This window comes from Vidua macroura, chromosome 5, assembly GCF_024509145.1.
Source record: "Vidua macroura isolate BioBank_ID:100142 chromosome 5, ASM2450914v1, whole genome shotgun sequence".
Taxonomy (NCBI): Eukaryota; Metazoa; Chordata; class Aves; order Passeriformes; family Viduidae; genus Vidua; species Vidua macroura.
The window spans coordinates 58,218,498-58,340,393 of record NC_071575.1 but is presented as its reverse complement, the minus strand read 5'-3'; the positions used below and the strand labels follow the sequence as shown (position 1 = coordinate 58,340,393).

The 121,896-nt window shown below is 41.4% G+C and overlaps 2 protein-coding genes across 8 annotated transcripts; one reads left to right on the top strand and one right to left on the bottom strand.

Moving 5' to 3' along the window:
• Positions 1–286: 286 nt before the first annotated feature.
• LOC128807252 (histone H2B 5-like) lies at positions 287–21,243 on the bottom strand. Of its 2 annotated transcripts, none has more exons than XM_053977483.1 (2): positions 20,809–21,243; positions 287–4,575 (listed from the first exon to the last, which is right to left on the bottom strand). In XM_053977483.1, the coding sequence occupies exon 2, from the start codon at positions 4,544–4,546 to the stop codon at positions 4,166–4,168; it is 381 nt and encodes a 126-aa protein (XP_053833458.1). In that variant the 5' UTR covers positions 4,547–4,575; positions 20,809–21,243; the 3' UTR covers positions 287–4,165. The 2 variants fall into 2 exon arrangements, with proteins under 2 accessions (XP_053833458.1, XP_053833459.1); XM_053977484.1 differs by lacking the exon at positions 20,809–21,243 and adding an exon at positions 20,136–20,322.
• GRAMD4 (GRAM domain containing 4) lies at positions 20,563–92,364 on the top strand. 6 transcript variants are annotated; one of them, XM_053977478.1, is made up of 20 exons: positions 20,563–20,739; positions 23,949–24,063; positions 44,037–44,247; positions 52,515–52,635; positions 65,524–65,644; positions 73,105–73,166; positions 75,044–75,176; positions 75,663–75,688; positions 77,550–77,641; positions 79,210–79,301; positions 80,225–80,273; positions 81,108–81,179; positions 82,501–82,544; positions 82,644–82,753; positions 83,971–84,125; positions 87,907–88,054; positions 88,529–88,622; positions 89,705–89,789; positions 91,509–91,577; positions 92,120–92,364. In XM_053977478.1, the coding sequence occupies exons 2-20, from the start codon at positions 24,014–24,016 to the stop codon at positions 92,219–92,221; spliced, it is 1,836 nt and encodes a 611-aa protein (XP_053833453.1). In that variant the 5' UTR covers positions 20,563–20,739; positions 23,949–24,013; the 3' UTR covers positions 92,222–92,364. The 6 variants fall into 6 exon arrangements, with proteins under 6 accessions (XP_053833453.1, XP_053833456.1, XP_053833457.1 ...); XM_053977479.1 differs by lacking the exon at positions 20,563–20,739 and adding an exon at positions 21,186–21,243; XM_053977480.1 differs by lacking the exon at positions 20,563–20,739 and adding an exon at positions 21,793–21,807.
• The last annotated feature ends 29,532 nt before the right edge of the window (positions 92,365–121,896 follow it).

The following is a 121,896-nucleotide window of genomic DNA, read 5'->3' as shown; positions in this document are numbered from 1 at the left end:
GTGGCAATTTCATCCTCCAATCCACTGTCACTTTTGGAATTCTATATATTGCGAGGTCAGAAATAAAATTTCGGCCCCTTTTTGTTCTTTAGCATCTTAGAGTGAGTGCGTGAGTTATTCCGCGCCGGGGGGTTGACAACTGACCCTCTGCCAGGATCAGCTGTGCTCCATCTCTGCTGGAAGGGGGGTTGCTGTCACCCCAGCTCTGGAGGAAATATGGAGTAAGAGAAATGCAGGGCTTGGGGGAACACTAGTGAAAAGGCAGGAGCAAAGACACCCCGACAGCTAGGTACCATTGACTTCCAACAGGTTGGAAGTTACATTTTATTTAGACACTTAACAGAAAGCAGGTAATTAGCACTAAGGTCATAACCCAGCAGCAATATAACATGGATCATACTTGATGTAACACTTATTGTCAGAAAAACTCTGCGTACATAAGCCCAAGAGATACCATGCACGGAGTAAGCATGAAAGATTGCTCCTGAGGTGGTGGTCCCAGGAAACTCTCCAAATTATGTCATTAAGTGATTTTTAATATTCAGTTCCCATTCTTCCTTTCCTTGTAAACAATTTGATCTGGATGTAAATCGTCAGGAAATGCTATGTTGGAACAGATGCTCAGGGCTATGCAGAGGCCATGCCAAACTCTACTCCAGGGGTGGCAGGACTTGGGGCGACCCATATGGCTGCCTCTCACCAGAATGAAGGGTGCACAGGCCACACAACTCCACTGGGCAGGACTCTTTAGTGTCCCTTTGTGGGGCACACAGTTGTGTCCAGGACAGGCACTCATCCTCCAAACTTGTTTTTGCTCGTTTTCCCCATGCTTGACTAAAAACCTGTCTGTCCTGAGCAGGAGCAAGCCTCCATGTAGGTGGCCTCTCAGTTCCTCTATAGGTTGAACTCTGTCGTGAAAGGCAGATGGACTTTAGACCTTTCTAGGGAAGCAGGGTGGGAAATCAGAAGATCTACAGCAGCTTTTCTCTTTTAAATTGTAGATGAAAACAAATAACTCAGTGCAGTGATATCCTTGGGGTTAATATGAGGTTAGTATCAAGGCTGTATTACTTTTTTCATCTTACTTTCCAACTTTCAATCTGTACATTAACTTCCCAAATTCTTTCTGTGTCAGTCCTAGCTTATACCAGCTTTGCCTTCCCTGGATCATCCCTTCCCTTTGCTGGTGCAAATTTCTGTACAACAGTGACAGAACAGAGCAGCCACCAGAACAGGGTTAAAACAAAGCTTGAAAGAAAGGAAAAAAATAAAAAAGGTTTGTTTTAACATGGATCCGTTCCTCAATGCTTCACATTGTCAGGAGTGAGTGAAAAAAAAAATACAAACGGACAGTGAAGAGCAAATGAGGCATAAAAGACCACCTAAACTATAAATGCATGGACATGATCAGTTTCAGTCACTTGGCTTTTAGACAATATAAAAATCTTCTTTAAGCCTTCAAGTATTTTTGTAGCTTGAAATCACTGGTTCTCCTCCCTCTGAAACAATCTCCAAAAATGGAGAATGACAACAGCGGCAGAAGAAAATGGGACCAGGACTCTGAGTATGAGTATGGAGTGAGCAGCTCTCATCTGAGTGCCCAGCCTCATTCCTGCTCCCTGAGCTGCCCAGGAGACCCTGGAGGGCCAATACCTCATTTCATTTTCCTGATTTCTTGCAGCCTGTGGAGACTCAAGTGGGACTCTGCTCTGCTCAAAAGAGTGAGAGTGTAGAGGCTGTGCCAGGTGATCATGGGAGATGTGTGTCCTGGCTCAAACACACTGCTTGGACTGGAGTGGGTTCATTCTACTCTGAATTCCTGCCTTCAAGAGGACTCCCCACAGGGATGAATTCTGACCTGCAGCTCAGAGGGACAGAAGAAGAAAGCTCCAGCAATGCCATCCAGCCCTTCCTTCCTAAGAGTCCCCCTGATGCATCATCCAGTGCTTGGATTTCTTGTGGCAGAGGTGTCAAGGATGGTGGCTCTAGGCCCACTGCAGGTACATGTTAATCTTTGGTATCTGATTTTGACTATTTGATTGGAAACAAAAGGAAGTACTAAGCTGTCACCTACAAAGTGTCCTGGCCAAGAGGCCCAGGTTACCAATGCTACTGATACTGAATACAGGTGCTGTTGCTGGGAGCTGCTCCTTGTGTGTGCTGGCACTCAGGGAGCTGGGTTTTGTTCTTTCTGAGAGCTACCAACAGAGATTCCTGCTGGCACTAGGCCATGAAACAGAGCTGTGTGGTATCGCTGAGCAGAGCGTGGGCGGAAAGCCCCCTCTCAATTGTGGGGTGCTCACACCCAAAGCAGGGGTGTGCAAGCAGCCCATAAACAAACTGACCTTCACTCTTGCACAGAGACCATATGAGACCCTAGGCTGCTCTCAGACTTCTGAGCAGGGCTATGCCTCAGACCAACTGGAAAAATGACTGCAATGCGAATCTTCTGGAGCTGCAGAGTCCTACAGCTCCAAAAGCAACATAAATTTGCCAAAGGTCCTAAACACTCTCAAAGTGTAAAGAAACAGGATAGAAATAAATGCAGGGGAAAGACAGAAATGTACTGCATAGCTGCTAGCTAATTTGGGATATGAATTTACCTTTTAATAAAAAACAAGGTCTTGAAGCTTAGGGAGAATCTGCACTTAGTTCTGGACCCTATTTCCTTGCTGCTTCTTTTATTTACAGAGTAAGTTGCAGAAAGCTGTTGTTATTTTAGACATGAATATTTTTATTTGAGTGTTGTTGCCTACCAGAGACTTTGATTTTTTTTTTTTAATGTTGGCTAATTTTGTGTTTTGAGTAGGAAGCTTCAACTTCACACCAGTTCTACACAGGCCCTTCTGCTATCCAGCAGTCTGGGCAAGATAAACCTATAACCAAGACATTCCTCCCTTAATCTCTATGGCTTTATCGCGATTTCATTATTGCTCTTCTTACTGTGGGCTTTGAAAAGATATGGGGAGTATCTCAAGCAGTTTAAAACTATTTAATCTTTTAAATATCTGGGATGCAGGCAAGAGTCCCTATATATCCACCCTGCCCCCAGTTTTGCTTTTGCTTTCTAACTGCTGAATGAATTAGGGAGGGCAGGGCCGGGAGAGCTGCCTGCAGTGATCTCTGTGGGGAGTGAGCTTCCTCCCACCCCTCAAAATGCACTAACCACCTGTGCTCCCACACCAGATGCCTTCCCAAATCCTCAGTCCCTGCCCAAAACATCTATGCTGTTTGTCCTGCACCACCCTATTGCTCACAGGAGAGGGGACCCTCATGGGCACCACCCCATCTTGCCCACACTTATGGTGGAAGGGAACACCCAGGCAGCATCAAGGCAGGAAAAGTCTCTGAAAAGCAGCAGAATTAGCAATGTCTTGCATGCCAAAGCAAGTCCTAAGGCAGGCAAAGCAGCAGCCAGGAAAGATAGAGACCCACTCCCAACATCCCACCTTGTCCATCCCTCCACCTCAGCACAAGGTGGGAGGCAGTGGGCAGCTGCGCCAGCGCCCTCATCTTGCTCCATGGCTCATCCATCAGGAGCAAGGAGGAGGATTAGCGCTGGGTATCAACGTGGGCATCTGCCTGCCTGCCTGCCAGGCTTGCTCTTTAAAACAGGCTGTCAAGCACAGATAGCTGTTGAATCAATATGTGCCTGATAGCTGTTGATGCCACTTCTGCCAGCACAGGGTGGGCTGAGCCACTGCACACCAGGAGGGATTCAGGCTCTGAGAGAGAGGATGCAGCGCTGACTCTTCAGTACCCATATCAGATGACTGTGAGAAAGCAGTCAAACAGGAAGACTTTGGTGATGGTGTCTCTGTGTTGCCGCTGCCAGTCCCCCCTCCCAGTGCCAAACATGAATGTTTGCCAAGCACAGAGGAGACTGGATATACCATGGTTGGTCAGTTCTTTGAATGAGATGTAAAAGCAGGGGCCTCCACTACCAGCTTTGACAAATCCTGTCCACATCTTGAACAGATGATAAAAATCAGCTGACATCCAGATTGCTGTCTCCTCTTTGTCTGGGCAGCTTCTCATGCCCATCCCCAGGCTGCAAATTGCTGTGGATAATAGCTGTGACCATTCATCCAGACCATGGCTGCCTACCTGTGCTGGTGTGGAGGGCCCGGTGCTCGATGGTCCCATTTGCAGAGGGGATGTCTGGCTATTTGGAGCTCGTGTACTTGGTGACAGCCTTGGTGCCCTCTGAGACCGCGTGCTTGGCCAGCTCTCCTGGGAGCAGCAGGCGCACGGCTGTCTGAATCTCCCGGGATGTGATGGTGGAACGCTTGTTGTAATGGGCCAGGCGGGAGGCTTCTCCAGCAATGCGCTCAAAGATGTCATTGACGAAGGAGTTCATGATGCCCATGGCCTTGGAGGAGATGCCAGTGTCAGGATGGACCTGCTTCAGCACCTTGTAGACATAGATGGAGTAGCTCTCTTTCCTGCTTTTGTGACGCTTTTTATCACCCTTCTTCTGGGTCTTTGTCACAGCTTTCTTGGAGCCCTTTTTGGGAGCTGAGGTTGACTTTGCTGGCTCTGGCATCCTGAGAACTCTTTCGCTGTGTCTTGGAGCTGCTTGGAGAAAATATAAAAAAAAATCTAATTATTTTTTGACCTTCTACAGAATAATTGTACCGCGAGATGAGAGAGTCTGAGTTGGAGGGAAGCAACAGCTCAGAATCTGAGACAAACACCCCATGGCCCCGTGTGAGCATTTTTGAACTGCCAGCAAGAATTTCTCTGGTTTGTGTATGGCTTTTTGTTGTTTTCTGTTTAAATACCTATAAAACTGGCCTTGTCAACATCTCTGAACACAAGCCTAATTGGCATTTACTCAGTAAATACAGGATGGAGCCTGAACATCTTTCTTAGAACACTGCAGTTCCAAAGAAAACACTAACTGCAGCATGGATTAAATCAAATCTTGCTGGAATGGGCCCAAGACTGTTGCAAGGTATCACTCCTTTACAGGCACCTTTACATGAGACTGGTCAAAATTATTTTATGTAGTTTACAATCTTCAATAAACTCTTTTTATTTGCATGTAGATAGAAGTTTATTTTGAGGGTGCTTGCATTTCTGTGGCTATTGTTTGACACCATGTTTTCCAGTGAAATATAAAAAATAATATAGTTTTAAGCTAGCTGGCTGAGCTACAGGAATATATCAGTATTCACATTTGCTATCAAAAAATACCAGGGAGTAGAAAAGCTTAGAGGAGGTGGCAGGAATCACCTGGCTAAGAAACAGAAATGTGGATAGGAGTCAAAAAGCAAAGTGCTTTCAGGCTACATGTTCATGGAAAAAATGATTTCCTGCTATTTGATGCTTTTGAGAGAGCAAGCCTTTGCTGGACAGTTTACCCCAAAGATGCCTGATCCTCCCTCTAAGTTTTTCTTCATTAGGTCACAACGTGCAGAGCCATGACCTGCAGCTAACTGCTCTCATCCAGAAGTGCAGTAACAAAAAACCAGAATGTAAACCCATGAAAAAACTGTGTGCCTCCCCTGCACTTCAAATTTACATGTGCTTTACTTCATGGGCCAAGGGGAATAACTGTGTTGCAACCTGGAAAATGGTTTTGTGTTGAGAGAACACTTCAAATGCTCCCTTGAAAGACAAGGCTCCTCCAGGTTTTGCTGGAGGATAAGCTTACAGCACCACCCCAGGGCTTGGATTTAACTGCTCTGCATCTCCTTTGAAGATGACCTAGGAATTACAGTCTGCTGGCTAAGAGAGACTAGTAGAGAAAAAAGAGCTTCAGGGCTGATGGCACATGGGAAAATGGATAGAAGTAAACAGAAAAGAGAAAGCTGGGATGTAACATATGGTCTGCACACCCGGAGTATCAGAGAAGGACCTAAACAGTGCCTGTGCCAAGGCAATGGCTGCATGCTCAGCCCTGTCTCTCCTCCTTGGGAAAGAGTGAGTGAGATGTCTGATTTCTCCATCTGCAATCAGAGCCAGATGCAGCAGCACTGCTGCAAACAAGTCTATATGAAGTTCCCGGCTGCACCCTGTGGGAGGAGACATCTTTGATCCTGAGGCTGGATTTATGTGCCCACTCACACCTCAGTGGGTACCAGCTCCTGCTTGCAAATCACCTCCATGGCTCCGAATCAGCCTGTGTGACGCTGCCTCGTGCCTGCAGTGAACACCAGGGCCCCTGCTGGCTGCTGTGCCTGACGAGGCACCAGCGCTGGGCTCTGGCACCCACATGGTCTGGCAGCCACTGGGCAAGGACCAACACTGGGCACTTCAAGTAGGGCTATGCCCAGCTAGAAGGGCAGGCTGGCATTGCTTGGGATGCTGTGGAGTGGGGAAGAGAGGTCTCCACCACAGCCCTCCAAAACACCCTCCTGTCTAGAAACCTAAGCCAGCACTAGTGTCCTTAGAGCTGTGTTTCTGCTCCAGAAAAGCAGTTTCTTCTCCAAAGACATGATTTTCACGTGCTAAGTTTTTGACTCTGCCACCTCATGTCCTTTCTTAATTTTTTCTGGCATTCTTCCCAGTGGCAGCATTTGAAAGGGCAAGTGCTGGACTGCCCCAAAAGTTCTAGACACCTTTCAAAACTGACACCTGTGCCCTTAAACACAACATTTTCTTCCTCTGGTGAAATCACAAGTTTTCTTCATTTTTTTCTCTATTTGGGAAGAAGTATTGGGAAAAGAAATTCCCTACTGCTCTGTTTGTAGACTTGAAAATATGCCTTTTCAATGGAAAATGATTTTTCTACAAGAAGAAATAACTGCACTTGCTCATTTTTCTTTTGAGCTCATTTCCTCACTGAAAAACACAACTGAAAAATGCAAATGAGTGTTTCTTAAGCATTTTGAAAAGTACATCCTTCTAAAATACATATTAATTCTTAAGTGCACTTCTACTGCAGCTTTAAAAAATGAATGGAGAGCCCAACAGGCACCAGAGTGATTTCATAGGGCTCCAGAACAGGTCACATCTACAGGACATCTCCGTCCATTTGATCAGCTAATACCCTTGGGTAGCACAGCCCGGATCTCTCTCCCCTCCCATGTACGGCTGCAATGGGGGAAGCAATGATGCTGAAATTCAGAGATCAGCACAAAAGCTTGTGCTTCTCTCCACCCATTTCTTCACAGCTGACTGTTTAACAGGTAAATAACACTTCCTTTGAAAACAGGTTGTGTTCTTTGTGGTTTATTTGGGCAGTGCCTAGCATGCAGAGTCTGAGTGCATTTGCCAGGTGCTAAATAAATAATGTTAATAATGGTCAACTGTATCACAAATCCTTCTGTCAACAGTACAATGCAACCCATAGCAGGTGCTGCTCTGGTATAAAGACAGAACTAGTGGGATTATTCCCAAAGTGTCCTTGTGGAGAGTTTGTTGAGGAAAACAAAAAAGTGACCTTTAAAAGAATGGTTTCTTTTTATAAAAATAGTTGCATATCTTTGTTTCCTTAAGAAAAAAGAAAAAAAAAAAAAAGAGAGTTGGAGAGAGAAGTTAGTAATTATTGGGTTTTATTTTGGAAGTGTTGCCAGCATGACTGACTTCTCTACTGTGAGGTAGACAGAGCATTGTACCGATTGCTCAGAGAGGTTGTAGGATCTCCATCCTTGGAGATACTCAAAATCTAACTGGACACAGCCCTGAGAAACCCACAGTGGCTGACCCTGCTCTGAGCATGGACTGGACTAGATGTCTGCCAGAGGCACCTCCAACCTCACCCATTCTGTGACTTTTGGAGACTGAAACTGGGTAGAAAACACTTTATGAGCTGTGTTCCCTTGACTCACATCTCCCATGGGATACTGCAGCCCGAGATTCCGACACGGACCCCTAAGAAGAGATGGTGCTCATCTCCAGATCCAGGCCACTGAGGTCCCTGGGATGCAGGGTATGGACATGCAAGAGAAGGCACTTTCAAGCAGCACATTTGGAAAGTTTCAGGTTTTTGAGAAAAATCTCTGGGAACATTTTTTTCTTTATGGCTTTGTATGCTCTGAGTTAAATCAGTTATCAGTGCTGGCAGTTTTCTCCTTCTTCAGAAAACCAACAACAAAACCAACCACAGTAATTTTTCCAGCCAGTTCCAAGCAGCAGCCTGACTGCTGCCAGAAAGCAGAGCGGTGCAGAGTGACAGATACATCTTCCTTTGTGTTGACACTCCTTTCTTCAGCATCATTAAAAGGAAAGTGAACGGAAAAACATATTCAAAGATACAAATCACCACAGTCTCTCAGATCTGAAATGGGAGAGGAGCCCTGCTGAGAAATCCCACGTGGAACCTGATGCTGTCTCTTATCCCCAGGCTTGATATATCAATGGAGAAAGATAAGCAGGGAAGTTCTTGCAAGATTTTTGTTCATTTTTGGCCTTGCTGCTGAGTCTGTAGGACCAGTGGCAAGCTGCTGCCAGCAGTGTGCATGGGTAACCATGGGTGGACTATGAGCTGGCCTTCTGGACTTCTCCTCATGCAAGGCTGGAAACAGCACTTGGATTTTTTTTAACTTTTTTTTTCTTTTGAAAGCTGTCCTTGCTGCGATGAGCTCTGGGACATCCACTGTATATCCCCATGCCCTTTCTGTAATTTCCTCGTCAACTATAAAAGTTACATTTCTAGAATCAGCATTTTGTTCTTAGGAGGTTTTGGTGACCAGTTAAACATTTGTAGGAAAAACTCAAGCTCTCATCTTTTGGACATCTGAAATTCTGATATTTGTTAATCTTCTGATCTACTTTAATCCTTGCTAGAGCAAAGGAGAGCCAACGGGCACCTGCTGATAATTCTGCCCCTAAAATAGGAATGTCCTGTCTGTTCTGTCCAATTATTGCCCCTTTCCTCATTTTCTCCTACTATATAAGAGAAAGAATACTTGGCTGTTGCATCCTGGAGTTTGGGTTTAGATTAGGGTTTTTAATTTATGTTAAAATAAGTCAAGTTCTGTAATCCCGCGTTTCCCCCGCGTTGTTCCCCCCCGCGGTTTCTGGCCCCATGTTGCCTGCTGCCGGCTCTTACCCCTGTGCTGCTCCTGTAACCACCCTGCCGTCCGGCCCCGGGAAACCCCGTGCTGGCCGCCCCGAGCCACACGATCCCGCTCAGCCCAAGGCTCGGTGCCCGCCCCTGTGGGGTTCTCTGGTTGGTCGCTGTTGCTGGCGTCACCGCCACGGCAGCCGCCCCTATTGGCCGGCAGGCCGTGGATCCTCTTGCCCCGCCCCTCCATAAAACCCTATCCCGCCGGCAGTCAGGCGCCATTTTCTCCCATGTGAGTGCCGGGAGCGGTCGCGTCTTTCCATCGAACCGCGCCATGTGTGACCAATAAACCGTTCCTGCCAAGCACGGAGTAAATGGACAAATTCCTTACCTCTTTGCCGAGTCCCTAGCGCAGACTAGGGACTAACAGAGGCTGGCCAGCCCACGCGCCCGAGACACGGAGCCGTATCCGGGAACCCGCGGCAGCAAACCCCGGCAGCACGTGGAAGCTACGCCACAGCCGGGCTCCCAAGAGCCACGTGCAGCCGGGGAGAGCAAAAACCCACGCCGCACTTGGCTTTATTCCTGCATGCCAAGAAATACTAAATGAAATTTGCTGCTGCTTTCTGTGTAATTTTCTTTGAAACACAAAGGGTAAAAAATTAGGGAATGTTCCCACCAAAAGGAAAAGGCTTTCTAATGGATTCACCTGCTCTGAAATGCTTGTAAGATCTGGTAAAGATAGTTTACAAATTACAATGTGTCAAGAAATGACTGTTACTGGAAAAGAGAGTTTCTGCAAACTGCAAATCCTCTTCCTTTTATTATGTATGGCCATCTACTATTATACAAGAACTTGTTCATCTGTCAGGTGTCATAATATAGACATAGTTGAGAAAACAAACAGTATTAGTGATTATTTGGTAGCAAGCTCTGCCTCAGGTATAAAGCAGATCAGAAGCATGATGAGTCATTGTGAGACATTGGTGATGTTGCCTCGTGCAAAAACTGATAACTGTATTTTGGTCTGAAAAGAATTTTTCTCTTAGTATATTGTCTAGCATGTGATGATGAGGTAATACTTGCTTTGAAGTAAGGAGGAGGAGAATTTCCTAGAAGGTGGTAAACTAATCTGAAATGCCTGATTTCTTCCAGCAGTGCAGGGGTGCAGAAAACAGTTTTGAGATTCTAGGTTTCCTCCCAAGTAATCCAGTAGCAGTACTAAAACCCCATCCTCAGTTCCACATGCTCTGCTGCACTTTATATCTCTGTTCCTGTAAAGTTTTCATTTAAATGGCTACCTTTCAAAGCTGGATATACACATGTCATTTTCTAGTGAACAGAATATGGTGACTATAGGTTAAAATTGAAGATGACCTCTAGTCACTGACAAAGAAAGAAATGCTACAAACTCAGTCCCTGACACAGACCCATGATGCTCACATAGGCCTTCAGATTTCATTAGAACAAATAAAAGCAGAACAGAGCACTGGGTCTGAGCTCATTGACTGATATCCATCTTGCTTTTGTTAACCCATTGCTTGGGCGTTCTCTACAGAATACTACAGGAATCTTTTCTGTTCTTTTCTGTAATTTTAATTTATGATTTTTAGAAATCATATTTTTAATCACCACTAACAGCTGTAATTTCTTGTGCTACTTCTGCCCAAGTTGCAAGTACTTCTCAGGGCTGCAGGGCTATCAATCAGAGATTTTGTATTATTGCCTACAAAGTAAGGAGCAGGACTCTACATCAGAGTCCTCTGCATAGAAAATACATTGAAATTTTAAAGAAAATAAAATCTTACCCATGAGTCAAGTAGAACAATAGAGAGACAATGCTGCAAGAAGAATGACTGTCAGGAGACTAAATACTGCAGCCCTTATGCTGATTAAAAGAGTGTCTGAAGTCAATGGGGATTTAACAAAGGTCTGAAAGCACATGTGTTGGAGTCCAGAACATCCTTTTGGCTGCTCTGGATGTCTCGAAACCCTGGCAGGGGGCTCAGGGATCTTGGCAACAAGTCAAAAACACCCATGGCTTCGATTTTAGCCCATGGGAGAGGCTGTCAACCTTATATGAGGAATTACAAGCCAAAAGGGAGAAGTGTAATACAGGAATTGGCACAGGGTGAAAAAGTAGAATTTTAGGGTTTTTTAGAATGCTATTCAGGGATACAATACGGAGGAATCTGGGCGTGCCCTAGCCTTTTCTTCCTTGTTCTTGTTCTCCATGTCTCGGTGTGATGGTGACACTTTTCTATTGGTCTAGGATAGGGACACACTGTCCAACATAGATTTTAGGTATTGGTATGGGAACTGTAAACACGGTACACGTAATTTTGGGTATATAATGTGGGAGACGCCTGGGGCTCGGAGCAGACTGCCATGGCTTCTGTACTAGCCAGACCTTGGCAGGTCAGAGAGAAAATCTTTTAGGTAAGAAGAAATAAACAACCTTGAAAACTCAGCTTCACGCCTTCCAGACCTTTTCTTTGGCTGCCGGGCTAGGGAGAAAGGACTTTCACACTGTTGGGGTCTTGCCAACCCAACCCCGACACACATGCACAATGTTTAGAGATGTTTAGCACTAACAGCTGACATTGATTTCCACTGGAATCCAAAAGGCTCATTACTTCACAAACATATGACTTCATATTTTATCAAGGTTTTGTTACTATTAATAAACAAATACTTAAAAAAGCTTTATTATCTGCTCTTTGTAAGAGTACTCATTGTATACTTGCTTTGGGATAGCTCTGATCTACATGCTTGAGCAAGTATCCAATAAATACAAAAAGGAGAATGACGTTTTCTATGGATCCATACCTGTTAAATGTATGAGGGGTACACCCAGTACCTATTGTAATCTGCTACAATTACGCTCCAGTCAGCTTTCCCACAGAGTGTCAGGGTTTCAGAGAAACCTGTAGGAGTTAGATTTGATGATCCTTGTGGGTCCCTTCCAACTTGGACCATTCTGTGATTCTGTATTATCACAACCATCCTCAGGAAGCCCAACGCAGTCCAACAGAGAACACAAGCAGGCTCACTTCCTTCCTGGTATTTTATCAATAACTCAAAACCTCACACATAAAATGCACCATGAGCTTCCTCTCCAAGTTTTAGAATCACCAGGATTTTCTGCTTCTGCCATGAATCCTTTCCTCAAGCAACAGCCTTCTTTTCCCTTCATATCCCACTTCAACTCAACTGGACCCACTGGCAGCCAACCTGTCAGCAGCAACCCCGTGTCCAATTGCAGGGTTTAGCTCCCATCCTTAGACTAACTCAGCAAAACTGCTCTGGAGGTAGGGAGAGGTTAGAGCTCGCCAACCATGTAAGGGCAGCTGATGTCCAACTGACCTGGGACAATCCTGCTGGGCAGAAGGAGCAAGATGTCACAGCAGCTCCACTGCTCAGAAGCATCACAAGCTCGACATATCTTTTTGGTGGTTTGCAATGTACAGACTAGTGGACATAAGTGTGAACCTATCTCCAAAATCATAGATGACTGTGGTCTGTAATATCAATGGAAGAAAGGTGCTTTACTTATTCCATGATACCCTATGCTATTGAAAATAAAAACTGCATATTTGAAACAAATTGCTCTGTGCTGTATCAAAAATGAAAATCACTTGCTTTTTATCCACATAATTTCAATTTCTCTGGAAAAGGAGAAGAGCAAAAACTCACTAAGGCTGCTATATCTAAATAACTCCTTCTACGGTGGAACTGTGGTCTCTAAACTAGTAATAACAATAAGCCTGAAGAACTGCTATCACATTTAAGCAAACTATTTTTATGCATTTTATGGAGTAATGGAGAATTATCAAAATTCTAGACTATTTTCATAAGTGCTGAAAAAGGCATCCATTAAAAATGTGCTAATTCAGCCATTCAGCCAAAAATAGGAGAGAAGCTATAGCCCAACACCTGCAGGCCGTAGGGAGAGAGTGGGTGGAAGAGGGAGAAGAAGCTTCACCATGAAATGAGAGCTGCTCTGAGTTAAGGTAGGAGTTATGTGGGAAGCAATGCAGACATATACAGCACCTCTTCCTCCTACACACCCCACACCCAGGCTTTAGCAGGTTCCTGTAACCCTTTTCCAGTGCCACAGATAATTGGTGTAGCAAAAAGAAACAAAAGCTGAGATTGTACCCCAAAATGTGTACTTTGGCCAAACCACACTGACCGAAAAGAATAATTTGTACATAAACCCATGCTGAAGTGGAAAGCTATGTGCCCATATTAGGCTGAAGACCAGACCAAGGTCATTAAGGTTTTATGAGTGATGTCATAGGTACATCACAATGTAGTGATGTACCTATACAGTTACCACATAGTCGCAATGCCATGGATAAAATAAACCCAGCAAAACCTTTTAACAACCTTCAAGGTACCTATATGGGTCTAAGGCATGTATGCTCAACAGACCTGGACATTACCACGACCAACTCTCCCCCTACATGGGGGAGAAAGTGTCAGGCAAGGATATGATGTGCACAGCTGTAATCAATCATGACTGACATTCCTTCTAAATGAGTCTCTAACTTCAATCATCACTTCCCTGTTACATTACTCACATTTCAGCAAGTCCTGAAAATGGTTTCAGAAAAAATATCAGAAAGCATGCAATCAAAAATGTCAGGGATACGTGAAAGCTGCTTTATAATGGTGGTAAAGCCTGGGAACACAGACTGTAAACACAAGAGTGGGGTACCAGACAGGTATATCCAAAAGGACTGCATGCCATACCACAAGCTAAAGGACAGCAAGTGACACAGCATCTGATTTCATTGCTACAGGATACTGAAAAAACTGTAATGTGTGTATTAATAATTAATTTAGCATGGTAAAAGCAATTTTACTGTAAAACAGAGATATGTAACTATTACTGGAGTCTGCAGGGAAACAAAGATAAATGTCCTTCCCCAGATCTCGCATCATTCAATAACCGGATTGGGAACACGATCCAAGATTACTGACACTTTTTTCTGCTGCTGCCACCAGATCACATTACCACAGGCAGAGAGTCCTCTGAGCATTAGAGGTCATCTTCTGTAGGAAACAGGAAAATGGAGAGTCTGTTAGATGGAAGGAGAGGAGAGAAGCAGGGCTGGGACAGCCAGCTCTGGCAAAGCACCCCTGAAGAGGCAAGCTGGCTTTTCTCCAGAAACAGACAGGGACAAGCACTAAAGCCAGAAGAGCTGTTGAAGGTAAAAGTAAACTCTGAAACAAGAACTGACAATAAACTGTTTTAAAATGCTCATGAATAAATTCACACTGGAGATGAAAGGGAACCTTACATCCTTACTTGGAAGTGGGAGGATAAAGGCAAGGGAGAGGGGGAGAAAGACAAAGAACTCCATTCCTTCCATATTTCAAAGACAAAACTTGTTATTATAAAAATTCTAGGAAATGGTTCCAGCATAGCAAGTAACTGCTCTACATTAACCAGGCAACATTCTTCTATGGTGCTGTGCTACTGAAGAATTGTTATCAAAATACACAGATGTCCTTCACTTTGTACTTCTCTTTCCTTTATTCTTTTATTTATTGTTCCTTCCTTCTTTTTCTCACATCCATTACAAGTGCCAGGAGGTTCAAAGCCCCAGCAGGTCTGCTGCCACTTGGTCCTGTCTCACATGTGGTATTTGTACAGAGACTAACAAAGTACTTTAAACAGCCACAGGGTTGAAAAACTGGCAGCTCTCCAGAAACTTTAATAGAAATGGCTGTCAAGTTAGCCCATGCCCAAATTCCACACTGCACAAATTGCTTGTGAATAGTGTTTTAATTTACCTCTAATTTGTGATAGCATGATTATTGCATGAATTTAGTGTGCTAGTCACTATGCTGATGCAAGCTAAAAAACACCATCTCCCTTCCAGAGAAATCAAGGTATAATTGGGGGTACACCAATATTTACATCAGGCAAGATATAAATAAGCAATATGCTGAAGACTTGGTTGCAAACACTAGACCAGCAGTGAAGAAAATGGGGGTTGCTGGACAAAATGACAGTGGTCCTGGATGGTCAGTAGTAATTAGAACAATTAAATGTAAAGCTCACTTTTCAAAACTCAGAAAGGCAAAAGGTTTAAAATGCCAGTGGAGTGCCATATTAGCTGTACAAGAGTATTATTTTTAACCATCCTTGGCTCCATCCTCCTACATTCACTTTCCTCCTGAGCTTTCCATGCCCTTAGTTTCTCCATTGCTTTAGTCCAACAGTCTCCCAAGCTGTTTCTTCCTCAGATGAAGTGCTCACCCTTTGCTCTTCTCCCTTCCTGCTGGTGCCTCTCCCAGCACACTCCCTCCACAGAACTCATTAGTGCCTCTGCTTCTGGAAGCGTATCTTTGCAGGTGACTGCTAAGTCCCTTTCTTGAGTTGTGTCCCAGTTATCAGGCAGCTGCAGTTGATAAAGAGGATGAATGGAGCTGGGCTGAGGACCCACAGTGCAGAAGATGAGATAAGGGTTAATTCTGGCATGCAAGAAAGAGGAGTGTGGTACTGGAAGGTCCAGAGAGCTGCAGCCTCCGTATCTTCAGGGCAGAGCTGCTGCACCTGCAGTGCATTTTAAGACAAACACATCAGGAATGAAAACAGCCTATATTTATATTAGGTATGGTCAGACAGCTCCTTCCTGACAGGATGTTCTCTGTCTCCCATCTTGTAGAACCACACTTGTCACTCAGTCAATTTCCAGGTCCCCCAGAGGACCCAAAGAAGACTTCTGCCTTTCTGTCAATGAGAAAGCAGCTTCCCTTCCCTATGCTTCCTTCTTTGATATTTACCAGTGGTTCACTTCAGTCCTTTCAATTTTCCCTTTCCTTCCTGTTCCTTGATTCTACCTGCCTTTGTGATAAAGAAATGAGGAGACTCTTAATAAATGCTTTCCCTGGCCTCTCTTCACACTAGGTTTTATCTTTAAGTGCTGAGCTCTGGAATATCTTCCTTTCTGCCCTTTCCCTACATCATTTCAATAATTTCTTCAGAAAAAAATGTCACATGCTTCTTGCCCCAGCTTTCTAGCACAACTCATGTCCTCTTTGTAACTCCCAACAACCTGGGGTGGTTCTATTCTCCTACCCTTTCTTCCATTGCCTCCTGTACACACTACCTATTGCATTGCCACCTCTGTGTTTTGTTTTCATTTCTACCTTGAAGTCTTCTCTCATGCAGTATTTTCTGCTTAACAAATATCAGTCTACTTCATATGATCTCTCTCCACAAGAGAAAGAGTCACAGAGGTTACAAAAATAGGTTATAAGGAGAGATCTGATGTGCCCAAAAGCATGCCTGTCTTTCCTGACTGTGTCTAATATAGGCACTGCCTCTGACAAAGTTTGCTCACTCACATCCTTGATCATTGTGGCTAAAAGCCCCCAGTTTCCCCTCAGCACACACCACCTGCAGTGATTACCTGGAGGATGGTCCTTTACCTTCAGCTGATGGATTTCAACTCTTTAGGTGACACATCTCGTGTCAGAGATATGTCCTCTGCAAAAGGAAACTCTCTCTTCCATGGTCCTCAGGTAAAGGTTATCTTTTAAAAAATAACACAGAAAACCTTGCTACATTGGACCACCTATGTACTTTCACCAAATTCAGGAAAAAACCCTCACCCTATTTATAAGAACTTTTAAGGCTGGTTTGAAAGGTAAAGAATTCCTACTCCAAGAGGGTCGAAGAAATAATATGACAAGGGTGGTGATTAAGTCTCACCACAAAGGAAAATGTTGAGTTGATGTAGGTGGCATATAAAGCCCCCACTCTCTTTATGAGTCAGGTAAGCTGCCAGAAAGCGGAGGTGGAATCCGTGGGATGGAGCTGTTTTCATTCCAGCCAGTTAGTAGTAAGCTCTATGAACATCAACAAAAAAAAGGTAGTTTAAATAATAAATTATATTTTTAAAAACTGAGACTCTTATCTAAATAGCAAAATCTAACAATTGCCCTTGATTCCCAGTGATGGTGTTTGTAGTCAGTGATAGTCAAGGGAAAAAATTATTAAGCAACTCTTCCCCCCACCCTCTGAGGTTAACGTAGCATTTTTGGATTATGCATCTATTCTTCCATCTCCCACCCAATGCATATGATGCTGCAGTCACAGTTCTCTCCTCTCCCTCTGGCTCCAGAAAAAAGGGAAGCTGACAAGCTGAAATCCCAGTCTCACCCCACACAGAACCCTTTTCAGAGGAAGAGCTTAGCTCTGCTGAGGAGAAAGCATTTTTCTTCCAATAGCTGCACAAAAGTGGCTTAACAAATGCATAAAACAAAACAATTGGGGGGGAAAGAAAAATCTTTGTGAGGTCTTATTTTGGGTCAGTCCAGCATATTCAAAGATATGGCAGTGTCCCTCACTTAAATTTTAAGTCTTTTTATTTATTAAAAAACAAAAAAACAAAAAAAAAAAAAAAAAAAAAAAACAAAAAAAACCTGAAATTGAGAAATGTAAAAAGAATGTCATTAGGTCCTTGAGTTTAAGGGGCTTGAAGTCCTCCTCTGGAACCATCAGTGGGAGCACAACATCTGGTCTGTTCACAGTGCAGCCTGGGCAAGATGCTTTCTTAAGTACACATCTGAATTTAGGAACATTTCCCACATACTTAATTCTTCAGTCTACCCAATACATATGTTTGAGGATGGGCAGGAGCAGTGTACTTCAGGTGCTAAGAAAGGGATGAAATAGGATCAGATTATCAGCATGAGTAATTTCTTGTTTTCAGCTAGAGAGTGAAATATGTGGAGTGGAAATGTATGTAAACATATATATATGTGTGTGTGTGTGTGTGTATATACAAGTAAAATACATGTAAATGTAAGGGAGTAAAATATATGTAAATGTAAGGGCGGAAAAGGACAGTGACCAAAGGAACAGCTTGGAGAAGAAATGTCAAGAGGAAGGCAGAGTTAGGCAGTGGACAGAAGCGAGATGACAGAAAGGAGAGAAAAGGAGAGGGTTTAAACAGAATGACACAGAAGGGAAAAAAAGAGATGTAAGAAGAAGATATATGAAAGGGAACAAAAATGAGACAAAATACATGAGCAGACAAAAAACAGAGAGAGGAGGAAGGTAAAGTAATGAGCACAATGTTTGGTAAGGCAGAAATACTTAAGTATAAATAAGACACAGAAAAGAGAAATTCATAAGATGGGTCACAAGAAGAAAAAAAGACCTTGCGCAGCAGAGATGGGAAATGAGCAGCAGGAAAAAAAAAATCACCTGCTAGCACAGCACTTCTCAGAGTCACGGGTGAGAGGTGCTGCTGTCCCAACAAGGGACAGAGGCAAACCCTAGGAAGTGACAGGCTAAACCCAAGGAGAACAAAGGATGACGCTGGGAGAAGATAATGATATCCTTGTACTAGGTTGCTGCCTTTTGTCTGAAACAGAAATCACAAAGGTCATTGAAATTGCTGCTTAAATCTTACATCTGATACTTGAAAAAAAACCCTCTTTTCCAATACAATCATTCTTCCTTCTCTCTCAACGCTGGATTAAATTAATTACTGTACACACTACAGTTGTACCTCCCTGCTGGGAAAGTAAACCCCAGACACCATTCTGCTCAAAGTAGACCTTTGTCTCTGGCTCCCTTTGCCTATAGAGGCTTCTGTAGAAATCTTCCAGTAGACAAAGGTAAATTTCCTGCAGCTCCAAAATCATGATTATGGATTTGGCTATCATTACTAAAATGAGGAAAGAAAGAGGAAGGAAACAGGGGTAAGCACTCAGGAAAAAAAGCTTTATAACATAATTATTAGAATTAGGAAATTTGCCCAGTAGAGAGGGAAAGAAATTGCTGCCTGTAAATAAACTGTCACTCCTCTGAACATCAAATAATAGGAACAAGAGGGAGTGTGTGGGAAGTACATTCATATTATCAAATTCTTTCTGATATTAACCTGTTCAATGTAATGAAAACATAATCAGGAAAATAACATATTGTAACACAAATACTATGGAGGCTATAGAGAAAAAACGCCAGGAAGATCAGTGCTCCCAGGGTAGCTCCAGTCTGAGAAACCAGAGCTTTATTAGTAGTAACAGGAGCAACATATGGAGATGAATGAAACCATGTTTGTAAATGTGATATGCAATTGCACACTCTCTCATTTGGCTTTCCTTTTTCACGATCTGATTCAGCCTCCACACTCCCCCATCTTTTGATTCATAAATTCTTGATATCAAAAAATGAAAGAGTTACGAAGCCAGCATGTAAAGGGCATGAGATGACGTGAAATACAAGGATGCTGGTAAGCACAGAACGTGCCATCAATCACCACCCTGCAAAGGGACAAATCTGCTGGAGATAAGCAGTGGAGACAGGGCCACCCTCTCCAGGGACTCGCTGGAGGACACCGTGCAGCAAACCACAGCTCATGTCCATTGCGCTAGAGGCGCATGCTGAGGTAGACAAATCTATTACAAAATTGTGTAATATTGCTTATGTTGCACAGCAGCCACTCGGTTAGGCAGCCCCTGCATCACCAAACCCGTGAGACTGGAGGTGAGAGGAATGAGAAATAAAAGGGTTTCCTATGGCATATACTCCCTGTTTTTTTAAGCTATGGAAAAAAAGATCAGGGTTAACCACAAGCAACACAAAACACAACAAACAGTGCATGAGCGATGGTACACAGCCCTATACACTTACTAAATAATTAACAACTTCACAGAGTATTGACACAGTGGGGGTCTGTACACAGGACAATCCCTTCCTTCCCTGAGGGCCCGGGCTCCTCAGCATGTGCGCGGTCAGGCTGCACATGGCCAGCCCAGCCCGTGGGCACCGCTGGCCCGCTGCACGCAGTGCCCGGCTGCGGCGCCCAGCCCTGCCACGGCCGTGCCCCGGCCCAGGCTTCGCCTTCAGCCCCCGGTTAGCCGGAGCGCACTGAGCTCCGGCGATACGATCCCTACGATCGCAGCAAAGCGCTGCCAAGGCTGACACCCTTTCGGTGCATTCGCCAAGCCCGGAGAACGACGAAGCCCCAGCTCTGCGGGGCTCAGGGTCGAGCACAAGGCAGGGCAGGGCTGGCCGCGCACCGCATCGCGGTACAGCGGTGCGGCAGTTCGCATGGTCGGGCAGCGCAGCCCCGCCGCGGACACTGCGGCGTGCGGTGCCCACCGCTGCCGCACCGCGGGCAGCCGGCGCAGGGGAGGGTCTTGCCTGCTGGGCGTCTGGACTCCTCCGCAGGCGAGCTCCAGGCGCCGGCGTGGCGCGGGGCAGGTACGCGCGGCGGGGCTGGGGGGCTGCTCGCTGCCGCTCCGCGCAGATCCGGCGGCCGCCGCGCCGGGTGGGCCGCGGGACCGGGACCCGCCTCCGATCCCGACCAGGCTGAGACCGGCGGGGCGCCTCGCTGCGCGCCGCCGCCGCTGCGGGCCGGGTCGTGCCGTGCCGCACCGCCCATAGCCCGCCCGCCGGCTCCGCCCGCCCCCGCCTCTGCGGGCTCCCGCCGCGGGGCCGCCGGGGGCGGGGCGGGCGCGCAGCGCGGCCCCGGCGAGCGGCTCGGGCGCTGCGGCGGCGGCGGCTGCGCGGGGCGCTCGGCACGGCCGCGGCGGCGGACGGGCACCTGCTGCCGCCTCGCCCGCAGCACCGCCGCGCTTTGTCCGGGCTGAGCGGGCGCGCCCGGCCCCGGCGGCGCCCGGCCCGGCCCGGCCCGGCCCGGCTCGGCTCAGCACAGCAGCCGGCGGCTCTCGGGGCGTCGCCTGGCTCCAGCGGCCTGGGCACGGCGGGGAGCGTGAATGAGAGTTTGCTCCGATTTCCGAGCAGGGTGAGTGCCTCGCTGGCCGTATTGGAGGAATAATAATAGTAATAATAATATTTTTGGGGGTGTCCCCACCTTTACGTACTAGCCCGGTGCCACCTCCCTGGGGCAGGGTTGCCTGCGAGGCGCGGTGTCTCTCGCCACCCTCGGACGGGGACCCTCGGAAGGGGATTGCTGTCCTTTGGTCCCTCCGTTCCCTTTTGTTTGGCTCTCCCGGGGCTGGGGGGAAGGGGCGGACCGGGAGCTTGCGGGGGAGCCAACGGAGGTGTCGGCCGGTGGCCCGGCTGTCCGGGCGGTTGCGGCAGAGGGGACGCTGTCCCCGTGCGCGCAGGGGGTGTCCGGCTGCTCCCCCCTTGCTTCCCGGGCGGAGCAGTGGCCTTCTTCTCCTCCCCGCGCCCCTCCGGCACGGAGGAGCCGCCCTGGGCTGCGGGGACAGGCGGTGGCATCGCCGCCACCAGCCAGAAGGCACCGGCTGTAGTAAACACAGCGCGTGGGGCGGCGGTGAACCCGGTAAAGGTCACATCCTTGTGTGCACACGCAGCCCGACCTATCTGGGCTCCCTAGCTGTTGTCTTGGGGCCGGTGTGGTGGCTGCCGGTGCCTGTCGCTGCCAAGCCGCGCTCCCGGCCGTTGGCTCTGCTCGGCGGTGTTCCCCGGCTGCGTGCAGGGATCTCCCTTGGCGAGCGAGCAGCAGCGCGAGCTGCGTCACACCCTCCTTTACCTCCTCCCGCCCCCGGCCGGGGTGGCAGCTGGGTGGCATCCGATTTAGCAATAAGAGCTGGGAATGCAGGTTCTGCTATGAGGTTTGATTCCTGAGCGGTAGCTGTGCCTAGCCGAGTTCAGGGCTAGCCACACATTCATGTTAAATAGCAGCCAGCAATGTACTGATTCCTCAGAGCTTGCAGTGTCTGGATGCATCTTGGTGTGGAGCAATGAGGCACGGGATTGTTGGAACAGTAGAAACAGAGAAATGCTGCTGGAGAGCTTACTCGCAAGGAGACAGAGAGGATGGCATGGTAAACGGCTGTTTTGCAATTGAGGCCGTCAGCCTGGACTCCTGCAGACAGGTCAATAGGTATGCATAGATTTTGTGGCCTTCTGCATCCTCCTGTGGGTCATCGCTGGGCTTGTGTGCACAAAGGGGGCAAATGGGAAATGACAGCTTTTTGTCATGTTTTTCTGTCTTGCCTTGTTGCTGTAGCTCAGGAGTTTTAGATTAGTAGATGTGGTACTGTTAGGCTTCTGTGATTGTGGAATGAATGATGGACAAGTTCTCGGTATCACATTTCCAGTGGTGGTTAAGATGTGGGCGGGGAGAGGAAATATTTAATAAAGTAGGGCTCTCAGGTCCCTGTGCTTTGCATTATCTGGCAGTATCCTGCCTTTGCTTTTAACGTGCGATAAATAGTTTCATTCCACAGAATTAGAAGTGTGAGCTTAACTACTTTTTTTTAATGCCATGTTTAGTTATCAAATACCACATCTAGTTGTTCAGAAAGGGAAGGCTTTTTTTAGTCCTAGTCTGTGTTCTTCAGAAGCTGACAGTTAAGCTCCTAGCTCTGAAACTGATAAAATACAAAATTGGTGTTGTTATGGCACTGAATGCAAAATTCCATGAAAGCCTGAGTTATGTTTCACTATTTTACATATGGTGCCACAAGAATGTTTGGCTCATCCCTCTGTCCTAATAAAGGTGGTTTTGGGCCGAGATGCCAGATTGAACTGAATGAGCCATGTCGTGCATCCGGCTCTTCAGGTAAGCTCTTGGAGCTGGTTTCAGATGGTGGTAGGTGGGACTAACCTGAGTTCAAGTATCAGACTGACAGGTTTGGTTTTGGTTTTTTTTCTCTTTTAACTGTGGCACTATTGAGATGTGATCTGCTCAGCATGTCCTTGGTCAGGGGGTGGCTCTCAAGCAGCCTGGGGTTGGCTGCTGCTGTTGGATGAGTGTGTGCCATTCCTTGGCATGGTACAGCTTCTGCTCTGGGTGAAGGCATCACCCAGGCTTTGACCTCCTGCCTGATGCCTTGTCAGCATCACTGTGTCCGGTGACCTGACATCAGTGAGGAGAGGGTGAGGAATTAAGGGCAGCAGCTGGGAAAAACCTGTCCTGGCTCTGCTCTTTCATGGGACCTGGTTTCAAAGAGACTGGTAGAAGGGAGAAATGAGGAGGCAAAATCAGGGGGTTGACTGTCAGCCCTGCTGTCTTTCCAGCTGGAAACTAATTCCCAGTGATTTACAGCAGAAACTGTTTCCTGCCCCTACCCCTTCTCTTCCCATGAGTGATATTGAAAGTTTATAGGAATAGAAGTTCATTATAAGAATAAATGGCTGGTGCAGTATTACATGCCAAAGAAATTCAGTGGTGTTTGAGACCTGGAGGGAAAAACCCCAGCTGGAAGACTTTATTTTCACAAGGGAACCCTTTCAACGTCTGAGAAGTGATTAGCAGTGCTGTTAAAGGTCAGGTATAGGTACTGCGTGTGAAACATTGTCTGTGGACACATAGGAAGTACATACATGTGGTACTACCTATCTGTGGTATGTCTTAAGCATAATTTTGGTACTTGAGTATTCAGTCCTTGATATAGAGACTTCAAAACTAGGGAGAGGCATTAGCTGTTTAACCTCCAAAGTGGTGACTGATCTGTTGGAAGAATAACAAAGATCCCATTTCTCCTTACATTGTCTGCTGAAAATTCACATTTTATTTTTTTGACTGTATCACTACCAAATGTATAGGGACTCTTGAACACCAGTCTCTGTTTAGTATAACATATGGTCCCATTACCAATTTTATAGTGAATAATTTTTTATTTAAGGAATAATAGATCACATTTCCTGATGTTTTGTTTTTTATAAGTCTGGGTAATAAATACTCTTCAGGAATGCTTGAGTCAAGGGCAACATATACCTCACTGATTTTTTTGGGTTAAAGTTATGTAGCTATTCAGTGGTTTGTTGTGGTCTCTTCCTCCCTATCTTACCCCCCTCTATATTAAATAAATACAGTATTTATCAGCCTTACCAGCGATGCTCCTTAACTTCAAAGTCCTGAAAGCCCTGACTATAACTAAAATACTCCAGTATTATGTTAAAAGAATTCTGTCATCTTGAATCGGAGGCTCTCTTGTCCAAACCTGTGTCAGGCCCAAATAAAATACACAATTTTCTAGCTTTATCCTGTAACACTGTTTCTATTTCTTTCCTACACAGACTTTTGCAGCTAAAGAATATCTGCATAGCAGCATCCGTGCTAGGAGGAGAGATCACTTTCTCTAATGTGTTATTTTTATGACACAGAATTTGATCAGAGGGAAAGCTTTGGACAGTAAGTGCTTAATCAGGGTTTTTCAAAACAGATTTTCTCTCTGCCCACTGCCCTTAACCTGTCAGGTTAATCCATGAAATAATCTGTGCACAGAAATACAGACAACAAATGTAGTGCTCATTACAACTGAACTGTACTTCAATTGTAATGTTGGGTGCTTTGAAGTTTTTATCTGTTTTGTTCTTTGAAGTTTCTGAACATGCAAGTTTCCCCTTTACACCTTGTGTTCGTTGCCGTTGCTATAGGACACACACTCACAAACCAAAGAAATAAGGCCTGTTCCTACAGGTCAGAATTTACTAAAAGAGTTATAGTTTAGTTGTGAACTCCCCTTAAAATTTAATGACTTAGTTCTGCTTTTTGTTATGACATATGAAAAATGAAGTAAAGAGTCTTTGAAGCTACTTCAGACTTCATAAATATTAACAGGCTCTGCAGTCTTCAGAGAGAGTAGGTGCTGGATGTTTTTCTTCACCTTAATAGTATGGTTTCATTTGCACAGTAAGTCTTGTCTTGACTAAACTGAAAGAGCAGTTATCAGATGCAAATCAGAAATACTGTATTTGTGGGTGGGAACACTCTTGCTCTGTTTCCCCTTCTCTCTTCAATACCCAATCCTTTCTCTTGGTGCATGCTCTGGGAGCACTAAATTTAATTCCATGGCTTACAAGACCAGATCTTCAGAGGTGCTTAAATGATTGAAAATGCAGATTTTTTGCTTCTGAGGATAATGGAAGGTAAAGATTCACAACTTATTCACTTGCATTGAAAAAATCCTTTCTATTTGTATCCTGGGTCACTATATATGTTTAATATTTGCCTGTGTTAATGAGGAAAAAGCCCCAACAGGAAGTGTTCTCTAAACATGCCTTGAGAATACTCAAAATTGTCTCTAAGTTTAAAAACTAATCTGCATTTTAGTAAAAACTGAAATTCTGTTTAGTTGCAGCTTCCTATAAATACCATATTAATGCAGAAAGCTTTCTGTGATGGTCTATAAATAACACTTCACCTGTAGAGACACGTTAAATGAATTTTGATGTATTCTTTTAAAAATTATTCAATGGTGTCTCATCAGTAATTGAAGAGAATTTGTCTTTTTATTTCGCAGCATCATGGAATGACTGAGGTTAGAAGGGATCTCTGGGGATACCTGATCCAACCCTTGGCTCAAGCAGAGCCAGCTAAAGCAGGTTGCTCAGGGACAAGTCTAGATGGCTTTTGAGTACCTCCAAGGATGGAGACTCTACAACCTTCCTGGACAGCCTGTGCAAATTTTCAGTAAAAAAAAACCCACAGTAAAAAAAGTGTTTCCTGATGTTCAGAGAGAACTTCCTTTGTTTCAGTTTGTGCCTGTTACCTCTGCCTCTGTCACTGGGCACCACTGAGCAGAGCCCAGCTCTGTCACCTCTACACACTCCCTTCAGCTTTTTATATACATTTATAAAATCCTCCCCTTGAGCCTTTTCTTCTTCAAGCTGAACAATCCCAGCTCTCCCAGCCTCTCCTCACAGAAGAGATGCTCCAGTCCTTTTGCTGGACTATCTCCAGTATGTTATGTATCTCTTGTGCTGGGGCCCTCAGAACTGGGCACAATACTACAGTTGTGGCCTCATGCTTCCCAGCATGCTTTAAAAATAAGAAACTTCTAAAGTAAATTGTGCATTTTTTTTTATGCAGGTCCAAGAGGTCACTTTAGTGCTGTAAATCACTGATGCAGCTTCTGAGTACTTCTGCCCTTCCATAGGAACTAATGTTCCTTGTTTAAAACACTTCAGCATTTTCCTGATCCCAGCAGTGCAGGCTTTGACAACTCTTTTGACCTGTGATTAAAGGATTTATGACTAGGTTTGTTGGCTGCACATGCTTAATAAGCGTAAGCATTGGATGCTGAGTCACATGGGGACATGTGTTTTTGGGGTGTGTTGGTGCAGACTCCTGTCTGAAACAGAGCTCATTGCAGCATATAATGAATGTGTGCTTATATTTGTGAGGGCACATTCCTGCTGTGGGCTGGTTTGGTTCTTCAGCAGCCACCCTTGTACTCTGTTGGGGCTGACCTGCCCAGCCCTGGGCACTTCTACATAGCTGCATTTCCCCAGAGATGAGCCTGGAGGGGAGCAGCTGTCTGTAGACTAAACCCAGGGAAGTTTGTGTGTATATGGGTAATTCTGTAGTTGATGTTAAATACAGAATTTGTAAACATGGGCATTATTTTTAGGTGAACCCTTCTAGGTGGTGAATAAAGATATTGGCATAATGCTGCTAATGCTGGTCATGGACAGGAGGGAGAGAGAAGAACAAGAAAAACGCATAAAGCACGAAATATCACTTTATCCTTGGGTTTTGCATCAAACTCCTTGAGAGGGGATGTTCATTTCTTTATCATTAAGTGTCCCCTCCTGTTAATGTTAGTATGTATGGTTGGTTAAGGTAGGATTTTTGGAAGGTTCTTAAAGAATATAGCAAAATCGTGGAAAAAGCAGTTGGCAGTTGCTTGCCTTCTCTATGTCCAAATACAATGGTTAATAGGCACCTTTCAAATTTTCTTAGTATCCCCTGAAAAGTAGCTTCACAACATGAGAGGTCTGTACTTACCCTAATTGGAAAGAACAGAACCATACACTTCAGGCTGGCCTGATGCATGCAGTTAGTGACTGAGTGCAGTTAGTTTCCAGCTGCTAAAACTGTCTTACCAGCTCTCTTGACAGCACTATCAGCAGTTTGTATTGGTATCTAGCATAACTAATGCTTGGCATTTTACCGTGTTGTAAAAGCCACTTGTGCCTTCAATATGCATGTCAGGTACGAGGGTTACTGGCATACGGAACACATAAAATTCACTGGTTTGGAAACTGACCAGTATTCAGAGATCCAAAATTAGTACCAGGTTTTTCAGTGAAGGATATACAGGCACCTTCAGATGCTCTCAAGTCAGGGTTTCATTCATAAAATAAAGTTTATCATTAACTTAAATTTTGAAAACTGACTTCTTAAGTTAGAAATGTGTATGAAAAAGCTGACTTCTTAAGAGAATTTTAGCTTTAGAGGTACCTTCAGAAAAAAGTCCTGCAGCTTCTCACTATGTATTTTACTACCTGAGGCCCCACATTCCTTCTACATTTGGAAAATGGTTGACATGTTTTTCTTTCTTTCTCTGTGGATCTCTTCTCTGCATTCCCAGGTGTGCACAATAACTGTTTTAAGATACCTTGCTGCACTTCTCAAGGTCAAAAGTGTGTTGCAATTCCTGCGGAAGTGTCACAGGGCTACAGAGAGGTGTGCGGATTTCTAATTGTCAGCAGTTTTTCAGGAGTGTCACAGCCACAGGGGTGGGGAAACATGAGGTGTCTAGAGAAGGATCTCTTAAAATGTAGGCATTTTTTGGACTTCACATTGAGTAGTCCCTGCAGCTGTGTTGTAAGCCTGATGAAGATATCTTTTTTTTCCATGTAGTTTTTCAGAGCCAGGTGATACCTGTAGCTGTACAGGGACCCACCTAGTTATGTTAGGACTGATGAAGGTGTCTAAACCCTGTAATTTTCTGTAATTTGCTCCAGATGAGAATCCAGGGAATTGTATGGTTGTGTGATTTAGGTAAAGGTGCTTCCCATGACACTTCTGTAGTAGTGGGACCACTACCAGTGTCAGACTTTGTTCCAGGGATAACACAGAAAATGGGTGAGTTTATGCTTTCTGAATTGTCTGGAGAGAATGGGATGTCCAGTTTGAGCCTTAGGGATCTTGGCAGTAGAGACCAGTCTGGAAATACCTATAACCCCATTCTGGGAGTGCAGGGAGCAATAGCCTGGGCTCTTGAGTGTTTTGTGAAATGCACAAGTATTGCAACGAAATACTGGGTTGAAACAGGAAAAAACAATAGCATTTTAAGCACCCAAAGATGAAATGCCATGTTACCTTCAATGTGATATTCCTTGCTGTTACATGGCCCCTGATGAACATGACCTTTACCACATTGAAATCAAGTGCAAGATGATCTGTAATCTATGATCCTATCTCTGAACTCATTTTTGTGTTATGGGCTTTCTTCATCTTCTCTCTTGCTCACCTTTTCCCTTGTGAGACAGGGAGTAGTGCCAGAGGAGTTACCTTCATGGACCTTTCTGTCTTTAGCTGAGATGTTTGATTCCCAGCAGTTGCCATCCTGTTTGTGTGCAGCAAAGATAGCTGTGAAGTGTGGAACTTGGGAGCAGCAAAACATCCAAAGCATCCTCATGGGACTTACATGAGGGTGTCTTGGTACTGGTGGGATCATCAGATCATAGTAAAAACCATCTCTGTAGATTGCTGAGTCTTGCATTGCCCTGCAAGGATCGTGTCATTGGAAGGAGCAGGAAAAAGGGCAATCTGTCTGAATATATTCTTTTTGTAGTCTGACTTTTCAAAGCATTAAACCTTTTCAAAGCATAAACACACTTGCAGGTGTTTTTACAGTTAGATTAAGTTTATAATTCTTTGCACTTCTGCAGTGCTTTTATCCAATATCTCATGCTCCTTTAAAAGCTAATCTACAAAGTAACCCAGAAGATACCTCCAAGTGTCCGAGATCAATTTTTGTACAAAAATGTAGCGTGACTTGGTTTTGTGTAAAAACCCTGCATGGTCTCAGCAGCTCTGTGGGCTCACCTGTGGTTGTGCAGTGGGGAATGCCCTTCCCAACAAGCCGTGAACAGTGTGGTTGGACACGTTGATCCTTTAAGAGAACTGCCAGCTGCTACAAGGTGCTGTGCTTGCAAGATTTTCTTCACATGTAAGAGCTTCCTGGAAACTTGCAGTAAATAAAACTAATGTCAAGAGTTTTCAAAACACTGTAGAAATGAAAACTCTGTTCTCTTCTAGATTATCTGGAATAATAAGCAAGCCCTTTTTCTATTTAGAAGAAATGTTCTGAAAACATTCTGAAAACAAAAGCTTTTGATACTTAAGAAGGGTCTCAGCCTATTTTGAAAAACTTTTGTCTTCCCTCCCTGGCAGAGTTGCATATGGGACTGATAATTGTACCTGCACTCAACAGCTCTTTTTACCATCAGTCATGAGAATAACCAGACAAAGTGGGATAGTTCCAACTTCCCCAGAAAACAATATTAGGCAATATTTTTACAGCAAATACACATCTTGTAAAGCTACTTCTGCTTCTTTCCTGTTTCTTCCAGTAGCAATTCTTCCCCAATTTGAGGGCTCTGCCAAACAAAGATTCCCTCTAATGCTGGATCACTTATCCCTCTTGAAAATAAATGAAGCACAAATACCATTTCTTGGAATATTTTACAGGAGGAATGTGGAGCTTACTTTGTTAGCAGCTTGAATTTGCTTGGCAAAGCTCTTTGGCCCTTGCAGTTCTCTGTTAAAGGAGAGTAAGGGACAGTATACTTATGCTTTTTGAGTATGAAACAATGGCTGACATTTTCAGTCTGGTTTTCCTGGTGCAGTGCAAGCCTGGCTGTGTCCAATGTCCACTTTGAGTTTCACTTGGCTCGTTACAGCTAACCTGGTTTGAGACACTACAGGGATCTTTTCAAAATTCATTTTGTGTTTTGTTGTTAATACTTCAAAATTGCATAAATATTTTTTTCTTTAGCAATAAGCTCTAAGTATTAAGCTGTTGTCTGTGACTCATTAGTCTGTTGTTGGTGACAGTTAAATAATGGAAAATCCTTCCATGCTGTTTTTATTCCTTATTGTCTGAAGCAAACTACAGCTGTTTGTTTTACCCTGAAGGAGGCTCTCTTCTCATCTGGCTAAAAGTTAATAATAACATCTGAGAGCTAATATTAAAGTATGGGAGACCTCATTCATTGAACAAAGTATTTCATGTGCATATCTAACTGTTGACCATTTGTGTTAGATGAGTTTTGAAAACACTGCATAGACTGACACAAAAACCAGTGTCTGTTTCCTTGTTTTTTTTTTTTTTTTTTTTTTTGCTTCTTCTCATTTCAAAAGCTCCAACAGAACTAAGTGTTGGTAGTTAAACAGAGTGATGTTTTCTAGAACTTTTTAAATCAGTAATTTAGTTGCTATGGGTTAATACTGCATTCTTGTAAAAGTCAGAAGAAAAGTCAGTTTAAGACCCATACACTTACTGGAAACACTGTGAAGGGGTTTGACCTTGAAGATGACCGAACAATCACAGATTGCTCATTATCTGAAATGAGACACGGGAAACTGTGTTTAGGAAACAGATGCATTGCTGATGTTTCTGAACCACAGAGGAAGCACCAGACATGAGCTCTTGAGGTAGATTAGCTACAAGCGTGCAGGTTTTCTTTCATACGAGTTGATATTCGGAACACCTTATTTTTATTTTTAAATATGGACTTACTAGTAGATTCAACTTTTACTTTAAAAGTTGTTTTGAAAAACGTACTCATAACTAGCAATGTGATTATAGTCCAGTGTGCGCTCTTGTGTAAGAATGCCAGTATGAAGTGGTCTGACCTCTTCTGTATGTTTGTTAACTATATACCAAATCTAAAGATGTTTTTTCTGTACATATGTGAGCTCTTGGTCAAAGTTCTTTGGGTATATACAAATCAGACCCAGCTTTCTGATCTCAGTGTCAGTTGTGATTCCTGGGCACTCAGAAACCTTTGCACTTACTAGGAAACAATCTTCTAATTTGGAAAAACTTGCTTTCATGTCTCTAGGTTGCGTGCCTCCCTCTTCTGAAGGAAGGGTTTTAGTAAAAAGTTTTTATTTTGCTTGTTGCAATAGCATCTTTTGAAAAGCCTGATGCCCCTGGTATGCTGTGGAGCATCAAAGTTGAGCGCAGCAATTAAAAGCTAGAGCAGTCCCTGATTAAAACTGCTGTTTGGTTTCTGAAGCTTATGTACTATCCAACAAATAGAATGGTTTGGCAGAGGTGTCCATAGGAGATGAACTATCCCTTCATTGTGTATTTACAACTTTTCTTTTCACTCTAAAGACAGCCAGTCTTTGTTACTCATCAACTCTTCTTCCAAGACTAAGGTGTTGTTTTAGAGCAGGCTCCCATTTCCAGCCAAGTCCCTGCTCAAGTTTGGTCTGTCTGCCTAGATCCTGCAGCTGGATGGAGGCTCCAGATGTCTACAACAAAGAAATCCAAAGATACATCTTTCTTTTCCTTCTTCTTTCCCTTCACCAAATTTGATGTTTTGTAATTTGCTTTTGGGCACATTTTGCTCTGGAGATCCCTAAAATATTCAAGAATAATATGGTGTAGCTTTTACTTTTTTATTTTCTTTTTTTTTTTTTTTAACTTTTATGCCAATCATGTAAACAAATCAGAGGCTAGTGGGAGTTAAGTACTAGCTGGTGGTTCCATCATATTCTGCAATCTTGAGTATACTTGTTACATTAATGCAAAAAGTCTCAGAATTCCAAGTTTCCATGACTTTGAGAGACTGTTAAAAACATTTGTGTAGTATAAACAAAAGACTTGATATCCCTATTCTGGAATTTGAGCCTGACTTGTAATTCAACTTTTGGGATCCTTCTTGAAAAGTGAAATCTATGGTTTAGGTTTTAAAATTCCAAGATTTAAATATGTGAATATTATTTGAGTAATTGGGAACAAGTTAAAGCTGTAAGAAATCCCAGTTAAGAAACTGACAGAAGTGCCAAAAATGTCGCTCTCTGCCTTCCTTTATATCCATCCCCACATTCTTTAGAGAATTTTCATGAGGTCTTTGGAGGTCTGTGGGTGGTCTCTGGGCTTCAGCTGGTGACGTGGCCTCTCAGTTTTAAAATGAGGCACCACTGGCTTCTCTCTGGCTTTGACTTGGAAAAACACACTATTTTGTAGGAGTGGTTGGATAAAGAAAGGTGAGATCTCTCCAGAAATCTCCTTTGTGGACTGAGGAAGCTTTGAAATGGGCACAGCTGAAGTGGGTTTATGGTGGCAGGTGGGTGGATGGCTATGGCAAGGGCTAGGCTCCCTACTCCTTGTTTCCCCACTCCAGACACTTGGAAAGACACACTGTGTGTACATGGCTCTCTGCCTCACAGGACTTTGACCTTTGGACCTTTATTGTTGCCAACTGAAGTGTCAGCATGGCATAAATAAGTGAGATCAAGGAGTGTAATTCTGGCCCTCATCCCAGCCTTAGAGGCAGATGTAAATGCCATCCTCTAGCTGGCTTTTAACTTGTTTGGTCTGATTGAAATGATGACTGATATAATCTTATTTCTTCTCCCTTGGTTTCTTCACTTTGTTACTAAACTCTCTCCTGCTATCTTTGTGTTAATTTAAATCTATTTTGAGTCTGAAGGCTCAACATGTGCCAGGTTGCTATTTGCTGTCATTGGCTTTAGATTATTTTAGCAGCCTGACAGGCTTTGCGTTCTATCTGTGACATTTTGAGACAAGAAAGTTCTGGGTTTTTTTTATAATACAGCATGCAAAAAGTATGGTAATTTAGAGTGCTTTTACAGGCTTGGTTAATAAACCAAAAAGCTGATCCATGAAGTGCAGACACCATTGGATTCATGTGTTACCCCACGTTTGGGATCAAACGGACCAGTCTGGCAGAGATTTTTTTTTTCCTTTTCCATGTGTCCAGTACATCTTATGTTGAAACCTGGTGGAAAACTTGCTGGTACTGCTGTTTCAAGAGGGGAGCTGGTTCTCTTGGGAGAAATGCCACTTACCCTGTGTGTATACTTCGGTGGTGATGCTAACAGCAGGCTCTCCCTTTGCAGAGAAGTGGGTTTGTTGGATGTGCCCTGCTTTATTTAAAGACTTGCTCTAAGATAATCTTGTTCCAGTTGTTTCAAGCAGCTTCAGAAATGTAGTTGTTAACTCTGTGCATAACTTTTTGTCCTCTGCGGTTATGAGGCGATCGAATATAAGAGGCACCATTAAAACATTAATTTTTTACAAATATGACCAAATTAGTATGAACTGGGCAAGCTTATGGTAATTACCTCAGCTGTTCGGTTTATTGTTAGGAACAGACTTTGTATCTTCCTTACAGACTTATGTAAAGCAGAATTTCTGTGTTTCCTTGAAATGGTGGAATTTTTTCTTTAGTTTTCCTTGGCTCTGTTCTTGCTTTAAGGAGGCCTCAAAATTGCTCATAGAATGTGGCTGTGCATCTCCATCTTTTGTCCCTGTTCCTGTGGCAGCCATGTGTGTGCCAGGCTGTTGAAGGTGGGGAGCTGTGCTGCCCTGTGTGTGTGTGGAGATGAGTGGATTATGATTGCTGGCTGGAGCTCGTTTTCAGCAGTGTTGAGTGTCTTGAGTAACGAGCTATTTTGGTTTTGTTCACAAAATGAAACAGGTTTTGTCAACTAATAAAATTTGGGAGAAAATACAAGAATGCATGGGAAACTTGAGTAGTGTCTTTTTTTTTCCCTTTCCCTCCCTCCCTTCTCCATCATTCTTTCCAAGGTTATTCTACTTCCTCATAGGCTATGGTCCCCATCTGTAACTGTTGGTGGGGTGAGGGGATGTACTTTGCTCAGCCTCACCTTCATACTTCTCCATCAGTTGCCTGTTTAATTCTAACTACTCCTAAACACGTATGGCAGCCTTTTCCTGAGCTGGACTGGTGTCAATCTTCAATCCTCTTCTTAAAGCAGTTAGTGGTATCACCTAAATTGGCTTTTTTGACAGCAGTTGATACTACAGGCAGAGGTTGTTGGGAAAGAGCGTCGAGGAAATAGCCAGACAGCAGCTGCTTCTTGGAAGAATCAGATTTAATAGCAAAGATTTCTACTGAGTTTTGCTGTCCAAACTATGTTAAAATCAACATGTGAAATGAAAGATCTGCAGCTATGGCAGAAGACACAAGCAGTTTACTGAACAAAAGAATTAACTTGCAGGATTGTGGTTCTATTCCTTTGGGATCTAGTTTCTCACAGGACTGTACCCTCTGCTCCCTGGTATGGCTATACTAGCTGGGGGTTTGGCTTGGATTTTGTTTCTTTAACAATTCAGGATTTCTACTGTAAGCATGGGGACAAAGAGCAGATATTCTGGCTACTGTGGGAATTATGTAGTTTGAAATGTAAGAGAATAGAGGTTTGCTCCTGTAAGGAAGATTACCTTGAGCAGCAGGGCTTTTCAATCCGGAGCTTGCCATTTCAGTAGGTTAATTATTTAAACAAGTAATTGCAGTTCAGATATCAAACTCATATTTCGGGTACAGTGATTTCTTTCTTTTTCCAGCAAATGTGATTTCTTTATTTTTCCAGCAATGCTGTTGGACTTATATAAAGGTTTGCAGTCAGAAGAGATGCAGGAGGGGTCTGTGATAACTAGAGACGAGGTTCGGTGCTTTCCTGTGTCACACAACTTCCTCTGCTATTTGCTAACTCTTCTACGTGGAGTAAAATATCTCTCTCATCTTTTGACAAGCTGCATGGGTGGAATGAAAGAGGCTCTTTTCCAGAGTGCTGCTTTCCCGCAGAGCTGCTGTCAGTCTGGTGGGAACTTGACCTTGACTTTTTTACTCTGTGGTAAGGTTTCAAGGAATAGTTTACATGGCTTTTACAAGTGGCTGTGTAGTACAGACAGTGCCAGAAATTAAGCTGATGCCTGAAGCCAGACTTATTGTATAAAACTTGGTCTTTCTCTATTACTTCTTCATTGAACTTACTCTGATAAACCCCATCTTTGTGTGTTGTGCCTGTCCTTTTACACATTATTTATGCAAGTTTTTACATAATATGTTATACCCCTTCATTTAGAGGTTGACATGGTGAGTAATTATAATACTGCAAACTTGCATAATCCATGGTGTATTTTAACTTTTTTCCCTCTTCCCTCTCTGCTTACTTGTATCACGAACTTCAGAAGCATTTTCAGGTTTTTACTGGGAGAAAGGGACGAGGAATAGAATGAGCAGCAGCTCTGCTTCTTGCATGGAAATGTCTGTGATTTGGGGTTTATACACATTCTTTGTAAGCTCAGGGCCAGTATATAGGAAAGAAATAAAAGATGCTGAATTATAGTGGTCATTGTAATTGGCGTGTGCTAGCTCTGTCTTTATAGTTCTTCATGGAACTGCAATGTTATATTTAACCACAAGGGGAGAAGTTAAAAATCTTTAATGCATTAACATTATTATTATAACTGCGTGGCAGTTGGAGAACTACTGGTGTTTGGTAAAATGCTAAGTTCTTTTCCTCAGCCATGTCTGTCTTTTGATTTTTGTAGTCAGCATAACTGAAACACTTGATTTTTTCGCAACATTCACATTTCAGAAGGTTAATGAATTCTCAGATCAGCAGTAGGATAGTTAAAACTTGGAGAAACAAGTTACAAAGTGTTGTACACAAAATTACTGCATCTTGAGAATCTTTCACTGAAAAACTTGAATCCAGATAGTTTCATGTAAACTGGGTATTCACAAAGTTTTAGTGTTGGCTTCTACTGAATTGTCTCCCTAAATTGAGGGAAGACCCTCAAAATAGACCATCTTTCTGTACTCTGGCCCTTATTCTTGTTCTCATTGAGGTACCCTGATAGATATGTGATTTGGGAAGTATGAACCTGGGCCTGTGGTTTCTTAGTGTCAGAAAGGTAGGGGGGTTCATTTTATTACTGCATGTGTAACACAAAAGTTGTAGGCTTGTGGTCTTTTGCCTATTAGCTTGATTAATTCCTTCTGTATGGCCTTGGCATCGGTGAAATTGTAATGCACAGGAGGCTTGGCACTGTGGCTGAGGGGAAGTGTTATTCAGATGTGTGAGGTGCAGAGGTTGGTGAGGGCTGGGGCAGGCTTCTCTTCAACCCTGGCTTGTGCTCTCAGCTGTGCTCGTGGGTGCATGTGCACAGTGGAGATTGGTCAGGCTGCGCTTGCTAGCTGTGAGCTGCTTCACTTGGGTACATCTTTGTTTATACACACAACCAACAAAAAGGAAAGCACAGACATTCTTCAAAACTAGACAATGCCATGTACCTTTGCTCTATTTTCATAGGTTGCTCAATGAGCTATGGTCAGACATCCTGAGCTGATGAGGTACTTGCTGCTGAGAGTCCTCTCAAAGAAATACCTGCTAGGACCAAGCCAGTCTGTGTAGACCTTGGAAGGATGTTCTCAAAGAATCTTTTTTATCTTTTTTTAAGCTTGGATTGCAGCTCATTTCTACAGTGTCTTTTTTTCTTAGCAGTACCTTCATACTCCGATTTATGTGTAGTTACCCTCTGAAGATGAACATGCAATTGAGATGATGAAAAACTTGGCATCAAAGAGGTGTCAATAACTTGCTCTTTTTTACCTTGAAGGGATATAATCAAAATTCTTCAAGGCTGGCAGGGCTCACAGTTTTTATAAACAGTTAGTGATTACCTTCTTAATAAACTTGTTAGTCTGCATAAGATGCTCCTGCCAGTATATGTACTTCCGACTTTAAATATTTATTTTAAAGTAGGTTGCAAAAGATGAGCATTATTCCGAGTGTTGTGTCAAATTAGACTTACAGTTTCCATTTGAACAGTGGAAGAGGAGACAAATGCAGTGATGACTTTATCTTACCCTGTGTTAGATATGTCCTGTCTTTCTGCCCAATTTGTCACCCCCATGTCTCTGTTTTTATAGGAAGAAGCTGTGCTTGCTTAGGACAGTACTTGTTGTGTGCCCCAGCTTCTTACCTGTTGGAAGCCTATCCACTTCTGAGCTGCCTGAACCTTCTTGCATGCAGAGGCTCTTGCTAAGCTGGTGATGCTCATCTTCCTGTCTTCACCCTCAGCTTTTTGAGTAGTAGACAAAATCCAGAGCAAGGCAGCAGAAAAAAGCCTTTTGTCAATGCCAAGCTGTGACAAACTCTTCCCTGTCCTTCAAAGTAGAGAATGAAGCTCTTGCATCCAATTTCTGAAATGTGCCTTGTGGCAGCTTCATAAACACTGTCTTTAGGGTGAAGCTTTGCAGTTGTTTAACCTCATTTAAGTGCAGGTGGCTCCTGTAAAAGGATGCTTTCCCTCTGCCCACCACCACCACATACGTTTTCTGTGTGGGAGTAGCAAAATCTCCAATAGCCTGTGCTTCTCTGAGTGAGACTGCATCCCTGTCTGCTCTGATTAGTCTGACCTTGCCAGAAAACAAACGCAAAAATTAGTTGCTCAGCAATGCGCTGATAAACTGCATGAATGATCAAATGACATAAAGGCTGTAGCGGAAATTAATGGGGTTGCTCCCTTTGGTGTCAGCCTATGATCTAGTGGGCTTCAGGCTTGGCTAGGCTCCTCTGGACTGGGATGGGAACACAGCAGGGGAGAAAGGAGGACGCAGTGGGTGAGCAGAAAGGGAGAAGTTCATGTCAGCAATAGCCTTTATCACGACATGCTAACTCTTTCACAGGCTATCTGCCATGGCTTGCACTGGTGGCTCCTCCAGTCCATGCATGCTGCTGCAGACCCTCTCTGCAGGCAAAGTCTCCATGCAAGGCTTTTTTGTGCAGCTCTTCTGCTGGCATAATCAATGTCTCACTTTTATTTTCTTCCACACAGGTGTTCTGAGGAAAAATGGGTTTTAGCTTCCTGTTCAGGAGTTAAAATTTACAAACAAATTAACTTAACAAAGCTTGCTAATTTTAGGTTTCACAAGAGAAACAGAGGTTTAATGATGACAGACAGAAGTGTGTATGGTAGCTCTATGTTAGTGGAGGAGGTGTTAGGGTAAGTGGGGAGTTAAGGACAAGGTACAACTCCCACAGATACTCACTGGAAACAATTACTGCCTTTTGTTCCTTGACACCATGAGGTGCGACCTGGATAGGTGCAAGTGTGTGGTTTGGGATATTTTTTTTTTTTTGTGAACTGGTCCACTCACAGTTTTCCAGTGGTGGTCAAGTCAAGGCCCTCAGTTTCAGCTGTCTTGGACACTGAGCAGCAGCTCCCCCTTCTCCATCCTTCTGTGGAGGGTCACTGGTGCTGCTGCCTCAGCTGACTGAAGGTCCCCAGGTGCTTGAGAGATTAAGGTCTACAACTCTGCAGGAACTGAGCAGCTCATTTTGGGAATGTCTGCCTTAACATTTTTGCCAAATATGTGTGAAGTACTGTCTAAGGAAAGTACAAAAGAGAGCCCTACAGCCCCAAGCCACCATGTTCTGTGTCTCCCCTCTTCTCTCAACCCTTTTGTTTGCAGCAGCCAAGCTGAAGGTTTTGAAGACAAGTCACTTTTACTGTGCAGTCCTGATTTGTCTCCCAGGGAGCTTCATGTTGTGAGCTGAATGATGCGTTACTCCTTTTTGGGGAAAAAAAGATAAATTTTAGCGTAATGCATATTCATGAAGCTGCATTTTGGTTGCTGTGACAACCTCACCAGTCGTAGTCGAGATCTGTATGTTGAACTTCATCTCCAGTTTCCATATTGAACCAGAGAACATGTTACACAGCTTTTCCACTTTCTTTCTTCCTCCCCTTCTCCTCCTGGTGGACAATATAAGTTGTTTGAGTTGATGCTTAATTAATAGCTGCATCTGTTTAAATCTGCAACACCAAAGTACAACTTCCTGTTGGTTTCCAGACTGTGTTAACTGAGTGTTGCTTCTGCTGGGAGTCTGTACCACAGAGGAAGTGATTCTGGTGGGATTTTTTTTTGTTTGTCTCCCTTCAATCTTACAGGCATAATAATCCCAAGTTACTAAACAGAATGTTTCTTCAAAGGTAGCCTGATAACTTCATCTATCATGAAAAAAAACAAACCACCAGAGTCTATCCCCCTAGTCTATCCCTGTCTAGTCTAGTCCGTTCCTAGAGTTTTAAGGACTCCTGACCCTGAAAGGAGCTTTTAATATATGTTACTCAAAAGCAGAAAGGAGTTTGTTCTGGGAATGTTATGACCCTGAAGCCAAGGGTGATGTAATTAGAAGACTTGACTAGACTGTGACGCTGAGGCAGTGAGTGTTATTTCAGGATGAACCTGTTGTGATGAGTGTGTGGAGAGGGCTCTGTTGGAAGATTTGTTTGCGTGTTTGCTGATGTCAGAAATTGAGGGCACTTGCGCAATGCTTGTAATTTTCAGAGAGTGTTTGTAAGCTGCTCTTGGCCAATCCAGCTGAATGTTTGGCCCAAAGTATTGCAGTCATGGTTTCCAATGACAAGTGATGACATTCTATACTGAGAACCTAAAATGTTGTATTGTCCTGGATGAGCTCAATCTCATGTTGGGGCTGTGCATGAAAGGGCTGTGTTGAGTGTGAGTTGTGCCCCTTCTATGTGCTAAATGTCTTTGTTGAGTTGAGCTTAATGCAAAATTTTCTTGAAAGATGCCAACCTCACCTTTAAAAAAAAACACTTCCAGTTGTTCAAGAACTGTGGGTAAAATTTGGCTTTCTTCACAGATGTGAGCCTTCTAGAGAGTAGTTTGGGAGAAGTCTGTGCACAGGGGGAAGAAAAGTTTCCTTTTCTTTTATCCTGTGCTCTAGGATGACCCTGCTTGAGTTGGGAGGTCGGACCAGATGACCCACTGTGATTCCTTCCACTCTGACCCATCCTGATTCTGTGAAAAGCTGAGCAGACAAGGAGCTCTCTAGCGCAGTTGATCTTTCTCTGATTAGTTTCTTAAATATTAATAAGTACAAAATGTTCGGAAAGTGACTTGAAAGGAGATTCCATTAATTAAAATGAAAAATTGGGGGGAAAAATCATGTAGCAGGAGGGAACTTTTTGCACAGAACATTATACAGAGGACTCTGAATCTGTATTAGGCTTAGATATACTGTTCCTTCCAGTTTTAGTTAAATACGTCTAGAAAGGAATACACCAAGCTTAATTTTCAGTGTACGTGAATGGATTGAGCTGTTCTTGTGTCACTGCTCTCCTGTCAACTCTCAGGATATTATTAAGGAGCATTTCAGTGTAGAAGTAATGAATACCAAACACAATCTCAATACTTTCCCTGAGTTTGCACATCCCTTCCTCATGATAAGACCAAAATGTCCTGGTGTTGACAACAATGTCTGTATTTGTTCATCCACACACAGCCTGGCTTTTCTTGAATACCAGGGCTCTTACATTGGACTTCTGCAGAAATGTATTTTGAGAATGAAAGGACAGGATGAAGGAGGTAGAATGTAAAGATGAGAACTAGGGGTATGCTAGATTTGCAGGTCATCTTGGGTTTCTGAAAAGCTATTTTTCTAGCAAAAGGAACATGGATGCTTTGAAGGTTACTGCACTGTGTCATAGTCTTGTAGGGCCTTTTTGACCTGGAATGAAATGAATCCATGATGTTTTAGTAGGTTTCTTTGTTTGTTTTCCCTCAGGCTCCAGACTAACACTTGCTGAGGCAATGCTGTTTGACTTTGTGTAGCAGGTTTGTGTTTTGTTAACAGCTAAGGAAAACTGACTAAACCCTCTGTTGTGAAGCAGAGCCCTTTCTCTGAAAAGTGCACATGAAGATTTAGCTGTTCAATCCCTGCCAGGTCTACCAGGCCACAGACTGTGCTTGTGTAAAAACTAAGTGCAACAACACAAAACCAAAACCTATAAACTACTTGTAGGAGACTCTGGGGTGAGTTAAGGCAGGTTTCAGACAGCAGCAGTGCATTGGGTACTGTGCTTCCCTGAGTTCCCTCTGCATCCCAACCTCTTCCACCTCCATGCAGGGGTAGAAATGGGGTAGCAGTGGCACAAAGGGGTGGGAAGGTTGTCCATAGGAACACATCTCATGAACAAGTCCCTCCAGATGGCAGGGGTGGCTGTGAATATTCCCTGGAAGCTGGTTGTCTGCTTACTGAAGTGTCTCTATAAACCTAGGCTAAAAAATGTCTTGTAGATCTCCTTACAGTTTTCATGTGAAAGTTTGGGAAAACTTGATTTTTCTGTTCTTAGTAGAAATTTGGAATGTGAGTGTATGTTTGTTTTGGTTTTTGGGTTTTGATATATTAATTTGAAATAAAGGTCTAACAGTTGTTTGAGGGTTTTATACATTAGGTCAAAATAAAGGCATCTCTTCCCTGGCCCTCTCTAAAAGGAGTAAAGCTTCCGGCTTAAAGGATTTGTGTTAGCTGGTACATATTAATGGCAATTAAAAAGAAAATATTTTAGCTAGGAGGTTTTTTAAGCATGGAAAAAATAGACGTTTTTCACTTGATTATTGTCACATGTATGACAGTGTTGGGAAATGCATGTTTGGCAGTGTTAAAATGCTTGGAGTTAAAATGTATTTTTATTAGAGTGTTATGACATTTGTTAATAGTTTGAAAGTAGAGTGAGATGTGGGTATGCCTTTGCACTCTGAGCTCCTCATGTTCAGAGTTGCATGGTGGATTTGATGTAGTGGGTGTGGGGAGTTACTAGAAACAGCCTGAAACTTGCAGCTGAACCAGCTGAGCTCAGAATGGGTGTTTGGGTAGGGATGGGGTCCATGATAGGTAGCTGGGAGAAGGTGAGGGATGAATAGATATGAGGGTGAAGCAAGTGTTTTGATACTTAGTTGCTGTATTTTACAATAAATCTAATTCTAGTTCAGATTCTGGTCTTTCATTTTACAAAAGCTTGTCTAAATTTGACTCAAGTCAGTTGGAATACAGAATCTCCAAGAATCTTTTTTCCTAGTGAAACTGCTGAAATGTCAGCATAAAAAAAAAGTTGCTGGTTGCAGGAACAGGCTGCTGACATAAAAAGCCTGTCTTAGATCCAGCATTTGGCTAGAGGCCAGATAATGAGTTTTCATGGGAGCTTGTTGGCAAGCTTACATTTCTGCTTAGGTTAATGTAATGTAACTGTAAGTAATTTGGGAACCTGGTGCATGCAAAACAATTTTTAGACAAAATGATCTTCTTATTTTTATGTTTTAACTGAGAAGATATTTTTATAAACCAGCTTCTTGTACTTCAAGCACTTCAGAAATGCCTTGGAGTGTGGTTCTTTACTATGTCCTCTTTTAATGATTAACCTACTGAATAATCCTTTAAAAATATTGACCTTCATGACATACATGTCAAATCGAAATTTATGCTGACTTCTTTCAATGGAGTGATTTAAAGAAAGGTTTGCATTTTAAAATGGCTAGGTGGTAACATACATAGGGGTAAGTCATCAGTTTTGTGAGTAAAAAATACCATAAATTTGTTAATGGGTAATCTGTTGGCCAGGTTATTCTGTGACCTAGGGCTGAAATGCATGAACCATTGTGGGATAAGAAAGGCACTCAATTTCCCAAAATGATGCTCATCCCTGGCAGTTATGCCTGTGGGCCTTTTCACTGTACTTGTGGCTTTTTTCAGTCTTCATTCAAAGGGTTGGAGATTGCTTTGTCTCAAGATGTTTTTGATGCTTCTCATTTCTTAATTGTGGTAAGTGAATGTGAATTTATGCTAAGGGGAAAGAAAGCTGAATTCTGATCTTGAACTATCTGTGGAAGTGCTGGCTATAAAAGATATCTAGATCCAGCCATGTCCTTTGAGGAGTAGTGAATAAATGTGGTTTTAACAGGAGAATGCCGAGGACCCCTGTTTCTGTCCAGGACAGCAATGCTTTTCTGCAGGAACTGCTCCATCTCTAAGAGGGATAGAGAAGGCATGGGATACATGCTTGTCCTCCATTGCTACGGGCTGCCAGACACTCCAGGAAAGGAATAGCACTCTTCCATGCTTTATTATTTCCATGCACTGCTGTATCACTAGCAGTGACAGCGTGGATGATGAACAGACAGGATTTGGTTTACAGCTGCTTTGCTGTAGGTCTCGTACATGGTATGTAAATCTGGTTGAACATAGATGGAGATCATTGTGATGGGGGAGAGAACAATACAATTGTGCTGGTGCTTATCAGAGGTTTAAACTTCCCTCATACCATTTGTTCCCTAGTTGCTATTAATAGTAGGGCTTAGAGATATTTCTGGATGTGATAGCTGACAAGTTTCTTCATCAAATAGTCAATGAATGAGCAAGAAGTGTTTCTATTTTAAACATAGCTCTGACAAGTAAAAGAACTTCAAAGAAAAGCTGTTCTTAGAAAATAACCTTGGTGTGAGTTACTGCCAGTGTTTCTCTATAAGTGATAGATTAAACACAGGGTTGAAACTTTAAGCATCTCTGATAAAGGAAGAATTTTGTGAGGCTTTTTGCCAGCTGTACTGTAAGGGGTTTGTATTAGTTTAAAACTTCTGTGATTAATTGAAGGGTGCTGATAAACCTTGGCAGAGGTGCAAACTAAGACATATTTGAAGGGAATGATCTGGTTTGAACTTGGTGTGAATAGTCAATGCCAAAGTGTTAGGGTAAATGGAGAATCCTAGGGAAAGTTGAAGAGCTCTGTTGAAAAGAGGTTTGTCCTAGGAGGTGAGAATTGCCTTAGGTGCAAAGGCTGTGGTTGCAAAAGGTTTTTCTGTTTTGCTCTTTATCTTTACTCCTGAATTGACATATGTCTGAATTTACCTTTGTAATTTCATCTCACACTAATGTCTGGCATGATGTACCATGAAGCGAAGCATGACTTCTAATGAAGAGGATGGTAGTGCTGACCATAGAGGACAAAAGGGTAGTACCAGGAACAAGTGCCTCAAAAGAGATTTTTAAAAATCCATTTGCTAGAGTATGGCATCATCCTTCAGATGAATCTCTGCGTGCTGAGATAATTGGTTTGGCTTTAGTTTGTCTGGGAATTAAAAAGTTGGTTGTGAAGCTTGGTGGATTTTCCTGTCTTTGATTAGGAGCATCACAAATTGAATATTGACTTATCAGCTAAACTTTTTTTTGTTTCAAGTAACCTTTTAGGAACTGACTTCCTAATCTTTCTTTGGAGTGCAGGTTGTTACTTTCTGCCTATTCTGGCTGCTTTAAAAACTGCCAGGAGAGAGGGGCTGTGATAGTCTGGGAAGAAGGTAAATGATCAACTACTGCAAACTGAACCATGCATCTGTTACACTGTGGGAAAAACTCCTGTTAGGAAGCTAAGCACGTTTTTCCTCCAGTGGTAGAAAAGCACTTGAAGGATGATTGGGAGTAGTTAGTGATAAGAATGTGTGTATTTAGATTTATTGCAAGCTTTCTAAAATCCTCTTGATTTCTTGATCTTGCAGAGACTCCAACCGTCATGTTAAGGTAAAGCAGAAAAGTGCAGTGCTGAACATGCTAAAGAAGTTGGACAAAATAAGGTTCAGAGGTCACAAGAGAGATGAGTTCCTTGATTTAGCAGAGTCTCCAAATGCTTCAGACACTGAATGTGGAGATGAAATCCCAGTGAAGATACCTCGAACATCAGCTCGAGACAATGAAGAGTTGAGAGACCCTGTAAGTACTCAATTTAGGTCAATTGTTGTATTATGTTATTTAGTTTTCAGGCAGAAAAATAACAGAAATTACTAATACTTGATCCTTATATTATGGTTGTAACACTTGAAGATTGTGGACTAGGAAGTAACTTTCCAGTAATAGGCCTCATTTTGTGGAAAGATCAATTAATTTCTCAATATTAGAGTTCCCTGTCCCTACTTCTAATTTTAGATATTGTGAGTTGACAGGTTTGTTAACTTTGGATGTGCTTCTGAATGCTCTCTGGTTTTATTTGTTTTGTTGAATTACTGATGAACGTGTGAAAGAGGAAAGGCAATTTTTCAGTCTGAGGAGCTCAGATCTGCTCAAATTACACTGTCCTGGACTTTAGGGATAAGACTTCTGGTTGCTTTGTTAGTGTTAGAGGGTCACACCAGCTCCTTCTCCACTACAGTGTTATAACCAGTAGTGCTTCCATGCAATTAGAGCTGGTTTAAGCCTGTGAAGGAGGTGCTAAACCGTTTTGGTACTTGTAAGGGGAAGCACCAAAGACACTGCTTCAGGAAAAGTTAAATATTGGTTTAAAAAGTAAAATAAAATACTTCTTCAAGTGTTAAAAAAGGGCTGTGGATCCATGAGCTTGGAGTGCTACAGTATTAGTTTAGATTTGTCTATATAATTGAATTGTGGAAGTGACTTGGAATTCAGGATTTATATCACCCTGTGAAAACTTACTGTGCAGTTTTTATCCCCAAAATGTAATCAGACTGTTGTCTGAAGGCTCATTTCTAGAAATGTGGGGCTTGCTCACAGGAAGCTATAAACTAAAAGATTTTAAACTGTATATGCTTATTCATCTCCTTTGAGGTTGGCAATTTGTATCTAGTTTTGTAGCTATTAGCTTTTTCAAATTTAAGTGAGCTTTCATAGTACTATATACAGTCCTATAGAGAGCTTTTTGCCAGAATGTTTTTCCTATGATCATGGAACAAACAGGTGGTAATGACAGAGCATGTTTTGGTCACAAAAAGTCTGTTATATGTAAATCCTCAAGCTTCTCAGACAAGGAAGTCTGTTAAATGCTATTCCTTTGCTCTTATTCTACTGAAGACATTTGTCATTTGTTAAGATGTATATTGGGACTAATCTCTGATGCTGACCTTCCACCATGGTATTTTGTGAGTTTTCTATACGTAAATACTGGCTTATTTTCATTATACTTAAGGCTTTATGTTTCGTGTTGGTATATATGCCTTTTATATTTAATCAGAAGTATCTGGATGGCAGAGCTAGAGGCTACAGAACGATCTGCCTTAAACTCCAGGTACTATTTTCTGTATTTCTTCAGGGGAATAATAGCTCCTGGGTGGTATGGAGGGTAGCCGAGGGCACAGCAAGGTAAACTTGTAGTTTTGAATAGTTATAAAGCCTTAACAGCCGCATATCTGCAGTGATGGGTCTCTGTTTTCTCAAAATGTTGAGCTCTGTGTGCTGAGAAGGGAACTTAGAGAAACACTTTGCTTTCTGGCTGATTACATACTGCACTAAGCTGTTGTGGTCTAAGTCCTTGGGATACAGTTGAGGGAAGTTCTTTAAAATCCAGGAGAAAGAAAGAGAGGAAAGGAAAAATGGCATCAAACTTGTTTTGCCCCACTCCTGATGTTTGGGAGCTCCAAACCCAGTGTGATGCTGGAACAGCCTAAGAGCAGTAGCTGTGTTACAGATATGAGCAAAGTAAGCAAATTGGTATGAGGAAAAAGGTCTATAAGGTCTAAAGGACATATAAGGGATAAATTTCAGATGGGAATTTTGAGAGATTAGCAGTTGGCCCTCACAGGCATCTGTGCACTCAGCACTGCTGCCCATCTGTAAAATGAAGGGAGAAGAAATAATCCCCTGTGTTGCAAAGGTGCCAAGAGTAAAGAAAGTAATGCTTATATGTTTAAATCAGTATTAAAGTAGTGGTGTCTGAGGTTGTGTGAACAATGCAATTCTGAATTATTTGTCTATTTCTTATTGAGATTATATAGTTGAGTTGTGCCTGAATTGGTTTTAATTCAGTGTCTAAAACTCATAACCTAAATTGCTTGTACAGGGTGTTTTTCTTTTATAGGCTCTGCAAGCAACTTGGTATTATATTACACTGATCATGGGAAGACCAAGTCTTATTGGTTTCTTCCTGTTTAATACCTTTGGGAAACTGTTAAAAGCACACAAAACCCAATGCAAGTCTTCTGTGTAAACAGAAGTTAGGCTACATGTCTTTTCAGACAGATGTGAGGTGTACTGTGCTTCCACTTCTGTTCCTTCATTGTTTCTATTGAAATCTGGTACAGAACTCATGGTCTTGAGCAAGGTTGGTGGCTTGGAACTGAACATAGGCATGCAAAATTAGGGTCCTTGTCCCCTTATCTGCATCTTCACTGTCAGCCATTCCCTAGACAAAGGCTTCATCTCTGCCCCTCTCTACTTCCCTCCCCCTGCCCCTGTCTGGTGTGTTAATCATTATGGAGGCATTAAGGAAAGATCTCTGTCTGTTAGAGCAGCACAGTGCAGTCATATGAATGAAGGACCCTTCTGTGCTTCATGGGTTTACAGAGCTCTTAAAAATGTGCCTCTTCTTTAGGTATGTAACTGAACTCGACAAATGGGTGCAAAAGCTTGATGCAAATGGAGACTGCAGAGTAAAAAGCCTTGTCATAAAAGCTTGTGATTGCAGAGCCCTGACCATCTGCCAGGAAGAGCATCATCCTCTGTTGCACTTCCAACAAATGGAAGTGAATGTTCAGTCCCAGGCCACAGATTGCGCAGTGGCACTTAGTCCCAACACTTCACATGCCTTACTGAAGTTGCACATGTAAAATTCATACCCTGTGGAAAGACAGAAAGGGTGGACAGATGAGGTGATTTCCTATTCTTTATCTTTAAACTGAGATTTACCTATTTAGTTCAATAATAAATATTGTAACCTGTGTTCAGGTAAAGCACACAGCTAGCTCCTGGTCTGAGGACTCTGGAGAAGGAAGGATTTCTATTTTCCTTTGAATTCTCAGTGGTTTGAGAGTTTTTGTTCAAAAGGTGTCTTTATTTGAACTAGTTTGGATTCAGCTTACAGGCTGGCTGGTTGCATGTGTGGGTTTCCCCCTCTCATTTAAGTGCCCCAGCTACCAGATATGCCTTGAATAGGAGATACTTTCTTAGGTCCCTGTGGGTGTTTGGATGCTGTGATCAGATCATTGCCAAGACAGCAGTACTGGTTAAAAAATTCAACTCTCTGCTAAACATCTCTTTCAATTCCTGAATGGCTTCCTAGATTTCTTCCTTCATTCCCTCTTTACCATAGCTGGTTGTTTGATTTTTTTTTTAAGGCAAGGGTATTAGACACTCTATGCAGCACTGCTCTTTCTGCATTGTTTTGTAAAATCACCACAATTGCAAAATAGTTAGTGGGAGGAACCTGGTCCATTCCAAATCAATTAGCATGTGATTTGTTGTGACATCAGAAATTGAGGTAATGTTGCTTGCTCAGTAATTAAAGTCCCCTTTATTCAGTGTACCTTTCCTGTTTGTACAGAAGGGGAGACAAGATCCAGTTCTCCATGCAGGTATATGAATGAACAGGTTGCAGAGAGATCACATCCCCTTCACAGAGTAGAGAAAGAGCAAACTGTGTTTAAACCTGTAGAGGCTGGCATTAACCTGGCAGTGAGAATTACTAGTAAAGCTCTCTTGTATCTGGCATATTGTACTGAAAGCAGTCTAATCTACTTATGCAAGTTCCCTGCCAGTGTGCTAGGATTAAATCTGAGTTATTGTGGTATAGAAAATTACTTTAATTGCTCTTGCAGTACAGCTTGGTTTTTCCTGACACATGTCAATTAAAGCCTTAAATGCTGCTCTGTTGGTCATCTCATTTACAGTGATTGGAAGGTATAAAGCATGCTGCAAACATTACAGTTAAGAAGTTAAAGTCTCTAAACCTGGCGAGCACTAGATTTTAAAAAAATTATATAGAATATAGGTGTGGTTTAGAAGCATGCCAGTATGGGTATGCTTCCATGAATAGCTACTAAAGATTAACTATTCATGCAGATGCTTTCATTCTTAAGCGATGTTGTTGAGTTTTACCTTTTCTTACAGCAGGTAATTGCAGCATTCATGGGGAGCCCTTTCATAATTTGAAGTAAGAAAATGCACATGAAGTGTCAGATTAAAAACTCAGGAGGCTAGAACTTCATGAGACAAGCTGTGTAGTTTGTTGTATTGCTGAAGACTTCCCCCTCCTCTTTTTTCCTCAAATGAATGCAAGTTAAAAATTTCTATTTTAAACTACCTCTTCCCTGTGTTGTGTTCCAGCCACTTTCTGGGCTCTGAGGGGGGACTTGGGTGGATGATTTCACCCCTGGCGTTGGCATGTTGTGTCCTCATTGCTCCCCATCCTTCTTGTTTGAGAACTGCTCCTCTCCGGGTTAATGACAAACTTGGAAATTAGACCACCATTTTGTTAGATATTCCTAGAGAAAAATTGTCCACATACATATGATGTTGTGGAAGGAAATTAGAAGCACAGAGTTAGGCAGTTGTGTTTCTATGTGATACTGAAGATGTGCTGTGCTGCAGGAGAGGACAGATCCACATGCACTTAGCTGGGAAGTGACTTGGACCCTTTCTGTGGCTGTACGGCAGCACAGAGATCAAAATCCCAGGGCTTGCAGGATGAAGGTGTTTTGGAGAGGGAGGGCAGAGAAGTCTCAGGCTGGGAAGTGCTGTTATGAAAAGCCCGAACTGCAGATGGCTTGAAAAACACTTTTGTGGGGAGATGTGGGTTTTAGATCTGGAGCTGGATGTGGCTTGGACAAACAACCCTGAGCTCTGCTAATGGGTTACAGGCAGTCTGTCACCATCAGAAATGTTCCTTTAACCCCTCTGTCTCTGTGTTCACCTCTGTCTTCCTAGGCACTGCCAGGTCTTCTTGCTTGTGGTCTTGGCTAAGTAATAACGATTGCCAGCATTTTAAGAGGGCTCCTATGTCAAGTACTGTGAAAGCTAGAGAAGCAGAAGAAAGAGCAGAAATCTGTGGAAGCCTTCAAGGCTTTTACTGTGAGTCAGAAACTAGAAAGGACATCTGTACAGTGCAGTGTAGTTAATCCAGCCTGAGTCCCAGCGCTGTCCTACAAGGCAGCAGAGAGGAGAAACCTTTACCCAGATAAAACTGGGATTAATACAAGGATTTTGTTAACTTGTAAATTGAGCCATGTATGCTAGCTTCAGACAGAGGGACCTTTTGAATTCAGAGGCAGGCAGTTGACCTTCAGCAAATGTAGAGACATTATTTCTTGTTTTCTTAGGTGTGTTGGTGTGGGGAAAAAGCTTTGGTGACAGAGACATCTGCTTAATTGTTTCCCATATCACTGTCCTGGGTGTCCTCAGTTTTTCTGAGTGTTTCTAAATGGTAATCATAAAATGTTGTTGTGATACTAATTTTGGAAATTGGATGCACCACCAATCTTGTGTCACTGTGTATCTTAATAAACGATTTTACTATTACATGTTAATTACATTATCTTGCTCATAGTATCCTAGTAAGCAGCCTTATGTTTTAACTCAGTGGATTTTTTTTCTATTTTTTTCTCCTCTCTAAGTTAGAAGGTCATTTTAACCTTTTGTAGGTAGTTTAAAGATGTGTACCTTCTGATTTTTAACCCATCTTTAGGCTGCTTGGATCCAATGCTTCAGCAGATAAGCATATTTGGAAACTCTTAAGAATGAGTCATGTTAACTGGTATCACTCTCCCCAGTGCTCTGCACCTCTTGCTCTTTCCTTCTTCCTTAGAGGCACAGTTAAGGTGTCCTGGGCTTTAATTATTTACTTAACATCTCTGAAAAAGCAAAAGCAGAGCTGTTTTTTTAGGCATATTTCTGAAATGTAGCACATCTTTGGGTAAAATATCTTGAGTACCTTCAATGAGGATGAAAACTTGAATATACTTAGGAACTTGCTAGCTCCCTTCTTTTTCCTGTCCTCCCTCACCTGGGGTGGGGACAAGCTGCTGTCTAAGCACGGGGCTGATGCCCAGAGTTCAGACACATTCGTTTTGAGTACAGCACCTTGCTCTTTGTCCTGTATGTGATTTTTTTTTTTTTATTTATCAATAAAATATTTAAGCAGTGGCACTGTTTCTTCAGACAGCTCCCTGTGAAATCCTGCATGCTGGGAGCAGAGATTGTCCCTATGTGCTAGATGTGGGTGTACAACATAGAAAGCCATGCATTAACACCTGGGCAGCAGTCTGTATTTCAATAACACTTCCCTTGTGCTTGCCCATGAAGTGTGTCGCAAGGGTGCTGCTTTTCAGCTTCAGCCACATCATCCTCCTTGGGGCTCTCCAAATGTCTGGCAAGTGATAGCACTAAATCTTGCAGTGTAAATAAATACAACCCAGCTCTGTAGATAAGAGATCAACACAGAGGTTAATTTGCATGCTGTGCTCATCTGAAAAGAGTCTCTGATAGTTTTCTGCGGTGGCTGGAGCAGTTGCAAATGGCATCTCTCACTGCACCTCCCTGGCTAAAGGCAGGAGTGATGGGGAAATGTGGGGCATGGCGAGGAGGATGCTGTGCTGCAGCTCCCGGTGTGAGGACTGCCCTGGGGTCTGTCCCTCTCTGCTGTGGTGTGATTGGTGCCAGCTCCAAAATGGGAAGTAGCCCAAGGCTGCTGCTGAGCTAACTGCTTCTGCTCCTCGTCAAGGCCAGCAGTGTTGACAGAGTGCTGTGTGGGTGGGTGCTGCTTAGGGGGCTGGAAATAGCATCTCTGCTTGGCACTGTATAGAGCAAGCCCAGGTGGGGAGGTGGTGCTAGGTAAATGCTGGGCAGGAACTGCCTACAGATTGCTAATATGCCTGTACAGACAAATTCTGAGGCTTAAACGCAGGATCTGTTCTTAAATTCAGGTTCAGTTTAAACAAGAAAACAGATGTTTAATAGGTGTTTCCATACTGTTTTATCTTGAAAGTGCAAATAAATCCCAACTGTGAAAGTACTTTGCTATCAGTAAGCTTTCTGCACATCTTTCCTAAAACATAGAAAATGTCTTAATTTAATGTCTCCTGTAGATTACTTGAATTTATATATGCACGTAATTTAAGCTGTCATGATTAAATGTATGCAAACTGGTATTTGAAAGGAATACAGTTTTCAGGGTTTAAACAAGGAGTGGGGAATAGTCAGAATACATAAATAAACTCCTTTTTGTCTTGAGATCTTTTTTGAGATGTAGGTTTCTGTAATCTATCACTTTGTTTTTGAGTATAAACTGCTAGAGCAGCTTATTGACAGATTTTTTTCATACCTGGTGGGGACTTGGGGACTGTACACAAGCACTGAGCAACCATTACCCAGGAGATGCCCTCACCCACCCTTTTCCCTGCTGTCTGAAAAAACCCACTTTATGAAAGAAAGAAGGCATCACCTGCCTTCTGCTCTGTGGGCTTGGGGTTTTTCTGTGTTTACATCATGGAGGTGGTGGTTGTCAATGGTCTCACTAACTAATCAAATTGCTTTTTAATTCCTGCTTTCTGCAGGAATTAAAAAGTATTTTCAGTATTCTGCTGAGTTCATTCAAGGGGTGCTGGTAAATCTGTTGAGGCATGCAGTCTTCTGATTTCCCACTCTCCTAGCATGCCAGGATGAGCTCCTGGGCACCAACAACATCCTTCCGCAGTAACTTGGTTGTGAGGGAGTGGGGACCCCCTTCCTTGCTGAGAGACTGTGATCTTGAAAATCACACATTCCATCGATGGATATTAAAATACACAATATGTGTTTCCCAGTAGCTCAGGAATTATCTAGAAAAATATTACTTTTGCCGGCCTCACAATTTTATGTTTAAAGTGTGTGGCATTGACCATTCATTCTATGGGAAGAGGAGAGGGGTAGTATAAATATGGCTTTTCAGTCAGCAGAAGGGATTAAATGATGATGCAGTAGAACTGGTGAGGGTGGTGGTGGGAAATACTTGTTTTCTGTAACTTTCCAAGGTTTGCAGAAGTGTGTTCTGTAAACTCACATTTGATTAGCTTTCATTCACTTATTTTTGTAATCTGATGCTGAAAGAGGCATGTAGAGTTGTTGATACTTGCATGTTTCTTACATGCTTGTTTCTTTACTGCTACAGAAATCAGTTGATGTATTTAAATAACACACACACCAAAAAAAAAAAAAAAAAAAAAAAAAAAAAAAAAAAAAAAATCCTTCTGAACTTTCAGTATGTTCTGGCTTTCTTATAGGCTGGTCCAGGGACCATCATCATGGCTTCAGGAGTCCAGGATTTTAACAGAACAGAGTCTGACAGACTGAATGAGATCAAAGGTCACCTGGAAATAGCCTTACTGGAAAAACACTTTTTACGTAAGTATAAAATGTTCTGTGGAGAGGAATAATTTAGGACTTCTGAAATAATGTTTCTCTAATTGTAGGAGTTGGCATCAGAATTTTGAGGTGTGCCGATGTGCAGATAGTATGTGGGTTTACTCTTCCCTAAGAAGAATTTAAAAGCATTCCCAGGGTTTCTGGGTCACTTGGGTATTTTTTTTCCTCATTGCATTCCTCACAACATACTCACTATGTGACAAAAGCTGCGTAGTTGAAGTCTTGATGTTGACATCTGCAGGTTGTCTTAGAACTAACTAAGTCAACCTTAACGTGCCTGCAATAGATGTTTTTCTTTGTAGTAGTAATTGCTAAGAAGAGATTTATGAAGGGGACACCAGTTCATTTTTGTGGCATCTGTTTCAACAAATAATGCACCTTAAAACACGTCTCTTAACATTATGTGTATTATTGGGAAGTGGTGTTAGAAGTACAGAGAAGAGTGTCTGTAGATTTAAAGTGTACATTATATACATACATATGTACATGTATGTGTGTATAATGAGAAAAAGTTGTCATTCATGGTTAGAGGCAGCTGCAAGATTTTGGAGATTTTATCTCAGCAGGTCTGAACTGTTGATTTTTAAGGTAGGATACTTAAAAACAGAAAACAAAATAATCTGATAGAAGTAGAGATCTCTGTAATAAACCAATGGGAATTCTTGCTCAGTGACTTCCCAGAATGGCCATTTTAATATTTTGGTTTTGAACTTCAGAGTATGAGGGTTGTTTTTATCTGTTCAAAGCTTGTCAGATATTTTCGAAGGGGTATAAATAACAAGACCATAGATTCTGTTCAATTTCTAGGCTATAATCCAATGACAAGACTTAGGTTTTTATCTTCAGCATGTTCTCAAGGATTTGTCATTAATTTTCTGTGACTTGTTTTTCACTTGGCAATACTTCTTTGATATGTTTTCCCCCCGATGTGAATAAGAGGGAGGCCAGATAAAGGAGACTGGGCAGGAATTTATAACAAGCTGCTGTCAACTTCCACCGATCCCTGGAAGAGGCTGGAATGTCAGGCAAAAACTGCAAGATCTTGCCTTGTTAGTTTCAGTGATTTACTTGATTTTTGTTTACCTATTAGGTACAGAGTTACCATGTACTCCTTCCATTCCCAAAGATACATTGCTGTAGCTCCTGTTATACAGCTGTGTTTTAGGCTAGATTGGACACGTGATTTCTCAATGCAATCTAATGCGCAACAAAAACAGTAGGAGTTAGCAGAACTGATTTCTGATTTGAAGTAGGATGTGCTTTTTGATGTAAAAACATGGTAGGGCTCCCAGGCACTTCCATGGCTGGTGAATTGATACTCCTTCTTAGTATGTTCTTACAGTAACTAAATGGGGCACACAGGTTGGTGAATATTGGTAGTCTTCAGGTTCCTGCTGTAATTTGAAAACCTTCTGATCAACTGTTACTTGTAGGTGAATCATTTTTCCTTTGTGCAGAGCTTTGTAGTGAGCTCCAAGGTGAAGGATAAGGAGGATAAAGTTTACCCTTTTGTGTAAATTCAAGCGGACGTTTGGGGGCTCAGTCCAGTGGGGTGGTTCAGCTGGGTGCCTTGAGTCAGCCAGGGGTGTCTCCAGCCCTCACCTCTTCACCAAAGCCTGATGTTTGCTGTAGCTGAAATTACAGCATTGTCCTCACAAATTGGTTGTAACTTTGTACATAAAAACAAAAGTAAGAATCATAAACTGGTTGAGAAATAAGTGAGATAAAGTTTATCCCTTATTTGGCCACTTTCCATTCAAAATTTTCGGATGAAATAGGTCACCATGTTTGTCAGTTGGAGTGAAGTAGGAATTCAGCATTTGCATATGGCTCCTGAGTTACTACCTTCCTTTTTTCCTTCTCTTTTTAGTTAGTTTGGGATTTTTGATACTAGAAATGCTTCATTATTGTTTTCTTCCCAAAAGTGAACTAATGCTGTGCAGAAAAACATTCTTGAAATGTGCAATTAGTTCACTTCAGTTTGCCCTTGGAAGAAAGCCTGGTCATTATTTTTTTAAAATCCTATTGCTGCAGTAGGTGTTTTTTTAGGAAGGCTGGTTGCTCTGCAGTATTTCCATACTATTTTTAACTATGGAGTCCCTTAAGGACTCCTTGCTATGATTGTGGTTTTGCATAAACTGTGTGCCATGTCCACGTACTCCACTTCCTCCAGCAGGGCATGCAAAAATCAAAGCAAATGCTAGTTAGTGAGGGAAATAGCTAAAGCTTCATGCATTTGCTTTTTAGTGTGCTGTAGTTCTACTTGTCATCAGCTTGATTCTGACTTTTTTTGTCCTCTTCTATACTTTAATTTGTATTGGTGTCATCAGACCAGGAGGTTTAAGGAGGAGAGATTTCCTCTCAGCTCTACGTCATGTGTAATGTACATATACGTTACACAGCTGCAAGTCAGCGTAGGTCTGTAATTTGAGGTGCCTGACTAAAGTTTTTCTCTAAACTTCATTCAGTCATTGGTAGGCACCAGCAATGGGTGCAGTTTGGCTGAGTAGTACATTCAGTGAAACACATCCCAAACCTAACTGTAGCCTCTATGAGCTGCAGAGGAAATCCAGAGCCAGTAGGTATGGAGACAAACTGTTGTCTCTAAGGGGAAAATATCTTCATCTGAGATGCCAGATGAATGTCTTCTTTAGAAAAGAGGTAATCCAAACACCCAGAGATGTGAAGATGGAGAGGAATTGCTTAGCATGTGCAGAGCTGTAAATGCAAATGAAACGTGTCTGGAAATGCAAGGGATTTAAGTTGCAGATTGACAGCGAAGAATGGGATCTTGGATAATGTCTTTAGCAAGGGGGAGGGATCATCTGATTCTCCCAGCTAAAGGGGCTAAAGTTGCTTTTCCTGTCTGTGTGGGAGTGGTCTTAATCTTTTTGATCTAATGGCTCATTCTGAGCCTTATTATAGGAATGCTGAAAATGTGCCTGTTGGGTTTGTGGTATTAGTGTGGGTTCTTTCAGAAAAAGTCTTGGAACACCAGTTGAATGAAGAGTGCAAAGGGCTTAGTCTGCTGGAGTTTCCAGTGCATGTGGTTGGAAAAAGCTTTTTCTTGGAGCTGGGGCAATCAGAATCCTTTATTTCTAAAGGACTTCCTGTTATTATAACTTAGTTTTTCATACAAGTGAACACTGCATTGGGCTAGTTGAGGGCTCAGTTTGGGGAGGCAGCTACTGACCCAGGGCAGTTAGATTGATATGCTAAGATAGTAGTGATTTTAGTATTTCCATTTCAAAACCTGGTTGTATCTTAACAAAAAATAAAATTGTACTTGCTGCTGTTGCATTTGAAAGACAAAACAACCAACAAAACAATCTTTCTGCTTTTGCACCTTTTTTGTTTGAGGTAAATGCCTTGATTCCTGTTACTTACTGTGCCTGCTTACAGAGGGCAGTTTTGGAGATATCAGCGCTCTTGTCCTGGTGCCACAAGGTGCTTTGTAAGCACACATGCATCCTGTGGTTTACATGAAGTATTAGCTAATTCTAATTCAGGGCGTTCAAGCCTTTTGCAATGCGGAATTCAGCAGTTCAGGAAAGAGTTGGTAGCACTAGCTGAGAGTGAATAAGCCCGGTGACTCTTAGAGAAGAGGGTTAGTCATGAACTGGTAAATCAAAGGAACCTCACATGAGGTTGAGGATTACTAGAAGGAAATATAACCCTCTCCCACAAGGGTTTTTGCATTCCATTCCATACAGCAGTCTGTGGCAGGAGTCTTTAAGGTCTTACCACATCAGCGGTCTCAGTCATGATCTTTATACCACATGACAAAAGAAGCTGGGATTATTCTGCTTTTGCATTGAAATTTCTGCTCTGGCACACTGTTCATCCTCGTGCCTTATTGAACCATATATGTGACTATCTCCACAGTATTTTCTCTGGCTCCCACTTTCTGATATAAATGACCTGATGATTCTTTTTAAGAACCACCTAGAAGAATACTGACCTCATGGAAGTAGACCTCTAGAAAACCAGACATGATTCTCAAGCAGAACTGGCATGTTAGGAAGTGTTAAACCTCAGAGGCCAAGCGTGTGCTGACCAGCAAAAGACCTATGCTGAAAAGTCCAGTTCTCTGCAGAAATGCTAATGCCTCCTCAAACAGTCCCAGTCATTCTATGCAACAGTGAAGCTGTGCCAGAGTCCAATTACCAACTGTGTCAGAATACCTTTGGTTTAATTTCTCCTGATAGAAGGGTCACACCAGTTGCAGTAGCAGAGCTAAAGAAGAGCAGAAGAAGATTCACTGCATTGGTTTTGCTGTTTTCTTACTGACGTAGCGGCCTGTAATCTGAACCTTAGGTTCAGAAATCTTGAAGCAGAATCTAGAGCTGATTTGATCTCATTTACATAGCAGGTGAAGACCCTGGCAAGAGAATAAGCAGCTGCTGTGTTTATCTGAGTGACCCAAATACCAGCTGTGGGCCATAATAGCCATTCCTTGCTACATGGTCAACCCTTGGCCAAGTGATCCTGATGCTGTACCATGGGCTCTGAAATAAAGTGTGGCGATGCTGGTGAGCGCTGAGGGTGCTGTGGCACTGGAGCTTACCCTGGGTTTCTCACATCCTTTACTCCTTCCTCTAAACTTCCTTTCTTTCAGTTTACAATCCTGGACTCCCTAACACTAAAACTATACCCCTGGGAGATTTACATGTCTCTTTGGAGATTGTAGAGTTCCTCTGATGAAGACTGGTTTGCCTGTGGTGACTTCTGGGAAATCTTGAATGTTTATCCTGGGCACCCAGAGAAGACACAGTAAAAATATGTGAATCCAGGCTTTGCTATGGTGCTGTCTCTTTACTAGAGCTGTTTTCATTTGCTTACTAGCAAATTTTAAAGTTTTTCTAGGTCTGACTTCGATCTGAGAGACTTCTCAAAAACTGCAGAAAGTTTCTTAAGAGGTGTAGGAAAGGTTTTGCTTATACCCAAAGATACTTATATACCGTTTATGTAGAAGCAGTTGTGAGCAGCGTAGAGCTTTTGTTTGGGAGTCAAGAGGCCTCAATACAGACTAATGAGCATTCAGATCTCCATTTCTCATCTTCAGGGACTCTGCTCTGACTGGTGGAGGAGGCAGATTGGGCTTTTTTTTGGTCTCAACTTGGCTTCTAAGAGCATGAGGCTCCTGAGACCGGGGGAGAGGGAAAGGATGTGACTCCATCCCAGTACAGCAAGCAGGCTGGAGTCCTGGGCTGAACCTTGGTCTGAGCCTGGTTTGTGCAGTCTGCCCTTGTCATTGTACAGAGCATGTACTCGATGATGTAGGTGATGATGCTGTATGTGAAGATGCCCAAATGCTGCAGGAACTTGTGTTGTCACACTGCCTTTTCATGAGACTGATGGACCACAAAAATGCAGCACAGTGCTCAGAGGGATGTATTATTTGAGCTGCTCCAGAGTCTTGAACAGATACCACCTACACACTGTGTTATGTATGTGGGCTGTGCCTGTTTCTGCCTTTTTTTTGTGTGCCCAGCTTGGTTTAATTGCAGAGATGGTGTGAAAACCCAGGCAGGGCAATGGTCAGCACTGTTGTGCCTCTCCCTTTTGTATAACTGGGACAGAGATTCTTGGGAGCCCTGTGTGGAACCTGCATTTCCCTGCTCAGCTTAGTAACACAAAAGCCTTGGAAGAGCCTGCTGCTATTCCTAAGCCAGACGTTATTTCAACATTTATAGACTGTTTCACTTCTGCCAAAACCACAGAGTGAAAACCATTCCTGCAATAATGACAACATTTTTGCAGCTCTATTTATTTTAGGTGGTTTTGCAACACTTTCAGCATTTTTATTTTCTGAAATTTCTGAAAATTCATAGAGGAGCAGTATTTTTCATTACTTTTAAGCTGTCCTTTTAAGTGTATCTAGCAATACAAAACTTTCCACTTGATGTTTTGAGAAGGGGGTCTGTCTCAGTAAGCTGTATTTTCAGGAAGTGTAATTTAAAATCCTTCCCTAATGAAGGGGAAATGATCCAGGTCTGTGTCTATTACAACATGATAAAGCTCCACTGAAAGCACTAAATGTAAATGTAGAGTTACTAATTGGTAGTTAGCATAATGATTTTGTACAAACCTTAGCAATGGCATCTTAGTTCTTTCTAACCTCACTCACTTGAAGTAGGACATAACAGGAATGGTGAGAGAGGAGGCTGGAACAGTTTGCACAGAGGAAGAAGACATTGTCAAATATGTGTTTTGTAAATCAGTCTTCCTCATCACATGAAAAAGAACACTTTATATGAAACTCTTGCTGTTCAGGTGAGGAGAATAGTAGCAGTGAATATTAACTGATTGAGAGAGGATGATGGTTCAGACTCTGCCTTCCCTCCACTGTTTCTGGATCAGAGTTGGCTTATTTCTTATTAGTAGAGCAGGAGCCCTGTCAGCATGCTGCTCCCTGTCCTGTAGGCATATGCAAAGAGGCTCAAAAACTGGTCCTCTAAAGCTCTGCTTAGTGTAAGTAGTGGGGCAGGACCTCTGTCTTTGGAAGAGCAAAGGGAAGCACAAAGGAATGATGGAAACAAAACAAAGCAAAAAGTGATTGTTTAACTTCCAAACCTGTGTTAAAGTTTTTAAAGGGAGATTGGCATGACTGGTTCTGAAAATGACAGGTCGCTTTGTTTTGATGTGTGCAGACTAGCTGGAGAAAGGTGATACTGAAAATGGAGGAATTATATTTATCCATTTCACTTCTCCACTCTACCAAAGTGCCTATATAAAACTGGGCAGAGAGGAGGGAAGGATATGCACTCAGTAAAGATACTTAATCTTTAATGATTCTGTTTGCCTTTTGGCTTTTTATGACACCAATATTACTATTAAAAAATCTTTTTTTTTCTGCGTGAAAGATTCATGCAGACAAGCAAGAGGCCTGATCACAAGGGAAAGCCATTAAATTGACAAATCAAGATGTCACAAATGCAAAAAAAAAAAAAAAAGAAAAAAGAAAAAAAAGAAAAAAAAAAAAGAGGAGTTCTTCCAGACCAGTTGTTGTTCAGCTCTGGAAGGGCTATGGAGAGCAAGAATACTGGTATCAATTTTGACAAAGGACATTTTTAGGCTCTTCCTTCATAAAATCCTTAGAGTAATCCTTCTAAGCAGTGAGCTTTGGGATTCCCAAGTGAAGTGTAGAAATCCAAGCATGAAAGATGACATGACCTTAAAGAAGAAAGGACAGCTAATAAAGTGGAGCTGCTAGAGTGATGGCTTAAATAAGCACTTTGCCAAGCATCTGGCAGGCAAAGAAGTAGAATATCTCACAATCTGGGATCAAAAGGTAATGTTTTATCTGAAATTTTTTGGGTAGATTTATGATAAGTTCTTTGGCAAACTCCATGGTTCTCAAGTCACTGATGGAAAAAAACATATGCCCTGGAGAAGGAGAATCGTGGATTAGAAGAAGAACAGGTAATGAATAATGCACTTAATTAATAAGCTGTATCTAGTTGTAGCTATGAACTGTGAACATGTCTTCAGAGCAGTATGTAAATTGCAGAGTAACTGTAAGCAGGAAAAAACAGGTTAGGGAATTCCATTGCAGGTTCTTCCTCCATCACTGCTTGTTGGTCAGACAATATTCTTTGTTTGTCTTTGCTTTATCATAGGTGATGGAGCTGTTCCATGTCTTTTACAGCACTACCATTTGCTGCTGGTTTTAACAGTGAAGACTAAAAGCCCCTCAGTGTCTATGATGATAAAAATATCTGATGTTTTCAGACTCCTGGCATTTTGTTAGTAGTTTCATATAGTGAGTTTACTTGGGACAAAGTTAACACATTAGCTTTCTGTAGGAACTGGGAGTCTGGTAAAGGTGGAAGCTGCCTGCCCTGGAGACAACTCCCAGCTCCATCAGCACAACTGGTGAGATCCAGATTGAAAGTGTGTGGTTGGGATTTAATGTGTTTAGTAACAATTAAATAACATACTTGAACTCCAGTAATGTGCAAAGGGTTGTAAGGAGATTTACCATGATTAGCATAGATGTAGAAGGGTTATTTTTGTCCTGTTAAGTACTGGTATTTCCCCATGTAAATATGACAGGGTTGTGCACATGCTTTTTGCCATTTCTAGTTTTTAACTCAGATTAAATTCCTTAGATTTAACACTAAACTGAATTCAGGTAGCTAGAAACAGTGACTAGCGGTCTCTAGCTCTGCTCTGAAATAAATTTTTGGTCACTTTGTCCCAGAGGGGGATTTTGCAACATACCTGTAGGTCTAGGAATAAATGGTATTATATAAAACAGCTATGAGGAGGCTCCCTAATCTACCTCCAATCCTAGGATTAAGGGAAACATCCGCTTTACTTCACAAGCAGTTTGGAATTAGAAATCCAACATTCTGTCATGCCTTTCTAGCCTGATGTATCATCCTTCTTTTCTAAACACTATTCACATTCTGTTCAGTCTCACCAGAACTAAATACTAAATACTTGGATGTTTAAGTGCTTTTTATCAGAATATTTCTTACAGGTGAGTATTCTGAGGAGCAAACTGATTTTTTTTTAATTGCTGTAGTGGCTGATGCTGTAAGATGATGCAACAAAACACTGAGTGCTGCTGTCTTTTAGCAGTTATGTGGTATCAGCTAAGCTTTTTGAAATGCTAAGTCTTTCAATTTCACTTGTCAAATCCTTAGAGTTCAGGTGTGACAGTTCCATTGCACTTCATAGAGGATAAAATGCTGTAGAAAAACTGAAAAGGGTACGTTTTTTTGGTGACCTGTGAGATACATCACTGATGATGGTCTTTACTATGGGGTCAATTCTCCTAGGGTTTACAGTGCAGTAAGAAATTTAATGATTACTGTCATTGAAACACCACTATTGCCTTGTCTTGCAGACCTTTATAGCTCATTTTAAAAGAGCAATAGCATCCAGATATTGTCCTGCTTTTCTACACAAGTTGACTTTGCTAGAGAGCTTCTAAAGCATTCTTTTGGAGTCACACTTGCTGTCACAACCTGAAGGGTTACCCAGTATGTAGGTATTTAGAGGTTGTGAGTGAGTTCATAGGCTTCTCTAAGACTCAAGGGCATGGAGGTTTTTTACTTTCTCTATTACAGATAGCGACAAAAATCATGGCCAGCAACTATAGCTATGATTTATAACTCAAGTATATATATATATAAATATATATTGAACTGTTACAAATTCCTGGGAGCAATCAGTAGTATGGCAGCAACCAAGTAGGTGTATACTGTTACAGGCTACTACAAACTTTTCACTAATGAAGAAAACTTTCCAGTAAAACCACAGAAAATGTAATTATGATGTATTATTTATATGCTGTTTACATTAATATGAGTATCCAGTTTATTGGACAGATGTCAGAATGGGCCAAACCATCCCAGATGTGGGAGGACTCTGTCCTGGGTGAGGGTCCAAGATCTCTTAGAAAGTTTGTGTGAAGGGTTCATCCTTTTTAGGAAAGGAAAAGTATATGCAACATGCAAAGTTCTTGGAGAGAGAAGTTTTGTTTTGGATAAAAATTAAGTAATATCAGACAGAAATAAGGAAGTGTAGGATATTACCACTTCAGCAGCCAGTAGATGCTGTTAATTTCTATATTTCACCCAGAATAGCCAACAGATGTTGTTTTCTGTTCTCTCAGGCCAATTACTATTTTTCTAGACAGTTTTCTTTTTCCTGCAGATAAAACAGCCAATGGCAATTACCAGGTCTTACTTCCTCAGAATGTTTTCTCTGTTTTTGGACTATTTTTCACCTTTTCAAATGATAAGTGGCTGTTGTAGTTCCTTGTTGTTGTGCTTATTAATGGTATCTCAGGTGTCTCAGGTTTCTAGGTACCAGGCTGTGCGTTTCAGAGAGGTCAGCTGCACTTCTCAACAATGCTTCTGGTTCCCAGGTCTAGTTTCCAGGCATTTTCTCTGTCAGTATTTCATCAGACACTTTCTTCTTTTAGTAATTTCCCTCCTCTAACCCAGGTCACCTTTATGGCTGCTCACTTCACCTGAATGTCCAGCTAAGACATGCACTGAGCCTCCAGCAATATTTTAATCTTTCTTGCCCTGGAGGAGATAGTGAGCCAGGATGGATATGCTTGGGAAGGAAATTATGGAAACTGATTAATCTGGAAGCTTGACATTTTATGTTTTATCCTTTTGTGTGTGTGCAGAGTGGGGAGGTTGTTTGAATTTTGACTGACTGAAGATGAAATCCAAGGAGCCCTCCATTCTCAGCATCATGGAGGGTACTCATCTGTAAAACTCAGTAGATAAATACGATGGTGAAATGTTCTTATGGATTCTTCTCAGGGGTCCGTGACCTCTGCTCTTTGTAGCCAGCTTCAGTCATTCTGCACAAGGGCTCTTCAGGGATAGAGGAATTTGCTTTAAAAGTATAGTTCAGCTTGGCCAAATGATAGATGATTTCAGGGGAGAGAGCAAGGGAGAACTTCCCCCCCTCTTTCCCCTCTGTGGCTTCTATTGCTTAGCAGACTTAGGAGTACTTAACTAACTGAACACGAAGGTTTTACAGTGCCAGACCACACTGCTGCCAAAGTAGCAACAAATACTGCTTTAAGGACTTGATGAGGTGGATTTGAATTGCAGTCATGTATGGGAAAGTTAGGAAATGCTCTGAAATGTGAAGCTATGACAGTTCTTAAGGATTGGATGTTGTATTTTTTTTAGTTTGTTTTATAGGAGTTCTGCCTCTTTCACTGTGCACCCTTTAACTCTGCCTCTTTCCATAAAGAATATTTGGCACTGCTTGTCCTATTTGGAGGACAAGAGGTAAAATTTCTGGAGGTTTTGTTTTGGTTTTAGTAGTACAATATGTAGTGCAATCAGAACAACTGGAATTAAGAAAGCTGGAAAATCTGACTTTCAAGGACATTGAGGTTAATTTATAATGTGTGTGGTTTTCTTATGTACACAAAATGCATAGTCACTTCCTCTTTAATAGAACAAAAAATGCGTAATGAAGAATTTTTTCCCTTTAATGGTCTTGAGAAGATAGCGTCTCTCTCAAGCTTTGGAACTTTCTGTGATATCTTCATGATATTGCACAAGCTCCAGTGCATTTGAAGTGCAACAGATGTTTCCCCTCAGCTGTGTGCAGGCTCTTGTTCTGGAACAAGGCAAGCCCTTGAAAGTAGGGTAAACTAATTATAAATATAGTTTTCTTGTTGGATTTAAAATTCCTTGTGGAGACGTAATTAGGAGCAGCTCCATGTAGAAGTCTGCCCTTATATCCACATCTTTCCATTTATTTACAGGAGAGACAATACCTTCTGCACCAGCGACGCTTCCCTACCCCACCCTTGGGGATTCTCAGTTTTAGTTGCTGGAGGATAACGTGGTGGTTTCTGTGCTCCAGCTCTTCTTCCCAGGGTCACTAACTATCTCTCAGTGGGGAGATGGGTAACAGCACTCCTTTCCTTTTGGTGGAGTTCAGTCTGTAGCCTCACAGTGGAAGCCATAGTGTTGTCCCCTTGATTCATATATCTTCTTCCCATCTGAAGCTCTTACCCTGCTGCCGGAGTACAGAAATCGGCAGATGAAGTGATGGGACACGCTGCACAGGGCTTCCGGCAGGGCACGGAGAGTGTATCCGTTCCTCTGCACATTTGCACTACGGCTTCAGACCTTCTCAGGAAGCATAGTGCTTGGAGTCAGTGAGGGTCAGATACCAAAATTCTCTGATTATCAAAGATTTAGAAGGCAATATGTGAGAAGAAACAAAAGCGATTGTGGAACAACCCTCTGGAGGGTATAACATAGTACTCCAGTCTTGTAAAACAATGTAAAAAGCCTGAACCTGCTGTGTTTGTGATGGTAGTGGAAATAGAAAGTAGTTTCTGTTCTGGTTTGTTGTAAACTTGAAATACACCTGCTGTTCTACTACTGATTGTTGTGATTGAGCTTAAAAAACATCCCAGAGAAAAAAATGTAGAGTAAATTTTCATTTAAAAAGAAAAAGGAAAAAAAAAAAAAAAAAAAAAAGAGATTCCTAATCTTATTTTTGCCATGTCTCATGTATGCCTCTCTAGGAAAAGTTGTCAGTAATAGTGACCCCATTTTAGCTCTAGAGTAAAATAAGATCATGAGCAAGGACACTGACAGTGACAAAAAGCAAGGCTAATTAGCCACAAAAAAGCCTTATGCATACTCGATACTAACTTTGTGTGAAAAACGTTGTGGGAGTGTGTATGTGTTTGTATAAGTAAATACGTGAGTACACTTATATATATATAATTATTACATGGAAGTTAGTAGGGCACACAATAACCTTGGAAAAGTAAAAATTTTAACGTAGTTTCTTGTTTCACAACCTTTTCTTAAAATTATAAGGTGCTGAGGCTCATAGAGGGTCCATCTGACATAGTGTCAGAAATTGATGGGCATGGGTTTATATGGCATCATATAACTTCTTTTGAGTTTATGGTTTCATGTTTTCCCACCCACAGACATGGGGAAAGAAAACAGATACTTTTTTTATTTTTCTTTTTTTTATTATGACCACTGGATTTAGCAAAAGACAGCCTTTCCTGCTGATTATTTCTTTAGGGAATGAAGAGTATGTCGTGTTTAAGTAAAGATAGCTTGTACCAAGGGCTTATTTTGCATCTTGAAAAGAAAACTTTGGAGTTGTTTTCCTCCTTGCTTAACAATTGTAATGAAACATTTTGTACTTGATACAGCTGTGTGGTTTTTATGAAGTCTGTCTAGCCCTTAAATACTAGGTTTTTTTCTGGTGAACATATTGGGTATAGCACAGCTAAAAAAATCCCCCACACTGAATCTGTAAAAATTAAATTTTAAATTTCTTATAGAAATACTTCAGGGTAACTTAATCTTTATCTTCTTCTTCTTCTTTAATTAACAGAGGAGGAGCTCAGGAAGCTGAGAGAAGAAACAAACGCTGAAACATTAAGGCAGGAGCTAGAAAAGGAACGGCAGAGGAGATTAGAACTAGAACAAAGAGTCAATGAAGTACTTAAAGCAAGGTAAGAGAAATATCTTCATTGTAGAGCTGAAAGCCACTTGAGATCTCTGACTGTCTCTGGGAAGTGCTGGTAAAAGCATATATTTCCAGCCTAGGTGCTCTTAAAATAAATTGCTGTCTATGTTGTCCTGTAAAAATACATAATTAACATCCATCTATGTATAAGTTACTTGGCCATACATGCTACTGTAGCTATAGAAGTGCCATGACACTTCCTAGTTAAGATATTTTTCATTTCACTTCTTCTGATGCTCTCCCTCTGGGATCTTGCCTTCCTGGAGCTACTGAATGCCAGAGCCTTTGCCAAGCCATCGCATATGCTTATCCTTCTCAAAACCTATGTCTTCTCCAGACTGCCCAATCCTTGTTACTCTTATTCTAGCAGCAGCAAGGATGTCCCAGTGCCACGGCAAAGCCCTAAATGCATGTGAGTAACTGGAATTCAAGCCTTTCTTGCCACTGCAGTGACAGATGGAAACACCTCCCCATGCTCCTAGGTACTTTTAGCCTCAAGGGCATCCATCTTGATGATGCAGAGCATACATTTGATGTTGTCTCTTCTTGCTCTGCTTTGCTACATAGATCTTCAGACCACAGCAGTTGCTTGGGGGCCTGGTTGTTCTAGACCCCTTGTGTACGTAGCTGCCTGTTTTATCTTCCCCGGCAGTAACTGAGATTACTCGGCAGCAGGATCCGTGGCTCACCACTAAGTGCTGTCATCAGGAGACAGTGCTGGCTGAGTTGGTGATCACATGCTAAGCACTGCCACTTACTCAGAGGTGACAAGCAAGAGCAGACAGGCAAAATGTTTTGCTTGGATATGCAGTTTCCCAGTGCCATGCAAATTCTTCCCAGCCTCCCACTCCATTCTGTACTTAGGTGTAAAAATACCTTCCTTCCCAGGCCAGCCACATCCACTGGTAGCAGTGGAAGTAGGAGCTATTTTTAGGAAACATGTGGGCCTAGTTTCTTTCTGTTCTCTGTCTACCTCCTGCTCTCATGGAATCATAGAATTATTTAGTTTGGAGAAGACCTTGAAGACCATCAAGTCCAACCATTAACCCAGCACTGCTGAGGCCACCACTAAACCATGCAGTCCAGAGCCACATCTACATGTCTCTTAAATACCTCCAGGGATCGTAACTCAACTTAAATACCTCCAGGGATTGGAACTTGGCAGCCTGTCCCAGTGCTTGAGATCCCTTTTGGTGAAGGACTTTTTCCTAATACCAAGTCTAAAACTCTCCAGTGCAACTTGAGGTCATTTCTTCTTGTCCTGTAGCTTGTTACCTGTGAGAAGAGGCTGACACCCACCTAGCTACAACCTCCTTTCAGGCAATTGCAGACAGCAGTGAGATCTCCCCTGAGCCTCCTTTTCTCCAGGCTAAACAACCCCTGTTCCCTCAACCACTCACTGTAAGCATACACATATACTTTATTTATGGGTGTCAGAAGGTACATTGCTGTCTTTCACTTCAGTCTCTGTTGGCAGACTGGTTATCCATGAATTTACTTAACACTATTAATTGCTGGAGCTATCTTCTTCTGGAAACTAGTGAGACAACACATTACAGAAGTCCCATCTTAACTCTAAAGAAGCATTTAATTTGCTTTCCTTTTTAACAGATTTTATAGTGGTTTCAAGAAGTGCCCCATAGTTACAGAATTGTAAGATTTGGTGAATTACTGTTCAGCATTCAGTTTATTTGCCATCCTTAATGAGTCCTTTCTTCTCTTACATTCTCTCCAAATTAAAGATTTCCAGCTTTTCCACTGTCTCTTTAAGAGTACTCCACCCCCTTCATCAATTCAGTTGCCATTCTTTAACTGTTTTAAAGAGTTTGAAAAGTATTCAGAGTGTTGGTGCACCAGCACTATTATTTAGTGCACAACACTATTATTTAGATAATAAAAGATAGATTAGGCTTTCCCTCTTATTCTCAGTACCCACTACAGTGGGATTTTTTTAGGTGATATTTCACAGTGATGATTTTCCAAAATCACTGGTTCTGTGCAGGGTTGGTCTATGTGAAGTCTTTGACCAGTACTGCCAAGTCAGCTTAGAAGGGGCTCTCAAAGGTCCTTGTGGAAGTCTGGTTCCCAAGCCACCACCACAGCTGTGCAGTGGGAAGGTGGCCCAGATATTTTAAAGTTGCTCTTACAGCTGAGATGTGAGAGTGCATTTTTATTGCCTGTGCTGGTTGGTCTGGCTGTGTGTCTAGACTGGTATTATCTGTTGGACAGTTGAAGAGGAGAAGCTTGGGCCTCTGCATGCTGAGAGTATCAGCTAGCACAGTAACACTTGTACAAAGCGCTGAGCGTTGTTTCCTGCTCTTGGTAGATGAAACTGATGCTTAAGGAAAGGATGCTTTCTCACCTGTGACTTGCTGCCTTGAAGAAGTTGCTTGAGATGCAAATTCCACGTGCTTGTCTTTAGTGCTAGCACAGGCCTTCGTCTTTGTCCCGAGGGTGGCTACGCCTGGACTCCAGGTCATGCACAGAGAAGGGGAAAGAGATCTCATGGCTGTGAGTCCTGGAGGAGGATGAGGAGCTGTCTTCTTCTGCGCGATGGTACTCATCATCCCGCTCTGTTTCAGAATAATAAGGCTGACTCAGAGTCTGATCTGGCCCACTGCAGCTTATTAGCACAGGTTTTACAGAGACAAGAGATGGAATGTCTTTGTTTATCAATATTTGTGCCGACATATGTACCTTGTTGGGTTGTGAACAACAGAAAATCTCTAGCAGGAGTGGCACTACTAAATTAAGGTAGGATGACATGGCTCCCTGAGTGCTATTTAGATGTCCTTAGGATTACATTAGTCCTGTCAGCTTGGGTATTGCACTTGGAGATTACATTCAGCCAATTATCCTCTCTACCAAAGTGTTTCTCTAACTGGTCTTACTACTATTTCAACCTCTCTGTGACAAGCACGATGCGTAAGGTGACAACAAAATAAGACTGAAATTTTTTTGGTTTCTACCCAGGAGGAGTGAAATTTGTTTGTCCATGATTTTTCCTTAACTTGGGCTTCATTTTGTAAAATTCTTCACTGCTTACTATATTTTGCACGTCATTGTGGACATTTAAAAATACTTTTATTAGGACTACAGGGGAAATGTTGGCTTACACAGTCATACATGTAATAGGCCATATTTATGCCTGATGGAAATTTAATTTTATTAAACAAAGTAACTGCAGCAAGTTCTATCTGGCTATGTCAAATTCACCCTGCTTCTAAGGTAATTGTTTGCAGTTTTAAAATAGATATTCATATGTCCCCTGGTAGGGGAAGGAGCAGCTTTTTGGTACTTACTTGAAGGCTGGGGTTTGTGTGTACTGTTCTTTTTGCTTGCAGAAGTAAACTGCTAATGAAAATCAAACTGTGCTGTGGTATAAGAAAGAAATTATTTTAAAAGTTGCAGTATTCAAAAGTATTTCTGAGGCAGATAATACATATAGCAATATAAAACTTGATGAAAAATGTTTGGCACGGAGAAAACAAGTTCAAAATCTAATTTTTTTTCTAGTTAAGAACATGGGTTTCCTTCATTGGGGTCACAGTTGTGCATTGGGAAGAGGGTAGAGTGGAAGAAGAGGATTTTTGGTGCTTTTGTTTGTCATGGTGTTTATTGTTTGTATATCTGATTATTCAGAAATACAGTGGCCTCAGCTGAAGTTTTCCACAGATACAGTTCAGAACATCCCAGCATTTGGTGTGGCAGCTGAAGCGAGCAGAACGATGCATAAATAATCTGGAATAATTTGTGTGAGCTATAACTGCCATATTTACAAATTGTGAGCTACAATCATGCAGAAAAAGAAAAAAAATAACAAAAAGTTTTGCAACAACACTTACCAGCAGCTTGTGACTTACGCAGCACACCTTGTTATTAGTATCATTGTGAACTATTTTTCCAAGGACCAAATAAAAAATGCTTCTGCGTAAGTCACTATTCCTTCATTGTAGATGAGTATAGCAGGGGCCTCTGAAATGTTTGGTGTGTTTTAATGGGAAGGAGATGGAAAATGTGAAAATTATTTACCTTGGTTTTTTAACAGTTCTTCCAGGTAAGAAGCCATTCCTACCTGAAAGATATGTTTTTAAACTAGGCTAAGAAAATACCTGCTTATTTTTCATGTATGAGGTTGGAATATGCTTTTGATGGAAGTACACACATATTCAGGTTTCTTTAGCAGTAGGAAAAATATTAACAGCCTTGAATGTCTTCTACAACAGTGGTTGAAAAACTGGTGGTGGGTTGCTTGTGGACTTGGAGTTAGCCTGTGGGAAAATTGCTTTGAATAGGTCTGAGAACATCATGACAGTGACTGCACCTGTTGTGTCCAATTGGTTGCAGACCAATTCAGGTCCGCATCCAGTTTTCTGGGGGGTCTGTTGGTTCACAGACATCTCAACTTGCAGCTGTATTCAGGGCCTAATGTGCAGAAAGAAAAATGTTTATTTTAGGGAAATGGCCTTCAGTGTCAAGGTTCCCTTAACTCTTGTGTTATACTTGCAACTAAATAACTAAATAACACTTGGGTGCTGTTCTGTGGGGCAGCACTGAATGGACACTGCATCAGAGTGTGCTAGTTGCTTTTGAGAGGTACATGTGTCTTGGTCATGAACAGCTCTAATGTTCATTATTATTGATGCTTCCCTGACCTCAGCGTATTAAAATAAAAGAGAGATAAACTAAAAAGACAGCTTGTGTTTGTCTTCTCCACTGTCTGAGATTGCTCTTATCTGTTTCAAACAGCCTGTGCTTTAAATGGCTGCAATCTCTAGTTGCATAAAGATGACCTAGCTTCATGTTGGGGATGTGTTGGTGCTACCAGTTACACCCTTTTTCTGGGTGGAACGTGTGTCCAGGAGGAATTAATGCAGCTTGTTTTCTTAGGTTCAGGCTGCGGTTAGGAAGCCCACATAGGAACACGTGTTGTCTGGGGACTGTTTATGTTTTTCAAAAGCCTTTTAAATTATCTCTGGCATAAAGAGTGGTCCAGAAACTTGGAAAGATAATTTCTTCTCTCTTTCAGTAGTCTTGATGAACTGGATGGTTCAACATGACCTGGTTTTGCAATTGAACTTCCCAGTAGGTGTGCAAGCCCAAACAATGAATTCTGAGCTTCCTGTCACAGATCTGTCTGAAGTGGCTAATTATAACCTGATTCACAGGTGCAGTAATGAGCTGTCATTAACCTGATGATTCGTAAAGGTCAGGTTCTTCATGGGGAAGAAGTAACAGGCAGATGGCAAGTAAGACATTGCCAGAAAAATGAAACAAAAGCACCGAGAAGGGCCAAAGCCAACTGTCATGTGCTCCTGATGGAGCCAGTCAGGCTGCTGTACAGAGCTACAGATAGAGTTCACAACATCCCAGCATTTGGTATGGCAGCTGAGGCTTATGTCTCTTGATGAGATTTTCTTGATTTTTTGCCTAAGAAAGGTGGGGAGTAATGAAGCTGTGCTGCTTTTGAAAATACATCCCAGCATGTCAAAGGAAGACCCAGCCTGAAGACTCTTGACAGCTGACAGTGGTGGGATTTCATCTTGGCTCTGTCCTGGGAGTTGTTCTGTGTGACACTATCTCAGTCAGTGCCTCCACACAGCTGGAATGGGTGGAGTGACTGGCTCCTGCCTGCTTGTTAATGACCACCTCCCTTCCACCTAAATATGGCTTCAGCTTCAATGCTCAACTGTACTATATGGTGTAACCATCTGATGTCTGGCTGGTAGAGGAAAACAAGATACCACTGTATAATAGTTGGTGCAATTTGATCATGTTTATTGCTGCCTGTCTTTTGAGAGCTGGAAATGGAGGAGATGCAAGGGTATGGGAGAAGAAGCAAGGGTAGGAGGAGTTTTTAGGTGAGGAACCTGTGGCTTACATACACACAGGGGTAAAATGGCATGGAAACCAAAGTTAAAATTTAGCTAAAGAAAATAAACTGATGACATTTCAGGTGACTTTTGAAAGGAAGAGTTGCTGCAAATACAGAAGCCATGGGGAAAAGTCCTGACAAATCATGAAAGCAAGTGTCTTTCAAAGCAAACCCATTGATTTCAGCTCATCAACACCAATAAATGTCGAGCTGTAATTCATAAATCAGTAAATTACTTCTAAATGTTCTTTTTAGAAATGAACAAGGATGTGGAAAACTCTTTAAGAATTGCGAATGCTTAGCAAGGAAGGGAGGTGACAAGTTCTGTAGTTTCTCCATCATGTTCATTGATGTATGGTAATGTTGAGCAGCTCACAGTAGTAGTGACCTTTTCCATGTGCAGACAGTACAGTGATATCTTTTCCTAATGTCCTTTCTAGAGGAACAGCAGGAGGCAGGACTGCATTGCTGCAATCTGCCCAGTGCAGTGGGATGCTTCTTCTTGTTCTTTGTTTGCTGACCATGTTTCACTTGATTCCCTTGTTGAGGAGCAAAAGATGAAAGGAACATTTGAAAATGCTTACATTGCCTGATAAATGAGTGATCATGAAATTGCACAACGGACGTTTTTTGTTTCAAGAAGTAATCTTTTCAATCATACAACTCCCTGTCAAGTAAAGCTTGCTGTGGCTGGTGTTACGTGGTCAAAGCTCCTGCTTCATTAGAAGAATCTTTCTGTATGATATCTGCATGGATAACTGAAGACTTTGGGACTGAAGCCTGAAGTATTCTCAACACAGATTGGCAGTTGGAGGCTGTGTACAAATGTAATTTGAAGCCTTGCACATGTACAGAATGCCAAAAGCATTTGTGTTTTAAAAAATCTGTTCACTTTTAATGGATGAGAATATTCTTGAGTCATTTTGAAAGGTGAGACTCATGATGCCAGCTACTTGATATACATTTTTAGAACATTTTTGTTGCAGTTTTTCAGGCTGTTTCGATTTCTCAAGTTGTTTTTCAACCTGGTTGTGATCTATATATTTTGAGAGTTTACAATATAACATTTTAAATCATTCTCAACACCTGTTCCTCTTGTGAAGTTGTTTGACCCTAGTAGCGATGGCAGGATTCAAGATTTGTGTGTTAAATTGTGGTTGTGTTCTACTGCTGTGGTTATCAAATTGTGATGTGGAATCCCTTTTAATTTATTGCTGTGGGAAAAGTCACGGCTCTAAAGAATTTTCCTGGCAGGCATTGCAATGAATATACCACACAAAGGCATAAATAATGCAAGAAATTTAATACTACATTGTTGAGTAGTTGTAAGATGAAATTGAGCTGTTGGTGACAGGAATGGCTAAACCCCACCTTGCAGTGGATGGTATTTCCCAGGATCCTAAGAGCAATGAATATTTTGAGTCTTTTGAAAAGGTGTAAGCTGGGCTTTCTTTTGTCGTTATTTTATAATCCCAGCTATGGAAACCATGGAGGTTCTGGTGTTTCCTTTACCTAAAAGGGAATAAATTATTCCTCTGTAACATTTCACATTGTTTCTGTTTTCTTTGTAGGGCAGAAGAGGTGCCTGCAGCTCAGCAACCTGCAAAGCCACAGGCACAAGCCAATGGAACAGGTGAGTTTCATCAGATCTCTAACAGCACTTCAGTTGGATTTTTTTTTTTTTTTTAGATCCTTAGTAGATCAAATATTGCTTCTGAAGAAGCAGATTATAAATGACAATTCAAATAAATTCTCTCTCTGTACATGATTCTGCATTTACTTTTTGTAATTGACTTAGCATACCTGAGCAAGGAATTTATTGTGTATTGTAGGGCCTTTAGGTATGTAATGAAACCTACTGGCTCACTTCATCATTCTGGCATGCCTTGCTGATCCTTGACTTACCAGAAAACAGGAGTAATACATAGAAAAAATGTTCTGTTTTGTTCTCTGTTGCTGAAGGTCTGTTGTGCCACTAGCCATATTACTACTTCCTTTGTCTAAAAGAAGAGACATTCTGGAGAAGGAATAAGATTAAGAGTTATTAATTTGTTGGACACCTACACATACATTTCTCAAGCTGATGCTAATTATGAATTCAATAATGTACTGATGTCTGAAAAAACTAAGGCAACAGTCAAATTCTCAATCTTTCGTACACTTTTACTTTCCTTCCTATAGTTTGTGATTGAGACTTAGGCTTTTAAATCTGTGGACTAAATCTGAATTTTCCCTCCTGTACTTCCATAATGTCAATGCTTTCTGTTATGTGAGCTACAACATGACATTTTTTTCTCTTGTCAAAATTTCCTTCTCATTATTTTCTGAAGTTTTAGCGTGTGGGAAGCTACTTCATATTTTTATTCTCTAATGGAAGTGTTGTCCCAGCTGTAAACAGTCACTAGATTCCTTGTTTTTCTAGATTTCATCGTAAATCATTAATAAATGGTTTGATTCTATTTTCGGAGCACCAGTGGTTTTTTCTCATGCATCATTTTGGCTGTTGTAATTGGCTGATGAATCTTCCATGCCTCTGTTTAATCATATATTAATTTAATGGAATTCTGTACTAAATTTGGTCATGGAGTAATTACGACCAGTATCCTCTTTGTGACATTGCTGTATTTAGCTATGTTTCCAAATAGTCTGTCTGTTCCTTCTAGACCACAATTTTGTGAGTTACAGGTGATTGTTTTGTTCTCACAAAACAATCTTTCAGCCTAATTTTATTTCCATGTACCCCTATATTATGTTATATTTTTCCACTGAAACTGACATACAGAAAGTGTGCATCACTTCATTGTTCTGCTGTGTAAAATCTCCCAGGTAGTATTATGACTGTATATTCCATATATAGATAGTGGTATATGCAGCATAATTTCTGAAGGCTGACTTTAGAAAAAAAGAAACTGCATGGGTTTTTTTGTACAGCTTTATAAAGACGCACACACACACAGTCTTTATGAACTATCAGTGGTTGGAAAGTGGAAACAAAAATGCCTCTAGCAGAATCTTGCTTCTGTTTCCACCTCCCTTTCCTGTTAAATCCCTGTGGCTGCAAGGTGGTTGTCCAGCTCTCTGCTCAGGAGTGTTTTGCTTTGCACTTGCTTTTCTCAAGGTGACCCTTCAGCACAACAGGGAGCACTGAGATTTACATCAGTCTTTCGGTTACAGAAGTCTCTTAACCAGAAAATGTTTTTACTGTGTTTGCTAAAAATTATTGTTTGTTAGGATGTTTTATTCTTCGTACTTTGGGTAATAAGATGCTTCCATGTACTGTCCTACGAGCAGTGCAGGAGTCACATTTAGTCTTATTTTACCAATTTAATGCACTTGGGTTCCTGTGCAATGGCAGAAGTAAACTTCAAGTTTCCACAAAGAGTGTTGGTGAAGGATGGGGAAGCTGTACAAAGTGTGCTTCCCAAAGAAGCACCGTGTGTGGGAACGGGCTGGCATTGGATAAAGATGTCTTCTAGCATTATCCTGATACTTAGTGCTTCTCTTTTATAGATAAGAGCAGTCACACAGTCTCCTCAAGACTCCAGAAGTGGTTTTGTGACAAATTTGGGGAGTATGTTGAGGACTTCAGGTTTCAGCCAGAAGAGAATACAGTGGAAACAGAAGAGCCACTTAGTGCTAGAAGGTAAATTCCTAATGTCATTGTGAGAAATTGTTGGTGCCTTTACACGTTGTTTTTTTTCCTCACTTTTTTTTTTTTTAACCAACCTTTTGTATGGTTTGAACAAGTGTTTCAATAACAAATAGTACCAAAAGTACAGAACTACCTCAAAAGTTTTGTGACTGCTTTGGACAAAACATGAGATTTGAAGTTTATCTGCTGTCTGAAATAAAATAAGATTTGTATTATTTACCAGGTTTTGTTATATGCCTCTCGGAAACAGTGAACAAAGTCTTAGTTAGGCTGGAGAGCTTTTAAACTTCAGTTTTCAGTCTGATGCAAGGTAGACTGTATTAATTACTAGAAACGTATTTTGTAGCAGGCAAGAAAGAAGCTTTACACACATATAGTTTATAACTGTGAAGAGTATTTCTAGGATCAAATGTACACAAGTGTGCACTTATAAATAGCTGTCTCTTTAACAAGTTGCTTTTATCTATTATTTTTCAGGTTGACTGAAAATATGAGAAGATTAAGTAAGTACTTAGCAATATTTTATTCATTGTGTTTGTTCTGATTTCATTTTGGAGAATACTTGTGACTTGTTGTTAGTGGTGTACATGCATTGCCTTCATAATACCTTTTAAAAAATAGTGTTAAACTTAAGTTTTGGGTGGTTCCTAACTTCCTCTAGGTTAGCCACAAAATCTAGATCCCTGTTGTCCAAGGAGCCTGACTCAGAGCTCTCCAGAATTTTGGTGTCACCAGTGATTTCCAGTCTTTCAAGTTTTAATCTTCTCTATGGGCTTGGTGTAGGCTGCTGCAGCAGAGCGGATGGAAGCAGCACTTGAGTCCGTGAGCTCTTCCAGTGCCTTGGGTGTGCCCTTCCACTTAGTTCATCTGCTGCTTCGGTTGTGCTGCTGACGCTTAAGGAAATCTAGTGCTAATTGCTTAATTACTTCACATGGGAAGTGTGTTTAGGATAGCTGAGTCTCAAGCCAAACAAACTGGGACAGTGAGACAGAAGCTTTCTTGAAGAAAGACTTGAAAAGTTGTGAGTTTTAGTGCAAAAGAGAGTGAGGGCTTCAGAGGCTCTCTGTGCAGGAGGTATCATCATTCTTCTCATCAGGAAAGGCAAAACTTGTGTGGTCCAACAGGGACCATGGTGGTCTTGCAGCAGCCCTCTCCTGTTTCCTTGGAAACAGCTGTTCCCTAGCTAGTTTGCCCAAGTAGTGAAAGAGTGTAGAGGAAGAGGATAAAGGATAAGAGGGTTTTAGGGAGCTGAGGAAGAGCTCTTCTTGCTCTTCCTGGCTGGGTGTGTCTGTGTGTGGGCCTCTCCCAGCACAGGTCAGTCTCCCATGCAGTGACAGCAGGACCAGAGGTCTGCAGAGGTGGTAGACAGACTTCTTCAGGGAGTCATGTGCTGGGTTGCTTGGCTTAGGAAGAGTAAGCAGAAAAGTGCTAGCAATGGGTAGAGTCCTGCAGAGATACAGCCAAGAGATCTAGCCTGGCTTTAATATAGGTGGTGAAGCAGCAGCAAGGGAGGGAAGGGCTCTGGATGTTATCTACCTAGACTGTACTAAAGCCTTTGATGCTGTTTCCCACAGCATTCTCCTGAAGAATGTGGCTGATCATGGCTTGGATAGGTGTATGCTTTGCTGGGTAGAAAACTGCCTGATGGCCTGGCCCAGAGAGCGGTGGGGGATGGAGCTTCATCCACCTGCTCACAAGTAGTGTTCCCCAGGGCTCAGTATTGGGGTCTGTCCTGTTTAATATCTTTATCAATGATCTGGACAACAGGATGGAGTGCTCCCTGTCAGTTTGCAGATGACACCAACTTGGATAGGAGTGTCGATCTGTTAGTGGGTAGGAAGGTTCTGCAGAGAAAATAATTTAGGGACATGGTTTAGTGTAGGATTTGACAATGCTGGGTTAATGGTCGAACACAATAATGATCATAAAGGTCTTTTCCCACCTAAATGATTCTGTGATTCTCAGTTGTTCTTTGGTGGCTTGTAATTCAGTCAGGTTAATGGACATTGTTTTACAGTGAGACAAACTGACCTGTACAGTGATCTCTGGGGTAATGTGAACATGGCTGAGAACAAGCTGCTTTTAGCATCCAGGGTACCCTTATAAAGGATGTTGATTTTTTTCCTTTGTCTGTACTTAAGAGTTGAGTCTTGGGTAACACCTTAGTTTTTGGAAGTGCATTCCTTAATTGTTCAGTTACATTGGCGGGTTTAATTTTTTTTTTTTTTCATTTGGATAAGCTTTTTTATCATTACATGTTGTGAATATTCCTCTAGTTTTCTAATTTGATTGTTTGTACTTTGCAAGTGTTTTAACCACTGCCAGCTAATTCTAATATTGTGTTTTTTCTTAACTTCCACTTAGAGAGAGGTGCCAAACCTGTTACAAATTTTGTGAAGAATCTTTCTGCCTTATTAGACTGGTATTCTATCTACACTTCTGCTATTGCCTTTATTGTAAGTTATCCTACTCCTCCAGGAGTAGTAAGAACTTGAAAAAACACATTATTTGCTGAAATTCTTTGAAACTGCCATATCTGAGTAGGAGTTGTGCTACAGTTCAAGTCAAATCAAAAAGTGTCATTTCATTTGATACAAAACACCAGTAGTGTTATATATAACAGTAGTAGTCACTTCTGTTATATATAAAACCAGTAAAATTTTCCTGGGTGTTTCCTGGGTGTCTTGTAGCATAGTTTTATAATTGTTAAAATAACTTAGAACTATCTGGATATTGTTCACTCCTTTCTTGTTTCTCATCTCCCAGTCCTGGTAATTTAGTGATTACTTCAGCCTCTGCAACGTTTCTTCTTGTCTAGGGCTGAAATGCTGGTAGTGGTTACATTTGATGAGAAGCTATTGTCCACATCAGGGCTCTTTGCCATTTGTTAGTATCATACTGATGAGAGGCAAAATGCCTTGATGTCAGTAGGATTCAATGTGCAAACATCAGGTCTGTGAGCTAAGTTCAAGCCTTTCTATGCTATCTTAATGAGGTTTGGATGCTGCAGAGAGTCATAAGTATCTAGTGGAGTTTTGATTAGTCTCCCTTCCTCCTATTGTTAATTAAATTATCTAAATTCTTTTGGTCATATTGTATATGAAATGAATTTCTGTCAAAGGAATTGGCAATAGCTGTGCAGTGAAAATGTCACTCACCTGATTGTTAAATGATACCTCCCTGTAAGTTACAGACCTTCTGCTGTTTTGCATGGCATAGCTGAAGGAATACTGAGAAGGAGACTTCCCTCCCAGTGCCCTCTGTCTATCCCTTTTCCATATCTGCTGATTTTTCTCTTGCCTCACCTGGTAAGCCCATTTTTCAGATAAAAACTGAAAGAAGAAACTTGAGCTGTTTTTTTTTTTGAAAGCTATGGGACCTGGGAGCCAGAGCAATGTTTCACTTTGGGGTTATCAGTGACAGCCCTACTGTCTGTCACAGAGAGACTACAGTCTCTGTTTTCAGAAGCTGGGAAGAGAATATCTTTTGAAGCTTTTTGTGTTTGTACTTTTTACATAAAATAAAACCTGTTTTCCTGCAATCTTTTTAGTCTTGGTAAACATTTGGGATTTAATTGACCTGAAATAAAAGAGTGAGAGTTTATCCTGTTGCCCAGTATGGGGCAAATTGCTGTAACTCCACTTTTATACCATGGCTTCTGTGCCATTGCTGGCCATATCATGGTCATGCAGCAGATTCACAGACTTGAGGGTTTACCTCTTTTTATTTCCTCCTACCTCTTCAAGTAATTGTAGTGTTGAAAATACTCAGTACTCTCTCTGAGGCAACTGAGAACTAGTTAAGTGTCATCTCTGGTGACTTGGTTCATTCTTAGTTTTGATTTTGCATTCCTTAATGTGGGGCAGTTTTCAGTTACAGAGTGGCTAAAATGTATTAGGTTTTTTTTAATATGAATTGCATGGCTCTGAGCCCAACAGCACAGTGGGAAGTGGTATTTCATGTAACTCACTGTACCCCAGTTTGTAATCCACATCTCTCTTTGTTTTTTCTTCTTAATCTGCAGATTTACATCAATGCTGTATGGCATGGCTGGGCCATTCCTATGTTCTTATTTTTAGCAATTTTGAGGTTATCCCTAAATTACCTCATAGCCAGGTATTTGCATAAATACTAGCTTACTTAAGTTATGCTTTGTTTGAAAGATGTTATGTTATTCTTGTACTGAGTTGTAAACTGCTACCTTTTCTAATATTGTGAGTTACATTTAAGACAGTGAAATTCAAACTCAAATTTCTTAAGTATCATTGCTCAGTTTCTGTACTCTAATATTATTGGGAATTATCTTTGTATCCTGTGGCTTGGGTTATCATATCATAAACAATGTTGCATGCTCTCAGACAAATCCCTCAGCACACTAAAATTCTAATATTTCTAATTCTGCAATATTTAGAGTACTTGAAGAACATCACCTTCAGTATTGAAGCTTGCTGTTTTTCCCAGCAGAGAATGTTCATCTAGGCCTAAAATGGCAGTTTTGCCTTTTTCCATAGCTCTTGAAATACTTTATTCAAAGTATCTTCCATTTGTAAAGTCAATCTCTTCTACAAATTAAGTCTGGGTTTTTTTTTTGATGCACCTTAAAATGGTGTAAAGGACCTTAATGTGCATATTGTAAAATACTTTTCTGACTTCTTAATTGATACTTTCTGTTTGACATTGTATTCCCTGGAAATTGCTGGTAGCAAATAGGCTTCTGAATAAGTTGATGTAATTTTCTTCACATGAAAAAATAAGAGAAAAATATTCCTGATCCTTTACTCCATGCACACCATTAACTTCTGTTATAAAACCCACAAGCAGTGATTCTGTTTAGTATCTACTTAACTAATATTTTTAAAGCTGTCTGTTGGCCACTTGTGGTTCTCTTATGTTGTGGGTTCTTTGTTAATTTGGGGATTCTGTTATTTGCTTTTAAGCCATAAGTGCTTCTTGCAGAAAACTGCTTTTTAACCTTTTACAAATAATCCGTGTTGATGGATGGAGTTCTTGCTCTCTTTAACTATTTCCATCATTCCTAGGGGTTGGAGAATACAGTGGAGCATTGTGCCTGAAGTTTCTGAACAGATGGTAGGTCTTTATCAGCTTCACCTGTATGCCTGCAAAAAAAAATTGCACCTTTAAACCTTCCTCTGTGTTTGTGTAGGTAGCTGGAAAGGAAGGAAGAGCAAGCTGCAAGTGAAGACACTACATTTTTTTTCTTTCTCTTGTAATTTAAAAGTCTTTACTAACAGCACTCTTAGGTTCAGATGCTTCACCCTAAAATATTCCAAACTTAAAACACATCTCTGAAATGAATTTTAATGAATTTTAAGCTTGGGACAAATTAGGTCCTGTGGGATCTTCAAGAAGTCTTGCATTCTGTTTTCTTTAAGAACATCAAGTCCATCTGTTAATTCAGCATTGCCAGCCCCATCACTGGGTCTGGGTACATGTCCCTGAGTGACAGATCTAAGTGTCATTTAAATACTTCCAAGGATAATGACTCCACTTCCCCTGGGCAGCCTGTTTCAAGGCTTGACAACCCTTTTAATGAACAAATTTTTCTGAATAGCCAAGCTACATCTCCCCTGGCAAAGTTTGAGGCCATTTCCTCTTGATCTGTCACTTGATACCTGGGAGAGAAGACTGACCCCCACCTCATTATAACTTCCTTTCAGATAGTTGTAGAGAATGATAAAGTCTCCCCTGAGCCCCCCAAAACATTAAAAACTAAAAATAACCAGCAGTGAAAGACATAAAAAGTAGATCTGAAACAAGGGAGGAAAATGGTAAATGTAGAGACGATTAAAAGTGAGATGAGTATTGCTAAGAATGTTGGGGGGGTCACCTTGTTCTGACAAGTTTTGTAAAATACATTTTATCTGAGCTGTAAATCAATGGATTGTCTCTTCCTTGCCTAAGGAGCACCCAAAAGAGGACCTGACTGTGTCTGAAAAGTTCCAGCTTGTTCTAGACGTGGCTCAGAAGGCGCAGGTACTGTGCTGCTCTCTGGCTGCCTCCTTAGAAACAAGGGGGTTCATGGTCCAAGTGCTTAAAGGAGGTTGTTACGCAGCATGTCAAAACAAATGCTTGAAGAAGAAATACTTCTCTTGCAAAGGGAATTTACCCATGAGCAGTGGAGATCTCAGTAAGATTCCTGGAGCTTCTGAAATGGCATGATGCTTCAGACAGTGGGTTGTGGTTCTCTGACTGCAGCTCTGAGCAAACTCCGGAGGGGAACAGAAGCAACTTCTCAGAGTTTTCTACCTTATATATCATACAAGCTTCTGATAATTTAGATTGGGTGGTGAATCTTCAAAATGTACTGGAGTGTGGATCCATATCCCAAATTTGCTAGTCATGGAACTGATGTAGGAGACTCTGTTCCTTTAAGATTTAGCTGAAGGCTGTGGTCTCTTTAGCTGTAGTTTGCATTGTGTCTCTAAAACAGCATGTTTTAAAAAACTCCAGCCCCTCCAAGTCTTGAAATTTGCTGGTGTTGGAGAGGCTGAAGGAAGGTTTTCTCCCAGCTCCCTGAGTTGGATGACGTAGCAGCTGAGTGACTGCACCATCCAGTTGAACTGCAGCCCTGTGCCGTGCTTGATGGTGTGCTGATGAGAGAAGGGGTTTAACCTTCCCTACTAACTGTGACTGCTCAGCTCCTTCCTTCTGCTGGGGGCGGTGCATATGTTTATATGAACACTTTTGGAAATTTATTGGGAATGTGAAATTTTCAGGTGCTCTGACAGTAAGGATTGGTTAGAGAATATGGCCTAAGTCCTGAGCAGGGGTCAATTGCCTCCCCATTTGTTGGAATTAGTTGAAATCTGCTGTCTCCAATGGTTTATTATAAAACATGATAATGGTCTGTTTCCAAGAAGCTAATAGTCCTTTTGATGAACTCAGATACCACTTCCTGAAATTTGAGCACTCAAAATATCTGAAGAAACCTTCAGTTTTGTTACCTACCAACAAAAGCTCTTTACTCTTAGATTGACAGCTTAATTTAAAATATTTTCAGTAATGTAAATGCTTTCCAGTCATGACAGTGGGATCAAATAGCTTCTTCACTTGTAATAATCAATGTCAAGTTACAGAACAAGGTTAAATGAGATGGAAGTCATCATATGTTGCTATTCTGTTCTGGATTTACTCAGTTGTGAAGTATAAAAATGGCTAAAAATTAGTTTAAAAAAAAAAATCACTTCTGGGAATTGTTTACCAACAAAGTCAGAAAGCTATTTGTTTTCATTATGTGGACAAAATCCCCAAAACAATGCAGGACTTGGTTTTAATTCTCTTGCTTCTTATGCAGAACCTTTTTGGCAAGATGGCAGACATACTGGAAAAATTTAAAAAGTAAGTTATCTGATGTGAGATTTTCCTCCCTTTTGAAACAAGACTTGACCAATATCTGTAACACTGGTATTAAAATTTTGCTTCTTTTTTTCTTTTCAGCTTGTTCATGTGGGTCCAGCCAGAAATTACACAGAAGCTCTACATTGCTCTATGGGCAGCTTTTATTGCATCCTGCTTTTTGCCCTACAGGATTCTTGGGCTTGCATTGGGTAAACACAATAAATAATTCACCTGTTACAGTCTAGACTTAATGGTTAAAACTTACATGATCTTTAGAGGGAGAATTTTAGAGTTTAAGGGAGAAAACCTGCATTAATAAATCATGCAGTGTTTTAAAGTATTTTCATTGTGCTTGGCATCATTTGTCCTGACCATTTTGAAAACCATCTCAGTGTATAATAGGAAAAGATTGAATAATGCTTTTGCTTCTTGAAGAGAAGAAGTCTATAATAAGCTGTTAGCAGAATTTCTCTGACTGTCAGTTCCAAGGCTTCTGGAAAATCCTGTATATTGAGGGTCTTTTTGCTCATACATCCTTGTAGATAAAATATGTGGCATGACACAGGAGGCATGAAAATGAAATTGTAGGAAAAAAGTAAAAGAGTTAGTGGGATTCCTAGTAAAACTTGGAGGATGGGCTGGACAAAATAAGCAGACTACTGTGGGTCTGTTACAGATACTCAGTCTCAGCTGGGAATTGAGAAAAGGGTTCTCACTACATCATGAGACTCTTTGCTAAGGTATGAAGCCCTGTACTGTGAACCAAGAACTCTCATTTTTTCATTAAAGTAATGATGTAATCAAATGAGTATTACTTTTAGTGGCACTGAACTTCAAATTTTGTTAACTTGAACATAAATGTATGTTTGCTTGACACAGCAATTGAATTTATATGCGTGAGGAATAATTGTTTGACTCTTAGGAGATCTGAATTGCACTCGGTAAAGTTTTGAGAGAAAATTTTAAGCCCGTATTGAATAGCAGAATGCAAGGAACTAACTTGTATAAGATAAGAGTTGGGACTGGAAGATAGAGTTTTATGTAGTACGTGAGAGCCCTCTGTTGCCATTAAAATTCTTGCAGGAGCTGCATAGTTGAATGCTCTGGTGTGTTTTTTCTTTTGATAGTATATAATGTTTTCAGAATGCTTCTGGTAATAAGGAGCATATGTTTGAATTGTTCAAATGTTCTTCTGCATAATAGTGGCTATGTAAATGTTTAAAAGAACTGGGGACGGGAAGGAAAGAAAAATAATTTTCTGGTGTTGGAAGAAGAATAACAAAATAGTAAACATAGGAGAATGGTTTTAACACTGTGACTAAATATACAGGATTCGGTTTCATTTGTGAACTTTTGAAAATATGATCAAAACAGTGATGTTCTTAATGCCTCTTCAACATTCAAACTGAAGTGACCTTTTTTTCAGGACTCTATGCTGGAATCAAGTTCTTCCTTATTGATTTTATCTTCAAACGATGCCCCAGACTAAGAGCTAAGTATGATACTCCTTATATCATCTGGATAAGTCTCCTGACAGATCCTCAGCTCAAAGAAAGATCTAATGCTACAGTGTCGAGACGGGTAAGGGTAATGAATCCTTTTGTCCCTATGTTCCCAGCCTTAGAAAACCAGATCCCTTTGTCCCTTTTCCTTTTCTCCAGTGACTAGAGCACATTAAAGAGAAGGTTAATTAAATCCTTACAATCAATGTTAGTTGATTGTAATATCCCTTTTTTTATTATTTTCAAGATTTACAGTTCTTCTATGGATTCTGTTTCTTGTATGAAAGGATTCAGTTATCAAAAATGTATATGCATGTATAGATGTACTGTGAATCATGAAGCTAAACACACAAATATAACACCATCCATATTCATACTAATTTCTTTAATCTACATTTTGTGTAATTCTGTTGTCAAATACAGTCTTTTTGTATCCACTTTCTCTATTCTTAGACATTCTTTTTCAGTGGAAATTTACATACTTAAATTGAAGTGCAGTTAAAAAATAGAAAAAGGCTTGAGTATAATATGCAGCTTTCTAATGGGATAATCACTAACAAAGGTAGTGAGGTACTTCACATATTTAGACATGATGTCTCATGTTTATTTGTATTAGGTAACCTTTTGGCATAGTGGTGATAAATCACTTCATGTTCGTACTCCAGCAGTACATTTTCTTTAAAATGTCATAGTTAAATCACTAAATATTGTGTTTTGTGCATATTTGGTAAATTCTTTTGGGGCCTGACATGGTAACTGAGTCAGGGCTTTACATATCCCTGGATTTGTCAATGTTTATTAGTTTAAAAATTAAAATAGTTGTAGTAAACCTTGAGTCTAATGCCATTTTAGCATTTGCTTAGTGCCTCTTAGCACAATATCTAAATGCATTCATGGAGTTTCTGAGTACTGTCTGAAATGCACAGTACTGAGCAGTAATTCAGCTTGGGTATACAACTGGAGAGTAAAAGGGATAAGCACATGACCCCTTAGTTGTTAAGAGGAAATCTGGGGCTTGGGAGGTGGTGGAGCAGAGGGTGGTAAAATAACTGCAGCACAATTGACTATTTCAGAAGGAAGTGGACAAGGACAGTCTGTTACAGAAAGTGAGTCTTCTGTTCCTGTTTTCCAATGGATGAGTTGAGTTAATAAGCAGTTGGATTAAGCCATCCATGGCCTGTATTTCTCTTACTTGCAGAAGATGATCTTAAAAGCTTCTGTGCTTCTCACACTTACAGGTTATCTTTCACATACTTGGTAGTTGTGACATCATATTGATAAGTTTCTCTAATCTGCCTTAGAGGTGGAAAGATCCTGAATTGTCTGAAAAGATTTTGAATTGATTGATTCTGATTAAATTTACTGACTCAATTGATTGAGTCAATTGAACTTGAATCCATAAACTTAGAGAGTAGTTACTCCTCTTGGCTTTTCTTCATGGCTTTAATTTTACAAGTAGAGACAGGGTTTTTGTACTGCCAGGTCTGGCTCAGTGGCCTTGGCTTGTCTTCCTGGACAGGATGTGCAGGACTGCATTACCTGCTTCCAAATGCCTTTGAAAACATGAACTTGATCTCAGTAATTTTAGAGAAACTTCCTTACCCCTTGAGAGATTTCTGCAAACCTCACAGTATGAAAAATAGATTTTTGTACTAAAAAGTAAAAGCCAAAGAGGGTTTTTAATTTTTTTTCATAGCTAAGGCAGAGCCCAAAAGCATGTAGTGCCAGCATGTGTGCATTTGCTTCGGCTTCTTATTATTAAACAGCGTACAAGACAGAGTAAACTTAGACACAATGCAATATTAATTGCCTGTACCACCACTCTGACCTTGTGTCCTTAGAGAACAGTCCTGACAGCAGTACCTAATGGGTAAAGGTTGTATGTCAAAAGCTGATGACAGATCAAGTGAAAAGGAATACCTCTAGGTTGCTGGTGACGTTTTTAGACAGTCAGGACTCCAGCATTACAAATCCAGTCACTTCCAGTTAGATTTAAGGCTTATCAAAATGCTTTTCTCTTACAATTGACCATTAGTTGTCTCAAGCCTGAGTGGTAAAGAGGAAACATTTGCATGCAGGACTAGAAGTAAGGACAGAACTACTCACATTTTCAGCCACCAGATGGGTAATGGTACTGAAGTTTAAACTCCATTTTTAAAATCTCTTTATATAACAGGTAGGTAGGAAGCAGTGTAGCAGAGAGAAGAAATAGTCCTTATTCCAGCACAAAGAGCATTAGACCTCTTGCTTTGATCATTTTTGTATTTTGGGCCATGGTGCTTCACCTGGTTGTGTGCATGTGCAGCCAGATAGCTTGTCTAAGAAGGCCTTCAGAAAATTTTTCTCATATTCAGTTGCACACAGATTGTTGAAGAAGCTGTTATTTTCCTTGGTTCCAGGGACTCAGCACTGCAGAAGTGATATCAGTTGCCATCAACCATTTGCTTTCCATGTTAATTTACTTTATTTTTTTCCCCCTGAGGCACCATTGTCTTACAGGTACCCTAAAAAGGCAGGTGGCAGATGCCCTCTGCTGTGCCTGTTTTGTCAGTCTGGTTTCTAGTTAGCAATTGCATTTCACATGTTTTCATTTCCTTTGGATTTCTTTTCTTAGTGTGTAAATCCTGGGAGGTGTTGAGTGCTGCCAATTTAGTGCAAAGTAACAAAAAAAGCAGCTGAAGGCTGCTTGGCTTTCAGCAGCATTGGGCCTTTACAGAAGAAGAGCTTAGTCCTGGGCTTCCATGTTGTCAGTTTGCCAGCTGTTTAACTGCATGTGCATAGTAGGGCTAAGAGCAGAGCTGCTAGTGCCAGCTTTTGGAATCGTGTGTTGCCCCACCAAGATGAAAATGAAAATATAGGCAAGCTTTCCAAAAGAAACTGTCTGCTGTCCTTCCAGAAGCAAGGCTTGTTGCCAGAGCAGTCTCCAGTGGTTAAGGAGCTCTGTTTAAAACTAGATTTTACTCAAGTACTTTGGTTTTAGGAGCTCCATACTAGGATACATACAAAGATGCCAACAACCATTCAGATTTTGTTTTATGTGTCAACACTCTCAAAATGCAGTGCAACTTCAAAGCACAGAAAAGATCAGTGCTTCTAATGCAACCTGAATAAATTGAACTGGTGTGCTCTAACCACTCATAACTCGTTTTTAATTGCATTCATTGTGTGTAGTCTCTTGGTTTGTGAGCAAAATCTTGCAGTGCCACTCAGTTCATGTTTTATTCTGTGTATACTGTTAAATAGATTTCACTTTTTTTCTTTTGTCACTGTCACATTTGTGTTGTTTGTTTCTTTTCCTGCTAGCTGTCAGGGCATGAAAAGGTATGGATCATAGTGTGGAAAACTTCCTTTCATTTTCAGCATTTGTATTCATAATGAGCTTATGCTGTTCTGTGTGGCTTTTTTTTCTCTTTTTTCTTTCTAAACTTCTTTGTTTATCTCTTGGAAACAAGCCAAGTACTGATAATATATTGTCTGTTAGTAGTCCCACTAGTTACAATCATTGGAGCTGTTTGCAGTGACTTAGCTGTATCTAATGAGACATAGCCTTTACTGTAGAAAAAAGGTATTTTAAGTTAGGTACATTTAACACCATGTGCTTCACCCCACTAAAGTGCATCTATCAAAGGCTAGCACTTTAAAAGGTTATGTTCAGGTACCATAATAGAGGCTTGTGCTTTAGCAGCAGCATAGTGCAGTAGTCTGAAGTTAATTTATGGAAGTAGTTAATGAAAATTGTTGCATTATAGATTTTGTTTTGTTTGTTTTTTTTTTAGAAAGACTAGTTAGCTAAATTATTTTTGAGAGTGTAGCTTAAATGTTGCTGCTCAGATTTTGGAATCGTGTTTCTTTTTCTGCAGCTTCAAACAGCAGCCTCCAGGAGTTACGTGGGCTCAAGTGCTCCAACTGGAATTAGCAAAGATGAAGACACAAGTCGTTTTCATACCACCAAGAGAGGAAATTTCCATGAAGTTTTTAACCTGTCAGAGAATGAACGTCCTTTGCCAGGTATGATGCCACAGGAAGGATACATTAGTAGAATATTTTGTAAAAAGCCAAGGATAGTTTGAAGTTGAATTCTTTTTCTGTGCATTGTATTGGTGTAAGCTTTTGATTAAAGGTCTTGCTTTAAATTAGGATGAATGGAGAAGGTCTCTTTCATTCCATACCCTTGCAGCTCTTTGAAAGAGTGCACAGCCTGCTGTTCCTTTTATGGTTATGCAAATCTGGAAGTCAAGTTAATGGGAATAATTGTGTGGGTGGTTTTTATTTTGGTTTTTTTTTTTTCAAAATTAGTGTTAAAACAGATGTTATGGTGTCTAGAACACCTGATTTAGGCTTTTCTTTCTAAGCACTTTTAGGTATCTAAAGTTTAATATTCAAGTTTAATATTCAGTGTTTTCTATTGTATAAGGAGACTGTTGGGGATAGTGCCAGTCTCTCTTTTTCTTAGAGCAGGATTTCTTGTTTTGACTTTTTCAGTGTGTGAAAATGGCTGGCGCTGTTGCTTGATTAACAGGGATCGGAAGATGCCTACAGACTACATCAGGAATGGAGTTCTTTATGTCACAGAAAAGTGAGTCATTGCACTCCACGCCTTTCTTAGGAGGGAAATTTGAGACATTAAAGCATTTGAATCTAAAAAGGGTCCTTTAATAATGTTTTGAAACAAAAATGCCATTTCAAAGTGCTTTGCAAACTCAAGGAAGCATCAAAGGAGAGGGGGAGCTGAACCTGGTGTGTGGCTATGCTTAACAGATGAGATTTTGCCTTGGAAAGGCTTGCATTGGAATGCAAAGTAGCTCTGTACAGACAGCTGTTAGAAGCCGCAGTTCTTGATGTGGATAACATACTAACTGTATAGATACTAGAAAATCTAAGTGATAGATACCTAAAACCTAAGTGAACGTTGAAAATTGTGATCAACAACTGTTTGACAAATATTCTTAGTTTGGGTTTTTTTTTTAAGCAAGCTGAACATATAGCTTCCTTGAAATAACAGCAACAAAAAAGAAAATTGAAAATTAAGCATTGGGTTCAAATTTTTATGGGTGAGTGGTTGTTTTTTTAAATTTCCTTACTTACCTCCCAGCCTCCCAGGACTGAATAGCTATGGTCATTACTGTTTGGGTCTTGCACTGAAGTTCCTTTGGAGTGTAATGAAAGGAAGTAAAGCTCATCTGTATGCAGTGTCAGCTAGTGATAGAGGCTGCTCTCCAATGTTTAGAAATCTGAGCTTTTGTCTGCAGCACAATAACATGAAACTAATACAGTGTTTCTCATTAATCTTCTTTTAAGATGGTGAAAGACGTATAAGCCTTTTGACATTTGGTATTTCAGCTGTTTAAGGATATATGTCCCTTGTGTGTCTTTAAAATGCTTGTCAGGTTTAACCATTCAGTGCAGTAATAAAAACACAATAATTCTTATGTGTGTATGCATACTGTATGTTCTGGGCTTTCAGACACACCAGCCAGCTGTTAGAATTCATTAAAGTTTGCGCTAAATTAGAAGCCATAACTGAACTGAATGACTTTTTTTATTTTGAAAGTTATTTTAACTTGTGAGATTTCAAAGTTCAGAAGGGACAAGAGGATATTTGAGAAATTTATTTTAAAACACTCTATCAAAATTAACACTTTCTTTTCTTGTTTTCAGTTACTTGTGCTTTGAAAGCTCAAAATCCGGCTCATCAAAAAGAAATAAAGTTATAAAGCTGTCGGACATAACAGATATCCAGAAGGTATGTCTGGTTGGTGTTGTAAATAGGGGAGAAAACTGGTTTTCTGTTCAGCTACTCATGTTTTTCATTTGTGCTTTTGTTATTTTGGAAAAGCATGCCACTGATAATTTGTATAAGTGAAATGTAATTCTTTGATTATGAATGTTTCACAGAACTGCTTTTTCAGACTCAGCACAAGCGAACTTGCTATGAGCATGAAGACAAACTAGTTTGCTAAACCCTTACACTCATGCATTTTTTTTTTAAATTTAAGTTATATTGTTTACTAACTCCAGTGTTGACCAGAGCTGTGTAGGCCTTAAGATCTATTGGTAGCAGGAATTGTGTATTACTAACTTCAGTTTGGGTGTGAATATTGATAGATGCACCATCTTAAAAGTAGGTGCCTCAGAGGGAGGCAGGATTGTTGTCAGTGGAAAAAGGTAGATCATTAGAATAGCCAGACTGGGATGGGCTGGAGTTTAGTCTAGTTGGACCCATCAGTAACAGAGGCAAGAAGTGGAAGGTTGGAAGCATAGCAAGGGCAATGTTGTCCTTCCTCTGGTTGAGGTTTATCAGCCTGTGGTTACTAATGGCTTTACTAGTGCCTCGCACCACTCTCTATGGCCTTTAACATCACTTTTTGTTACCCTTTCTGAACTTGTCCCTATCTTGAACACAGACACCCTTAGTTTCTGCTTGCATCCTTACCACAGATTAAATCATGTTGAGAAAGAAACATCTCAGCCTGGTGTCTACTACTGCAGAAGTACCTCCAGATTTTCAAATTAATTCCTTCTATTTCTATGACATGTCTATAAAGCAGACAGCTTATGCTCAAATTGAGCATTCCTACTGGAATTAATAATTCATATTAATGGATTTCAAGCATCATACTTCAACTTTGTTGTTCAGTATGCCTTTACTGCCATAAAGTTTCTTTTGCATCTGTGTAGCGTTTTTAATGAAGATGAGATGGGGATCATGCAGTCAAGCATAAAAATGTACTGTGCCTGGTTTTATTTGGAGGTGGGAAACGCAGGTCTGACTTGAATGTCACTTTCTCCCTGTGAATACTCCCAAGTTCAGCCAACTGTATTCCTTCTTGTCTGTATTCTTTCTACAAAAACAAGCAAGCAATCCACGTGTGGCACTGGATACTATGGTTTAGTTGACATGGTGGTGTTTGGTTAAAGGTGGGAGCTCTTTTCTGACCTTAATGATGAATCTGTGATACCCTGTTTTCTATCTAATTTTGGAAAAGAAGCTTTTTCTGGTCTGCTTGCTGTTCCACTGAAGGAGTGGATGGATGTCAGCTGTAGGGGAAGCTGTGGGAGATGCACACAGGCCCTCTCACATGGGCTGTGCCCTGCCCACCCCATCCGGCTGCGTGCGGTTCCCCACACCACGGCTGGCTCAGCCCCGTGTGCTGGAGCAGGACTGATGCTCGTGGAGGGGCTGGGGCTGCTTCCAGCAGGGTGGGCATTGCTGCAGCTCATGGGAGGAAGTGGGGAGAAGGGTCCTGGCTGTCTGGGTGAGGCTGTACCCAGCGAGTCCAGGAGAATGAGACTCCAGAGAATGGCAGCTAGCTTCATCCTGGTTTTAGTGGAGCTCTCTTAGTTGTGGCTGGGAGGACATGCCAGTGATGGATTGTGTAACCTCTGCAGCAACTTTTGCAATTATTGAGTACAGAAGGTATCTTATGTCTTTGTGTGTGGCTTTTTTTTTGCTTTTTTTTAGTATAAAGTGCTCTCTGTTCTCCCGGGATCAGGGATGGGTATTGCTGTATCAACACCATCTACACAGAAAGTAAGTAGCTGGCTGTATCTGTATTGCTGTGTTGGATTTCTTACCTTTTCCTCCTCTGGTTAACATCAGCATAAAGGCTTTTTTTGTCCCCTTATGCCAGTGGCTGGCTTTTTTTCTTTTTTAAAAAAATTAACTTGTCTATTATTCAGTATGTTTGTCTTCAGAATTTTAATGAATTAAATATTCAGCTTGGTCTACTGTGTCTGGAGTGTTTGACACTTTAGAAAGCTTTTCCCCAGCATCCTACATCAGGAGCATGCAGTCTGCTACGCAGTCTGAAACAAAAAGCTGTTGGCTTGAGAGTGTCCATGGGGGAGGAGGCTTTCAGGTGGGAGGGACTGACAGATGAAGATTTTAAAGAAGTGAAAAATATTGGAAAATACGCCACATGGTCAAGGATTTAATAGAGAGAAGGATTATTTTGTCTTTATCAATGCATTTCTAGTACAATTAATCTGTTCCTAGTGACTTGACAGAAATATACCTAGAGGAAATTATTTTTCTTTGTGGACTGACATGATGTGTTTTTTTCTGTCATTTAGCCTTTGGTGTTTGGTGCCATGGTACACAGAGATGAAGCTTTTGAGACAATTTTCAGCCAATACATGAAAATAACATCTGCATCATCCAGCAGTGAAAGCTAGTGTCTTATCTTGGAGGAGCTGAAGGAAACTTTCTTCTTGTATGACTTGGTAGTGAAAAAAATGAACATCCTCATCTATTTTGCAATAATTTTTCTTGTCTGGTGGTTTATATTCTATCTGTTACATAAACCAAGTGTATTTTATATATGCCTTCATGTTTGTTTTTAAGGTTTTTGTAAAAAAAGACAAAAAAACCAAATGAAAACAGTGAAAGTGCTATCATCACTATTAGCCTTGCACATTAAGCACTTTTAATGTTTATTTATTGACATTAAAAGCTGGGAAGATGCTCAGAGACCTGACTATATAACAGATTGATCCCTTTGTCTCCACTGATGTCACTAGGAATTCATTTGTCCCTTTATCTTAGTTGTTTTTCCCTGAGATGTGAGAATGATGACTGCAGCAGCCTGAAGTCTCCTTCTTCAGCTTGGAGTTTTTAATTGGGTCCTTTATTAAAACTGATGGCAACACTGAGGAATTATTAGCTTCTTAGTATTAGTATTTTCCACAACTGCGTTTAAAATAACTCCTCCTTGCTAATTTTTGCATTGCAGAAGGGTGTTTTATTGGTTTGGTTAGCTTCAATTTTTCCTGCATAGAGATGTTTTAAATTACTTGTACAGTGAATTGGAGGAGAAAGTTTGTAAGTATATCTTCCTTTCCTCATAAACCAAAGCAAGAGGAAGGAAGGCAGGCAGATACTTTTTATAAAAGAGGGCGCCGAAATGTTGTTCCTAAAATGTTAGGCATCTTATAATTATATTTCTATAGGTACTTGTCCTAGAAGGGCTCAGCTGTTGTACATGTTGCATGTACAAGGCGTTTGTATGTTAATGCATTAAAGACTTGAAGGCTTTTTGTGCTGGGGAGGTTGGAACGATTAAACTAAACTCAGATGTGATCTTTTTTAATTTGGCTCTTTTCTTGAGTTACCTTATGATAAAATTATGCTATAATATAGCAACTGAAAGCACTTGTTCCTCTCAAAGCATAGTTTGAGAAGCGTTGGTGTGCTTTCTGTCTTCCCCCTTGCAGAACTAAATTTTAGTAACAATTAAACACAAATGCCAGGTAAAGCAGGAAGGCTGCACTCCTCTAAACTCTCTCAGGCCTGTCTAGCAGCAAAGCACATATTGACCTTTGTCTTTAATATTAGAAAGCTTTTATACTCTATATAATAGCACCCATCTGAGAGGTTTAGAATTTTATTTGCATTTTCATGAAAGCACAGTAGGAGTTATGCCAAGCCTTCCAGAGTGTCTTTTCCTTTGCTGTGTCTTTTGAGTTGAGTAGTATAGATGTGTCCAGACATTATATGAATGGCCCTAAAAAAAAAGCAATGGAGATGCAAATTCTTATGTAAAATGAGATTTAATTTAATGGATTTTTTTCTCTGTTTTTTTTTTGAACAGGAATTTCCTTTCTTTGTAAGGAAAGGGGTAAAATGAAGGAGGGAGAGGGGTAGCAAACACCAAAGGGTGTTAACTCTTAGCACAGTTTTAAATTGAAGTATATCAATAAGTGCAGGAGTGATGAAGAAGGTGGAGGTCAAACTGTACAAACCTTATTTTAGTCTGGCCATGAAAAGGTAGGATATGAAAACTTAATACAAATTTTATATTAAACAGTAGTGTTGAATACCATAATCTGTTTGAGTATTGTAAAGTGAAACACTGATGCCCTGGGTGGAAATGTAAGCAAGAACAGGGGAAAAAACACTGTAATGGTTAAAATGCAATTTTCAAGTTCTCACTTTAGAGCAGCACTGGAATATGTCTGTGCATGACCTGAAAAATGGGTGCATTTCTGACACCACCTTTGGTATGCTGTAACTCAGGGCCTGGAAACTTCAAATATAAGTGAACTGGTGGGAAATCCATTTTGCCACCGTTTAAAGTGGATGTAGCTTGACAGTTCATGGTTTCATAACTTTACACATTCGGGTTATATGTTTAAGTAAAAATTACTCTTAAATCTTTCTTATCAAAACTACTTTAAAATCAGTTAATATCTTTTTTATAATTGCTACATATTATAATTTGGCTTTTCTTTCTAGAATCTTCCTTGAATAGCAAGTGCAGCTAAAAATAGGCATTAAAATAGCTTAATGTTATATAAATCTTAATCAGATTCATTCATTTTGTCTTAAGAAAAAAATCCCTTGGGTGTGTTTTAAGGTTATCCTTTTTTTTTGAAGAAACAGAAAACTATATTTTTTACAGAGAGCATGCTCTTTTTCTTATTTTTGTATCATTTTTCAAGTGTAATTTATACCTTCACTCTGATCATAATAGCAGTTTCAGTAGGAAATCAGTTGACTTGCACTTATTACCTCCTCCCCCTCCCACCCTTCACTGGTGACCCTCGTGTACAGGGTTGTCCTAGATTCTGGTTCCTGGAGGAGCTATAGGATCTATACTGCTGGTGCCAGGACAATTAACCATACCTAGGCTTCCGAGAGGGAGAAGAGATATCATTATCCTTTTCCCAGACTGAAATGCCTCATGTGTACAATACACTCTTAAAATTTATTTTCTGAATGAAGAAATTAGAAATGTCTTATAAAATCTAATGTGCTGATGTTTGAAATGAATCCACGCTTTAACAGTGTGAATTTAAAAGTTAGTGATCCTTAAAGCAGCAAACCTAGTGCAAACTGCAATGCAACATTGGTTCTAGTTTAGAGAAAACAGACTGGATTTCTTTTTTTTGTTTGTTTTTTTTAATAGAGTTGTAATATAATTGACGGACATCTGTGTACATATTTTGCAAATTTCACTTTACATTGGGTTATCCGGTTTCCCTGCTGCTCAGCTGCTCCCGTGGTGCCCCTGACTTCAGAGACTGAAGGCGACCTTTGAGTGTTTACTCGCGCTTTCCTCCCCGCTGCACCCTCTGGGGTCTGGAGGGCAGGAGGGGATGGGCAGTGAGTGAATGTATCCTTGACTTGTGTGATCACACTGAAGCTCCCACCTTAAATTCCAATCTTCCTACGTAGTTTTGTAGTACAGCCTGGTGCACTTCAGAAACAGGCTGGGTCGGAACACTTAATGTAAAGTGCTTCTAAATAGCTGAAAGTGATGTTCTTGTCATTCTGTCTGATTGCTGTTTATATTTGCAATTCTGTTCATGTCTGTGGATGTCTGGATCATTCACGTGTAATTGGATTTAACTTCTTTAGAAGTTGGTTGGTTAGTTTGAGTCCCTTTTAAAGACAATAAAGAAAGGGAGATGAAAACTGACTAATTCTTTATCACTGACCATTTAAATTTAAAAGCGAAACAAGCTGAAATATGAAATCATGCCTTTCTGTGCACTGTAGCTTTTGTGAGGCAAGATTGAATGAAACAAGCTATTTATTAGTAGCAACATCACACAGGATGCCAGCAGCAAAATTCTACCCTCGTTCTGCAGACAAAGAGAAAAGGAATTTTACCCGACTGTGAAGAGATGAAAGGATGTACCTGTTTTTTGGCTACTTAAACCTGTTTGAAAACATTGGTAGTTTTTATTGAACTCTGTACATTTTGGCAGATGTTTAATTTCTACTAATCATTGAAATATAATGGATGTTAAAATTTTTATGTCTGAAGTTTGAGTCTATATTTTGAAATTGTAAATAATTCATTATCAGTGTAACTTTTGTTTGACAGAAGACTTATACTGTATGAATAACTGAAATAATGAAATTATTTGCCCTGTACATTTTTTAAGAAAATCTTGTTTGTTTAAAAAGTCTTGTATAAATTATAATTTTTATTTAAATAAACCTAAAAATGCTTTGTGCTAATGCTTCTTGCAAACTTCAATTATTTGTTTATCAAAACTACACCTGATTTCTTGGAACAAAGTGAGTTAGTGCTTTTTGGCAGATTCACAGCCATCTCTGGGGGGAGGCAGGTGAGTGTTATTACTTTTGAAGCCCAAGAACTTGAATTTTATTTTAAATAATTCAGTTACTTTATTGGAGAGTGTACATATGTTTTTGGATAGTCTTTTCTGTGAGTACAGTCACTTTGTAGTTACGTGGTTAATGTAATGAATGAAAAAGCAAGCAGTGATTTCTAAGATGCCACTTGCAGGAGGGCACGGATGACACAAGACTGCTGGGAGGAGTACAAACTCCTGTCAGCCAGAGCTCCATGCCACTGTGCTGCCGGTGGCCACCGGAGGTAGGGATAAGCCTTTCCATCCCAGGGGTGGGCAGGAGGTGTGCTCAGCAGCAGCATTCCCTAATCAGGAGCAGCTGTTCTGCAGCCTCTGTGTCACCTCAGCTCTCTGGTCACAGCAGCCCACCCTGCAGTGCTGTGCCTGTGTCACCTGTACCCCTGCTGGGGGTGAATGGGCAGGCTCCCCCATCCCTGCTGTGTTCCAGGGAAGCTGTCCTGCTGTCCTATGCTCGCTTCCACAGCGTTCTCAGACCTTTGTCTGCCCTCAGGAATGTAATCCTGGGACTGAGCTGCCTGGTCATCTAATCCAGACCCATTTGTTTGTCTCTACAATGCTCCAAGTGTTTGGTTTGGCTGAAATAGATCAGTCTGGGACAGATCCTCCACATGTGAATGTGTGCTGCTCTCCCCATTTCAATATTTAGTTTTCTCCTGGTGGCAGCAATGCAGCTGGCAATATCATTGTGTTTTACGCTGGTATTTTAAGTGTTTCTGACAATGCTTACCTTGTTCAGAGAATACTTAGCTTCCCTCTTGTACTGGTTTAATGTGTTCTTTGTTAAATGTTTGTACAAGATGAGTTGCACCTGCACCAGCGCTCGCAGAGGTTGGATTCAGTCCCACCTGCCTGAAGCCTTGTGGAAGGAAGATGTGGAGCCTGGAAGTCTGGTTTTGGCTATAGACTCCGTGGTATGTGTGAGGGGACTTGGTCTTCCTGAAAACAGTGCTTGCTGTGTCAAGGTCACTTTAGCAGCCCATGAAAAACACAGAATTGAGTTGAATGAGCTGTTCACTTGCTCTGCCTGTAACTCCAATTCCTACTGCAGAAAGGCTTTCCAGCCACAGTCTGCAGTGTCACCCACACACAGTGGCTTAGTACATGTGAGCAAGGCATGGCCTGGGCAGTCCTGGATTAATGATAAAGGGTAGTTACAGCATTCAGCTTGGAGAAGCTGAGGGTTTTTTTTCCTGTTACTTTTAAGTAATTTTCAAGTCTGAGTTCTTCTATTGAATCCCTGGATTCACTTAATTGCTCTCCTTAGTTTTAGGTTAGGCTAAATGTTTAGTACATTAATTATTGGCTTATCTTAGACTTTTGAATACTTTTATTTCAAAAGTAAGAAATACAGAAGATGTGAGAAGTTAATTTTCTGTCTTAGAGAGGTTGGGATATTGCAAAGGGATCAGTCCCTTGCAGCAACAGTGTCCTCACTGGGCTGTGGTTGCTCCAGAAGTTAGATAGGCGTAATGCAGTGCCTGACGATGTAGCTATGAACATCTCTTTAATACTAGATTTAGCCTGAACTGATTCTGTATTTGGTCAGGTTGGATTTGACTGGGAAGCAGAGGGATGAGGGGTAGATAAATACCTTTTTCTGGTTTTAAATAGCTGGCACTTTTCTGTGCCTTGAAAGCTGCACAGCCTAGTTGAGATGTGCATTAGGCAAAATTTCTGCTTTTGTATTCTCTACTGAAGTTCCTTCCATCTTTGCCAATTTCTGTGACATGTAGTTGCATATGGATAATGATCTCCTTCAGCTTTCCTTTTTCACTATCCTTCCCTATTAATTACCAAATATTGATAAAAGTTGCTCTTTTTTTCATTCCTAAATTTCCGAAATTTCTCCTTTGCTGTCTATGACAATTTTGAACTCAGAACTTTTCCACTGGTTCATCTGACCTTTGTTTTTCTCCTTCAGTGTTGTTCCAGTTTTCTTCCTCTCACAAAAATAACTGTAATTTCAGTCCTGATTATTTGGAGATACTGATGGACCATGTCCCGATGAACATGTCACAAGTTCACTAAAACTGCCTTCACCTCTTACATCTTCTATTTTGTATAAATTGGAGCTAAATTGCTATATCTGCTGGTTTGGATTACTCAGTGGCTTCCATTTTCTCAATCTAATTCGTCATGTCTTTGCTCCTGATCATCTAAATGACTGGGAAAGAAAATGCTTCTTTAACTTGTTGAGTGAGCTCTTTAAAGTGAACAATCTCTTGAAAAAGCCAGTTTTACTGGTGCAAGCATTGGTTGAGCAAAATATGTATCTGCAGAGCAAATGTAGATATAGATGATTTTGCCTGCTGCAAAATGGTGTTTGGGAAGGAATGTTTGAGCCTAAGCTATTTGCTGAGGCATCTTCATGCCAGTCTCTTGAGCATCAGGACATGAGGTTTTAACCCATCATGGTTAAGTCAGAAATTCTGCAAATCCTCTCACTAGGTTATGTCAGATGAGTATTCGGGAAGGATTCCTGGTATAAAGTCTGTAAACAAAGCAACTGTATTCAGTTTTGGTTTTGCTTTGTGAAAAAATATTGCCCCTGACCAGAAATGTCTTTGGCCAGTCACAAATATTAACCAGCCACACAATAGGAATAAGAGTCATGAGTTGATTCTAAACCTAACAATCCTTAAAAATATTATGCAAGTTACATATTTGTAGACATGAGACCTATACAAGAAGTATTTGGAGTGAAAAGAAGCTCTTTGCCAAAAAAGGAAAAAAAGGAAAAAGGATTAAATCTTCTAGATGTTATTTGGGAAAAACCTGTTGATGGGTCCTGGAGTGTGAGCTAACAGCAGCCTCCATTAGACATTTCTCCTGAAGTTTCTTTACTCTCATAATGCAAGGCTTTCCTGTGTTTCAGATGTGTTTTTCTTGCAATACCCTGCATTTTGGATGCTTGCAGGAAGTGTGTTGTTGGTGTTGGTTAGTGGACACTCTTTAGAAGTTTCCAAATCCACACAGGATGTCATCATTACTTCCAGGACTCGCCTGGCAGGGGAGATGCCTTAGAAAGCCCTTTTCCTGCTCATAGAGGGACCATCACATTGGTCTCATGGGGTGTTGACCCCTATGACTTAGCAAAATAAGCAGCCCTGACTGCACAGCTCATGGAGTGGTGGCAGCTGTGTCTGTGCTCCAATCCATCTGCAAGATGAGTGGCTCTGGGCACTTTCCAATGAAAGCAAAGCACAGTTAAGCCCTGAGCTTTACCTATGGGATGCAGGGCTGAAATGGTGAAGGGAAGACAGATGGGATATGAGGGAGAGGCAGCTTTGAGTCCAAAACTGGACTTGTGATGACTGTAGGTGCTCCTCACACCATCTGAGGCTGAGCAGGGTTCAGGAGGGCTTTTGGAAAGAGGGGAGATACTGTCTTCAAAGCTATATAAATATGTTGAGACTCTTCATTTAAACGTGCCAAAAAGTGTATAAAGAATGTCTATATGGAAAATGTAGCTTTGCTGTATTGCTCTAATGCAGACATTTTCAAATGACCACTATGGTCATCATGCAAGGTCACTGTGTGGCAAATACCAGTTGTATTTGGTGACTTCTTGGGAAAATAAACACAAAATCCTCTAAACCTCAGCAAGCATCTTGAACTTGCTCCTCTACTAACTCCTGCTTGAGATTTATTTCTACTGTACGAGTAATTTTACTGTTTTATATTCCTGACAATGTGGACAGCTTAGTGAAGACTTACTGTGCATCTTACTTGGATATGACAGGAGCCTGTCACACCTGCTTCTAGAGGTGTGCCAGGCTCCATGTCCAACTGGGTAAACACCTTGAAAAACCTGAGTTCTGCTCAAGCAAACATTTTAAGGTAACTGTAGTTTCATGCCAAACTAAGAGCTCCCTGCCTCCTGCTTCCTATCTTATGCCAATGCTGGGTCTCACCAAACCTTCCTGAATTGGCAGGAGCCCAGCACAGGATGAGAGCAGTGAGAAGAGCAGTGCATTATCCACCTTTCCAAAAAGCACAGGAAGCTGGCTTGGCTACCTCTGGATCTGCAGCCCAGGTATGGTTTTGGTAGCCATAAGGGATCTAACACACCTCTGAGTTCCCCTTTTCAGGTTTGCAATGTCCATCAGATTTCAGAGGTAACTTTTGAATATAACTTGGATTCAGGGCTAATCCTGAGCATATAGTATTAAAGAATAACACAAAGAAACTGAGTTAAAATGTCTGTGTGTGCAATCTGCACAAAACCTGATTGTGCAAATATTTAAAGAGTTGGAATGCTGTTGATTGAGGTATGTTTAATCTGCTATATCCACTTCCTTCAAGCACTGATTTTTGCACAGCTCCTTCCCTTAAAACTTCAACTAGTACTGGCAAAAAAAAAAAAAAAAAAAAAAAAAAAAAAAAAAAAAAAAAAAAAAAGGTGAGGGAGTGGCCGTTGCTCATTAAATTTTTGGGGCCATTGCAATAAGAGCAGGGATGGTTAAAGAGGAGGCAGGAAATACAGCCAGGAGAGGTCATGGGCTTTTTTGTTTGAGCATGTTGTCTCAGGGGCTGTGCTGGGTTAAACTCATCCCTCTTAGAAGCAGGAGCAAAGTGGGGATGGCTGTTTCACAGCCTCCATGCAGAGGAAGCAGAAAGGATGTTATCTGATGTGTGGCATGTTTTCATCCTAAAACCCATGATTAAGGAACTTGGATTATCTTAAATTTAAATTTTAAAAGGTTTTGATTTAATTTGCATTTTTAGTCCATGTTACTCTTCAGTTTTACCTTCTTTCTGCATGTATGCCTATGGACATGTGGCTGTGTGCACTGAAGAAATGGGTCAAAACCTTTACCTCTCTGTGCACAGCCAGTGCATTCACATGAAGGCTGGCAAAGCTTTGCCCTCTTTTCCAGACCCTTAGCCCCACCCAGCCATTGTGCTCTGCAGATTTCCCACTTCAGCTCCCAAAGCTGCCTCCAGCCACATCATGCTCCCACAGGGGCCAAGAGCCACTGTCTGGCCTGGTAGGTGGTGGCACTGCTGAGGTGGTATAAAATGCAGGTAGATACAGGATTGGATTGGTAAGCCATGTAAAAAAAGTGCTGCCGTCCTATATCTTTGCAAAAAAATCTGATCTTTAAGTTGTAATTGCACTCTTGTGCAGTAAGTTGTAAGATGTGGGTTGCAGCAGCGGCGGTGGCTGCTGGGAGAAAGCTCAGGCTTCCCAGATCTCAGTCAACAAATGCCTGAATGTAATTTTTTGCAGGTATACACAGTTTCTAACACTTGCTATTTTTAAAACCAAGATAGGAATATCTATTAGATGGGGGATGTCCTGCTCCTGTTGCACCCCATATCCTCAGCCTGCAAAGAATGCTATCTTGCACTTAAACACTCTCAGATCTGTGTCCTTGCACTAGTGCCAGAGATCCCAGCATTTGCTGTATTTATCTCTATCTTTATGATTTTGTCCTCTTGCTTTTTGAGAGCATGACCTGCTCGAGCTGCGGAGCCCATCAGCACCAGACCAGGGTGGGGAATGTTGGGTTGGCTTGTCTCTCAGTGCTGCTGAGGTTGAGGGGTTCCTGTGACAGCTATGGGAACCTCATCTGTAAGCCCCACATGGAAAAACATCACACTTTGTAAGCTATTTATGTTATGCTATGGCTGAAATACTTTATAGCACTGCATTTTAATCCTCCTTGCTGCTAACATTTTTGGTGGGGAATATATTATCAAAATACAGGTACCAGGTTTCAGTTACACCTAAATTTTTGTCCTTGTTTTTAGGAATTATGGTGTTGGGTTTCTTTGCTACTGCCAAGAAAGCCCTAATGAGAGACACTTTCCCCCTGCTTTCAGGAGTGTCATTTTGGTGATTGCATCGGGTTGCTCAGGGGTGGATGAGTTGATGAACGAAGACCTGAGCACCTGACAGAGAAGACTCTCACTGTGACAGGGGGGAAGGTGGTAACAAGCTTGCTCAGACTTCTGATATCTGACAAAGCTGTGTCTCCAAGAGGTATTAAATCCCAAATATTGGTGCTTTAAAGTGCCTTTGGTGGGTACTCAGCCCTGCAGTTGTCCAAACAAGCAGAGCTGCTGAAACCTTTAGACTGGAAGGGCCCTCACAGTGACCACGAGCTTGATGGCCCCTCCAAGCCCAGTCTGTGCTGCTCTGCTGGCCTCAGAGCTGGTTGGAAGTGCCTGCCCTGAGCTCCTGGCTCCCACACAGCTGCAGGGGGAGGTGGAACAGAGCAGCTGCCATACCCCTGCACAGCAAGCAATCGGAGCGAGGCACTGTCCCACTGCAGCTCCCAGCTGAGTACAAGTCATTGCTTTGTTCTCTTGGCCAGGAGGGTCATCACTGCTCTGCTTGAGCCTGTCCCAGCTGGGAGAAGTGACAGAAATGCCTGAGCTTGTGCCTCTGGATGGGGACAGGTTGGGCTGGTGCCATGCTCAAGGCACTGATGGGTGGGCAGAAGTGGAAAGGAGTCCTGCTGTCCTCTCCTGCATTTACAGGCAGAAAGGTTTCAGGTAAAGCCTGAGCTTTTCTCTTAGCAAAACAGAACTCTTTTTAGGCTGTTACCCTCATTACCACCCATTGTTCCACAATTTATGGTGTCCATTATGTCTTAATCAGCCAGCTCTGTGTGGGAAGAACTGTACTGCTTGCACTGTGCCTTGTGTCAAGATGGTGAGAGCAGCCATGGTGAAGAGAGGGACACCGTTATGAAGAACATCTCCCCTGTCCCATATCTTTTATCCTTTTCTATGAAGTTAGCTTTCTGTCTGGTTTCATACTGGTTTGTATAGGCTCTCCTTTTGGGGCCTAAGCCTGCAGATCCAAAATATGCCATCAGAGCCAGGGGGACTTGTTATGCCAAGCCAGTCTGGGCTCAGGGGACCCTTGGTCTCCACTTCCTCTTACTATTGATGTGGTTGAGGTAATTTAAATGCCCTGCCCCTTTGTTAGGTTTGTTTGTTTTTGTTTGTTTGTTTGTTTGTTTTTTTCTGAAATACAGCTGCTGAGTGAAGTCTCTAAGCAAGTGAAAGGGAAGATCCTGTGGGAAATGAAGAGTATTTATCAGATGCTGGTTTTGATGCTTTCTTTAGGAAAAGCAACATTGTGGTCTGTCTAATTTTATGTTTTTAATAAGCAGAGGCACTGTTGCCTGCTGTGGTGGGTAACATGCAGGAGCCTGCTGAGCTGTGGGGGTGACGTTCTGGGCCCAGAATGGGGAAGAGCAGCTCATGCCCATGGGGTACAGGGATTGCACTGTGCTGAAGCTGGAGGTCTCCATCACCCACAATATTGCTCACCAGGGCACCTCTGAAGCCTCCGGGGTGAGTTTTTTTAACAATGTGTTTTCTTGTGCGCTCTCCTGGTGAAGAGCATGCAGCTCATAGTTGAAGACAACTTGCATCCTCCCTGAGCCCTGGGCTAGTTCCATCTGCTAGTATTTAAAAATGAAGGGAAGGAACTTGGAGTTAAGTGTGCTGCTTTAGATCTCGTTGGCAGTTTCTACTTGCTCATCAGCAATGAGGTGAAGATAGCATCTGGCTACAGATCAGTGTGCAGGCCTTGGAAAAGGTCCCTGTGCCTAGTGATTGCAGTGGCATTGAGATGCAAGCTTTTGGCATGCAGCTAAGTCCTTTATAAGAAGAAAACTGTGCACGTTCCAAGAAGAGAGGCAATGTTATTAATCCAAGTGCTCTGTAATACTGGAATGCTTCTGTACTAAGGTGGAGGCTGAAGGCTGAAGTAAGCTCATATCCCACACCCTCCAACACAGCAGTCTGGCAGATGTAGGCAGGAGAGGGATGGAGAGGCCTCAGCTCCAGCTGGATGTGTGCTGGTTCCTTAGGCTCCAACAAGGAAAACAAGTGGAAAATAACTTGGAAAATGTCTTTGACCTCAAGAGTTCAATATCTGTTGACTTTAATAGGTAACTTGATCAGCCCAGGGGCTGGCCAGCGTGGCTACCTACTGCTTCCCCAGCCACCTTCCACCCACAGCTCCATCCTGGGCTCTGAACCCCTCAGGGGTTGCCTTGTGCTCTGGCTGTCAGGATGTGGCTCCTGGGCTGTGTGGCACAGTGGCACACCAAGGGGCAGCCCCCCCGAGCAGAAAACACTGCATTTTATAGGGCTGGAAGGAGCTGTGCATGGCAAAACCCTCTCCCCTAAGGCTGCTAAATGAGGCCTGCATGTAGGCAGGTGTATTGCCTGTACCTGCTGTCTATATTGCCTGTTTACTGATGTCTGGCATTTTGGGGGGGAAGAGCAAAATAAGGTGAGTAAAGGTAAAGATATGACCAAGCAGAAACTGGCCTCTGGCTTCCCTCCTGCTTCCCAGTCCTGCTGCCATGTGCTGGTGAAGGGTTCATGGAACATCCCAGCACTCCAGCCTCAGCTGCAGGTGGGTTGATTTTCACTGTGCATCAGTGAAAAGTTTGTGAGAAATATATGTAGATCAGATTCAATATTAAAACAAGAATACAGTAACAATTTTGTTATATCTCTGACTCAATTTGCTTTTTCCTGAGACACATCACATCTTCCAGAAAACAGGCAAAGATAGGAAAGAGATAACAGACAATGTCATTATTAATCTAAACATTTTTAGCCAGGTAGTAGCAAACAGCTAAAACAAATGTATATCTCGTCTCTAATATAATTAGCTGTGGCTGTCAGTATCTAAGGAACAACAAAAACAACCATGTTAGATTATGCTGTATACTGTGACAAGTAATTTTAAGAGTCTTTGAATGTTTAGCAGTGGAAGGAGGAGGTAGAAGCAGGAAAGGTTATTATAAAAAAAATCCCTGAAGGCTGAGGCATAGCAAGACACTGTGGTCTTCTTGCAGACCTCAGTTATTTGCTTTCCCAGGTACAGCACTGTCTTTTTGCAATTGAAATACATTTTTTACCCCAACACATACTTAAATCATTCCTGGTGGACTAATTCCTACTTGCTTCCCTGTTCATGCCCCCTAAACTTTGCATCAATAAGTAAGAAGTGTAGCTTTGGGGATATTCAGTGCTATTATGAGAATGTGCATATTTTCTTCCTGGTTGTTTCAGGTCTGTTATCTGGTTCAAAGTCAGAAAAAAACTCCAGATTTCATTGAAAAGATGTAAAAAACCCACATACCCTTTTAAGACATCAAATTCTCTTGACAGTAGTCCCCCTGAGTGCTGCTTTGTTGCTATGGTGATTACTAGTCCATTTAAGCCACTTTAAAATTGTAATGATGAGCAAGAAAACCAAATTCATAACAATGTCATTAGCATAGCTATTTTCATGTGTTCCATGAGATTAGGAAATGACCAGTCTGGGGAATAGTAGCCTGATTTATTTTCATTTTTTATGGGCTGTTAATGATTTAATGGCAAACAGATCTGATGCAAGCTGCTATCAAAGACATCAGCTCAGAGCTCTGAGATGATAAAGCTATGGGGCCTTGGTGATCCACTATGCTAGAATAAGCCAGCCTGAACTAATTAAAATACCTTCAGGGGCATCCTCCACCACTGGTGTGATATCAGACTTGTGCTCTGAGAGGAATCTTGTCCTGCTGAGGCAGTACCAGAGAAGGGAAATCCAAAGTTAACTCAGTTCCCAAACTTTTTGGGCCCTCAAGTCCTCAGAGGCTGTCAGGTGAATGGTGGATTCCATGAGCCACCACCCTTGGCACTTCAGCTGAAGAACCGCAGCGGTGGTGCCGTGCTTGTGGGCCAGTAAGTCTGAGCTGGAAGCTAGCTGGCAGATCTGCAGAGGGCTGAGGGACACCTCAGCTCAGTGTGTGCTCTGAAGGGGAACAGACAGAGAGGAAACCCCAGCACTCACCACAGGACGCCTCTCTACCTGTCAGGACACATGCTTTAGCTGGAGGAGTTTGAATAAGTGAATGAAAGGCATCACAGATGCTGGCCTGTGAAGTGCCTGGTGAGCTTCACTGGCCTGCGGCTATGGAGGGGACATGGAGGATGGCCCACTGTGCAGGGGCTGGGGCAGCAGCAGGAGAGGGACCTTCAAGCAGCACTGATGAGGCTGTCCAGGCACACCTGCACTTCCTTTAGTCTTTCGGAGACTGTTCCAGATTATGATTCACTGAAGTGTATTTAACCCTTCAGTGAATAAAGTAAAAATTCTTCTTATCTGTAAGTATCATTGAGCAGGGCGGTTTTGGTTTTTGGCGCCGGCAGGAATTGTGATGCCCTCCAGCAGCAGGAAGGATGCTCCCACCCAGCTGCCAGGTCTTGTGTGAAGACCAAGGACGCTGGATGCCATACCAGAGAGGCACAGTTGACACAGGCCGGTGACAGACATCACCCCTTGGTCAGCAGCAAGGTCTGATCCAGGGATGGGAGCACCCTGCATGCCACTCCCTTGCAAACTGGGTCCATTAAATATTTGTCCTTGCTAAGGTTATACATCAAGGATATGACTCCAAAATATCTTGTTTAACAAAATATGCTCTAAAATATATTTTAGTGACTGAAAATCTTAAAAATATTGGCCAGCTGGCAGAGGGGGGAAAGAGCTAAGATAAAATAATAAAATAGATGAAATGGCAGACTCTGTGCTGCTGGTGTCGCTGATGCTCCTTTGGTGTAAGACTTGTATGAGGCAAGAGGAGTCTGAAGTTCCAGATATGACAGACAGGAGTTATCAAAGTAAAGTTACTGTGACTATTTTTATAAGGCTCCCAGAAAATTAAAGGCCTCTCCTTTCCCTGTTAAGAAAAAAAATTGAGCTGAAATACAAAAATATCACCTGCTGTTCAAGGCTGAATTCTTTTTCATTCTGAAAATGTGGAACTTGTTATATCTGCAGTCACCCAACAAGTGATGAAACTCTAATTTCAGAGGCAAGAGGCTGGTGCTTACAGCAGCCTTTCTATGGCAGGAGGCACAACAGGAAACAGGCACAACTGGAAATACTCTTGTCTCAGCACCTGGCTTTAGAGTCTATCTGCCACTGGTTCCAGCTACAATGAGTTGTAAAATAAAATAAAATTAAATTTAGAAAAAGCAAGGTATTGATTTTATGATATTTTTGCCTGACCTTCTTCCCTTTACCTAGGGGTAAATGTGTTACTTGTTGGTTCAGATACAGTGCTGACAGCCTGTGTGTCAGTGTGTGATGTGTAGTGAGAAATCCCTCTCCAGAAAACAGGCTCTGGGCAACATGTTCCTGAAAAACTCTCTGATGTTATCATGGCCCAGTCTTGCCTTGCTAGTGCAGCTCTTGCTCTGTGGTCCACCTTCTGTAGGAGAGATGCTTGAAGTAAATCCAAAATTTTAGCAAATCCAAAATTGGGACTGCCACCCTTTCCTTATTTTATACATATACACATATATAGAGAGTATATGTATTATTTTTGTATAACACCTGGTTTGACTGGCTTAAGGAAGGTAAGCAAAGGTACACAAAAAAATGCTGAACCTAATATATCCTTATAATTTAATATCAGTATCTGCCTACTCCAGCAGGCTGCTGGTGACCCTGATGAACCAGAGATATCGGTGTTTTGGCTCCCTCTTGTTGGTGTCATGAAGATGCCCATTGCTGTGGCTCAGGCACCACAGAGGATCTGGAGCTGCCATTTGGAAATTGCCACAACCAGGGTCAGGGTGGCAGGCTCATGTGGAGGGGGTATATTTAGACAAGAAGTTTACTTTGTAGACAACAAGAGATACTAAAATTATTGAACCTGTTCCACTCCAAAATTGTTGCTGCTTTCACTGGCAAAGATGACCTCACCGAGTAATCCCTCATAGAAAAGTGGAAGAAATGCAGGATCTTTCAAGTGTTTTGCTCAGTGAAAAAAACTGTGATGCAAGAACTTTATCTTAATTCAAAGCCTGCACAATGTGACATTTTCCTTTATCTCCTCCATCCATATGTGGCTTCTATGTGAATAGCAACACAAGAAAAACAACATCAAAATTAAAAAGAAAACCATAATATTTTTGGCCTGCAGAAATCTCATCAAAAAATTCATCACAGAAGGGACTGAGTGAAGGCAGACTCAGCTTGTCATTTTGGATGCAGGCAAATGGAAAGGTAAATGAAAGGCAAAAAATGAAGGTGTTGGGTCACTATCTCTAATAACACATCTAATTCTGTTGTTATTCCATCTCCAGGTTGATCTGGGGAATTTGTTGAACTATGAGTTTCTGTACAGATATAGGGTTCATGCTTCAGTGCACAGTGCTGATTGCTCATCAGAGGCCTGTGAGCAAAGGCAGCTACTGCAGAAATTCAGTTCTCCTTCTGTAATGAGCTTGTCCAAAAGAAAGGAGAAAAAGGATTAAAGTCAGTTATAAATTGTGTTTTATTTTCCATTATGACCTTTCTTTGCAAACATCTTAGGTTTCCCCCATATGACTTCTGTATAAATGAATACATATATATATATATATATGTTTTTCTTCGTTTAAATGTAACACCAGATGAATTATCTTTTGTCAAAGTCATAGAGCAATGAAGAGAACAAACAAAAACCCACTGAGTGGTTATTTATTGCCTGTGATGTTTCAGTGAGGAAAGACTTCCTGTTACCAAATTAACCAGCTTCCCTCTCTGTTTATTTGACTAACAGATGAACAAGACTGAAAGGATTTGCTATTGCATGTTTTCCCTAGTAATGCATCAGTGTGGAGCCAGAATGCAGCAGGAAGGAGCTCTGTGCTTGCAGGAGGTCTCTGGCTGTGGCACTACTGTAAATGTCACTCTGACTCTCTTTCTAGGAGGGAGATTTAGCTCAGCAAAAATAGTTTTAAATAAGTGTTTTAAATAAGTGGGCTCTTTAGAAACCATCCACACAAATGGAATGAGCCTTAGAGTGTGTTTTACAGCACCATCAAGAATGAGAGTTTCACAGAAACTGTTTCCTGTTCATCTGCTCTCCTGTTGGAGACTATTAATGGCTTCTTATTGGAATGTGTATTGAGGACAGCTGAATACCACTGAGCTCTGCAAGGATGGCTTTCATTTCCCTTGTGAGCCAGGCTTACAGCAAGTGAGGGTCTTTCTTGGAAGGTTCACAGCAAATGTTCCTTTAAAAGAAACTTAAACTCTGCAGGTTTTAGTGTAATTTCTTTAAAATCCTGCCACTGTGATCTCTGCTGAGCTTTACTGCATTTCCCATGAGGTGTTCAGCTGCATCACTGCACAGCAGCTCCAAGTCTGCACAGCAAGTGCTGAGGAACTGTCTCAGATCCCTTGGCTCTTCAACCAGTGGTAACAATACATTTTGTTTCCACCATTTCAGAAGCACTTCTAGTTCTCTTATTCATGAGTCCATAGTTGCAAGCTGGTAGTAAAAACACGCAGCTCTATAAAATACATCTTGTTAAGGTAACTTTTTCTATCCTGTGCATCACTTAAGTGCTTGCCTAAGTTGTGTTTATCTCCAAGAGTTCCATCAGTAAAAGCTGTGTTCCCAAAGCCTGGCTGCTCTTCAGAATTGTTTTTCTCTTTATACTGTTAAGTCAAGTAAGCTTGAATTTTGGTTTTTTTTTGTTTTTGTTTTTTTTTTTTTTTTTTTTTGTTTGTTTGTTTGTTTGTTTTTTTTTTTTTTTCTTTGAATTGCTCACAGAAGCCATTGAAAAGTCAGTGTTTGCCAGTTTTTACCACAGGTATAGCTGGCTTTTAATTAAGCCTCTAAGCTACTGTAGATTGTTTTCTACTGCCAAGTAGATATTAGGTTTTATATCCCAGGGGGAAAATGAGTTCTTCGACATTTGTTGTTTGGCCTGATGCAATTTGGAATATTCACGTGAGCACACATAAAAATCTGAACAAATTATTCAAAAAAACACCATCTGATTTGAAAACTTCTTAATGTTTTTGTTTCAAGCTTCAATCTACAGCACATACCTGTTTCTGAAGCTGCAGTCCTTGGGGCCATGAGTTTAGATTCCCTTTGTGCCCATTTTCCCTTGTAGCATTAATCTTCAGGCTTAGCTAACTCATAGACAAAAATCCTGGGGAAGAAATGCCAATTAGACAGCAGCCTACTTTGCTTTCTCTCAACCCAGCTTATTATGGATTCTCGTCATCTTCCTGGGAGCACATGAAGGTCTGGGAGTCTGAGGATCCTCTCTTTGGTGTAACTACATCCATCATTTACCCACAGTAATGCTGAATCAAAACCTTCTTTTGATAGAAAGCTCCTGCTGGATCATTGCAAACTTTTTTTGGTAATGGCACCAAGTTCCCATCTTAAAAAATGAGACTCAAACAACCCAGCACATTTCTATGTGGTGAATTTACCTGTGCTATGTTACCTTTAGAACTGTGTTGACTCCCAATTTGCTCTCACATTAGACAGGGCCCAATTGATTTCTTAGTTTTGGTGGGACTTCTGCCAAATCAGGCACCATGAAATGACTGAAGAGATTTCTGGGTGCAATCATGCAGGAAGCAAGCAAATGTTCTTTATGGCTAAACTCAAAGAAGTTTTCTTTCCCTTTCCTTCACTTGTTTTAGTGGCCAGGTCTGCCAAGGCTCTGGAGCATCCATCACATACTTAAACTCATTTCAGATCCAGAAACAAAATTAAAAAGGAGGGGAGAGGCATTAACATGATTCACAGGGTTTCTAAAAGCATGAAGAAAGCATAAACCAAAGAGAATTTAAAATGTGTGTGACATGAGAAGCTCCTGAAGAAACTGAGTCTGACGCAGTACAGGAAGGATGTTGATGGGATGGCCTTGTATCCTTTAAATATTTTCATGTCAGCAGATTTAGAAGGTCAAGAGTTCCTCAAAGGAGGTAAAGCATAAAACCAGGTAGGTTACACACTGTGACATACCTCAGAGTATGAGTAACAGACTAAAGCATGGTGAAATAGGGGGCTGAGACACTGAAAATGCAGGCACCTAGTTGGATGAAAATTTGAAGAAACGGAGGATGAAATGATCTTGTAAAATTATCACTGATAAGAAGGGCATAGTAGTCTCTTTTACCAATTTTAAGACACTTATTGGATAAAACAAACCCATTCCTTCAACACTTCAAAAGCAAACCTGTTTTTTGTATTTTGTTACAATTTCAGCATTCAGTGTGTTACAGATTTTAAAATAATTTTTTAAAAAGAAGTAAAGATTTCAAAATAAACTTTAAAATTATCAGTTTTTCATTTAGACCCATGGGTAAAACAATATCACAGCTCATTTGAATCTCAGTAATCCCATTTTGGACAAGCTGTGGCCAGGCTAAAATTTAGAGCATCATTTTGATATACATGGGCTCACGTGAGTGGTAAAGCTGCTGGTGGGTCCAGACATAGGATCAGACTCTAACTTTCCTTTAAAAAAAGTGAGACAAACCATCAAGCTCCCTCCTACAGTTGTGTATCACAAAACTCAAGCAATTTCTTGGTATCTAAGATTTTTTTTAAGGCATAAAGAGGTAATTTTAAAAAAATCAACAATAAGTTGTTTTGTTTCCCACTAAAGATTAAAAAAGACAGTTTGCTCCCCCAGGGTTGAGGTGTCCTATACAGATTTTCAGAAAAATACAGTCTGAATTTTTTATTAATTTTGGTGTTTGGCTTTAGATGAAGGTGGAAGTCTTTGGAACAGGTTTAGTTTTGATCCATTAGAATAGATCAGGATTTCCATGCCACCACTCTGTGAGGCATCTGAAGGGTGTAAAACTATTTGGATTTAGAATCTATTATAAAGCCAAGTGAGTCCAATTAAACCTCTTTGAATCACAACTATGTAAGAAATGCAGAATTAAAAACAACGATAGAAAGGAAAATAATTTTTGTAAAGTTCAGTTGAAATTATCTAAATTATGGAGATAAATTGAGGCAAAGATTTTTAGTTGCTATTATCTTAAATAAAATACAACACTACAGCACAAAATCTAATACTGAAACATTGCATTCAGCAGTTCCTTGTACCCTCCTGCTGCAGGGGGACAGCAGCTAAGGAAAGAGCATTCAGGTGCAGTACGGCATCTCCGCTCAGGTGTGTGTGGTGATCTGTGTTCACATCACAGAATCACAGATTCATGGAATAATTTGGGCTGGAAGGGACCTTTAAAGGCCATCAAGTCCAACCCTCCTGCAATGACACCTGCAACTAGATCAAGTTGCTCAGAGCCCCATGCAGCATGGCCTAGAATATCTCCAGGGATGGGGCATCTGCCATCCCTCTGGGAAACTTGTACCAGTGGTTCACTACTCTCATCATAAAACATTTCTTCATTATAAATAGTTTAAATCTATCCTCCTTTAGTTTAAAGCCACCACCTCTTTTCCTATTGTGCAGTTGAGCTTTGTGGAGGCTTTTTGATTCTACTCAAGGAGAAAGGGAAAGCTGGGGGAGGTGTATATGTGGGGGGTATTTATGGTAAGGGGAGATGAAGGCTTTGGTGCTCAGGGAGAGCTGTGCCTCCTGGACCTGTGCTCCTGGGGATGGGGTAACCACTGGGGTGCTGTGCCAGGCAAGGAAAGATGATCGGGATAGCTGAGAGGCTTCACATATGCCAACTTTCCTGGTTAAACACAGCTGTAGAAGAAAAAAAAATCCCCTATGTTTCCATTGTGAGGTCAAACTCAGCTGGGATATGTGAAGCAGCTCACCTGCATGTCCTAGAAGTTTTACATGGGGAATTTATGGTTGTATCAGAAAGTGTTTTCTGGGTCAGCTTTTCCCTTTTTTGGGCTCTCATTTTCCCAGTTCACTTCTGTCTCACCTGGACACACACCAACTTCTAGTGCATATAACTTTACTTTTGCCCTTTACTACCCAGCTCTGTGGTCTGGAATACAGATACCAGAACAATGAATGTGTTAAAAGAGGTAAAGTTTATGTGTTCGTCTAACATATGCCTAGTCTAAATCTGAGGATTGATCACAGTAGGCTTGTTCCGATACTTAAGCATGTGCTTGAACATTTTTTAATGTAGGAAATATAACTATATGATATTTATGAATGCTATTATGAGTTTCTGTGTCATTAGAGATTCATTATCTTACTGGAAAGTGAAAGGTGGTCAGCTCATGACCATAATTAAAGTGTTTGGCTATAATTTTATTGTTGGTGTACTACATTTTCCTGTGTCTATCTAACATTTTGTTTCAGGAAAAAGCTATGTATTGTACCACACAAAACCAACTTGCTGAAGCTGGAAGCATCTCAGAAGACCATCTAATCCATCCCCTGCTCAGAATAGGGTCAGTCACAGCTCAGGACCATGTCCAGTCAGCCAAGGGTGGACACCCTACAAGCTCTCAGGACAGCCTTTGCAGTGTTTGATCTCTCACAATAAAAATAGTGGTTAAGTGCTGTATACTACAAATTCTGGCTTCCTTAAATCACCATACAAAACAAAACAGAAATCACTTTAAATAAACAAACACACATTTCATCCTAAGTACGTTTTTTCCACAATGTGTTATCTTATTGCAGCAAGGAAAGTGCCACTAGTTGGTACAAATACACAATGGCTGGACACATGAAACTATTTAGGTATCTCATACCCAACCAAAACAAGGAATGTGTACAGAGCTACCAAAATGTGGTCTGAATAACTTGGCCAGGATCAAGGTTGAGCCTGACTCCCTGGCTCACTACCCTAAACTTCTTGTTGCACTTGGTCTGTCTTCTCTCTCTCTCCCCATGAGATTTGAAGTAACAGTTTTGGCCTTTCCAAAGCCTGACACAGTTTATTCCTTGCGGAATTAAGATATTCTGTCTTATTAAAAGGAGTACAATATTGGAGTAGTATTGGTTTTTTTGCTACATGGATAGTTCATTAGGAATGTCATTCAACATTTCATGAAAATATGAAAAAAAAGGATATTGTATAATTAAAATATTTACTATTTTAACCTTCTTACACATCACATAAACATGATCAGGTCTTATGAAGTGTGGGTTTGATCCAAAAAATAAAAAAACCCTCAAAAAAAAAAAAAAAAAAAAAAAAAAGCCCCAAAACCCAGTAAGATGAATGCTTTTCAAGCATGGAGCTTTATCTTCCAGGCAAGCAGAAGCAGTGAACACAGAATACTTACAGGCTACAAAACGCAAAAGCAAATTGTATGCAATGAATTAAAAAAAAAAAAAATCACGGAAGATGAATATCTTAAAATCAAAGCAAACCATTATTTAAATTTCTTATCATGGAACATTTTCTCTTTGAAGCCATGGAACAGCAGCTCAAATCAGCCCCCTCGGATGTCAGGCAGCCAGGGTCTGACTGCAGGGTCTGACAGCCCAGTCCCATGAGGATGAAGCTGCCAGCACGGTCAGGTACCGTAGCATTTCAGGCACTGCTGCAGCACAGCGATGGCTTATTGCTGTAAAATACCTGTAGCACTTCTCCAAATGAGGTCAGTGAGTGCATTAAGAGCCAAATATTCTTGCTTTGTGTTAGCTCTTAATAGTGGATGGTGGAGTCATATCTCAAAGAAGCACTGGATGGCAGTAAATGCCCAAGAAAAGCCAGGCAGACAAAGGCAATTAAATAAAGCAAGGTAGGGAGAAGCTGAAAACTTCAGCTGCTTCAATGATCAGTTCTTTACAAATGGCTATTATATAATATAATAAGTAACTGTAGTTTTACTTATTCATTAGAGAGTTTTGTGCACGGCTACAATCCATCTGCTTTAAATGGCTTGAGAGTGAAATTGGCTGTCTCAGACTTAATAGGAGTTTCTGAATATCAGGAAGGAGAAAAAACCTTTCTGTTTTCAGGTACATTGCAAACTGGATGAACAAAAGATTTTTCTTTGAAAATTTAAATAACTGAATATATTTTCTTATTTGCCAAGGTTTTGCAGATTGATTGCTTTTTTGTATGTATAGGGAAATGAGCACAGAGCAGTATTTCTGTTGAACTTTATATTGCTTTTTCTTTGAGATGCATTTGGCTGATAAAAGCAATGGCATTGCCAAGCTTAACACTGTAAGGCATTTCATTTGATAATGGATAATATTCTGCTGAAAAAAACCCAGTATTTCTGTACACAAAGCATTACAAATCCCTACCAAAAGGCTCAGAAATCAGCCGATGGACAGATCTCAGAAGATAACTATATCTGAGAAACCAGTATCCCAGTGGGATTTCACAAGGTGCCAGCTCATGGTCCTGCTCTCATCAACATTCTCCACAGCCAGGGTGCAAACACACCCCAGTGGATTTGACTGCAAGAAGTTTGTGTGGGGGAGAGTGACAAAGGGCAGCCCTTCAGAGCTATCCATTGGCACAGCAGCTCGGGCTCCCTTGGGTAACACGCATTTTAACAGTGGGCTGAATTCCTGGAGATGGAACTGCACTGCTGGAATATTTTTGTGCAGGTACCAGTGACAGGACTTAGGACTGTATTTCAGCAAGCAGTGGCCAAGAAATGTTTTCGCGGTGGATAGCTGGCTGCTGATGGGCTCCCAGACTAGCCAAATGGTTAAAGTGCTAAAGTAATCCATGGCTGCATGGAAGGAAATACTGATGAGAAGTGGAAAGGGAAATTATCACTCTGTGAGGCATTAGCAAGAGCTTTACTGGAACAAACTGACCACTTCTTGGATCCCCAGTTTAAAAAATATGCTGATAAATTGGAGAGGATACACTGAAATACTGCAAGAATGATTTGAAGTCTGGAAAAGCTTAGAGCATGCCAAGAGCTCAATATAATTTATCCAGAAGAGCTTAAGTGCCTCGGTCATGGCCTGTAAGCCCCTGTCCGGGGAAAAGGTTTCTGAAGTTTCTGAGTCTCTAACAGAGCAGAGAAAGGCTGGAGCCAGGGTCAGAGGAAGGCTGAAGATCTAGGACAGAGAAAAATGACTTTTTCAAAATCTTTGTACATTATCCATCAGGACCCTGGGCTCAGCCATGCAGGGACAGACATTATTGAAAAAAATGAGCATTCAGTGGAGGAGTTTCTCCTCTGGTACAGCAGTGGGTATCTAGATTAGCAGCTTAAGTCAACACTTGTTTTAGATTTATTCAAGCATAAATAAGAGCAGATTTTTGTCTGCCCTTCACCAGATAAACAGCAACATTCCTGATTTTTCACAGCAATATTAAAACAGAGAACTATGTTGCCATGAAATAAATTGTATAGGGCTCAAAAACAACATACTGTAGATAACAAGGTCCTTAGGATAAACAGATATTTTTGTTGCAAATGCAATGGAGTTCTCTTTATATAAAGAATACCATAGATATGTCAGATAAAAGCCTTGATACATAACAAGATAACAGACCATATTCAATAAGTTTTCCAAACATCTTGTTCTGTCTGTCAGATCTAATGATGACTGGTGACTACACACTTCAGCGAAATGCCGCTTTGCTATTTATTTCTCATTTATTCTCTTGAGAAATCTCAAAACATTTCCAATTTGATTTAAGGAAGTTTCCCAAAGTCAATTGGACATGCTACAGAAAGCAGTTCACTTTCATGGTCAATATGTGGTCTATAAAGAGCAATAAGGAGAAGGTAATTTCATTCTGATCATGCTAACCTTGTATGTTTACGCTCTGCTTAGATTTTAGTACTCCTGTCACTTGCTCTGAAACTTGCGTTATGTTGAATCCTTTTGTCACATCCAAATTTCACTCAGATGGAGTATAAGGATGCACCCACATGAAGGCCAAGCTAGTCAGCAGCCTGGGAGGCATGAAATGGGAGAACCCACAGCTGTGAGTGGTGGTAGAGAGCTGTGCTTTTAGCCCATCCTGCCGCAGTCAAAAGGTGGATGTCCTTTTTAAGCTTTCCCTTGGCTGTGTTTGAGAATATCACCAGGGAAATTAACTATTTTTGCCAAAATAAGTGGATGGTAAATCATTGTCTTCCTCTAGCATCAAAGACCCTCAAGCCATAAGGCTACTTTAGCATTGACAAGATTGACCTTCTAGACCACCTTCAAATCCATACCCATCCTCTGGACAGCAAAATCTAGGTCTGATAACCAGTGTCCAGCAGGGATACCTGCAAACCCCACTCATTGCTATGGCTGCCTGTGGAAAGGGAAAGCTGCCATTCAAGAGGCAGCAAAGGGTCTGGTAAAACATGGAAAGAGAGAGAAAATATTCAATATTCAGGGAATGGTCCTCAGGGACATTTGATCAGAAGGGCAGCTTAGATGTGGGCTATAAACTGGTCTTTAATAAACATAAGGTGAAAATTACCACAAGTGTCCCAGAATATTCGAAGAATAAGAACCATAGTGTCCTAGTGGAGGAAATGTATTTACCTTAATAACTTTAAGGTGGATCTGGGTCAGTTTATGAAGGCCATATTACATGCCTGCTGAAATGGACAAGGCTGACTGCTTTGACCAGGGACGTCCCCCCCACCTTGTGCCAGGTTTATCCCTGTTCTCCCAAAAGTCTCACGCCAAATGGCAGCCCGGTGTTTTCTGCTTTCTCCCTCCCACACAGTGTGTTTATTTACAACAATGATAAGAAATTTTCAGTCTGTGGTTTCCAGACTTTGTGGGTCAAGTGAAAAAAAAACCCCACAAAAATGCCTCTAACCCAGCAAACAAGCTATAGTTTTACTGTGAATTTCAGGCCTGTGGTAGTTTTTTTGTGGTGGTTTGTTGCAATATTAACTTTTTTTCTAACATCATTAAGTGTTAAAATTCCATTATTTAATAGTAGAAAATTTGTGTGTGTGGACAAGCCAGCTCTGTGTTTTAATGATTCTTATCTATATGGAATTTTAATGAATATTGCCTTCAGTGGGCCATTTGTCTAATCAAGATTATGTAAAATGCTTCTTTTCTTCCTGTAGCATCTGAAGAGCAGCAAAAGACAAGAATTTGACCTGCTCCCATGAAATTAATGGCATGACATTTTCCATCTACAACCAGACAGGGGAAATGGGGACAGACCCATGCAGCTGCGCATCCTGAGGAGCAGGAGGGAGTAGCTTGGGAAAGCTGCTGTGACCAGGAAAGGCTGTTAGTGCTTCAGGCATACCTCTCTGAGAAGATGAAAGGATGCTGAGCCCTGAGGATTGCTGGGGTAGAGTTTCTTTACTTGTCATAGACAGAAATGCAGCACGTGGGGTTATGTTGCTAACTCCCCATCCCACTCCCTCCATCTCTTGTCCTAAATAAAAGAAAGTAATTTCATAATGACATTCATGAGGCATTCAGCTCTTTGCAGATAGATGAAAGACTTTGTAATCTTTCCTGGTGCTGCTGCTCATGGCAATGCCTGTTCCTTGGGGGACCCAGTGTTCGAGGACTCTGTCCTGTGTGACAGTAGAGCTGTGAGTTTGGAGGACACTGGCAGCAGAGGGTCATTTCCCCAGCCAGACCTCTGGGCAAGCAGAGAGCCTTCTTTTCCTGGGCAGGGAGCAGAGGTTCTCCCTGCCTCCCACCATGCTAAATTCCTTGTGACAGGGTTAGCAAACACACGTGCTCCCATCTGGCTTCTCGCAGGTACCTTCCGTCTTATTTCTGTTGAGCTGGCCACCTTCACTGCCTCCACGTGTCTCTCCCAAGCATCCCTCCCGTGTGCTTTCCTGGCTGACTGCTCCACTCCCATTCAGGTGAGGGCTTTTGCAAAGCTGCTTGTACCTCCACAGTGTTAGACCAAGATTTTTTTCTACAGATTCACAATGCACCTTGTTTTTCATATTTCTGAGATTGCCCATTCCTAAGAAAGCTTAAAGGACCTGTATGTGAAGAGAGAGCTTCTTCCGCTAGAAGTGAAACCACTTTCCAAATCACCTTCCTGGGTCTTTCTCTGCTTTCTCCTGGTTTCAAGCACAGTTTAAGTGTCAAGGTACAAGAAGATGTAAAACAAAAAAATATTGGCCCCTAATATTTGTTTGGTTTGAATAACGTTTCCCTTGCATTTTCTGGCAGTTAATGGAAGGCTGACACAGAAATATTATAAAGCTATGTATTTTTTGCTAACTCCTCATATTAAATTCTTCTGCAAATCCAAAATCTGGTGGTTTTATCCTTCAGGATGCTGAGCCTACACTCTCATTCCCTCGGAGTACTGAAGCTTCCAAATATGTTGCAGGGGGAGCACTTTCTGCCACTTCGGCATGGAAATGGTGTATCATGGAAAAAGTGGGCCTCGGTGATGCAGCAGACAAGTATCTTGCTATCTCTGAATAGATTTTAAGCTGTGACAGACTATTCACTGTCCTGGTGCCTATTAAGTTTGGAACTGAAGGAGTTAACAGTGTCATCCCTCCATGCCCATGGCAGGGGGCTGGAAAACATACTTTTTAGCATAACAGTGCCTTGCCTCCTGAGCAGCATTTTGAGATCTATCATATTTCTGTTTAAAATTCACATCCTTTTTTCAACAATATGCAATGCCTCCATCTCCATGGAAATGCTGGTGTTGTTCAGCATTCACAGCTCACGAGGACAAAACACAGAAGATGCATTTTTGTCCTATAAAGAACAGGCCCAGATTCTGCTGCAGCTGCCAGGGGCTCCCCACTGCTCTTTGCTTATTCAGTACCACAGCTCACCTTAAAATGTTTTTAAGCATCAGCTCTCCAGGCTTTCACTGCCTCGAAACACCTTTAAGGAATCCGTCTGTGTGGAAGACCTGCAGGTGGTACAAAACTCACTGCAATATGACTGCCCCTCTCCTGGCAGTGCTTCAACACCCCACAAGTTTATGTAGTTGCTGAAGGGATGAATGCAAGAGGGCTCTGAAAGTATTCCTTGCTCCCCATATAGGAAAAAGCAACTGGATTTCCCCTATGTTTTACTTTTGTGTATACATATTATGCATTTACAAGAAAAGGCAAACAAACCTGGAGGTGTGTTTTATCAACACTGCACTAATTGACTGTTTCCTTTTTTACCAGCAGGAGAGAGAGAAACAGCTTTTTAGGCAGCCCACCTTGAGAAGCTGGGATGAAGCCTTTGCCTGGATAGAGCCCTTTACCTGCACCATCCAGCATGGGATCCCTGGCAGCAGCCCCCACAGAAAGTTTGCTCCCATCCACTTAGGGCTGATCCCTTTCTGGTAGGCACCCGGGGGAGGAAGGTGACGAGAAGGAGCCCAGTAGAGGTCAGGCACACCAGGGGAGGACAGCATGAGAGTGGGAGGCTGGTGGGACATGCTGGGGAACTTGGTCACATCCCTTCTCCTTTCAAGAGAACACAGAGTGGCAGTAATGTCCTTTTGTGGAGGATTTTGAAATCTGCACATGAAAAGCCTATACATAAAGGCTAAGTACTGTTATTGCCACTTCTATTCCCAAAGTATATGCTTATGCTTGGAGCACTCTACTGCTTCTGCTCTCATTTTTAACACAAACAGGAACAAAAAAAAGATACACCTAAGAGGATTGCCAGCTTATAGTGAGCTGTCTTATATGAAATTATGGTGGTTGGAAAGATACATTGTTTTCTTGGCATCAGCCACAGTTTGTCCCCATCTGGTGACTCCTCACTTGCAGTCTCTGTGTGCCTTGTGTGATGGTCACCTGCTGCCTTGTACCTGGACAGGCTGTAGAGGAGAGAGCACTTTTCCCTTCCTTTAAGCTATTGGTTTGAGAAGTTATTTCTATTAAAATAGAGTTTGCAATAAATAAGACAGGATAGGACATTGGACCAAGCATAAGTATTAGTTATGTCAGATTAAAACTAAAACAAACCAGTTGGAGCTTAGAGGGGGTTTGGTATGTGACCAAGAATAAAACAGACAAGAAGCCCCCCACGCTGGGTTTTGTTGCAGTGGTTGTCACCACCCTTAGCAACATAGATTTTGATGTAAATTTGCATGTTTTTAAGTACAGACTCTTTCTACACTTTTGAGGCCAACCCCAGAGGTGCCTCTGGAGGATCACATACTGTGAGCAACACTGTACAGCATCCTTTTCCCCCACAAAAGGAAACATTTTAAAGCAACTTCCTTTTGCTGTGCTGCTGTGTAGAATGATGGCAGTTCCCAGAAAAGGCCAAGCCTGCAGAACAAGTGGAGAAGAAAGCCAAGCCAGAGCAGGGTAATCAGCAGTAATGAGCTAGAAGAATGCTTGCCTTGCATTTACCTGACTGTCCAGCAAATACTGCAGTGGAAAAGGCTTTAAAGGCTGATAGACGGAAAGAAGCCAGCTTTCTAAAATTGATACGCAAATACAAGCTAATGCCTAGTGAGAAAAGCTGCTTATATGAGGATGAATATGGTATCACATATAACAAGGAATTATTTGGTTTATTTTAAGCTGATTTATTTTAAAATTATTTCTGAGCTCCTGAGGAACTACATAAACATTTTTCATAGTATTTTACAGCAAAAGCAAAAGATCTGGGTTTTAATAGAACTTCAAAGTTTCCTCCAGACCCCACTGGGTTTGTATATCTGCTGGGCAGCTAACACATCAACTTTTTCACAATCTCAGCCCAAAAGGGAGCCACTAACAATGTAACCCTTAAATGGCTGTGGAATATTTTAACTGTGCTTAATTGGGTTCACCTCGTAACACTGGCAGCCTTGGTTCTCCCCACTGGGAGGGGAGAGAGACAAGAACAGCTTCCTTCTACCCTACTGAGGTTGTCTGCAATACCAAGTGGCTGTATCTGAGCCAGCCCCAGTGATTCCCCAGTCACAGGGGATATAAACTGGGTCATCCCAGCTGGCAGAAGACATTAGGAATGGTTCAGATACCTTATGTGGCCTGAAGAAACTCCCATAGGTGGCACTTTGGTGGTCAGTGAACACAGAGCAATTGTCCTTGTGACTGCACAGACCATCTCCAGGTGTTGAACGCGGCCCGTGCAGCTGAGAC

What these genes read in the sequence shown, in the direction of transcription:
- LOC128807252 (XM_053977483.1), bottom strand. Translation starts at nt 4,546, where the DNA reads ATGCCAGAGCCAGCAAAGTCAACCTCAGCTCCCAAAAAGGGCTCCAAG.
- GRAMD4 (XM_053977477.1), top strand. Translation starts at nt 21,665, where the DNA reads ATGAGGCACGGGATTGTTGGAACAGTAGAAACAGAGAAATGCTGCTGG. An exon ending in TCCTGCAGACAGGTCAATAG is followed by an intron (nt 21,808 to 44,036) that starts GTATGCATAGAT and finishes TTGATCTTGCAG; the next exon opens with AGACTCCAACCGTCATGTTA. An exon ending in GATTCTTGGGCTTGCATTGG is followed by an intron (nt 82,754 to 83,970) that starts GTAAACACAATA and finishes CCTTTTTTTCAG; the next exon opens with GACTCTATGCTGGAATCAAG.